The sequence below is a fragment of the Balaenoptera ricei genome, chromosome 6 (assembly GCF_028023285.1).
Source record: "Balaenoptera ricei isolate mBalRic1 chromosome 6, mBalRic1.hap2, whole genome shotgun sequence".
Taxonomy (NCBI): Eukaryota; Metazoa; Chordata; class Mammalia; order Artiodactyla; family Balaenopteridae; genus Balaenoptera; species Balaenoptera ricei.
Window position 1 is genome coordinate 90109228 of NC_082644.1, and position 144179 is coordinate 90253406.

The 144179-nt window shown below is 40.5% G+C and overlaps 1 protein-coding gene across 3 annotated transcripts; it reads left to right on the plus strand.

The window, feature by feature from the left end:
• Positions 1–15192: 15192 nt before the first annotated feature.
• TGFBR1 (transforming growth factor beta receptor 1) lies at positions 15193–83333 on the plus strand. Of its 3 annotated transcripts, none has more exons than XM_059925162.1 (9): positions 15193–15352; positions 50143–50388; positions 53317–53559; positions 58794–59024; positions 63062–63229; positions 65021–65177; positions 74838–74962; positions 75969–76099; positions 79057–83333. In XM_059925162.1, the coding sequence occupies exons 1-9, from the start codon at positions 15268–15270 to the stop codon at positions 79180–79182; spliced, it is 1512 nt and encodes a 503-aa protein (XP_059781145.1). In that variant the 5' UTR covers positions 15193–15267; the 3' UTR covers positions 79183–83333. The 3 variants fall into 3 exon arrangements, with proteins under 3 accessions (XP_059781145.1, XP_059781146.1, XP_059781147.1); XM_059925163.1 differs by having other exon boundaries at positions 53329–53559; XM_059925164.1 differs by lacking the exon at positions 15193–15352 and adding an exon at positions 46920–46992.
• Positions 83334–144179: the final 60846 nt, after the last annotated feature.

Consider the following 144179-nt stretch of genomic DNA (forward strand, 5'->3'; position numbering starts at 1 on the left):
ATTGTGTAATATATTCATTGTGATTATGGCTGTCTTCCACTTAAGTCTGTGAGCTCATTAAGCATAGGGTTCATGGCTTATTATATTTTTTGTCATACATACCTAATAGGTGTGTGTATATGTATATACACAATGTGTCTACATTGCATTGTTAATGTTTAATAAATAATAAAACAACCAGCCATGTATCTACCAGATTAGGAAATGAAACGTTGCCATAACTGTTGAACGACCCTCTATGTCCCTTCCCTGTATCTTTCTCTCTCAATCTCAACCACTATTCTGAATTTTGTCTTTATCATATGAATGTATCCTGAAAAATATATTATTTACTTGTGTATGTCATTTAACTTTATATAAATGGGTGCATGGCCTGTTTATCCTCACTCCTCCTGCACATCCTCCACATACACAGACACTGCCCTGCTCACAGTCGGTGCTTGGACTAGCCTGGCCCTAGCGTGACCAAAACAGCATCTGTCTGCTCACCATGCTCTCCAAAGAACTGAAGAAGTCTGGTCAGGGGTTGGAGTTGGGTTCTGGCTGAGAAAAATCGTAGAACAAAACATCTCAGGGCATCCAGCTGTGTTGCATGCCCATACTGCCACTCCAGGGGAGTGCCTTGTGGTCCCAAATCTGATCTATTCAGGGGGATAGTCCCAGTAGACTGTCTCATTACTTGAAGCTGGAGTCCCACTTTGGAGCTCAAAAGTGTCTTCTCTCAAGGCTTTTTCTGAGTCACAAGGGGCAAGTACCACCCCTTAATGACCTTGTACCCTCTATTAACCCAACTTTCACTTCCTTACACATTTCCCTCTTAAATTCCTGGAGAATTTATGACACATTTTAACAACCATTTAAACAATGCAAGCAGTTTCTGCAAACCTTAAGAGCGGCATTTTTCAAACTGTGGGCCATGAACCATTAGCGAGTTGTGAAGTCAATCTACTGGGCTCAGACCAGGATTTTTAAAAATTGAAATAGAATTGAGCATTACCTGGTCAAGAAGCTAGGATTACAAAATATCAGCATGTGATCCCGGTAGCAAGGGGTAAATATTATCTTGTGAAAGTTCACAGAGGGATCGCCTTGTGGTTTGGATGGGCTCCAGGTGTTTGAGCGTCCATGACTGACCTTAACAATTACCATAATCCCAGCCAGTTGCCATATGATTGGTTCAGGGATGGACAGTAATCCTTGGCCTCAGCCAATTAGGATGTGTCACTCCCTGGCCACAGTGGGGGGACACACGTCCCAGTTAATCCAAGGATCTGTCTCTTAGGGAATCCAACCAAATCCTTTGACGGGCCTGGAAATTTCACAGATAAATACTTTGGAGATGCCAATCTGGTCTGAAACACAAAAGGGCTATTCACTGTTCACCCCACCTCCATCCCAGGTCAAAATTTGCTGGGGAGGGAGGAGAGACCAAGAGCAAACAAATAAGACACAGGGTAATTTCCAAGTTACATCATCAATAACCTACTTATAAAAGTCATGGTTTTGCTGCCCTAAAGAGAGCTTTGTAGGCAGCCACAGGTCCGTCTCAAGCTCCAGGTAACCCTAAGGAGTAGTTTACATACTGGAAGAACCTGGACACTTCGGAGGCTGAATTCCTGGGGAAACAGGGGTTTGGGAATCAGCTGCATGTCCATGCCAGGGGTGGGTGGCAGGCAGGGGAGCATTTGAGGTTGTCCAGGAAGAACTGTAAGTTGAGTCAAAGTGAGAAGATGTGGGACAGACCCCAGGGAGAGCAATAATGCTTGGGGATGGACAGAGAGAAGAGTGGTAAGAGAGAAGGCCGCCACCACCACACTTGTACTGTTGCATCGTGGTGACACAAACAGGAGCAAATTGTCCCTCCTGCCATCTCTGGCAGCCTGCCAAGACCTGGTCCACATTTGCCTGCCAGATTCCCAAGGCTTTTGGGATAGAGATCTGGGTAGTGGGAGAAGTGGAAGGAGGAGGCTGCTGGATATACGTTAGAATGGATAGAGGGCCTCTCGGAAGGAAGGAAGAGCATGGGGTGGCACAGGATACACTGTGAGATTTCAATGTAATCCTTCTGGCACCATTAACATTTTTTCTTTTCAGTAAAAACTTATATGACTTTTTTGCGTGTGTGGGGAAGTCAGACCATTGTTTCTTTTGATGAAACATTATGATAAGGGGGCTAGGAGGTGGTCCAGCTCTACTGGAGTTATGACACTACAATAGGTATTAATCATGTGTAGCCATCTCCCTCCCTATACTATGAGCTCCTAGAAGGAAAAAAGAGCTAGGCTAAGAGGAGGTGACCTACCTATGTTTGAGAAGGAAAGAACAGTTGAGTGGAAAGATCTTACGCTGAAGTCTCGCCCCTCCAGGGATACCTGCCCTTCCCCCACTCAACTCTACCCATGAGGACTAGGAGAGAGAAAGCAGTGTGTCCAGGAGACCTGACCCCATACTGGCTTTTGGTTGGAAATGGGAGGAAGAAACCTCCTCCCAATTAAATAGAGAAACCTCTATTTAAAAGGAACTCTCAGAGTGTGGAATAGAACCTTCCAGAAGCTGAGACAAAGATTCTATAAGCTTGGTGGATTTACAGCATTTTCTTCTTTCATTTCCTTTAGCTTCACAGTTAAATTCCTTTGGAAAGTACCACACTGTCTCAACTATCTTAATAGAAATGAGGAAGGAGTTTGAGTTACATTCAGGAGTCTGAAGGAGGAGTCAAGAACGGTCCTCTGGGGCGCTGGGTGTGAGGCCCCGGGGGCAGACTTAGCCATGCCAGCATGCTCTGTCCCCACCTGAGCAGCGCTCATCCGATGCTCAGCTCTCTGAAATCTCTTCGAAAAATATGTCCTAGCCTTTGCTTTTGACTCACACGAGATGCTTCCCAGAACCTGGTTCCTGCAGCCATGTGCCTCATCCCTCAGCTCAGCTGTGGAGCCATGAAGACACTGGGGATCCTCAAGAAACAGCCCCTCCTTCCCTCTTTCTCAGAACTCTGAAGGTGGCCAGGGCCCTGGGAACGCCACATGGTCCGGTTCTGATGGGCTCACACAAGAGAAACAGCACTTGCCCTGGTGTGATTAGTCCGCAGAACCTCCCTCGTGGCTCTTGTTTGGTCCAGCAAGTTAGGTCCAGCTGACTGTTGGTGCTGACTGGGGACGTAGGGACCCTCAGCCTCTTGGGGACAAAGTCCAGGGAGCATGTAGAGGAGTCAAAAACACAAGGGACCAGGAGGGCCTCCATGCCAGGTGAAGGGGGATCGGTTTTGAGCTGGAGTCCTGAGATTTAGGATGTGGAGTGACTGAGGCCTGGGGACTGGTTGGTGGAAGGAGGATGGTAATGCTTCACCTTGGGAGAGCTCGCGTTTCCCCCGAAAGATGGGGGCAGAGGCCTGCAACCAACAGCCGTGGGGCCTTGTCTGCACAGCATCCCTTCTGGTAATAGGAACCCGGTGAGAATTCCTTTGGGAAATGACTCCTGCCCAACCACCGGTGCCTTATGTGTCCGGCAGGGTTGCCAAACCCAATGGCCCATCCATCCTGATCTCCACCACAGGAAAGGGCAGGTGGTAAGGGCACAAATCACCATGCCCTGAGACCCTGGCTTCAGTGTTTGGCACAAGGCAGTGGTTCTCCACATAAGGCAGTATTGCACCCCACAGCCCTGGCCTTGGAAAGGGAGGGGCGTGCAGTTTGGTTGTTGTTGTCACAATGACTGGGGAGCACTTTGGCATTTAGTGACCAGGGGTCCTAAACATCAGAAACTCCCAGGACAGTGCTCCATAACAAAGAATTGTCATACTCGAAAGGCTAGTAGCCTCTCTCAGGGTTGAGAAACCCTGACCCAAATGATGGGCACCTGACCCCAGTTGGGCCATTCAGAGTCTATCCCTGGGATTTTGTTTCAGAACGTCTGGCAGGAGAAGATGGTGGTCATCCCCTCTACCCTGATACATGCAAGAGTATGTCTGGAGGAGAGAATGAGGACTAGACAGAGAAAAGGCTGAGATGAGAGATGGAGAAAAAGAGAGCTTGAGAGCTAATGACATCATCTGCCCTTGTTCTTTTCTGGTATTTCAGCCAATTTTTTCTTCTTTTGTTTTTTGCTTAATGCTTTTGAGTTGGCTTTCTCTTGGAACCCAAAGAATCTCCACTACCAGAGGCTTTAGGAGGCAACGTTGCTCCTCCCTGGCCACAGGTGTAGGGGATCCAGATTTTAGAAAGCAGCTTTAACTCTCTCTCTAGTCTTCCCAAACATCCCTCCATACTTTCCACAGATAAGGAAACAGATCTAGAGAAGGGTCAAAAAGCAATACGTCAAGTCTTCTGCCTCAGAGCTCGGAAAAGAACAGAACAGCGTACTCTTGTTTAATGAGATCAAATCTAAGCTCCAGCTATTGAGTTGGGGGTGCGATTATGTCTTTAACGTGCCATTTGGCATTCAGGGGAATGCTGAGAGACACCAAGGGGAGATTCACCAGGAAATTTCAACCTGGTTGGGGCCAGCATGGCTGCTTGGATCCTGTTGGTCTGGCTTAAAAAGTGGCATATTCAGATGGAACTGGAAACACAGGGCACCCAAACTAAAGGGCAGCGAATTTCAAGCCCACTAAGGCTCACCCTCCTTCATCCTAGTTTTTCCAGTTCAGGTAACTTAACAGGTCTGTAGGTTCTGCCATTTCCTTTGCAAAAGACCTTCAGGAGAGAGTCGGCATCCCTCTCGGGCCCAGAGAATTTTTAGAGGTTGCTCGTGGCCAAGGCACTATAATTAGATGAATGGGATCCTTTGCCCTTGCCCTGTAGGTAGGAAGGAGTTATGTAGGGCTGGTGCTTGCTGACTTAGGTGGGTGGAGGCTGCCCTGGGGGCTGTGGGCCACCTGCTTGCCTGTAAGTGCAAACTTCCATCCCGACCTGTTGGGAGACCTGATCCGTTGGAATGTCCACTCTCCACTCTGCCCCCCACCTTCCCACTCCCCGCCTCCCCACCCATTGCACAAACTTAAAAGTCACCGTCAGTTTTTTCTGGCACTAAAATAGTCTTCATTGCTATTGGTATCAAAGGGAATTCAAACAAAAGCTATTGGCAATACAGTACAAGAGAAATTCAGCTTCTGGCGTTACCTCCCCTTCTCCAACTGCGGGAACGTGCTCACAGGCTGTCGCTCCTCCTCCCTCTTTCAAGCTGATGTCTCCAAATGCTTGGGTTACTTTAGGAAATTTTTGTAAGTGTTTTTTGAATTTGTTTTCACTTGAACTTTTGTTACAAATGCCCAACTTTAAACACACCAGAAACAAGGATTTATCCTCTACTGTTGCTGCTTTGGAGGAATTTGTTGAGGTTTCTTCATGTATGATCAGTTTTGTAAATGTCCCATCGATACTGAAAAACAGAAGTACTCCGCATTTTGCACAAGTGACCGTGTGTGTGTGCGTGTGTGTGGCGGGGCGGGGGAGTGTGAGCGCATACTCAGCCTTGGTATTTAGCCTTGATTGTTTTCTGACTGCTTGATCTGCCACTTAGAGTTGTATTAAGCTCTCCCCAGTGCTGCTGTGTTTCTGTTGAATTCTCTCATGAAATGTGGGTGCTGTTTTTTGGATGTACAGTTCTAAATGTGCAAGTGAATTTGTGTGTGTGTGTCTGTGTGCATGTGTGTGTGTGTAAAATTAAACTTGTGCAGATTTCCTACAAAGAGGCCACATGGCTATGTGCTCCACATCTTCTGGCTTTTTTTTTCTCTTTGTACTTTTTAAGAACGTGTGATTAAAGGGAAATTTGATCCAAGGGGAAGGGGTAGGGGCAACCTATTGAAAACCCTCAATTTGTCTTGCCCACAGGGAATCTTCCTGGCTGACCAGGGGGAAAAGCTGGGCTCTCCCTGAGACAATGCAACTGGATAGGGCAGACCAACCCAGAGGAAGGGTAAGCGGCCTTAGTGAGGCACCGAGTCTAGTCAGGGCAGGCGGCAACCAAGGGAAGAGTGACACGTGACCATGTGCAGACAGTCCGCTCTGGAGATTCTGACAAGGAGCAAGATGTTTCCACAGACGAAGCGAGAGCAGCAATGGGTACTTGAAAAGCGGAGGCAACCACATTAGGAGGTCCGTCTTCATGGAGCAAACACTCATCCACTGAGCTCTGTTTTGGCCAGAGATTCCAGTCTTGGAAGCGGGGGTGATAAAAAGGAGTCTGGGCCAGACGGAGGATGTAGGCAACACAGGTGACCAGTGCAGCAGCCTAGACTTGGGAACAAGGCAGAACCTAGATATCAGCCCACTGGAGGCCGAGCCCCGGAGAGGGAGGCCGGGACTGCTTAACGTCCAGCTGTCTGAGGGCAGGACTGGTGCAAACAGAGCCACAGTCTGCAGCTTGGGACTGTTTCTTGGGGCCAGAGAGAAGACGGCTCCAGCCTGCTAGCCCCCAGCCCTAACTCACAGGGGCCAGGAGATTGGCATTACTTTTTGGTTCTCTCATGGGGTAAGGAGGGTGGTCAGGCCCAGAAGATGTGTCTCTGGGGAAAGAGGAAAGCAGGAAGGAGAGCTTAATATACCTGTATCTGTCTTTGCAGATCAAGCAGTCAAAAATGAGCAAAGGTTAACTACCAGGATTAAATACACACACATATACACACTCACAAATTCACGTGAGCAGAAAGAGTCCACTTCTGTTTTCCAGTATCTGTGGGACTTTTACTGAATTAATCTAAATAAATAAATAAATTCTTCAAAGCAGAGAAACTTTCCACAGGGCAATCCTTTGTCGGTAGTGTGTTTAAAATTAGACTTTCATAACAAAAGTCCAAGTGAAAACAAAACAATAAAAAACAGAAAACAAAACATTTTCTTAAAAGTAACCCAGGCATTTGGGGAAACCAGCTTGACAGAGGCGAGTGGGGAGAGACAGACTGTGAGCATGCTTTTAATGTTTGAGAAGCGGTAGAGACGCTGCCAGAAGCAGGGTTTTTCTCATACTGTATTGCAAAACAGCTTTGGTTTGAACCCCTGTGAGACCTATAACAGTTACGACTGTATTCTGCTCTAACAGATAACTGGATAGCGATTTTTAAGATGTCTGCATGATGTTAGGTAGTAGGAGTTCCATTCCTGATAACTGGTGGATTGACCCTTCCAAGGAAAAAATTTTAAATGCAGAGGCAATATATCTTCCTAAATGCATTTATGAGCTGGCAAGAAAGTAAGAGAGTCTCAGGCAAAAATCCTAAGTGAATACTAAGTGAAAGAAGGACTGCGCTGGCTGTGGCTCTGAGGACATTGATTGAACCTGGTGGACTTGAGCTTCTGTTATCGGGCCTCACAGAGGACAGGGAATCATGAAGTACAGAGACCAGGGCCATCCAAGGCCCCTAGACACCTCGTCTGTAAAGGTGAGACCCCCAAATGTCTACACTCCCGGTTTGTGTAAACCGGAAATAGCTACTAACCCCATCAACCACCAGGGGGTTGCAAGACCCTAGGTGCTAAGCAAAAAAAGGGAAATTAATGTCATTACAGAGCACGTGGGACCACAATCTGCCCCTCATGTAGTTTGAGGCCCAAGTTCATATTACCTGTGTGTTCTAAACAGTAAACAGCAAACAACCCCTGCCCCCCCAAACTCAAGCCAATAATTTGTTAGCTTAATCTGAGACTGGTAGCGGTACAGGTGGCAAGAACTAGTGCAAATCCTCGATAGAGGAACCTACCTTTATCTCAGACCTTAAAGAATTTCCACAAATAAAATCTCAAGGAAATGCACAGCTTTCAATAAAAAGGAACTATCCTTACACAGAGGCACTGTAAATGAGACACAACAGACAGAAGAAATAGACCCACAAGAATTCAAATACTGGAAATATCATACACAAACAAAAGTAGGAAATAACTATGATTGCTATATTGTTGGAAAAGGTCCAAATATGACTTTTACAAATGAAAAATAAAATAATTAAAGTGAAAACTTAATGGAAATGACAAACGATTAGAAAATGAAATTTAAAAATTAATTACAGGGAATTCCCTAGTGGTCCGGTGTTTAGAGCTCTGTGCTTTCACTGCCTAAGGCCAGGGTTCAATCCCTGGTCCGGGAAATAAGATCCCACAAGCTGTGGCCCCCAAAAAAAAAAAAAAATTAATTAATTCCACTTACAATAATGTAAAAATTTACCTAGAAATAAATTTAACAAATGTTACAAAAGGCTCCTACCAATAAAAACTACAAAACATTGTTGAGAGAAATTAAAGACTTGAATAGATGGAGAAATATACCATGCTCACAAATTAGAATAATCAATATTATAAAGATGTACATTCTCCCAAAATTGATTTATAGATTCAATGCAATTCCAATAAAAATTCTAGCCGGCTTTTTTGTAGATATTGACAAACTGTCATTAAAATTTACCTGGAACTGTAAAGGTCTTAAAATGGGCAAAACGACATTGAAGAAGAACAAAGTTGGGGGGCTAACTCTACATGATTTTAAGACTTACCTTAAAGTATAGTAATCAAAACAGTGATATTGGCATTAAGATAGACAAATAAACCAATGTAAAAGAAAAGAGGGTCCAGAAACAAACCCACAATCAAATGATTTTTGACGAAGGTACCAGTGTAGTTTTATGAGGAAAGAACATTTTTTTCAAGTCATGCATCAACCGAATGTCAGTATGGAAAATATTGAACCTTGATTCATACCTCACATCTTACACAAGAGTTAATTCAAGATGGCTCAAAGACTTAAATGTAAAAGCTAAAACTATAAAGCATCTAGAAGAACGTATAGGAGAATATCTTTGTGATTGAATGTAGGCAAATATTTTCTGGACAGAACACAAAAAGAACTAACTATAAAAGAAAAAGTTTAAAATTACTGCTCTTTGAGGATAACAATAAAATAACAGTCAGAGTGAAACTACCATACACACATCTGACAAAGGACTCATATCCAGACTATATAGATAACGCCTATAAATTATTAATAAAAGACTTGGGTGAAAGACTTGGACAGACACATCATAAAAGATGATATGCAAATGAGTAACAAACACAGTTGCTCAACATTTCTTCTGAATTGAGGAGATAGAGACCAGTGCTCAGCGAGCCTGCAGCTGCTAGAATTTTCAAGGCAAGAGTTCAGGAGAGAAAGGAGCTATGTAGAATGTTTAGAAATCTGCATAGGGGATCTGTTTGAGTCTTTGGTTGAATATTCATCTACGCACACAGGGAAGGAAACCCCACAAAGCCAGCAATAACAACTTTAGAGGAAAGAAAAATTACTGAGACGCTATAATGTTCTCAGATAATTCTGAGCTCCAACCAGGTCAGGAATCATTTGAGTTCTCTCCAGCCAGAGTAGAGACACTTCGTTGAATATATAGAGCATTTAACAGAGATCCCAGAAAGACCGTACATTACAAGTGAGGAAAAATTAGTCTTAGATTAATGGCTACTTTGGACTTGTCCTAAAGGGGTTTTAAAATAAGCCTCAAAAGAATCAAATTAATCTGCAAGTAACCTAGCTCACTGTCAGAAAAAGTTCAAGAATGGTATAGCCACTTTGGAAGATAGTTTGGCAATTGCTTACAAAACTAAACATACTTTCATCATATGATCCAACAATCATGCTCCTTGGTATTTATCCAAATGAGTTGAAAACTTATGTCCACACAAAAACCTGCACACAGATGTTTATAGCAGTTTTATCCATAGTTGCCAAAACTTGGAAGTAACCAAGACATCCTTCAGTAGGTGAATGCATAAATAAACTGTAGTAAGCCTATACAGTGGAATATTATTCAGTGCCAGAAAGAAATTAACTATCAAGCTATGAGAAGATATTGGGGAAACTTAAATGCATATTACTAAGTGGAGGAAGCAGACCTTAAAAGACTCCATACTGTATGATTCTGAATATATGACATTCTGGAAAAGGCAAAACTATGGAGACAGTAAAAAATCAGTAGTTGCCAAGTGATAGGGGGAGAGAGGGAGGAGTAGGCCAAGCACAGAGGATTGATACTATAGCAATACTCTGTATGATACTATAATGGTGGATACATGTCAGTATACATTTGTCAAAACTTATAAAATGTTCAATCCCAAGAGTGAATTCTAATGTAAACTATGGACTCTGGGTGATAATGATGTGTCAATATAGGTTCATTGATTGTAACTAATGTACCACTCTGATGGGGGATATTGATAGTGGAGGAGGTTGTGCATGGAGAGGGCAGAAAATACATGGGAACTCTATGTAATTTTTGCTCAGTTTTGCTGTGAACCTAGAAAATAAGTATTCTTATTTATTATTTATACTTTATTTATAAAATATAAAGTCTATTAAAAAAGCAGAGAGAAAAGATAGATTACCTACAAAGGAGAAATCAACTAATATTTGATTTCACAAAAACAGCAGTGGAAGCCAGAGACAGTGGGATGATGTCTTCAATTGTTGAGAGAAAACAATTATCACCCTAGAATTCTATATCCAGTGAAAACACTGTCCCATAATAAGGATTAAATATAAACATTTCAGTCAAACAAAAACTAAAATTGTTTGCCACTAGTCAACTCTCACTAAAGGGAATTCAAAAGGATATACTTCAGGCAGAATGAAGGTGATTTGAGATGGAAAGTCTAGAGGTAAAATGAATGAAGATCAGAAAAAGTGGTAAAAAGTGTTTTCAAAAATGGCCACACTTATTCCCCTCTTGGTCTCCATGCCCTTTTGCAATGTGATTTTGCAGATCCTTTTATCAAGAGATGGAGTCTATTTCCCCACCCTTTGAATCTGGGCTCAGCTCAATTCATGCCAAACCAATGGGATGTGGCAGAAATTATGTTGTGCCAGTTGTAAACTTCCATTCACTATTTTGGACCCCTGAACTGTCATGTTAACAAGCTCAGACTAGCTTGCTAGGATTAAAAACCACGTAGAAAAGCTGACCGAGACTATTATAGATCTGTTCAGCATCAAGTTGATCTGCCACCCGACAGCAGATTCATATGGGAGCTCAGCTGAGATCAGCTTAAATTTGCCTAGACCAGAAAAACTGCCCAGCTTACCCAAAGTCTTGTGAGAAATAATACATGGCTACTATTCTAAGCCACTAAGTTTTGAGGTGATTTGTTATTCAGTTAGGAGCACTAAGAGTTAGCAATAGATAATAATGGTATAAATTGCTAATGTCTTGTGGGTTAAAAAATAAGATAGAAATAAAATATACAGCAATAGATAGATAGCATATGACTAGAGTTGAAGTGTTCTAGGGTTAAAAGAAAAGATGTTTATTTTTCTCATATAATAAGAACTCCAGGGATAAGCATTTCAGAGCTGGTTCAGTTGCTTAAGGAATTTATCAAGGACCCAGACTGTCTCCATTTTTCTCTCTGTTATTCCTAGCTATGGCCATCATCCTTATGTTCACAAGATGGCTGCTGCACCTCCAGTCATTGCAACTGTGTTCCAGGCAGAAAGAGGGTGAGAATGTGATACTTCTGTCTCTTCTTTATGAGGAAAACAATATCTTTCCCAGAAGCTCTACCTGGTAGACTTCTGATTATATTTCATTGGCCAGAAATCTGCCACATGGCGATATCGAGGTGCCAGAGCCTGGGAAACTTTAGTTAGGTGAACTGCTTTGCCAAAGAAAATGAGGATTCTGTTATAAAGTGAATGTAGCAGTGGATGTAGATTAGGCAACTAGCAGTCTCTGCTCTCTACTTAAGAGAAAACATCTTCCTTGAGGGAATAATGCAAAATGAAAAGCAAAGCAAACAATGTACTTAGCATGGAGATGGAGAGGTAGCATTGTGCAGGGGACAGGGCACTAGAGTGAGAGTCTCCTAGTCCTGGCTCAGAAGCTGACTTGCTGGGGGACTGGTCCTCATTTTCTTCCCCTTTAAATCACGACGTTGGAGTAAACTATACATTTTTGAGGGCCTATAGAGACTGTGAAGGGAATTAACGTTTATGATAGATTCTTCATGTGCAAGAGCACACTTAGACCTTACAACAAATATATGAGTCAGTGTCATTATCCCAATTTACACCGGGGATGTGAAATCTCAGAGAGATCAAGTAGGGTGCACAGATTCCACATCTAGTAAATGGCAGAGCCAGAATTCCAACTAGGGCCTGCAGACCTCCAAAGCCAGAGGCTTCCTTCCATTGCCCATCCATTTTCAAAAGGTGAAATAAGCACATGCATTTTTATTTACTGAGTTTTAAGGTCACACTTCCTAAACGAAGTGTCTTTTAAAGTGTGACCTGGTGACACTTCCCCTGGGGGTGTTTATTACATACACAGACTCCTGGACCTCCTTCAGATGAACTGGAGCAGACTCTCTAGGGCTGACACCAGGAATCTGCATTTTAAAAAGCTCCCCTAGAGACTTCCCCGGTGGCATGGCACAGTGGTTAAGAATCCGCCTGCCAATGCAGGGGACACGGGTTAGAGCCCTAGTCTGGGAAGATCCCACATGCCGTGGAGCAACTAAGCCCGTGCACCACAAGTACTGAGCCTGTGCTCTAGAGCCCATGAGCCACAACTACTGAGCCTACTCGCCACAGCTACTAAAGCCCACGTGTCTAGAGCCCGTGCTCCACAACAAGAGAAGGCACAGCAATGAGAAGCCCACACACCACAACAAAGAGTAGCCCCCGCTCCCGCAGCTAGAGGAAGCCCGCATGCAGCAACGAAGACCCAGTGCAGCCAAAAAATAAATAAATGAATAAAAATTTAAAAATAAAAAAAATAAAATGCTCCCCTAGTAATTTGGAGACATTTTAAATTGGAGAACCACGATTATAAACATATAATGTATTGCTCCATTCTAATGTAGTTTATTTATAGATCGGTGGCTCATGGAAATTTCCTCCAAATATCAGGAAAATAAAATTTAAAAATAGTCTGTTTCTCCTTCCTGTTCCTCAGTTTCCTAATGAACACGCTCAATTCCATGGAAATGTGAAGAACCTGGAAGTGTGTCATAGAAGATATCTGATTAATTGAGGCTTTGTAAGGCAAAGGCACGGATTACTGTGAATGTGAACGCTGATTAGAATCACACAAAGCTGGAAGGGGATGGGCAAAGGAAATGACGTTACTAAATATTTACTATGTTCCAGACACTATTCAGACACATTATGTCATTTAAGGGGTCTAAGACATGTGATTCGATCCCTTTTATTTATAAATGGGGCAGGTACTATTATATTTCCATTTTAGAGATGAAGAACTTAATGATGAGAGAAGAACAATCACTTGTCTGAGATGAATCATTCATTCATTAACTCATTCACACAGTATCTCTTGAGGGCTTATCTTAAGCAAGATATTGAGACTAGAGCAGCAAAAAAAGCAGTCTAGAGACCTCAGGTGTCACAAGGCCCTGACCTACCCACCAGGTCTCCACTGAAGAAACCAGAACTGAGAAAGCAGATTGGGGCTGGAGCCTGGCAGAAACAGGCTCCCTGGGCGTGGACTGCCTGCTTCAGGGAGCAAGAAGAAAGCTTCCTGCTGGTGGTCTCAGGCAGCCCTAGAGAGCAGGCGGTGACCTTGGTTCCAGCAGTAGCTGCATCCCTGGTTAGGTGGTTCCGTGTATGTATACCAGCCCCTTACTTGCCCAGAGGAGAGGAGCAGGTGAGGGGTCCGATGAGAGAGGGCCTAGAAGTAGAATTTGAAAGGGAAGAAGGGGAGCCCCCAAATCTGAACATATCCTCTCACTAACCTTGGGAGATAGATATTATTTCCATTTTATAGATGAAGAAATGGAGGCTCAGAAAGGTTAACTGACTTTCTCAAGTAAATGTTCAAGCCAGAAGGGGAATAGTGCCCGTCTCGGATCTCAGCTCCAACACCTCCACCATGCCCCTTTACTGCTCAGGAGGGAGGTCTTCACAGGGTTGTAAAATGCTCACCAAGTAGTGCTAAAGTAATTTACAAAGCGATACTAGAGGCTGGTTCTGATTCCCGTTACCAAGGGTTTTTTAACTCCAAGTTCAAATCGCACAGAAAATAAAATTTTCTCCCTAAAAGGTTCTGTGGAAAATGTTCTCTGTTCTGTGTAACAGCCTCCTCGTCTGTGTTTGTGTCTGAAGAGAGGACTAGTCTGACAGGAAGAGGGATAAATCTGGAGCTCGTTTCGGCGTCCCGGAGGAAAGGTGGGTGGAGCGTCTCACAGTAAATTAGGAATTCAGAATGAAAACGTAGCCGAGTTTATTTGGGTTTCTAGTGACACCTCAGAATTATTGTGCAGGCGTGTCAAAGGCGGCTCAGAGTAATGACTGCTCCTCCTCCGCCCTCGGGATGCTGCGTGCTAAGAAAGGGGAATCCCTCTCCTTTGGGGGGGTGGGAATCTTCCCTTTCCCACCTGGATCAGGAAGGGACAGGAGGAAAGGAGTGTGGTTTGGAGTCCAGTCTGGCTCTGATCTGAGTTCCGGAGAGGGGCGGGAGGCAGTTCGGGGGTGTGTCTGAGCTCGGGATCTGAGGTCTGAGGCCAGGATTTGGAGACTTTTTTCAGAATTTTTTTTTTTGGGGGGTATCTAGGTTTGGGGGTGGACGCTGACAGTGGGAGGAAACAGGAGACTGGGTCATATCTGAAAGGCACTGAGGTAGGATCTTGGGGCGGGGGGCATTGAAAGTTGAGGCGAGGATCTGGGGAGTGGAAGTTGAAGCCTGCTTGAAGGTACTAAGGATCTGGGTGAATGTGTGGGGTATTGATGGTGCAGGGCTGTGAATGGGAATCAGGCTCAGTACCAGATCTTAGGGGAGAAGTAAAGAGGCTAGAAGAAAAGAGCGTCGAGCAGCCACAGCCTTTTTCCTAAAGCGACTCACACCCAGACACACCCATCGTCCCAGACACAACCCAGTGCCCTCGGTGGCTGGAGGCAAGGCTGTACTGGCGCTGTCTAGATCCTTCCCACCGGGCCTTCTCCGAACTCCCAGCGGCTTCCACAACTGCAGGGGTCTGGCGTGTCCCCCCAAGCGGGGAGTCTGGGGGCGTGGCCAGCGGCCAGGCGCCCGCGGCTCTGGATTGGCTGCCCAGAGGGCCCGTAGGCGGGGCTCTGGGTTGGGGCCCGCTCGGCTGTTTGCAGACGGCGGGGAGGCGGGGCCGGCGGGAGCCCGGCAGCCAATGGACGCGCAGCCCCGGAGCAGTTACAAAGGGCCGAAGCGAGGCCGCCGCGGCGGCGGGGGAGGTGGGGCGAGGCGAGGCTTGCTGAGGAGAAGCGGCTGCCGGGCCGGGCCGGGCCACAGGCGGTGGCGGCGGGACCATGGAGGCGGCGGCCGCTGCTCCGCGTCCCCGGCTGCTCCTCCTCGTACTGGCGGCGGCGGCAACGCTGGTCCCGGAGGTGACGGGTGAGCGGCGGCGCGGCGGGACTGGCATGCGGCTACGGGGCGCGCGGACCGGGCCCGGCCTCTGGCTCGCTCCTTCTCTTTCTCAAACATGGCGCGGGGCCGGGGGCGCAGGTGGCGGCGCCTGGGCCGGGGCCGGGCTTTCCTGCTCGGGCCGCCGCCACGCTAGCCGCGGGCGGGGAGCGGAGGCGGGGCTAGGGCGTGGGTCGGAGCGCGGGTGGACTTGCCCGGCAGCCCGCGGCCGCCCCGGCTGCCCGCTCTCCGGGGGAGGTGGCGTCGGGCGAAGCCGTCCGGGGTCGGGGGCTGCCCTTTGGGGAGCGAGTAGGCGCGGGCCGACGGCCGGAGCGTGTGGGGCTGGCCGGGACCGGCAGAGCTGGGGCTGCTCCCCATTCCCTGCGGGGCGCTGCGTGGCGTTGTCCCGGGCACCGCACCCCGAACGAGTAGGTGCTCCAGGCTCCGGGGGCCCGGGAGGGGTTGGGGTCTGAGGAGGCTTCCAGGGCGGGGTGTGAGCTCTGATCCTCCAGGGCCTCCCCTAGCAGTGGGAGGGGGGAATGTGTGGCAGAGACCCCCGGGTCAGCAGGGCCGCCCTGGCCTTTGGCGCCGGCCTGACCCCGCCGAGAGGGGCCGCTTCTCCAGCCAGGGGGGTGGCTTTGGAAGGGGAGCTACTGTGAAGCTTTGTGTGAGGACAAGGAGGCACTAACATGTGCGGAGTGCTTCTTCTTTCGTGCTTCTGGGGAAGTGTTGAAGTGAATCCAGTAACCAGAAGGCTACAGATTGTTTTCGTAGTAGAAACTTGAACGTTTGCTCACTCTGCGGGGGTTTGGAATGTTTGAATGGAAGTGACTCTGAATTGATCAAACGCTTTTATTTCCTCGAAGGAACATCGCTAGAGATGTTCCATTTTTTGAGTGACAGTAGTTTGAATCAGTCGTCTGTGTAGCTGGTTTTCGAGGGAGTGTTTGCTGCGTTTTCCAAAATATTAAATTAGGATGGGGTATGTGGTCGTCACCTACACCGCGTAAGGAGAAGGGAAAAACTTTGTTAGCATCCAAGTTATAGTACTAGAAACTGAAATATAGAGCCTTAGTGTAAGCAACTAAGATAAAGTGAAAGTACGTTTCTGTGTCTAATTGAACACCAAATGTTTTTAAAAAAAAAATTCAAGAATTAGGGTGCCAATTATTATTAATAGCTACTGTCTTTTAAGAGCTTACTATGATGTAGATGCATGAAGTACACCAAAGTACATTATCTAATCCTCACAACTAAACCCTTAGGGCTATGTGGCATTTGCCCCATTTTATAGATGAGAAAACTAAGGTGTGGAGAGGGTAAGTACTCAATTACTAAGAGCTGGAGTTAGTACACTGAGGGTTCAGAGTTTCCAAAACCTATACACCTTAATATATACACCTCACTGTCTGGCATAGCCCATTTTTCTTTTTTAGTCCTCTAATGAGTGATCTTTATTATTCACTTTTAGATTTTTGTCCTCACAATTAGAAAAACAGGTTGGCTTCTTTCTGACTCCTAGTACATTCTTTTTTTTTTTTTTTGGCTCCGCCGCGCAGTAGTATCTAAATTCCCCAACCAGGGATCGAACCCGTGCCCCCTGCAGTGGAAGTGCCAACCCTAACCACTCCTAGTACATTCTTGGAGTCCCTTCACACTGGGCCTACATTAGAGGAAACAATGGATTTTTGACATTGGCCTGAGAAGGGGGACAAGATAAATGTGTGGACAGGTGGGAGAATCCATATAGTTATGCATCAAGCATAGGTAACATTTCCACACCACTATTAACTCAAGTAGCATAGTTCACTCTTTTCCACCTAGCTTAGCACACAAAGTGTTCGTGTATTCAAGCATCAGTATTGGACTTAATAGATGTACAGAGTATTGCTCAGTCCATGCCCTGGAGGAGCTTACAGACTACCCTGGCATGCCTACAATACAAAGCCGATCCAGGAGCTATTATTATTATGCTTAAGTCTAGACTACCTCAACTGGTCTGCCTGTTCTCCTTCATTATGTTGATGTTTCCATTCATCCTTTCATATATTCTGAAGAAGCGCAAATGCTTTTTAAAATTTATAATTTGACTTCCTTTTTAAGAGTTTGCAGTTGTTCCTTATTGTCTGGGTATCAGTTTTGTATTTCTCTGCCCAGCTTCTGCTCTCTCCAACATAGATTTCTCTAGGGAAATTGGTTCCTTGTCCGTGGTACACAGTTTAGTACCACTATGTATACATACATATCCTGTGTGAGAATGCTTCTTTTCTGCCATTTTGTAACTTTTTCTTTCAAAACATGCCTAAAACCCAACTCTTCTTTACATTGATGCCTCTTGAATGTTTTGTCCTTACTTCATATGCAGCCATCAGTTTAGTCCTGCCTGTTATCCCTCAAATCCATTTGCTTTCCAGAGTTTCTCTCACCTAGGCTTTTTTATAGGCTGCTGCCAAGCTAATCTTCCTCAGCCATCCCCACAAAGGGTTTACGAGATTTCCCATTTGTATTCAGTGCTTAGAGCAGTACTTGAGGCTTATGATTAGGGCCATCTCTGTGTATCCAACCAGAGATCTCACATCCCACTACTGCAAACCCTCGAGTCCAGCGTTTTCTATTTTTCCACCCACTCCTGACCTTTCAGCCTTTTCACTACATATTTAATTTTGCCCCTTTTGGGCGTGTGAGGAGAGAAGTTCTCAGTCCTGATTTCCTATACCGCTTTAGTCTGTATTTCCCTGAACTGTATAGAACGTACACTTTGTGTTGTCTATTTCTACCATGTTGCACTGTTACTTACAAATACTCTCCAACATGTTGTAAGTACCCAGAGGGCAAGGATCATGCCTTTTATTTCTTTTATGGTCTCAGAACCTAGCACTATGTTTTATATTCTGTTCCACTTAAATGCTTATTGTTTAAATTAATTCTGTTTGACTTGAGTATTCCTTTAGTGTTTATACTGTTATATGTAAGTACAGTTTATACAATATTAATTGAGAATTCTGTGTACAATCAGGAAAAGTCATGTGATGTGGTAAAAGAAGCAGTTGGTTATTAGATTTGGTTATTAGTCCCAACTTCTAGATATGTAGAAAATGGGGATGATACCTACTTTGTCCAGTTTATGAGATTGTGAAGATCAAATGAGAAAATTGTATTGGCGTTTGAGGTTGCTATTTTGTATTGTTATTAATAGGAGGGCTGATGTTCAACCAGCAATTCCCACTGGGCCACGTGTGTTTTGATTGGTTAGACATCCTTTCTGATTGGTTGGTACCACTGGGGTGCTAGTTGTTAATACTTTTAATATCACCCCTGCAGAGAGGCATCAGTATTCAAAGAGGGAAGTGAGTATTCTCGACTGAAGTGACTGGGGGAGGCTTCCTGGACACTTTAGGACTTAAACTGACTTTGAAGGGTGGCTAGAATTCAGTTGGGCAGAGAGGGGGATTTGATGAGTATTAAGCTCTCTCTTTGTAAGCTGTGTCCCCCAGCTCCCCTAGGGCAGGAAGCAAAAGCTTCTATTGTCTGGCTGGCAAGCTACTCTTTATAGAGTTAATTTCCTTATTCTGAAATGTGGGGTTTGGATATATTAACCACTATTATTTTTTCCCAAATTCTAAAAATTCTCTAATATGTGACTGGAAACAGAAAGGTAATCTAAGTGGGATGAGTAAGGGAGAGTATAATATAATGGGATGCCCACCAGGGCTAGGCATTCAAATGTTGAAAGTCATAAATCACTGAGTTTACAGATAGAAAAGCGTAACTCTAGAGGTTAGGTGAATTTCTCAGGGTTGGACAGAACCAGGACAGGAACTTTGATTTTTCTGATTCTAGATCTTGTGTCCTATATGGCAGTTTAAAATGTGAAGGATTTGGAGGGGGGAGGAACAGAGTTAATGGAGTGACTTACCTAAGTCAAGTTACCTTGAATTTCACAGAGCTTAAGAAAAGTGAGTTCTGAAAGTGGGAGGGAGGGGGAATAATTATAGGTTATAAAGTCCTCAAGAGAAGGTCAGTACCTTTTTTATACTGCTGAAAAAAAGGGCCTGGTGTAGTGCTTATTGATTGAGAAAAGTAGGCTTATAGTAGTTTGGAAGAAAATTTGGTTTAATTGAAGTGGGATGTAATTGAAAGGCCTTGTAGCACATGGTTAGGTTTAGAATTTTAGATGATCTGCTTTGTTGTTGAAATTAAATGAGGAGGGACTTCCCTGGTGGTGCAGGGGTTAAGAATCCGCCTGCCGATGCAGGGGACACGGGTTTGAGCCCTGGTCCGGGAGGATCCCACATGCCGTGGAGCAACTAAGCCCGTGCGCCACAACTACTGAGCCTGCGCTCTAGAGCCCGTGAGCCACAACTACTGAAGCCCATGCGCCTAGAGCCTGTGCTCCGCAACAAGAGAAGCCACCTCAATGAGAAGCCCTCGCACTGCAACGAAGGGTAGCCCCCGCTCACCGCAACCAGACAAAGCCCTTGTGTAGCAACGAAGACCCAACGCAGCCAAAAATAAATAAATGAATAAATAAATTAATTAATTAAAAAAAAAAATTAAATGGGGAACTGACATGTTCAAAATAATGAAGAAGGAGATAAATCTTGTTCCTGTGGGGAAGGATGCTCCTGTGAAGACTTTTGTTGACAGCTTCTCCTAGGCCTAATTGAAACAGTTGCCTGAACTCAATACTATTCTTTAGTACAGTTGTATTGTATCAGATATGTTCATGTCTAATGAAGTGGGTTTTGAAAATGCCAGTATCCTATGGGTGGCCCTTTTGATATGAGAACATATCTTTTCAAACCACAGAATCCCCTGCACATGTCAAAAAACCTCATGCCTTTTGCTGTTTTTTTCTTGGTCATGGCTTGCATAATGCAACTTTTTCTGAACAGATGGACCCTGGTTTGGTACCATGTGATTGGGTCACATCTTCGCTTCCTGATTCTGGAATTGACAGCAGATGCTGGCATGTTTCTCAGGAATTTTCATGTCTTGTTCCATAGAACTGGCTCAAGAAAACTTTTGGAATCTCCTCAAAATTTATAGTCTGTCTTGACCCAGCCTAACTGCAATACTTAGGATAATATTTAATGCATTACTTAATGTAATTTTCTCAATATCAAATCTAAGCAGTTTCCATAAACATTAAGATTTGCTGCTACTCTGAATTAGATCCAGGTTTAGCTGTACAGTTTTAGTCCAAATACTACAAGTCAGTTTCTTATGGTTACCCTTTTTAGATGTGAACTTAACGATTGATTGACTTGTAGGCTTTTTGCCTTAGACACTTTCTCAAACACTAGTGGAGCAAGTCTGATTGGTTTTATGGGTACAATTTTATAGATCAGATCTGGCCTTTTGTAAAGCCGCTCCCTCATTTTGGCAATCTGAGAGCAGTATACATTATACAGAATGATTTATAACAAAAATATTATGACTTGCAGCATATACACACAGGTTGCTTTGACATTTCTGTGAAGGTTCAGTGGTCCTTGCACCATTTTATCAATCTGAAAGGAATATATTTAAGAATGTGCTAGGAATTCTACCTGCCTTGTCTCATTTAATTCGCATAACCAACCTTGGATGATAGTTGTGTAATAGTACCAAATCTTCTTACTTTTGTACCAGTTAATTTCCAAAAGACTCTTTTTAAGTCCGTTTGTTCCCAGGTCCAGTGACCAGTGCCCAGGAGATAACTGTAGATTTTGATAACATTGGTTTTAACTCAGGATTCTTTTCAGCTCTCTTAAACATTATCTAAAGATGTTAATATTTTGTCATTCATATTTTAATCATAAATACATTTGTAAAAGGAAGACACTCCTTTAGATGGAACAGATAGTGACTAACAGTAGTCCAGCCACTGAGACTCAAATGATTGTGCATTACCATTAACTCCATCAGCCTGGGTAGGCAGAGTTGTCAGGATTTTGCTCAGATTGGAACTTAGTTTGTTCCTATGAAAGTTTGTAAATAGAAGAGCTTCTGTGTTTCCATTTTACAGACCAGGAAACTGAGGTCATGATGTTAATGAATGGTGGAGCCTGTGTTTAACCTTTGCAGAGTGTGTACTCTTTCCTCTGCATCACGCTGCTTTCATACACAGTAAATATCTTATAATGGTCATTTTGTCAGGAAGATTTTCTTCCTTCCTTCCTTCCTTCCTCCCTCCCTCCCTTCTTTCCTTCCTTCCTTTCCTTCACCATGAGAATATGCTTCAGCTTGTCTTTATTACAGTTTGCCTCTTTGCAACTACAGCTTACTCAGATGCTTGCAGTCTTTCTTTGACATTATATTTTTAGGTAATTTGAATCTCTCCAATGATTCTAATGATGGTTGATCCCTCACTATTTGTGTTGATTTATTTATATTCATAGCAAACTCTTTGCTTCTCAAATTAACGTAGGCACACAGAGCCGAAAATTTGAATCAGAGAAGAGAAAAAAGCTATCATTGTCCATCGTTAACATTTTGGCTTATTCTGTCCCCTTTGCATTTTTTTGTATAATATAATCATTCTTTAATCATTCTGTCTCAATAGTTTATCAAAGCTAATAAATATGTTTTTAAGATGGCAGAGCTCTGGCTTGTAGTAGAAATAGCTCATTTAATCTTAGCAAATATTTAGTAATGGTCAACTCAGTGGGAGGTATAGAAAAAGACGCACACTTGCTTTCAAGGAGTATGATGCTGGGGAAATATGAATACAGATTCAGTAATAGCAACCACAGGGACTGCTCTCTAGAGGTGATAGGACTTGATCTTGTGCCTTGCAGAATAGGTAGGGTTTAGAGAGGATGAGGGGCAGAGGGAAAGTACGCCTAGGTAGGGGAGGATGATGTGAGTGAAGAAGGAGCGTGCTAAGTTTCAAGAATTTTAAGGGGAGGAATGGAAGTTCATGATGTAGAGGGTGGGCTCAGAGAATTATGAGCCTTGAAAATCAGGAAAAAGAATGTTTAACTGCACCACAGAGGAAATGGAGCAGGGTGGCTACCTAGGAGTTTTTGGAGTAGGTATGATGGCCTTGGGAATGGAGTGAAAGGGTGGCTCTGTGACATTTTAAAGAAATAGGAGCTGGCAGTAGGGCCTTTGCATGGCTGTTGCCTTGCCTGCAGGCTCTTGGCTTCCTCCCTCACCTCTTCTGTGTCTTTGCTCACATGTCACCTTTTTCTCAAAGAGCCTTACCCTGACCACCCTTTTTGTAATTGTCATTATCTTGCTTTGCTTTTTCTTTTTTTAACACTACCTTCTGAAATACTGTATTTACTTATCATATTTACTTATTTACTATGTTTATTGTTTCCCTCTAACTACTAGGATATAAGCTTCATGAAAGTGTATATCTTTGTTTTGTTCATCAGTGTATCTAGAGTGCAAAGAAAGTGCCTGGTGCATCGTAGGCACTCAGTAAATATTTGTTGAATGGCAGTAGCTCTTAACTGTAAAAAGGTGGAGTAAAAAAATTAAGAAGGACTCCATGAAATAAAAAAAGAATGACTCCAGGATTTTTATACCGAGATAATGCCTTTAACTAGTAAGGAATTTGGTGAGAGAAAGATTGAAGGGAAATGAATTCTGATTTGAGCATGTTGAGTTTGAGGTGAAAGTAGGCTAGGCAAGTGAAATGGTTCAGTAGGCAGCAACAATATAAGACTGGAACATGGTTGGAATGGGAGAGGACGTTAGGCAGAGAAATGATTATCAGCATTTCCTTCCACCCCATTCTTTTGGATTCTCATGCCCCCCAAACCACCTTAAGTGGAGTATTTATTTTGATCCTGAATTCCTAGCTTAGATGTGGAGCCTTGCTCAATTCACTGTTACATTCTTCGCTCCCGGTTGCAGGTCCATGTTTTGTTACCCATCCCCCTACCCCCAAGCCAAAGAAGTATATATTCAGAATCGTTTGTGAACTTCTGGTTCTACTGAAATTGGCCTTTAGGCTATGCTGCTTTCTCTGCAGTAATATGACTGACTTCCTGGGAATCTGCTCTGGTTCCTGGCTGAGGTACAAGAGAGGGAGTTTCTTGTTTGAAGCCTGCTTTTACTCCACTGGCTTCACGTCATGGTTGTGATGTTAATAGGTGTTACCTTTGCTGTCTCTTGGAGCTTCCGGATGGCAATATTGTTAAACGCTTTTCATGCTACTGTTTTTCTCCGTGAACTAAACACTGGTGCAGTTGTACGTATCTCTAGACCATCTTTATTTTTCTCTTTGGATTGATCTAACTTATTTGTTTTCTTTCCAATTTTGAAGGCGTTTAAATCATGTGACTTGGTTGCCAGAAATGTAATAAAATCTTTATGGGAACAGGTATAAGAGCCCCCACATATTTGTCTGGCATTAGATTCTAATCAGTGTGTCTCTCTGGGACTCACTTTTCGCAGGAGGATAACACCTAACTTCAATGATGATTGTGAAGATAATATGTATCAATAGTAGTGTTTATAGAGTACCTAGCACATAGCCTGATACTGATAGATATTCAATAAATGAGACTTATACATTTAAATAAGTGAAGGAATGCCTTTTGGAAGAGGAAATACATGTCTGTGTAATGAACTATGATTAATTGGTAGACTGAGAGGCAGATTTCACTCAATGTAAGAAAGGACTTTCTATCAATGGGAGCTGTCATGAAGTGGAACATTATAAGGTGCTATGTTCCCTGTCACTGGAAATATTCAGACAGAGGTGGGAGGCAGACATAACCTTCTGTCCAAGAAGCTGTAGAACACGTTTCTTGCATTAGGTGAGAGGATGGAATTGATTATCTCCAAGCTCTTCTTCTACCCCAGAATTCTTTACTTACAGGTGTAGTCCAGGCTTCCTTGCTCACTGTTTTTAGCCAGCATACAGGCTCTCGACTTCCCTAGCATTCATGGCTTCAAGGTGAGCACTGTTTTATAACTTTATCTTATTGTATGGGAAAAATTTATTCAGTGCTTGGCTTGTCCTCTGGCCGTTTTCTATAAAAGAATTTAGGACGCTTGAAATAAAAATATATGCAGTAAGACCAAAACTAGTGATCAGAAAGATAACAACCAACAAGTAAAAGAGGAAAAGAAAGAGAAAAATTAGCTATAACTTTTACCTGAGGAAAGCTTTAGTAGTTGAGCACAATAATTAGCTTTGAGTTTTCTAGGATTGAGGGCAATAAGGGAACCTGAGAGTTTGCATAGATCTCATTGCCTGTTGTTGAGAACACATGAGGAGGCTGCCACCTTCCTTAATAAAATGGAGCCCCCAAACACGAAGGCCACAATGCAGGGAGAATCTCCAAGTGTTAAAAGAGTTCCAGGACCTGGCAGCCCTGATTCTTGTTCTCAGCCTTCTTCTTTAATATGTTTGAGGATTCAGTTTAGTGCTGCTGCTACCATTTTTATTCTCTACTCTTAAGGACACACTAGTTTTACCTTAATGCCAGTGCAACAGCTGATATAAGGCTGGAATGTTTAAATCAAGCTATCCTAAAAGCTATGGATAGAAAGCAACATAAAACTATTCATTCTGGTTTACAAAGACTCTGTCTTCAGGTCCTTATCTTTTGGCCTGTCTCCGTTTGGCAGACAGAGTGAGTACTGCCACCAAGTGAACTGAGCCAGACATCTACCTCTTTTCCCACAGTCCCAACTCAGCAAGGTCCAGAGAGTGTCTTTGCTTGGGTTTCCTGTTTGAAGAGCTGCCTCCTTTCTGGGTGATGAATTATGGGAATGATGACTTCCTTGAGGAGAGACTGCACTTACCTAGAGAGCGTGGCCCTATATATGTTGGTTGTATAGTAACCCAATATTCATATAAAAGATACCCACGCATGTTACCATAAAGGATATTCTTTGGTTAGAGACATGCTTATTTCACTGGGGAAAACAAGTGTCTCCCTGCTCTTGAGCAGAATCTATTATAGAAGCTTTGTATAAGGGGCATTGGGAAAAAAGTGAAGAATTGGGGTTTATCACTCTCCATGACTTGAGTGAATTCACTTGCCTTGCGTATTCTGCAGTTGCAGAGTTACTTTAGGCCTGTTCCAGTGTTTCCTTGTTCTAATCAACAGGCTGAACCTCCTTATTTTTGTTCACTTGCTTCAGGATAACCATTCCATCTAGATTTCCGAGGTGTGAACCTCACTGATTGCATAATAGTGTATATTTATAGTTCTAGGACACCTTGTGCAGGCATCCTGTTACATTTCTACAATATAAGATCTTTAAATATGTATGGAAATAACAAATAGCTCCCATGGAAAAAAGCAAAGACAAATTTTTTTTTTTTTTTTTTACTAGAAATAAGGACTAATATACATATTTGGGAGCACTGAACATAGAGGAGATAAACCTGAAGAGGAATATAGAGATAAAAGCAGTAATGGTGGCTTTTCATTTATACAAACACACAAACTCTTACTCCCTCCCTCCCTCTCTCTCTCTCTTTCCCCCTCTCTCTCGCTCTCTCTCTGCCTCTCACACACACACACACACACACACACACACACATGCACACACAATATGTGTATGGGGCTTTTTTTTTTTCTTGATGTATTCATTCCCAAACCAAACTATAATGTGTTCTAATTGAGTCTCTTTGTTTAGCACATGGCTATTGATTTGAGTCCTTTTTTCTCCAATTGAAAAACTGACATTTTAATTTTGTTATTCAGTGTACAACAGATTTGAATAAAAACACCAAGATTGTGTATTGTAGATTTCCTTCAACAATAATTATATGTAATTATTTTACCAAAATAAACAAGTTAAAGTAGTTTTAGCTATTTTATCTCATTTCACATTTGGGGAAAAAATTACAGACCAGGGGCTACAGTTTGCTCTTGTTTCTCAATGAGGAAAGCTAATTTCTGATTGCTAGTTCCAGCTGGTTCCACCAGAGAAGTGTATAGTTGGTGCTAGTAAAGAGCACTGAGCATGTGGAGAGGAAGCGCAACTGGAAATAGGTCAGCCTGGCCACATGCTGCTAAAACAGGTGACAGTTTTCATGAGTGTGGTATCTCAGAAATTTTAAGGAACCTGTGAAGATTAAATGAGTTTATGCTCCTAAACTTGGAGCATACTTCCTGGCACATAGAAAACATGGAGTAAATGATAGTTATTAAGAAAATTGTTTTTTATAGAATCATAGAATTTTTAGACTAGAAAGGACCATGAGACCATGATTATCATTTTGTCTAACTTTATAAGTGAGGAAACTGAAGCTCAGACATTACGTGGTATTTCAGGATAAGCAGGATAATTTCAGGATGATAATTCAGCTAATGACTGAACAGGAATCCAACTGCCTCCTCACAATTTTATTTAGCATCCCTTTTCTGACTCAAGCCTCCATTAGGGAGAATGATTTCTTAAAAATCGCCTAACTTTGTGGAAGATTTCTTTAAATACTATCAAATCAGACCCTTAACAGATGGATGCATAGATGGATAAATAATGATGAAATCAATATAGCAAAATAGTAGCAGTTATGGAATTTAAATGGTGGCTATAGAGGTGTTCACATTTCTGTCAATTTTTCTGAATGTTTGAAAACGTTCATAATATAATGTTGGGGGGGGACTAAAAAAAATCTATACCATCTCCTCACCCCAGATATGTTTCTATTACTGATTTCTCTGAACACAGACCAACCAGCGGTATTTGCTACAGCCAAAGGAAATAAAACAACCGGGGGTCCAGAGCCCTCTGGCATGCACATTCTAGGCCCTTTCCTTGACAGTCTCCAGGGATTGAGAACCACAGGTCTGTTTCAAGTTTTCCTGTCCTTTTCTTTCTTTTCTCTATCCTTTTTTTAAATTACAAGTGATAGTTGTGCATTGCAGATTTGGAATTCCCTACTCACCAACAAACAAGCCAATTAACACAATTAGCACTATAGATGACTTTCCTATGAACAAAGGCTCTATTTTTTTTCTTTTTATTGTTTTGCTTTCTCCCTTTCCATGGTAAATTTTACTTTTGTTCTTTTCCTTCTTATTTTTAATGCATTTATAATCTTGAGTATTTCTGTTCTTATATAATCTTTCTCCCCAAGATCACAATTGTTTCTTCCACCTTATCCTTTAAAAACAAAACAAAAACAAAAACATGGCCACATAAATATTCTTTTAGCTGGGGCCTTTCCACCCTTTCTCATATATCACTTAAGTTTTGTCAGATCCAGCCTACCCTTGCCATATGATGGGAGAAGGCGAAGGAGGGAGTTTCAATAAATGGGGTTTTAGGAGTCAGGCAGAAACCATAGGGGATACTCTTCAAGGGTCAGCAGACTCAGAATTAGCTGTGCATTGCAAACAGATGGTATGCCCTAAGGAAATAGCTGCTCTAAGCAATTGGGTCCTTGCATCTAATTTAGCTTAGAGATCCTGGAATAGGGAAAAAAAGTCTCATGGAGCAAATGAGTATAATCACCTATGAACCATTATAAACCATTGCTAGGGCCTAATAACTATTAACTTATAGTTAGTAAGTTAATATTAACAGAGTATAGACATAACTCTGTGCCGCCATATACACATGCTGCATAATTCTGTACAACATAATTCTGTGCTGTATCTTCTATTCTCCAAAGGATAAGTAACATCAAGCCTTAGCAGACTCTAACCAACCCCCTGCTAGAGGCCTTCTTCAGTAACCAAAATGGTACTAGTAATTTGAAAGCTGAATTCCTAATGCTAAGTCTTGGGACGTCTAGATTTTGAGGTCTGAAAACTTTTAGGTTGATTACAGTACATCCCCAAGCTCTAGTTTTTATATACACATAGTTTAGTCTTAAAAGGGTAAGTGTTCCTCAAAGGAGTTCAGACAACACTAGCTGCTTGCATCCTCATGCCCCAAGGGAGGCCATGGATTCAAAGGTTAGAAATATTGTAACAATATAACTATTATAAAAGCCTCTCATTTTGAGTGGGCTTTTCTGTCCTTGCTTGGTTTAGTTCAGGTTTCTTTCTCTAGGAGACTGTAACTAGAATTGAACTGCTTTCTTTGAAATTTTATTTGACAAGGGAGATGACCATTTCAGACTAGGGAAGGCAAGAAGGTTATAGCCTGTGTAAGTTGTGGTTCACCAAGTCTCAGATTTCTAACAGTATCTATCATCTCTCTTTTGGCTAAATTCTGTTATTTTTTCCTTTGTTTTGCAAAGGGGTGGGAATTACATAAAACTAAATACCAAGAGACTCAATTAAGAGTAGAAAATGTGATTGCTTCTGTGGAGCGGGAAATAGGAAGGGTTGATTGTTCAGGAGTTGTTACCTTTTTTTTTTTTTTTGGTAACAATCTTGTAGAACTATTTGACGCCTTAAACTCTGTACATGTACAGCTTTGATCAAAATAAATCTAAGTTAAAAAAATTAATGGTAAATATATGGCAGTTATAAGTCCATGAATGCTTAGTAAATATGAAGGATTGAATTCCCCCTGTTGAAAAGACAGATTCTTAGATAGGATTAATATAGACACAAAGGCCTGCAATCTAACAAAGTTTTTCAAGAAACACTTAAAGTGACATCAAAGGTTGAAAGAGTGGAATAGAAAAAGGCAAATCTGACCCAAAAAAAAGTAGGTATGATAAGATTCATACCTGACAAAATAAAATTCAAACTACAAAAGCATTAAAGGGAAGAAAGAGATGTATTAATATTTTATTTTGATAAGAGGTACCATCTCTTAAGACATGTCATGAATCTTTATGCAACTAATAAAATATTATCAAAATATGTAAGGCCAGAATTGTTAAAAATACAAGAAGACATTGATAATTTCACTGTTTGTAGATTAAGAAAGCAGTGCTTGAATAACAGAATAATAAATAATGTATTCCAATTTCATAATCATGAATAATAGTTTTGCAAAATAGTTCTGCAATTTTCCAGGAAATTGATGATTTGGAAGTCTACAAAGAAAGGTCAGATTAAAAATTAACAACAATAAATGTTTCAGACATTACATGAAATTTCTAAAAATCAAAAAAAAAAAAAAAAAAAAAAATTAACAACAGCCAAAAAAAAAAAAAAACAAAATAAAAAATGTATCTACTTGGAAATGTAAGATTATTCTTCTAAATAATCCTCAGGTTAAAGAAGAAGTTACAATTGTAAATTATAAGCCATTTAGAAATGAACAAGAGCATATCAAACTTAGTGGGAGTTTTGCTGAAGGAGTACCCAAAGGAAAATCTGAAAGTAAGAAGATTCAAAATCAAGCTATAGACCAAGTAAATACAAAGAAAATAAGGATTTAGAAAAAAATTAAGAAAAGCAGATATGATACATAGAACCCCAAATCAGTTCTTTGTAAACACATTATTAAAATAGACAAATATTTGGTAAATCTAAAACAGAAAGACATGAATAGAAAAATGGCAAAGGAGAATGGTGTCTTTTTGTTGAACTGTAATGTATTTTAATGTAGTCCAATTTCAGTCTTTTTCTCTTTAAGGTTAGTGCTTTTTGAATGCTATTTGATTAATATTTCTGGATTCAATGTCTTGAAAATGTTTTTCTGTGTTTTCATCTAAAAGGCTTCTTGTTTTACCTTTCACTTTGAGATGCACAGTCCATTTGGAGTTGATTTTTGATTATGGTATGAGATTATTTTTTTTTTTTCATTTTAAAAATATGTATGCCCAGTTGACCCAGTACTATTTGTTGGTAATGCCTTCCTTTTCCTAGTACACTGTGTTGTCACCTGTACTATAAATCAAGTAGTTGTATATGTGAGAGTCTGTTTCTGGAATCTCTATTCTATTTCATTGGTCTATTTGCCATTGTGCCAATACCACACTGTCTTAGTATTATAATGTTATAATGGGTCTTGATATCTAGTAGTTAGGTTTTCCAAAAGCATTGTTTTTGAAGATTGCTTTGACTGTTCTTGGGATGTTTTTCCACATAAATTTTAGAATCACCTTGTCAGTTCACACACACACACACACACACACACACACACACACACACATATACACACAACCCAACCTGTAGGATTTTGATTTGATTCTGTTGAATGTACAGATCACTTTGCAGAATATTGACATTTTTACAGTATTGAACCATCCAGTGAGGAGGCTGGCATGTTTCTCCATTTATAGATAAATACATTTTATTTTATATTTTTCATAATGTCTATCAAGTATTGTTTTGAAGCTTTCACTGTAAAGGTCTTAACATGTTGTTTGTTAGATTTATTCCTAGATATTTGATTTTGGGGGATGCTTTTGTGAATGATAATATTTTATAATTTGTGTTTTCTATTTGTTGCTGGTTTAAGAAAAGGCGATAACTTCTTTGTATAGTGACTTTGCTTTATCTTGAATAGGTGTTGAATTTTATCCGTATTTTTGTTTATATGATCTATTCACATTTTCCTAAACTGCCTAATTCTCTTATTCCTGAGTCTACATACAATGTCTTTGTATATCACCGCCCTTGAATGACCTCCTTTCCTTTTTTAGCCTTCCATAAGCCTCAGTTGAGATGTCATCTTTGAGATAAGTCTCCCATTTCTGTGCTGCCTCTGCACTTTGTCCATATTACCCTTTATCAGTTGCATGTTTGTTCTCCACATTACACTGTGAGCTCCTTGAGAGTAGGAGTCTCATCCTAATCATCTGTCTTCCTAGAGGTGTGTTCTTTCTTCCTTCACAGGTGACAACACAATGTTCTTTTCTAGTAAAAGGTGTGTGTTCAGGCCTTATTCTCTGCTTCTAAAATTACTAACTACACAGGCCTTCGCCTCATATCTTCAACTATGGCTCTAGTAGGTCTTTTGCTGTTTGCTGGCCGAGGTGTAACTCTCCTCTGCTCTTAATTCAAAGGCAGCTGGTGGGTGGTTACCACTTCCTTCTCTTGCCACAGTTCTGTTTCATACCTCATTCCCCTAGTCCAGAATGATATGCTACGTTCATTTAGGTTCATCACCATATCTTGGTATCTATGCAACCAACTCACAATGTCTCCTACAGCCACTCTTGCTTTCCAGAGGGAAAGGGTTGAATCCTTTGTCTTGTTCTGCTTGGGGGAGATCACCCTAGATTATCTAATAATCCTTTTTTTCTTTTTGTGCTTTTCGAGTAAATCTAGATTACATTGGTATAACTCTTAGGGCACTCCTCTTTACTCATCTATAAAATAAAGGGTTAGGATCAGGTAATTATCAGTTGCCTTCCAGCGTGAACATTTTATGGTTAATGAATTACGATTCTTTATCATTTAGGGGTATTACATATAAATGTGTATACTGGATGTGTCCCAACACTTTGTTAATTTGGATTGGAACTGAAAACCTACTTCCCCATAGGTATCTCTCACATGCTACAAGAGTGAAGTTCTTGGGTTAACCCTGTGCAAGCAGTCACATTGCTGAAAAACTCTGTGTGGATATTTGTGAATGGAGAGAGAAATAGCTACCATGAATGCTCGCTCAGTGCTGTACGTGCGCATGTTTACATTATATTGTGTCAGTGTTGCCTCCTAGAGCTGTATAAAGGTTTGTTTTGATTCTCTGTCCAGCATCTAGAACAGGAACTGGCACATCGTAGGTGTTAAAAATACTTGTTGAATGAGTGCATAAATGAATTTTTGAGCATTTTATTATGTGCTAGGCACTGTTACTAAATGTTCTGTTATCTCATTTAACCCTCAAACCTTCTGAGAATGCTATTGTTATACATTTAGGAAACAGGCTCCAAAAGTTAAGCAGCTTCCTCAGAATTACTTAGAGGCTGATTGGCAGAGATAGGACTCGAACTTGTTTGTTTGTTTGTTTGTTTTTTTGGTCTCTGAATTTCATGAAAGAATGAAATGAACTACTGTTCTCTTGTAATACCCACTAGTCAACATAGAATCCAATGAGAAACTGTATAATAGTGTGTTTAGATTGGGGAAAATAAGAAATTCATTTATTTATTTTTTAGCACTCACCATCATAAATACAAGTTTGTCCATTTTTTTCATGGGCTAGGGTGAGGCAGAGTACACACATCTGCTCTGTATATTTACATACCGCCTCTACTCATTGCAGTGGAACAAAAACAAGAAGATCACCTGATAGGAATGGAATTATAATCACTTTGTATATAGCTTTAATAGTACGATCATTCCTTTGTCCTTAAACATACTTCTATAAAGTATCAGCTTTAACGGCTATATAGTGTACCACTTACAATTGTGTCATAATTTATTCTGTCATTGCCCTGTTGTCACTCATATAGGTTGTTTTCAACCATAAAATGCTGTAACAAACATCTGTGTGCTTACATCTTTGCTATCATCTATTGTTTCCTTAGACTAAATTTTAGGAAGTAGAATTAATGAATTAAAAGATATAGACTTTTTAAAGGCTCTTACTATATCTTTGCAAATTATTTTCCAGAAAGAACAGTTTGAAATTGACATGAAGTGACTGTACTCCTTAGGGTTAAATATCCTGAGTTGGAGTTTTGAAGACAAGATAGGGAAGAGGGATGGAGCACAGAGGGGCATATTAAACATTTTTTATAACTTTGAATAGACATAATACAGTCACATTTTTCAAAATTCAAAAAGTGCAAATGGGTTTATAGTGAAGAGTCTCCTTCCACTCCTATCTTCTGGGTACCCAGTTCCCTTCCTTGGAAGTCAGTGTTACCTGTTTCTTTTATATCCTTCCAGGGAGATACTTTGTAATATTTGCAAGCCAATATATGTATGCATTTTCCTCCCTCCCTCCATTCCTACTTCCTTCCTTCCTTCCTTTTTCTAGCACAAATGTTACTATCTCTGTGATGACCTGGATGGGTGGGATGGGGTTGTGTGGGAGGGAGGTCCAAGAGGGAGGGAATAAATGTATACATATAGCTGATTCACTTCCCTGTACAGCAGAAACTAACACGACATTGTAAAGCAATTATACTCCAATTTAAAAAAATAAAATTTATATTAAAAAAACAAATACAGTGTTGTGCACTATGTGGATCTTCACTTAATATATCTTCAGGTCGGTCTACATTAGTACATAGAAAACATCGTATTTTTGTGTGTGTGTGTGGCTATATGATCTTCCATTTCATAGTGGTGCCATTATTTTACCAGTTCTATTGATATATGCATAGGAAAAATTACAGTCTAGTATAACTGATTAGGAAATTAATAACCTGTTATGTAAGTATATGTAAGCCACTTTACACATGTACAAGTTTATCTATAAGCTATATTCCTTCTGGGTCAGAGGGTATGTTCATTTGTAATTTTGAAAGTGTTGGGTTGTCCTCCATTTATATGATGAGAGAAGTTATTCTGGGCAATGGGATATTTTACATCAAATGGACTTGAGAGGTACCTACATGGGAATTTTGGACAGTTGAAAGGAGAGCACTGAGAATTGGGGAAAAGATTTCAAAAATGAAGGTAGTAAGGGGTAAAAGAGAAAATTTGCTTGCTTGGCCATTTTATTGAGGACCCTGCTAGTAGCAACCAGTCACATACTAAAGAGATATTCCTTGGATGTTTTTTTAAGAAGCACATACTGGATCTCTCCTGTGTGCCAGGATCTAGGGATGCGGAGATGCTTAAAGCATTAAACTAGTTCCTGACCTGAAGCAGTTCATAGTTTAATGGAGGAAAAAGAATAAACTATTATAAAATGAGGTGCACTACTGTAGTTATTGTACCTTGAAGATGTTAAGTTGAACTAGGTCAAAAAATGAAAACGTGGATATTTAATATTTGATGTAACTTGTAAAATAATAGAATCTTACTATTTAAAGGATTGTTGAGTTTTGGACTAACTTTTCATTTGTTACAGAAGATCCCTACTTCATGAACTCTGGCTATTGGTCATTAAGCCTCTGCTTAAATATCTCTAATGACAGGGAAGTCATAACCTTCTGAGCAGCCAATTCCATTGTAGGGAGGAGCTGTAGTTAGGAAATGATTCTTTATGAAACAAAATTTACCACATGCTGACCTCATGATTTGATTTAGTATTGGAGTAAGATAAATTGACTCAGTTGCTACGTCTATAAAATGAGATTGTCTTCACAGCTATGGTATCTTTCAGATCAAACTTTGCTGAATTAATTCTTTGATTCTCTGACTCATTTACATGGCAGATTGATATTCAAGTAACACTTACTGATTAGTTGTTGTATTGGATATTTGTGGGATTTTGTGCCCAGTTCTCCCTCTGTCTCCCCCATCACCATGGCTACAGTTAACAGTAAATGTTGTTGACTCTTTTTAAATCTGTTCTTAAACAGATTCCCCAAATCTACTAAGCAATTATCCTGCACTTCTGCAGTTTATTTTGAACCTAAGTGAAGGCCTTTGTAGTAATTGCCCCTATTAAATCTCATCTTGCCATTTAGGCAGCCTTTTCGTAGTGTGCTTTTCTCTGATAACAGTTAACATTATATCAGCTAATTCTGTGGAGCTTTGGAGACTAGAAAATGGAGGTATTGTGAAAACCAAGTGATTGAGAATTTCAAAGTGCCCTCATTCGTTTGTTGAATTATATAAATGATTCTTCTTAAGTGCTTTAAATGTGACAGAAGTAAATGGAATTTATCTGAAGAAATGTTTGGATAAGTCAGGTTTTTGTTTTGAAGCCCAACATTTAGGAGTGAAATGTTATCCAGACTAAAGGAGAGATTACTTTCACAATGTTTGGTGCCGTTATTTTGATAAGCTCACATTGACATTACTGCTGCAGAGCAACCCAGAGGGTGTGGAGTTAGGAAGAACCACTGAATCCTTTGAGGAACAAAGCCCTTAGCAGTAGGCTAGAGGGAGTTGTGGACAAGGGTTTTAGCCTTGTTTATAGAGATATGCAGCATATTTTAAAAAGAGGAAGAGAACCTATGCGGTTCCCTAGACTTGGAAGAGGGAGAAGAGGAGAGGATAGGCCTCCTTGAGATGGGAGTGGAGAGAAGAGAGAAAGGTGGTTTACTCAGAGAAGCTCAAGTAGACCAGTAGACTAGATGGTAAATTGACATTAGTACTGGAAAGGATTTAACTTTGAACTTTTGCCTTTGCCTTTGCCAGCAATGGCGTGATCTTCTGCTTTTAAGCTAGCTAAGCAGACTGAATAAAAGGCATTGTGCGTGTTAGTTCCTTTACCTGTCTGTTGGTGTGTATTTGTTATATTTGGAGATACTGACTGTGCTGTAAAGAATAACTGTGCTGTAATAGACAGGGTAAGGGAAAGAAGTGTCATTACCAGCAAAGTCAGAGTGGTGAAAAGATTGGAATCCAGTGTCTGGTGAGAGCAGTCTTCATCCTCCTGTTCCTTTTTAGCTGCTGATCTGTCTTATGTCGTAGCAAGAAAAAAACCTCTGAATCCTTCCAGGGGCCTTTTTTTTATCACAGATACCACTCTTGGAGGAATAATGCTTATTTGGTTTTGAATGTGTTGACTTTGCACTAACAGGTAAGCCAAAGTACGCCCTGGAAGGCAGTTAGAAAAGGAGTTTGGAGCACAAGTGCAAGGAACGGGGAGTTTAGAGATAGATGTGAGCTGCAGCAAAGGGCTGAGTGTGCTGGTGGGCGCAGTGTCATGTGACTGAGACAGAAGGTTGTCAGTGTGTCTCATGTCCTAAAATATTTAGAAAAGAATGAATTCAATCAAAAGGGCATCACTAGTGAATTTCAATGAGATGTTTCAGTCTAGTTCTTGATGGGGGAAGATGGGTGATGGAAGGATAGAGAGACCAAATAATAAGGGTTGAAAAAGGAGAGAGTATTGAAGGGTATGCCTAAAAAGAAGGGTAAGTTGTATAGACAGTCACTTTAGGCCTGGGAAGACAAAGTTTCTGGTACTAATTTTTATTTCATCAACAAGGCTCATAGAAATGCCTGTTCCATATACTATTCACAGGCTGTCTACCTCTCAGTTGTCAGATATAAGGGCTTGTGAATCAACCCTTGGTAGCCCTGGTATTAGGTAGAAGTAATAGTGCCTTGATATGTGACCGCTGGATACACTGAAATGAAGGAATCATGGAAATTTCCTTTACAGATGGGACCAAGAGCCAGAATCTCAACTTGGAATTTATCCCTCTGATACTAGAATATAGTGAAAATGATAACCGCTCTTTTTACTCTTGCCACTTCCCTTGACAGCTAGATGTTTGGTTTCTGACAGTCCTTCATGTCACACCAACATCTTCAAACTCGACAATTCTATGACCTATTCTGCAATATTTGGAAATTCCTACTGCTAATAATTGTATTCCTGGCCTGGGACTGACAGTTTTCTGTGAACACAGTAACTTTTCATTGCAGTGCTGAATCACAGAGAAATCTTTGTGAATACATTTTTTTAAAAATTTTATTTATTTATGGCTGTGTTGGGTCTTCGTTTCTGTGCGAGGGCTTTCTCCAGTTGCGGCAAGTGGGGGCCACTCTTCATCGCGGTGCGCGGGCCTCTCACTATCGCGGCCTCTCCTGTTGCAGAGCGCAGGCTTCAGACGCGCAGGCTCAGTAATTGTGGCTCACAGGCCCAGTTGCTCCATGGCATGTGGGATCCTCCCAGACCAGGGCCCGAACCCGCGTCCCCTGCACCGGCAGGCAGACTCTCAACCACTGCACCACCAGGGAAGCCCCTGTGAATACATTTTAATAGGGATCAAGCTTAAGTTAAATTTTAGTTGCAGGAGAGCTACCAGTGCAAATAGTTAAAGTGATGATTAACTGAGCAATACCTTCCATGCATAGGCAAGTTTGCACATGCATAGGTTGTAACAAGTACATCATGTCTTACCTTTCTGTCTAGAGGCTAGAGTTTTGTGTTTCTGTTCGACCTTGATTGTAACACGAGTGCAGATTTCCAAAATGTTTAAGTGTGGGAAAATGTGCATCTTAGAACTGAGGAAGCTGTGGCTACTAGTAGAGATTGGGGCACAGAAGCAAAAGGTGGCCAAGGTAGGAGAAAGGCACTAAACAGGGAGTTTAGTTCTTACCTTTGCAATCAAGCAGAAAAGTCAACAGGAAGCTGTGCTATTGAAAAGTTTGAGTTACTTCACATATGGATACCACATAGAAAAGAACCACATATACTTATTCAGGTTCATGATGATAATTTACTCACATCCACCTTAGGCTGGGTAGAATATTGTTACAAGTCATTTTGTACTCCTAAGTTTTGGTTTCTTCATTAATAAAATGGTAGAACTGCATTAGAACTAGATAATTTTCAAGGTTTTGTGTGGTTCTGTCAGTCCAGGATTCCACAGTGGAATTTAGGCACTACATTTGGGAATAGGTGTTTCTTTGGTGGCCTACAGATAAAAATCATGTTTGGAACAATGCTATGTATTATATGTGATAATTCTGTATGTTCACATAATTTATATTAGTTTCAGAATATGTTAATGTATCTCATTTGATAATCTCAATGAGATGATGAAATAGGTCAGGAAGGTATTATATTCATTTTGCTGATGAAATGAAACCATTGTGGTTAGCATATTGAATAGTTATTTAAATTTGATGATCTTATTAACACTTGAGATACTAGTCACGAGGATGAAATCTTGCCGCTGAGGAAGAAAACCCTGTCAAAACAGCTTCCCTACCTTCATCTATCTGGCAAATTTACATATTCTCCAGTTCTGACTTGAATATCCTGCAAAGCTTTTCTTGATCTTTTTTATACCTCAGCATATTTGAAGCACTCTGATCAGCCTGCTCAGGACTCTGGATTTGAATGATCCGTTTAATGCCTTACTCATTCACCCTAGTGAACTCCTTAAGTCCAGATACCTTACACCCCACAGCCTACATAGCACCTGGCATATAGAGATGCTCAATGAAAAATTGCAGAATGAAATGAAAGAGCCCAGTTGATGGGCTGGTGTTAAAAGGGTGCTGTGGAGGAGGGGAAACTTGGGCTCTGGGGTGGGAAGAAGACATCTTGTATACTTTTTTTTAGATAGAAGTTTTGCCCTGTACATGGATTTAAAAATTAAAAAAACAAAACAAAACAATAACCTAGTTTAATAAAAGGGAGGTAGCTAGGGGTCAGATCTATTAATGAAATAAATTTGGATTTTTAAATAATGGGAATTAAAGCTCATGAATTCATGGGAATTTTTAAATTTCTGTTTTGTTTTTTCCCTAAACTATATTACTATATCATACACATTTAACAGCAACTTTACATTTAATTAAGACTGATTGAGTACTGCAATCAAATTTTTTAATTCCCTCAAGAAATAAACCCGTACCTGGTTAAGCATTGTGTTATATGATGTTTATATTTATCTAGAGACCTGTTCTTCTTATTGAAAGACTCTTGTTAAGAGAAGCCCTTTTTTAGCACTGACTTTCTCAAACTTGCCATAATGTAATGACCCCTTTTAAAAGAAAAATACAAATGTATTTTTCATAGTAGTTGTATAGACATGAAAGTAGATATAAAATCTTTGTCTTTGGCTCATTGACAACTATAAACCAAGTCTGCAAATTAAATATAAAGACAATTATACAAAGCCAAAAAATTCAAATTAATACAGTTATTCAGTGTGACGGATGATATTTAGGTTTCACAGTAGAAAAAAATAGCCTTGGGTCTGATTCCATTTTAAATCTGTTTCTATATTTTAACTTCAGTGATACTGAAAGCTGCAAGTGCTGATTCTCAGATGTAATGTTGTGCAAGGTGGTATTAATTTCTTCAAGGCTTTGTAAGTTCAGGTTTTTCAGACCTCATACCTAACCTAACACTTGCCCGCACACATTCCTCAAATACCAATTTTAATGAGATGTCAATTGTTATGTTCACTTGCTGATGAGGTTAACATTATGACATTATTGAAATCTTTGTTAAATGGCTCTCTAACACAATTAATGCTGGAAGTGAGAATGGAAAAATGTCACTGCATACTTACAACCACATTTACTGCTAATGAACTTTTGCAGATTGTACTACAGAGGTAGAACCCATGTGGTACTTGTAGCGTGTATTTGGTATTGGCTTTTGAAAATACCATGAATATACCATGGCTGTATCACCATATGGTCTGATGATTCAAGTTCCCTGTACTTTTCACTCTTTAAATTACAGTTACTATGAAACCCTTGCTCGTAGAGTGTGCCATGAGGACATTTGAAGGAGATCTTAACCTAGCTGAAGAAGCAGCAGTGAAAGCCTACTGACAGTACTTGTTTAGATAGCAGTTACTCATGATCCAGAATGTTTTTCATCTTAGATTATCTTTTAAATAAAAATATTTAAAAAAATTTTTGTACACAATTTTAGACTCCCCTTCTTCTCCCAACATATTTGTGACCTCCTGTTTGGGAAACACCACTTTGGCCAAAAAAAAAATTTTTCTTTTTTTTTTTTTTTTTTTTTTGGCCGCGCTGCGCAGCACGTGGGATCTTAGTTCCCTGACCAGGGATCGAACTTGCACCCCCACTGCAGTGGAGGCACCCAGTCTTAACCACTGGACCACCAGGGAAGTCCCTGGCAAATATTTTTCTTTCTTTTAAAGAAATTTTTTAAATTTTATCTTTTTATTTATTTTTTTAACATCTTTATTGGAGTATAATTGCTTTACAGTGGTGTGTTAGTTTCTGCTGTATAACAAAGTGAATCATCTATACATAGACATATATCCCCATATCCCCTCCCTCTTGCGTCTCCCTCCCACACTCCCTATCCCACCCCTCTAGGTGGTCACAAAGCAACAAGCTGATCTCCCTGTGCTATGCGGCTGCTTCCCACTAGCTAGCTATTTTACATTTGGTAGTGTATATATGTCCATACCACTCTCTCACTTCGTCCCAGCTTACCCTTCCCACTCCCTGTGTCCTCAAGTCCATTCTCTATGTCTGCATCTTTATTCCTGTCCTGCCCCTAGGTTCTTCATATCCATTTTTTTTTTTTTTAGATTCCATATATATGTGTTAGCATACAGTATTTGTTTTTCTCTTTCTGACTTACTTCACTCTGTATAGCAGACTCTAGGTCCATCCACCTCACTATAAATAACTCCATTTCGTTTCTTTTTATGGCTGAGTAATATTCCATTGTATATATGTGCCACATCTTCTTTATCCATTCATCTGTCAATGGACACTTAGGTTGCTTCCATGTCCTGGCTATTGCAAATAGAGCTGCAGTGAACATTGTGGTACATGATTCTTTTTGAATTATGGTTTTCTCAGGGTATATGCGCAGTAGTGGGATTGCTGGGTCATATGGTCGTTCTATTTTTAGTTTTTTAAGGAACCTCCATACTGTTCTCCATGGTGGCTGTATCAATTAACATTCCCACCAACAGTGCAAGAGGGTTCCCGTTTCTCCACACTCTCTCCAGCATTCATTGTTTGTAGATTTTTTGATGATGGCCATTCTGACTGGTGTGAGATGATAGCTCATTGTAGTTTTGATTTGCATTTCTCTGATGATTAGTGATGTTGAGCATCCTTTCATGCGTTTGTTGGCTATCTGTATATCTTCTTTGGAGAAATGTCTGTTTAGGTCTTCTGCCCATTTTTGGGTTGGGTTGTTTGTTTTTTTGATATTGAGCTACATGAGCTGCTTATAAATTTTGAAGATTAATCCTTTGTCAGTTGCTTCATTTGCAAATATTTTCTCCCATTGTGAGGGTTGTCTTTTTGTCTTGTTTATGGTTTCCTTTGCTGTGCAAAAGCTTTTAAGTTTCATTAGGTCCCATTTGTTGTTTTTTTTTTTGTTTCTATTCCATTTCTCTAGGAGGTGGGTCAAAAAGGATCTTGCTGTGATTTATGTCATGGAGTGTTCTGCCTATGTTTTCCTCTAAGAGTTTAATAGTGTCTGGCCTTACATTTAGGTCTTTAATCCATTTTGAGTTTATTTGTGTGTGTGGTGTTAGTGTTCTAATTTCATTCTTTTACATGTAGCTGTCCAGTTTTCCCAGCACCACTTATTGAAGAGGCTGTATTTTCTCCATTGTATATTCTTGTCTCCTTTATCAAAAATAAGGTGACCATATGTGCGTGGGTTTATCTCTGGGTTTTCTATCTTGTTCCATTGATCCATATTTCTGTTTTTGCACCAGTACCATATTGTCTTGATTACTGTAGCTTTGTAGTATAGTCTGAAGTCAGGGAGCCTGATTCCTCCAGCACCATTTTTCTTTCTCAGGATTCCTTTGGTTATTCGGGGTGTTTTGTGTTTGAATTGTGGAATTTTTCGTTCTAGTTCTGTGAAAAATGCCATTGGTAGTTTGATAGGGATTGCATTGAATCTGTAGATTGCTTTGGGTAGTATAGTCATTTTCACAATGTTGATTCTTCTAATCCAAGAACATGGTATATCTCTCCATCTCTTTGTATCATCTTTAATTTCTTTCTTCAGTGTCTTATAGTTTCCTGCATACAGGTCTTTTGTCTCCTTAGATAGGTTTATTCCTAGGTATTTTATTCTTTTTGTTGCGATGGTAAATGGGAGTGTTTCCTTAATTTCTCTTTTACATTTTTCATCATTAGTGTATAGGAATGCAAGAGATTTCTGTGCATTAATTTTGTATCCTGCTACTTTACCAAATTCATTGATTAGCTCTAGTAGTTTTCTGGTAGCCCCTTTAGGATTCTCTATGTATAGTATCATGTCATCTGTAAACAGTGACAGCTTTACTTCTTCTTTTCTGATTTGGATTCCTTTTATTTCTTTTTCTTCTCTGATTGCTGTGGCTAACACTTCCAAAACTATGTTGAATAATAGTGGTGAGAGTGGGCAACCTTGTCTTGTTCCTGATCTTAGTGGAAATGGTTTGTTTTTCACCGTTGAGAACGATGTTGGCTGTGGGTTTGTCATATATGGCCTTTATTATGTTGAGGTAAGTTCCCTCTGTGCCTACTTTCTGGAGTGTTTTTATCATAAATGGGTGTTGAATTTTGTCAAAAGCTTTTTCTGCATCTATTGAGATGATCATATGGTTTTTATCCTTCAGTTTGTTAATATGGTGTATCACATTGATGGATTTGCGTATAATAAAGAATCCTTGCATTCCTGGGATAAACCCCACTTGATCATGGTGTATGATCCTTTTAATGTGCTGTTGGATTCTGTTTGCTAGTATTTTGTTGAGGATTTTTGCATCTATGTTCATCAGTGATATTGGCCTGTAGTTTTCTTTCTTTGTAACATCTTTGTCTCGTTTTGGTATCAGGGTGATGGTGGCCTCGTAGAATGAGTTTGGGAGTGTTCCTCCCTCTGCTATATTTTGGAAGAGTTTGAGAAGGATAGGTGTTAGCTCTTCTCTAAATGTTTGATAGAATTTGCCTGTGAAGCCATCTGGTCCTGGGCTTTTGTTTGTTGGAAGATTTTAAATCACAGTTTTATTTTTAGTGCTTGTGATTAGTCAGTTTATATTTTCTGTTTCTTCCTGGTTCAGTCTTGGAAGGTTGTGCTTTTCTGAGGATTTGTCCATTTCTTCCAGGTTGTCCATTTTATTGGCATATAGTTGCTTGTAGTAATCTCTCATGATCCTTTGTATTTCTGCAGTGTCAGTTGTTCTCCTTTTTCATTTCTAATTCTATTGATTTGAGTCTTCTCCCTTCTTTTCTTGATGAGTCTGGGTAACGGTTTAATCAATTTTGTTTACCCTCTCAAAGAACCAGCTTTTAGTTTTATTGATCTTTGCTATCATTTCCTTCATTTCTTTTTCATTTATTTCTGATCTGATCTTTATGATTTCTTTCCTTCTGCTAACTTTAGGGGGTTTCTTGTTCTTTTTTCTCTAATTGCTTTAGATGTAAGGTTAGGTTGTTTATTTGAGATGTTTCTTGTTTCTTGAGGTAGGGTTGTATTGCTCTAAACTTCGTCTTAGAACTGCTTTTGCTGCATCCCGTAAGTTTTGGGTCATCGTGTTTTGTTTTGTTTTTTTTTTTAAAGAGTTGCCTCAAGAAACTTTATTATGTTGTTTGGTCTGTTGAATGGAAATTGTTACTTTTTTTTTTTTATTAATTAATTTATTTATGGCTGTGTTGTGTCTTCGTTTCTGTGCGAGGGCTTTCTCTAGTTGTGGCAAGCGGGGGCCACTCTTCATTGTGGTGCGTGGGCCTCTCACTATCGCGGCCTCTCTTGTTGTGGAGCACAGGCTCAGTAATTGTGGCTCACGGGCCCAGTTGCTATGCGGCATGTGGGATCTTCCCAGACCAGGGCTCGAACCCGTGTCCCCTGCGTTGGCAGGCAGATTCTCAACCACTGCACCACCAGGGAAGCCCGGTCATCGTGTTTTCATTGTCATTTGTTTCTAGGTATTTTTTGATTTCCTCTTTGATTTCTTCAGTGATCTCTTGGTTATTTAGTAGTGTATTGTTCAGCCCCCATGTGTTTGTATTTTTTACAGATTTTTTCCTGTAATTGATATCTAGTCTCATAGCATTGTGGTCGGAAAAGATACCTGATATGACTTCAATTTTCTTAAATTTACCAATGCTTGATTTGTGACCCAAGATATGATCTATCCTGGAAAATGTTCCATGAGTACTTGAGAAGAAAGTGTATTCTGTTGTTTTTGGATGGAATGTCCTATAAATATCAGTTAAGTCCATCTTGTTTAATATATCATTTAAAGCTTGTGTTTCCTTATTTATTTTCATTTTGGATGATCTGTCCATTGGTGAAAGTGGGGTGTTAAAGTCCCCTATTATTATTGTGTTACTGTTGATCTCCCCTTTTATGGCTGTTAGCATTCGCCTTATGTGTTGAGGTGCTCCTATGTTGGGTGCATAAATATTTACAATTGTTATATCTTCTTCTTGGATTGATCCCTTGATCATTATGTAGTGTCCTTCTTTGTCTCTTGTAATAGTTTTTGTTTTAAAGTCTATTTTGTCTGATATGAGAATTGCTACTCCAGCTTTCTTTTGATTTCCATTTGCATGGAATATCTTTCCCTCCCCTCACTTTCAGTCTGTATGTGTCCCTAGGTCTGAAGTGGGTCTCTTGTAGACAGCATATATACAGGTCTTGATTTTTGTATCCATTCAGCCAGTCTATGTCTTTTGCTTGGAGCATTTAATCCATTTACATTTAAGGTAGTTATTGATGTGTATGTTGCTATTACCATTTTCTTAATTGTTTTGGGTTTGTTAGAGTAGGTCTTTTCCTTCTCCTGTGTTTCCTGCCTACAGAAGTTTCTTTAGCATTTGTTTTATAGCTGGTTTGGTGGTGCTGAATTCTCTTAGCTTCTGCTTGTCTGTAAAGGTTTTAATTTCTTCGTGAAATCCGAATGAGATCCTTGCTGGTAGAGTAATCTTGGTTGTAGGTTTTTCCCTTTCATCACTTTAAATATGTCCTGCCACTCCCTTCTGGCTTGCAGAGTTTCTGCTGAAAGATCAGCTGTTAACCTTTTGTGGGGATTTCCTTGTATGTTATTTGTTGTTTTTCCCTTGCTGCTTTTAATATTTTTTCTTTGTATTTAATTTTTGATAGTTTGATTAATATGTGTCTTGGCGTGTTTCTCCTTGGATTTACCCTGTATGGCACTCTCTGCGCTTCCTGGACTTGACTAACTATTTCCTTTCCCATATTAGGGACGTTTTCAACTATAATCTCTTCAAATATTTTCTCAGTCCCTTTCTTTTTTCTCTTCGTCTTCTGGGACCCCTATAATTCAAATGCTGGTGCGTTTAATGTTGGCCCAGAGGTCTCTGAGACTGTCCTCAATTCTTTTCATTCTTTTTTCTTTATTCTGCTCTGCAGTAGTTATTTCCACTATTTTATCTTCCAGGTCACTTATCTGTTTTTCTGCCTTAGTTATTCTGCTATTGAGTCCTTCTAGAGAATTTTTAATTTCATTTATTGTGTTGTTCGTCACTGTTTCTTTGCTCTTTAGTTCTTCTAGGTCCTTGTTAAACGTTTCTCGTATTTTCTCCATTCTATTCCCAAAATTTTGGATCTTTACTATCATTATTCTGAATTCTTTTTCAGGTAGACTGCCTATTGCATCTTCATTTGTTTGGTCTTGTGGGTTTTTACCTTGCTTCTTCATCTGCTGTGTGTTTCTCTGTCTTCTCATTTTGCTTAACTTACTGTGTTTGGGGTCTCCTTTTCGCAGGCTGCAGGTTCGTAGTTCCCATTGTTTTTGGTGTCTTCCCCCAGTGGCTAAGGTTGGTTCAGTGGGTTGCGTAGGCTTCCTGGTGGAGGGTACTGGTGCCTGTGTTCTGGTGAATGTGGCTGGATCTTGTCTTTCTGGTGGGCAGGACCACGTCCGGTGGTGTGTTTGGGGTGTCTGTGACCTTATTATGATTTTAGGCAGCCTCTCTGCTAATGGGTGGGGTTGTGTTCCTGTCTTGATAGTTGTTTGGCATAGGGTGTCCAGCGCTGTAGCTTGCTGGTCGTTGAGTGGAACTGGGTCTTAGCATTGAGATGGAGACCTCTGGAAGAGCTTTTGCCATTTGATATTACGTGGAGCCGGGAGGTCTCTGGTGGACCAATGTGCTGAACTCGGCTTTCCCACCTCAGAGGCACAGGCCTGACACCTGACCGGAGCATGAAGACCCTGTCAGCCACACAGCTCAGACGAAAAGGGAGATAAAAAGAAAGAGAAAGAAAACAATAAAATAAAATAAAGTTATTAAAATAAAAAATAATTATTAAAAATAAAAAAATTAAAGAGTAATTTTAAAAAAAGAAGAGAGCATCCAAACCAAAAAACAAATCCACCAATGATAACAAGCACTAAAAACTATACTTAGAACAAAACAAAACAAAAAAGCAAAAACGGACAGACAGAACCCTAGGACAAATGGTAAAAGCAAAGCTATACAGACAAAAATCACACAAAGAAGCATACACACACTCACAAAAAGAGAAAAAGGAAAAAAATATATATATCATTGCTTCCAAAGTCCACCGCCTCAATTTTGGGATAACTCATTGTCTATTCAGGTATTCCACAGATGCAGGGTACATCAAGTTGATTGTGGAGATTTAATCCGCTGCTCCTGAGGGTGCTGGAAGAAATTTCCCTTTCTCTTCTTTGTTCACACAGCTCCTGGGGTTCAGCTTTGGATTTGGCCCCGCCTCTGCGTGTAGGTCACCTGAGGGCGTCTGTTCTTCGCTCAGACAGGACGGGGTTAAAGGAGCAGCTGATTCGGGGGCTCTGGCTCACTCAGGCCAGGGGGAGGGAGGGGTACGGAATGCAGGGTGAGCCTGCAGCGGCAGAGGCCAGTGTGACGTTGCAACAGCCTGAAGTGCCGTGTAGTCTCCCAAGGAAGTTGTCCCTGGATCATGGGACCTTGCCAGTGGTGGGATGCACAGGGTCTTGGGAGGGGAGGTGTGGATAGTGACCTGTGCTTGCACACAGGCTTCTTGGTGGCTGCAGTAGCAGCCTTAGCATTTCATGTCCATCTCTGGTGTCCACGCTGATAGCCGCAGCTCGCACCCATCTCTGGAGCTTGTTTAAGTGGTGCTCTGAATCCCCTCTCCTCGCACACCCTGAAACAATGGTCTCTTGCCTCTTAGGCAGTTCCAGACTTTTTCCCGGACTCCCTCCTGGCTAGCTGTGGCGCACTAGCCCCCTTCAGGCTGTGTTCACACAGCCAACCCCAGTCCTCTCCCTGGGATCTGACCTCCGAAGCCTGAGCCTCAGCTCCCAGCCCCCACTCGTCCTGGCCAGCGGGTGAGCAGACAAGCCTCTCAGGCTGGTGAGTGCTGGTTGGCACCGATTCTCTGTGCGGGAATCTCTCCGCTTTGCCCTCTGCATCCCTGTTGCTGCGCTCTCCTCCGTGGCTCCGCAGCTTCCCTCCTGCCATACCCCGTCTTAGCCAGTGAAGGGGCTTCCTAGTGTGTGGAAACTTTTCCTCCTTCACAGCTCCCTCCCAGAGGTGCAGGTCCTGTCCCTATTCTTTTGTCTCTGTTTTTTCTTTTTTCTTTTGCCCTACTCAGGTATGTGGGGAGTTTCTTGCCTTTTGGGAAGTCTGAGGTCTTCTGCCAGCATTCAGTAGGTGTTCTGTAGGAGTTGTTCCACATGTAGATGTATTTCTGATGTATTTGTGGGGAGGAAGGTGATCTCCACGTCTCACTCCTCTGCCATCTTGAAGGTCTCCCTTGCAGATATTTTGCTGATCACTGTCTAGGAGTACAGGATTCAAAGATGGGAAAATAAAACAAATTTTAAAAACTTGGCCCTCCTTAATGTAATGAGAGACACTTTAACGGCAAAGTGTAAATAGATTGATTTGTGCTAACCTAAAGGTATGCAAAGAGGGCTATGGGAAAAAATTGAAAGGAGTCACCCAGTTGTCTTATGGATAGGGGAGAGGTTTAGATCACATCATGGAAAAGACCTTGTTTGAATAGGGTCTTAAAAGACGAGAGGGTGGGTTTCAACTAGGAAGAGAGATAGTATGTGTAAAGACCAAGGTCATGAAAGACATGATTATCATAATGATGAGATGTGTATGGCCCAGGATAGCATTTGTAATGTGAGCAGTAAGTTGGAACCCCAAAGTAGAAGTTTTAATTGTTAGACCCACTGTTTAGCTCTTATTTCATATACTCTAAGGGAGCCATGAAGATCGTAGAACAGGGAGAGGTATTCATGGCAGTATTTTTATATGTAGCAATTACCACAGTGTATTGTAATGTTCTCCTTCACTGGTTGTTGGAGCTCCTCAAGGGCTATGACCATGAGTTACAAATCTTTGTATACTAAGCTTTTGGTAGAGCAGCTGTTAAAGCTAATGCTTAGAAAACATTGGTTGAATGACTAATCATGAGTAAAGAGGATTTGGGAGAGAATAATGACAATCTCCTGTGGTGGTTTTAATTTCTTGTGGGTGATAGACCACTTTGTGGTTCTGTTGAAAGCAATAAGCCTTCTCCTTGAAAAGGTAAATACGTACAACATTTGGCCTACAGTTTCATGGGATCCTTGTATCCCTGAAGCCAGTCCGTGGATTCCTGGTTCAGAATCCCTCCTTAGGCAATTATACCCAGGGAACCTACAATCACCACCAAACCTCACCATGAATAAACTACTGTCTCTTTTAACAGTCTTTTAAATGTTAGATTATAACTGTATCTTTTTCTTATACTGTTCTTGAATTCTCTTCATGCTTGGGAGGATTTAGTTCAAAGAACTGAATTATCTATGGAGAAAGAAAAGAATTTTTATAATGATTAAGGTAAAACTTTCCTGGTCTGTAAAGATAATAGACAAGCATGCTAATTAAGCTAGCAACCAGGAAGCAGCTGCTTAAGGTAATGCTGATGTTCCTTGAGTTTGGGTTTAGCAAGTGAGTTAGGGGTCCTCAAGACCATCCTCCGGCATGATGATTTGCTAGAAGAACGCATAGGACCCAGAAAAGCTGTTATACTCATGGTTTTTATTTATTATAGTGGAAAGATACATATTAAAATCATCTAAAGGAAAAGGGAAGGCTCATGGGGCAAAGTCCAGGAGAAACCCAGTACAAGGTTCCAGATGTCCTCTCCCAGTGCAGTAGCACAGGTGCACTCCATAGCTTAGCAATGATGTATGACAGCACATGTGAAGTGTTGCCAACCAGGGAAGCTCACCAGAGCCTTGGTGTCCAGGGTTTTCATTGGGGCTCAGTCACAAAGGGTTTGCAGCATTCTTATCAGGGAGAATATTTCAAGGTGTCAGAGCTCATCTCCCAGGAACTGGCCAAGGGCCAGTCCTGAAGACAGGCCTTTCTTGGGGATGTGCAAGGTTTGATCAACTTGGGCCTGCTGAGTGAACCCTTTCCTGCACACCAAGTTAGCTGTTCAGAGTTAGCTAGCTTTCTTCTGGCCTGCCCGCCTAGCCACTCTTTTTCTAGTTACAGTAGACCTCTCATCACAGATGGCCATTCTGCAAACCTGGACTCTTCCTTTGCCCTTGCCAACATGTAATTGTAAAGTTTGATTGGACTCAAGGACATATGTATGCTTTGTTGTTCCATGAGATCCTAGTGATCTGTCACTCATTCAGCACTTTTTGAATGTTGCTGTGTACCAGGCCTAGTTCTAGATGTGGATCATGAGGGAGAGGAAAAAATAACAGTTATGGTAAGCAGTGTATGCTTTGGGGAACACTTAATCTTGTTGGAGAGCTTAGTGAAAGGTTGTGTGTGTGTATGGGAAGGTGCTGGTGATAATTAGAAGACTTCCCTTAAGTTGAGTATAAAGATCAAATAGATAAAAGTGGGCATGGAGCTAGTGTTTCTCCACTCATTTCTGTAGCCAGTTGCCTGTGTGATTGGAGCACATATGTATTGTTACCTTGCTTATGAGAAAGTACCCTAATCCTAGTTAGAAGATACATGTCTTTTGGGGGTTTGCAAAGGAGAAAGGAATGTCTGGCTCAATACAAATCTATTTCCATTACTCCATTACCATAAACTTACCCTGACATTTCCAGCCTACAGTGAGGAGGTGGTAGTATTTTCACATTGCTCCCCAGTCGGGGGAATATATGAATGCCTACTTTTGGACTGATAAGAATAAGTATAACCTTTATAAATTTCAGTGTACTTTGTTTCAAATGGGAGGCCAAATGCTTGCCTTACATTGATGAAATTGCACGTAACAGTTTTTCTATACTTGGAAGCCAAAAGTTTTAGGAAAAAGCCTGGGTCCAAATTTCAACATGTTTGGCTCCTACATATGTGTGCTTCTTAACAGAATTTGGAACTTCTCAGATTAACAAAGAGTTTGGTTTTTTGAACAGAGCAAAGAAATTGTATAATTATAATAGAATCAGGAATGTTATTAGTACAGAGAATATGGGATAATTTAACATTGTTAACCTTGAGAATTTTTTCTGATAGGATCTTTTCTTTTCCCCCCAGCATTACAGTGTTTCTGCCACCTTTGTACAAAAGACAATTTTACTTGTGTCACAGATGGGCTCTGCTTTGTCTCTGTCACAGAGACCACAGACAAAGTTATACATAATAGCATGTGTATAGCTGAAATCGACCTAATTCCACGAGACAGGCCATTTGTATGTGCACCATCTTCAAAAACTGGGTCTGTTACTACAACATATTGCTGCAATCAGGACCATTGCAATAAAATAGAACTCCCAACTGTTGGTAAGTTGTTGTATAAGTTTTTTCTTGATACTACAAGAAAAGCTCTTAGACTATGATTTTGGAGCTGGAAGGGATCTTAGAAATTGTCTACCCCAGTTTATTCAGTATAGAGGCAAGAAGTAACTTGTCCAAAGTACTAGAGTTATAAGGGTAGCCAAGATCCTGACTCCTGCGTGTGTGTTGTTTGAGAAGGTGGTTCCAAGATACTTTCTCTGAGGTCTGTTGTGCCTAAAAGGGTAGCCTCCTTTAGAGAATCCTGATAAAGCCCACCATAGCAATATGTCCTCAGAGTATCCCTACTTTGTCCTCAGAGTGAAATTTTTTCCTTGTATAATGCTCCAGCCTTTTAAAGCAGTCAGTAATGGGCGGGAATTGAGAGCAGCACTGAACAGTCCAGGTGCCTTCATTTTGTAATATCACCTTGCCTTATGATCTTTATGTATAAATTATTATATACGATTTCTAGGTTTTTGGTCCTTCACCATAGTTTATATTTTAAAATGTCCTGGAAGAGCCAGGGATTTGAAAGCTTCATAAATGCTTAGGATTAGATTAATTCTAAGGTTCTGATTTAAGATGCCAGTCTGAGCTCATCTGTTTAACTCTTCTGGCACTTTCCCCAAATCCAAAATACCTACTATAATAATCAAAGGAATACAAAAATGACGAAAACCTATATTAATGCTAAGAGAATTAATGGAAGAAATGCCACCCACATGCCTATAGTTGTGAGGAACTCTGCAGTTTATAGTGCAGATTGTAACAGACTAGTGAAGAACTGACTAACTATAGGAAAAGAAGTAGGTGAAAGACCCTCTTGCAGAATCCCACCAATACCTTAAGCTGAGGGGCTGGGTGTGAGGCTAGGCTACAGGGGCAAACTCTCAATTCTCCTTTAGGAAGCATCTGCTTTCAGTGCTCACTTTCCACTCAGAGTTGGTCTAGGCATCATGCTAATTAAAGTAGGAAGCACTGCTGTAGCTCAGAGGAAAAGGGCCAGTCCTGCCAGTTGTAAAAGGAAGGCAGTCCTCCACCTAGTTCGAGTGATAACAGCAAAGTAAAACCAAATCTTCAGCATGATAGAGAAGGTCCCTGTGGCAAAGCTCTGTCAGACTGTAATTTTTCTGACTTTTTTTTTTTTTAATTTTTTCTGACTTTTAATAGGTATCTGCAATTCTAATATGACAAGGTGAATGATAATTCCAGAATTCCCCATTTCCATTGTTTGAAATGGCTTGAAATATCAGAATGGAGACTCACAAAACCTTATGAAGAGCTCACTTTATTTTTAATGCTAAAATACACAAATACCTCATTCCCAGGTCCCTGATAATCAGACAGCAAAAAAATTTACCAAATGGAAAGATTCCATGGTTCAAAAGAAGTGAACTGAACTGGATAAATGAGAGTAGATGTCATCCTATGAAATACACTTACAACATGTTAGGGAAGAACTTTCAGACAGTCCAAGGTCTGTTTTCAGTTGTTCACAATGAAATGAGAACATTTCACAGTTGTTAAGATCGCTTTCAGATGAAAAGCTCAATTGATGAATTATTTTAAAAAATGCAGTATTGAAAGTGAACAGCAGACTGGATGTTGTAACTTTATTGTCAAGTGTGAGACAAGCTTAAAGCAAGACAAACTTGAGAAATTGTGTTACAATTCAGAGAAAAAGACAGTTGGTGAGCAAATTAAGAGACATAGAGGACAGATCTAGGTGATCCAATATGCTTAGAAAAACCAGAAACCAGAAAAAGGCAAAAGGACAGAAGAGAGAAGAAATACTATGTAAAATTAATGAAAAAATACTTAACCAAATATATATAATGAAAAAACTATCAGTTTTCAAGAATAAAGAAAAATTGTGCACACATTCAGCACAAGTGAACACTGGTTACCTATAAAAGGAAAAAAAAAGTTCAGATTTTTTGCTTTTTTTAAATACCAGAAGGCAATGGAATATCATATATTGCTTGTTACCCAAAATTCTTTAGATGAGCCAAGATTTTTCATATATAAAGGCAACAAGCATCTTTAGATAATTAAGTATTCAGTGTATAAGGACCCATATACTCTTTCTGAAAGGAATTACTAGAATTAGGATTCTTTATCATATGAAATCAATCCAAATAAAGATCTCAAGAATGATAAAGATGTGATGTGAAAGAAAGGGTGGTGAGCCATGAACCAGCACGTGTCAGAATGAATGCCAAAATAGTTGTAATTAATGTTTCTGAAACAATGCAAATTGTTAATTGTTAAAAGAGATTATAAAAAAAAAGTCTTTAATTAAAAGTCTAAGTGATTAAAATAAACTAGAAAGTATACACATGCAAACTCTATTAAAAAAAAGAGGATATATTTTTGCATGAAAAAAAATTGGTGGAGATATATACACAGGTGAGTTTGGGGGGGATGGTGAGGCTGTAGTTCATTTTTTAAAAAATTTTGCTCATCTGTATTTATACTTTTTAATTTTTTTTCCTGCTATGAGCATATACTAGCCTTGGAATAAGAAGATAAGCTAAACTACTTTAAAAAAAAAAAAAGAAAAAAGAAGACAGTGACTTAAGAAATATTTAATGGGAGTTGTTCCAGATTATTGGTTCTTCTATTAAAGATCTGAGAGGGCTAAGTGGGGTGGGGGGTGGTCCTACAGTGTTTGTGGTAGCTGGCCTTGTTATTTAGGGGATGGCTCAAGACTTCAGGAAGACTAAGTGGATGTTGACAGAGCTGGTGATCATAAAAGGAGAGCCAATGGGAGAAGATTAAATGCTTCACTTGTTACGGGTTTGAGCTCTATGAGCTGCTGTAAAGAGGCTCTGACTAATGGTGGTAGTGGCCAACTGCAGGAAATGTGGAGGATTTAGGAAATTGTGGATGCCGCCTACAGTGTTATTGTTGTTGATGTTTATTTCACTTGAGGCCCTTTTCCAGGAAAGCCATCATCTGGCCTTGGTCCTGTCGAACTGGCAGCTGTCATTGCTGGACCAGTATGCTTCGTCTGCATCTCACTCATGTTGATGGTCTATATCTGCCATAACCGCACTGTCATTCACCATCGAGTGCCAAATGAAGAGGATCCTTCATTAGATCGCCCCTTTATTTCAGAGGGTACTACGTTAAAAGATTTAATTTATGATATGACAACATCGGGTTCTGGATCAGGTAATGTATTTGTTTTTTTCTTTTTCCTAAGATGTCTTTTTAAAATTAACTGTGTTATTTATTAGTTGGCTAAGCCAGTTGGCTTAGTATGTTAAAACTTGGGATAGTGTGAATACTACTCCAGCGTTGAACCTAATAAAGGTCTTTAAGCTAGGTCTGTATCTGACCACGGCTAGTTTAGTAAGGACAAATAGAATTGACTGACTTATTTGAGCAGTAAAAGTAAGTCACCTTCACATTTGTGTAACTTTGAAAACATTCTCACCTTCTCATGACTCTGTGAGAATAAAGACAGTTATTCCTCTGTAGCTGAGGCCGAAGTTCACAGATGTTCAAATAATCTGCAGTTTACCCATTCTCTTCAGGACTGTTTAGCAGCTTTATTTTTGTATTGAAAGCAGGCATGACAGAGAGTGTGTTTGGAATTGTGAAGGTTATTTGCTTTTTCAACATTAAATTGCTGTCTCTGGCTCAGGGCTAGTTTTTTATTAAACTAATGTTTAGTCATTTTCTCACTTTAGAAAAAAGTCTGACCACCTTTTTATTTAATATAGCTTTATGGATCCATGGCCCTTCTGATATTTGCTTTTCTCAGTTCTCTTTGATTTTTGTGGGATCAGAAATAGATTATCTAATTACCTGAAGCAAATTTTGGCATAGCAATCAGTGCTTCATATTTAAATCAAAAAGGGATTTATTTTTTACTTTTTCTTACATGTGCTTTGGAAGGATACTAAGAGAAGAAGACTCCTATCCTCTACAGTATTGTAATTTGACACTTAATTCCTAGCCAGGAATTAAGAGATCTAGATTCCAGTGCAAGCTTTGTCACTGATTGGCTGTCTGATCTTGGTTAAACCATGTTTTCTCCTTGGGCTTCTGTTTCCTCATCAGAAATATGGGACAGATACTGCTGATAATAATACTTAAAGTGGTTTGTTAGGACTTTTAAATGAGATGTACTGTCCTTTAAAAAGCATAAATTAACTTCAAATAAGGGCTAGATTCACAGATAAAAAGATTTTAAAAATATGTATAATGAAAATTTCATGAATTTTATAATCAAGTGATTAAAGGAACTTTGTTTTTTTTAATTAATTAATTAATTAATTTTATTTTTTGGCTGCGTTGGGTCTTGGTTGCTGTGCACAGGCTTTCTCTAGTTGTGGCGAGTGGGGGCTACTCTTCATTGCGGTGGCTTCTCTTGTTGCGGAGCACGGGCTCTAGGCGCGTGGGCTTCAGTAGTTGTGGCACGCGGGCTCAGTAGTTGTGGAGCACGGGCTTAGTTGCTCCATGGCATGTGGGACCTTCCCGGACCAGGGCTCGAACCCTTGTCCCCTGCATTGGCAGGCAGATTCTTAACCACTGCGCCACCAGGGAAGTCCCTGAAGGAACTTTAAAGCAGAAATTGTGACTGGGGAAGGAATATGACTCTGAAGCACAAAATCACATCTGATGATACAGAAAGTTCACATAATGACAAATGTCTTTAAGGGAATGAAGGTATATTCATGTATATGTATGTATGTTTATTCATTTAAATATGAAGAAACTGATTTCATGACATGAAGTTTTCTTCTGTAGAATTTGGCTGTACGTATTCAGTAAGTGAGTTCTGCCCATGACTGCTAGGATACATACAGGCTTACGGTGGAGCCCGGGTCTCTTAAGGCAGCCTTTAGGGATCCCTGTGACTGTTGTGAGGAGGGAGGCAGTGACTGGCTGGATTGAGATGGAGCAGCCTTATACTGAAGATGTGACAGTCTTTGGGCAGGAGTGGTGGAGGAGTGGAGAGAGATTATTTTAGGGTTCCCCTTTGATTCTGAGTTAGTTCAAAGGGTTCCCAAAGAATATCTGGCTCATTCTAGAAGCTAACCTGGACCAAAAAAGTATGATAAGCAGGGGCCAAAGTCACAGAAAATTAGGGTGGCTTTAGATCATTTGGAATTAATCCCTTGGACCTGCTCTCTTGTTGCCACACTTACACCGAGGGAAATCAAAGCAGCTCATGCCACTTGGCACAGTGGTATGTATCAGGCCTCAAGGAGAGCAAGCCTACCTAAAGGATTAAAAGAAATTGCTGTCTGGATGGCAGTTTGTTTCTGAATAAGAATATATTTATTTACCTTTTAAGATACAGACATGAAGAATGGAATTGTAGTGAAGAATGGAATTGTAGTACAGAATGGAATTGTTCTTTTTCCATTTTATCTGTATTTCTAGATCTGTCAGGGACCCAGCTCTATTGTCTGAAAGCTTCTCTCCCTCCTTTTATGCCTCCTTTTACACCCTGCAAAAACTTGTCTGCATTGTTTGCCAGCTCTGTGGCTTTGGGCAGTTAGCTGATGTCTCATGCCTGAGTTATTTCATCTTTAAAATGAAAGTAATGAACCCTGCCCAGTGTACGTTACTGGATTGTTGTGAGGTTCAAATGAAACGAGATGTTTGTGTGAAAGCACTTAAGCACTTGGTAGATTGTAAAGTTATATCCAAATGACAGGTGTTATTCTTATTGAAAAGATATTTGGAAAAAAATCTGATATACAGTATGAATTTGCTGCATTGTACAAAAAAGCTAGTTTAAGGCCTCCTTCCCTGTCATAGTTTATTCTGTGTTAATGGCTTTCAGATTTATCCAGACAAAAGCTGTCTTCTGTTGAATGACAACAGAAAATTCCATTGCTTTTCCTTCTATCTATTATAAGCCTGAATGCCATTTCATGAATGGGACTCATGCCTCTGAGTAAGTCAAATGTCTGTGTATAATATCCTTTTTAGTTCTTTCACTCATTGAGGAAAAGATAAAACATTTTATGTTATGAATTCAAATGTTTATTACTCAGTACTATATGACCATAATTTAGGAAAGGCCCTATCTCTCCCTTTCAAAGACTGTACTTTTAACTTAGGAATTGCAGGGAGACAATGGAGAGATGGGTTCTGGCACCTAGCTCTAAACTTAAAGCTAATTGTATCCCTGTTGCATTTATTTGAATCACAGGTTGTGCATGTGCCCATATTTAAGCTGTCATTAGATTGCAAAGTATGTGGGAACACGCAAATGTGGGCCAGATTTATTTATTTGGTTGTGCTGGGTCTTAGTTGCGGCAGGCAGGCTCCTTAGTTGTGGCACATGGGCTCCCTAGTTGTGGCACTCACGCGGGATACAGCTCCCCAACCAGGGATCGAACCCGGGCCCCCTGCATTGGGAGTGCGGAATTCCATCCACTGTGCTACCAGGGAAGTCCCCTGTGTGCCAGTTTTTGAGAGTGTGCGTCTCTTAGGCCAATGTTTATTATGTCTCATTCATGCTTATGATCTCTTTAATGCACGCATGTCCTTCAGGTCTTATTTCTGTTGTTCACTGCATGTAAAGGTGCTTGGACCCTGTTGAAGTTTTCTCTCAAGCAGTTCTAAAAGGTACAGAAATAAAGCAGAGAATATAGAGATCTGAATTAGGCCTGTTTATTTTTGTCTTTAGAAGAAAACTATTACTTTTTAAAAAATGCTCAGATTTTCATGTGGGTTATGGTAACCAAATACAGATAATATGATAAATCTAGATTTGATTTTTAATTCCAGTTCTGCATCTAGAATCCAGTTGTGAAGGGGAAGACAAAGACTTTCTTTGTCTTGTTAGGCTTTCTTGACCCTGCGTGAGTCCTGAATGTGTCAGGCATTTTCAGACTTCCCATTTGCTATTCCCTTTCTTCTTTACTCCCTGCATTTCTAACTTCCAGATCAGCCTCCTGAAATGAACTCTTAAGTATACTTTAAATCTTTAAGTACATGGTGTGGCCCTGTTCAAAGGCTTTAAGAAAATTTAGTAAGCTAGTGTCTACTGTAAACAACATAATTAGGAATTGGTTATTCATAATACAAAAGAGCTCCTTGATTTAAATAAGGATTTTTCACAGATTTATTTTTAACCAGCAGTCTCCTTATAAAAACAATTGTTTACAATTAGACTGCTAACTACTTTGCAGGAAGTAGGGAGGATGGATAGAGCAAGGGGAAGGAAGGATCTATTTGAGAAACTTAAAAGATGAAAAGAGACAACTTAAAGGTTTAACATTTGGATTTATAAGTATTTCATACCAGAGAATCAAAGAGACCAGATAATTTTATTTACTTCCATTAGTTTAATTTGATCTAGCAGGCAACTCAAGGTAGCTTATAAGTGACACAAATTTATATGTATTAGACTGTATAAATAAAATACTGTAGAACATGATGTACACTGATATTTTGTCAGTGTCAGTATAATTTGACAGTTCTTAGTCCATGGGGAATTGGAATAGTCCCAAATATAGTGTTACTTAAATTTTGTAGGTAGTTAGTAAATACTTTTATGTAAATGAAATAAGTGTGGTAATATTTAAAACTATGTATTTTATAGTAAGGCAAGTTCAGTTGGTGAGAAAACTGCCAATGTCTCATCACCAAGGTAAGTTACTTGGCATCATTCCTTAAGATATTAGTGTCGCCTAGGCAGCCAGTTCCTGGTGCGTAAATTGGTAAATTGCTTGTCTTGAAATGGTTTCTGTGATAATTTTTACTGATTTATTAAAAGTTAGACCAGAATTTACTTCTACATTTCTTGTGCTTACACACTTTTCTCCTCCCATTTGTAAAACTGTTACCAGACTCATCTTTCTGAAATAATATTTTTAAATTATTTCTTTCCTTTCATGAAATGAATGGAAATGTTTACTAGTTCCTCTTTCACCCACAGCTCTCATTGGTCATCTTGAGCCGGGCATTCAGTACTCTTCACATTCTGGTGCAGCTTCTCTTCTCTTCTCTTCTCTTCTACTGTTTTACTACATACATCCTTTTTCTGCTTATCTATCTAAGCTGGTTCCCTAAACATGTATCAGCCATTTGTTTCTTCTACTTTTGCTTGCATATTCCTCCTACCTAAACACCTTACCTCCTTGTCTTCTTCTTTGGTCCTATCCCTTCTGTAAAGGACAGTCTAAATCCAGCTTATCTTTTAAAGCCTACCTTGACTCTCTAGGCAGGAGTTTCTGGATTCTTTTATTTTATTTATTATTTTCCTTTTATCATGAATTATTGTTTTTGAAAATTTACTCTATCTTTCCTCAGTGAGATTGTAAGTTCCTTTAAGGAGTTAAACCTTTCTGAGTCACTCTTTTAAGGCCTATCGTGGTGTTAGAAACAGGTACCAATATTGATTGTTTGTGTCGAATACTATTTCTTTTTATCTTTAGGTTTACCATTGCTTGTTCAGAGGACAATTGCAAGAACTATTGTGTTACAAGAAAGTATTGGCAAAGGTCGTTTTGGAGAAGTTTGGCGAGGAAAATGGAGAGGAGAAGAAGTTGCTGTTAAAATATTCTCCTCTAGAGAAGAACGTTCATGGTTCCGTGAGGCAGAGATTTATCAGACCGTCATGTTACGTCATGAAAACATCTTGGGATTTATAGCAGCAGACAATAAAGGTCAGTAACATTTGCTTCTCCTTTGAGTGTAACAAAATATATTTAATCCTTTCCACAAATAAGACTATTAAACATTGTCATATTTGATGAGAAATGGATGTTTGCCATATAAATTAGACCCATTAAGTAAAATAGAATATATTAGAAGCCTTTAGAAACAGGAACTTCTTAAGGATTTTCTTGACTTTTGACAACATGTTCCTAAACCTCTAAATTGCTTTATAAAATGTAAAGAGCTATTTTAAAAAAGAAAAAAAAAAAAAAGGTTACATGCTTTTGGTTTGGTTTGGTTCTGGGGAGTTAGTTACTGAGGATAGTCATAACGTAGAAAAAAAATTTATAAACTCTGGTTGCCCAGAGTTTTGGGATGATAGGCTAGAGCTCAGATATGTTTCCTTTTAATCTCTTCCTGACCATTAGGGCATTCTAATATTTCCTAATGACCTTATGTATAGGGAGAGTAAGAATAACTTCTCAGTGTATTCTGTGTTTAAATTGCTAAGGGCTAAATAGATTAATCTTTTAAGTAAACTCACTTAAATAGAGAAATGGTTTCTCCAAAACCACCTTGCCCTTAGTAACCATGTGGACCTTTTCTTGCCTGTGGTACACAGGTGCTTGAGGCCTGGGAGCAGATCAGATGCTGAAGCAAGTGAGGAAGCCATGTCAGTAGACAGTCAGCATGAGAGGTGACTGTGAAAAGTGATTTCAGACTGCACTTCATTTACTTTCCTGGCTTCAGTTATTATAGTAGTGCCCACAATCCTACCTTTATAGCTTTTGTCAGAGGCTTGTATTGGGTTGGCCAAAAAGTTCATTTGGGATTTTGCGTGAGATGTTACAGAAAAACCCAAACGAACTTTTTGGCCAACCCAGTATTACAACTCGACTCTCATCACACCCACCCTGAATCAAATGTATTTCCCACCTTTCCTATTTTTTTTAAAAAAATGCTATCATTATCTTTTTTAAAGGCCATAACCATAGTCATCTTTTTACTTCTCTCCCTTCCCATTTTCTTCAACAATATTTATTTCTTTGAAATATTAACAATGTTTAATCTCAGTTTGTGTTCATGGGTGATTTTGATTTTTCTTTTTGCTTCTCTGTATTTTCAAATTTATTTACAACAAACATTTATTACTTGTTTTTTTAAACATTTATAGAAAATTTCCAGTATATAGAAAAGTAGAGAATAGTATAATGAACCCCCATCACCCAGCTTCAACAATTATCAGCTCACTGCCAACCATATTTGAGCTCTGATTCCACCTACTCTGCCCCCTCTGAATTATTTGAAGCTAATCCCAGATAGCATATCTTTTCATCCATAAATATCTCAGTTTGTATCATCTTTAGATTATGGGGAATCTTTTTTTGTGAAACATAACCATACTACCATTGTCAATTTTAAAAATGCCATCAAATATCTAGTCAGTTTCACATTTCTGCAGTGGTCTCCCCCCCCCCCTTTTTTTTTTTTTTAACAATTGGTTATTCACTTTAGGATCCATTGCATTGGGTTGATATTTATCTCAAATCCCTTAAAATCACTAGGGTTCCCCTTTGTCTTTTTTTTTCTTCTTGCAGTTGAAGACACTGGATTGTTTGTCCTATAGGGCTTATCATATTCTAGATTTGCTAATTGAATTCTTATAGTATCTCTGAACTTGCTCCTTGTATAATTTGAAAACTGGTAGTTAAAATTAGAGACTGAATCTGATTATTTTATTGGTTTCCTGAAAATATTATATACTTTCTACATATTCTTTCTATTGCATCAAATGAGGAGGTGTGTGTGATTATCTGCTTTTTGTGACTTAGGGGCAGTGATGGATCTAAGCAGGGATTATCAATAGATACTACCAATTCAGTATTACTTAATTTAAAAACAAAACAAATAAACAAAAGCAGTGATCATAGTCTGACCAAGTCCTTAGTTTTCACTTTCTTCTGTCTTCGACACCAATTTAGCTTCTCCCTCAACCCTTAAAACAACCTTTGTATTCTGTGACTCTGGACTTTCTTATTTCTTAATAGGTGTTTTTGTTTTCTTAATACATATGAAGGCTCTAATTCTACAAATAGTAATTTCTCCCTCAAAGAACTTACCCACATTTTTGCTTTCAAACTCAATGGTAGGTAGTGGTGACTTTCAAATCTGCATTTTGAGGTTCAACCCTTACCCAGGCCCAGCATGTTTTAGGCTTGTTCCAAGTTGTAAACACACTAACCGACACAAAATGTTCCTGCTGCTGTGCCCTGAACTCCTCCCTTTCGCTCAGGCAGTAGCCAAGCTGGTACTGTCATCTGGAGGTTACCATGGGAACTGGCAACCCTGCTGGCTCTTCCCTACACCTCCTTTCTTCTTTGTCAGGGGTTAATGGACTTTGCCTAGAACCTAGCCCCTCCACCCCCTATTTCCGTTTTCGTTATCTTTCTCATACTGATTTAGTTAATTCCACCTTAGACAACCCTTTATGTGGGCATAGCCTCTAATATGTCCTTCTTCCTTCCACCTGTCTTGTCAGTTACCTCAGAAAACCTCCCATTCTTCCATCTTGCTGTGTTCCTATTTATTTCTTGTATTTGTGAGCCTTTCAGAATTCAGGTATGGTTAATAAGCATGCAGATAAAGCTAGTGATGTACCTGTATCAAGGAAAGGTATAAGTTTGAACAGAATCAGTTTACAAAGTTTATGAAGAAACAAGTTGATAAAGAACTAGTATCATGAATATCTAAATCCTTTCGAAAATACCCAGAAATCTCCTCCAGAATCTTCTGAAAACATTTCATTCCTTAATCTTTTCTAATCAGAATTGCTTTCTTTCAATTAACAACCTTCAAAATATAGAAATTATTTTATGTCAATCTGAGTTTTTTCTTTTGTTTTACAACCATGGGGAAGTTCTTATGTGCCATGCATTGTACTAAATGCTTTTTAAAAATCTATTATCCTATTTTTAAAATCTTCTTAGTAGTCTCGCAAAGTAAGGTATTCTTGTTGTGTAAAAGAAGGAACAAAGGCTCATTGGTTAAGAAACTTGTCTGAGGTCATGTAGTCAGTGACAGCCAGGCCCTGATTCCAACCCAGGTCAGAATGACTCCAAGTGTGCATCTTTTACTGAATTGTCCTGCCTCCTAGTATTGTTGTAATACTTTTTTTGCTTTCATGATTTTGTGAAATATATGATTTTCCAGCTACTCCTAGGTTAAATTGGCTTTTGTGGACCAGCCTAGCCTAGAAGCCCAGCCAGAACCTTTACCATGATTCTCATGGGAACTTACATTTCCAATTCATGTCCTGGCTTACAAAGGAACTTTTGGAAGAACACATATTCCTAGTTGTTGAGGTTCAAAATCACCTTGTGTAAAACTGGATTCAGTCCTAGCCTTTTCTCCTCGTGACATTTTTAGCTCCTGTCTCAGCTTCCCCATGTGTCAGTGATACCACTATTTTTATATTTTTCTAATCTGGAAACCTTGGAATTGTAATCTTTTCTGGCTTCTTTGTGAACGGTATACACAGTCTGTTTGTCATTAAAGCTTGCATTTCTCATTTAAGCTCCCTTTCAGTTTGTCCAATAATATTCCATTCCCACTATAGCCACACTAGGTTCCAGGTACTTCTCATCTTCTTCCCTCCCTCCTCCCTTGTTTCCCTCCCCCCTTCCAGAAACAATCGTTGAGCACCTAACTTGAACCAGGCATTCCTCGAAGCATTATCCCAGCCCTGCTACCATCTATGTGGACTCAACATCACCATTTTTGAACTATGATTCCTTCTCTCTTGAATAGGATTAGTTATCCTTGCCTTATCTCAAGATTAAGGGGCTTACTTTAAGGATCTAAAGGATACATACATGAAAGTATAAGAAAACTGAAATACAAGAAAATATGAAAGAAATATATACAAATTTAAGGTACCAACATATTGCAGTTGTGTGATTCAGGATTGAGAGTAAAAAGTGATAACTTTTGAATAAATCATAAATGTTCTATAGCCCATCTGAAATATTGTTATTCTACTTGGCAGACAATGGTACATGGACTCAGCTCTGGTTGGTGTCAGATTATCATGAGCATGGATCCCTTTTTGATTACTTGAACAGATACACAGTTACTGTGGAAGGAATGATAAAACTCGCTCTGTCCACAGCAAGTGGACTTGCCCATCTTCACATGGAGATAGTTGGTACCCAAGGTAACTCAAAGCAATCCTGTTATTTTAAGCTTTAAATTCCCATGGATCTAATGTCTGTTCAGAAAATTTTTGCAAGAAGTCAGCTTAATTGGAGATATTTAAATGAGTTTTTAGATGAGAATATTTTACCTTTCTGTTGAAAATCTAAGGTGGAGTTATGAATCTGGGAATTTGTTCAGAGATTCTCCAATCATTGTAACAATACTGATATTTTTGTAAGTTCTTAAAAGTAGTAGCGTTTAGTCTTTCTTGTGATTTTTGAGGATCTTGATTTTGGAATTTAGTTTATGTGCAGTACCATATGAAATGTGAAAAAGCTTTGTAAACATCAACATGCTACATAAATGTTATCTGGCTACCTAATAATTATATTTGACCCTAATATAAGGAGACTGCATGAGACAGTTTTACAGTTGAAAAATTGAATACTAAGTTTTAGTTATGAAATTTTTATGCTTTGATTTTTGTGCCATATAAGATATCAGATGCCAATATATTCTCTGCTCTAATGATTATCCACTTGCTACCTGATGACTCCCCCACTCCCAACTTTACAACACACAACACACATGCTGTTTTACTATCTCAGCCAGCCCCATCTTTGTAAATTTTATTATTGTTGATTATAATAGCTTTATTGAGTTATAATTTACCCATTTGGTATACAATTCAGTGGTTTTTAGTATATTCACAGAGTTGTACAGCTGTCACCACAATCAGTTTTAGAACATTTTCATCATCTTAAAAGAACCCTGTAGTTCTTAGCAGTCATTCCCCATTTCCCCCCAAACTCTTTAGCCTTAGGCAACCTCTAATATACTTTCCATCTCTATAGATTTGCTTATTCTGGACATAGCATATAAATGGAATCATACAATATGTGATCTTTTGTGACTGGTTTCTTTCTCTTAGTGTATTTTCAAGGTTCATCCATGCTGCAGTATTTATCAGAAATTCATTCTTTTTTATGGCTGAGTAATATTTCATTTTTTATGGCTGAGGAATATTTCATTGTATGGATATACCACATTTTGGGTATCCATTCATCAGTGATGGACATTTGGGTTGTTTCCACTTTGAGCTGTTATGAATAATGCTGCTATGAACATCGTTGTACAAGTTTTTGTGTGGACATGTTTCCAGTTCTCTTGGATATATACCTGGGAGTGGAATTACTGGATCTAAAGATTTGTGAAACTGCCAGACTTTTTTTTCCAAATGCCTGTACTATTTTACATTTCCATCAGCAGTCTCTGAGGGTTCCAAGTTTTCCACATTGTAATTATTATTTTTAAATTTAAATTATTTTTAAAATTTTATTTTTTTTCCTGTTTTAGTGAGAAGACTTCTAGATTAAAATACATAGTCCCTGCATAGTACAACTTTTTCTAGTGGTTAGTATTAAGGTATTATACATTTAATAAGTATATTCCAGTTGATAGACAAAGGAAGTGATTGAGATTCTTGGTTCTTGAATTCGAGTATCAGTGACTAGGATTCCTGTAAAAAATTCATAGGGTATCAACAAACTAGTATCTTTAACCCCCCAGTCTTTGAGTATTAGACTTATATTTTTTGAGCATCATCTATTTTCTTTGAAGAAATGTAATTTCAGCAACTTTTTGTGTAATGATTCACTTAAGGTGGTTTAGTAATGGCCTAGGTATTGCGGTGATGGGGGCTGAAATGCTTCAACACTGGGATGGGAAGAGAAGCTTTTGAACCTAAAGGTGAGATTTGTGATTGGTATTACCATTTAAGCAACCATGTTTAATTTTTTTCTTTCTTTAGGAAAACCAGCCATTGCTCATAGGGATTTGAAATCAAAGAATATCTTGGTAAAGAAGAATGGAACTTGCTGTATTGCAGACTTGGGACTGGCAGTAAGACATGATTCGGCCACAGACACAATTGATATTGCTCCAAACCACAGAGTGGGAACAAAAAGGTATACTTATGGCTACACAGTGATTAATATGTTCTGAAATTGACTTCTTTTCCTTCTCATTTCTAGATACCTATCTTTTCTGAAACTCGACCTTGTACTTTATTAGATTGCTCACAGGTAGAAGATCTCATGGTCTTGCCTGCTCTGAAACCAAGGTTACCTGACTTAAAAAGGTAACTGCTGATGAAAGGTGGCCTTTCCAGAAAATATTACCGTTATGTTAGTTATCATAATAGTAGCTAATGTTTATGGGGTACCTACTATGTGCCAATCATTTTAATGGGTCTTTTATGTATATCATTTATTGCTCTCTTCAAATGTTGTGCTGTAGTTAGCCCAACTGTTTTCATATTTTTATTTCCTGAAAACATGACTTTCTCTCTTCAAACTTTCCCATGTGCTGTATCCTAGAGCATACTTTCTGCTTTTATTTCCCTAACTTGTACTTAGTCTTCCTTTCTCATAGAAATCCTTTTCTGGACTGTTTGTTAGGTGTCCTTGGCAAGGGCCCTCACTGCATGCTAAACTTGGACCATTGAGGCACTTAGCACATTATAACTGTCCATTTATTTGTATATTCCATTGGATCATAAGCTGCTTGAGAGCAGCCTTGTATTCCCAGCATCCATCACAGTGCCTAATACATAGTAAGTCCTCAATAAATATTTGTTGAGTCTATGAGTACTCAAAGGACCTAATTAGGGTAGGTATCACTACCCTCAATTCAGAGATGAGGAAACCGCCTTGTGGAGGTTAAGTAATGTGGCCAACCAACCTCATGGATGGTAAGCTGAAGAGCTGAGATTTGAACCTGGGCCTTTCTGACCCAAAAGGCTTTGCTCTGTGTATCACAGCATTTGCCACCGCATATCTTCAAACTGCTACCTTGGACTTGAATAGAGCCAAACTTCATTCTATCTCAGTCGTATTTGTGATTTATGGATTCATCAGGGACTCTCAGATCTCTTGACTCAGTGTTCCAGGCAGTGGTTGCTGCAGGTCTTTGTGAGTCCTAGGAGTTTTGAAACCTCAGAACTGTGCAAAGTGGTATCAATAGGAGAACTGGCATTCATTTTTATCTATTATTTTGTTCCTTGGAGTATGTCTTTGTCTTTCCTTTTATCCTGTATTAGTGAGAAGACTTCTAGATTAAAATATAGTACATAGTACATAGCCAAGTAGGTGGTGTACATTAGGACACCTAGGATAGTCAGTTATTACGTGTGGGTCATTGGAAACTTAGATCATAAGGCAGATAGCATAAAATTGCTGTTTCAGCTTTTCATGGGATTTGGTTGACATCATTAATTTGCAAACCAGTTGGGATATTTAATATTTTTCTCGAGTCTAATATGATCTCAGTTATGTGTGGAAGCTTGAGCTTCAGAGATCAGACGCAGGGAGAGGACAGGGGTGGGCTGTGTAGAAACAGTCTGAAGGGGCTGGAGGCTGGTGCAACTGACTGCACCTGAGGTTATACACAGAGGAAGCCTGGGCTGCCTTAGAGGCCAGGTGCCATTGTGTGGGCAGTGCATGAGGGGAGGGTTGGGACCTGCCATTACAGCCTTTTTCCTGGCATGAGCTCTCAGGCAGCAGGACACAGCCTACACAAACTCCTGGAGCAGTCATGATACACGCCCACCCCCCACACTCCCCCAGGCTCCAGGAGCGATTGTGAGCTGCCTCTGCTCCCCTCATGTGCTCTGGGGGCACACGTGAGCTGCTACCACCACCAAGAACCCCAGGACCAGGCATCGGCCACTGCATCTGCACACCCTCTATCAAGGGGATAACTGCCAGCACATGCTGAGGAAAGAGGTGACAGGCATCCATACTAAAAACAGCCCTTGCACCAAAAGTATTAAACCCACACAAGGTACACAGGGACACCCCCACATATAAACAGTCTTCCAAGACCACCATAGATAATTTTCTCCTAAACTCACAGAATAAGAGAAATACAAGTAAAGTGAAGAAGCAGAGGAACCACTCCCAGTTAAAAGACCATTAGAATTCCCCTGAAAGAACAAACAATGAAACAGACCTCTTTGGCCTAGGGGACACTGATTTCAAAAAGGAAATAGTGAAAATACTGAAGGAACTAAGAAAGGCTATCAACAGAAATGCAGAGTACTATAAAAAGGAACTAGAAACCATAAAGAGGAATCAAGAAAAACTTAGAAAACTCACTTGCTGAGACAAAAACTGAAGTAAAGGCAATGAATAGCAGAATAAATAATTGAGAAGAACGAGTAAGTGACCTGGAAGATAGAATACGGAAATCACCCAATCAGGATGGCAGACAAATGAAAAAAAGAGACCTATGGGATAATATAAAGCATGCCAATCTACGCATAATAGGGATTCCAGAAGGGGAAGAAAGAGAAAAGGGGATCGAAAATGTATTTGAAGAAATTATGACTGAAAACCTCCCAAACCTAAGGAAGGAAACAGATATCCAGGTACAGGAAGCACAGAGGGTCCCAAACAAGGTGAACCCAAACAGATCTACATAACAACCTATTATAATAAAAATGGCAAAAGTTAAAGAGAGGATTCTAAAGGCAGCAAGAGAAAAAGAGTTAATTACAAGGGAGCCCCCGTAAAGTTATCAGCTGATTTCTCTACAGAAATGTTGCAGGCCAGAAGGGAGTGGCAAGATATATTCAAAGTCCTGAAAGGGAAAAATCTGCAACCTAGGATACTCTACCCAGCAAGATTATCATTGAGAGTAGAAGGAGAGAGAAAAAATTTCTCAGACAAGCAAAAAACTAAAAGAATACAGCAATACTAAAGCTATCCTAAAGGAAATATTGAAAGGTCTTCTCTAAATAGAAAAGGAGTAACAGTCTATAGGGAAGAGAAAATCACAATTGGAAAGCAAATTACCTAAATAAGCCAGTACACACACAGATTAAAAAAAAAAAAAATTCTGTGAAAGTGAAGATAACCACAATGAACAGCAAAAGGATGAACATGAAGATGTAAAAGAGGACATCAAAATCATAAACTGTGGGGAAGGAGGGTAAGAAAATGTAGATTTTTTTTTTTCATTTCCTAGATGTGTTTGAGCCTGTATGACTACCAGTCTAAGGCAAGTAGATATAGGACGGGGTTAACATATTTGAGAAACAGAGTAACCACAAATCAAAAACATAATCACAGTAGATTGACAAAAACAAAAAAGAAGAGAACATAAGTGTAATACAAGAGAAAATCATCAAACCACAAAAGGAAAAATAATAGAAAAGGACAAAGAAGAAATATAAAATCAATGGGAAAACAAGGTCAAAATGGCAATAAATAACATATCTATCAATAGCTACTTAAATGCCAATGGACTAAATGCTCCAATCAAAAGACACAGAGTGGTAAGCTTCTGCACAGCAAAGGAAACCATAAACAAAATGAAAAAACAACCACAGAATGGGAGAAAATATTTGCAAACTATGCAATGGACAAGGGCTTAGTCTCTAAAATTTACCAACAGCTCATATGGCTCACTATCAAAAAAAGAAGCAACCCGATCAAAAAATGGGCAGAAGACCTAAAGTGATATTTCTCCAGAGAAGACATACAGATGGCCAAGAGGCAAATGAAAATATGCTCAGCTAATTATTAGAGAAAAGCAAATCAAAACTACAATGAGGTATCACCTCACACCAGTCAGAATGGCCATCATCAAAAAAATCTACGAACCATAAATGCTGGAGAGGATGTGGAGAAAAGGGAACCCTCCTACACTGTTGGTGGGAATGTAAATTGGTACAACCACCATGGAGAACAGTATGGAGGTTCCCTAAAAAACTAAAAATAGAACTACTATATGATCCAGCAATCTCACTCCTGGGCATATATCCGAGAAAACCATGATTCAAAAAGATACATGCATCCCAATGTTCATTGCAGCACTATTTAAAATAGCCAAGACATGGAAGCAGTCTAAATGTCCACTGACAGAAGAATGGGTAAAGAAGATGTGGGGGGTGTGTGTGTGTATACACACACACACACATATATGTATATATATACACACACACACACACACACACACAATGGACCATTACTCAGCCATTAAAAAGAATGAAATAATGCCACTTGCAGCAACATGGATGGACCTAGAGATTATCATACTAAGTGAAGTAAGTCAGAAAAAGACAAATATCATATGATATCACTTACATGTGCAATTTAAAAAATGATACAAATGAACTTATTTACAAAGTAGAAACAGACTCACAGACTTAGAAAACAAATTTATGGTTACCAAAGGGGAAAGGTAGGGGGGTAGTGATAAGTCAGGAGGTTGGGATTAACATATACACAATACTATATATAAAACAGATAATCAATAAGAACCTACTGTGTAGCACAACGAACTCTAGTCAGTACTCTGTGATAACCTATATGGGTAAAGAATCTTAAAAAGAATGGATATATGTATATATATTAACTGAACCACTTTGCTGTACACCTGAAACTAACACAACATTGTAAATCAACTATACCCAAGTATAAAATAAAAAATTAAATTAAAAAATAAGAATAAAAATATACTCTCTCTCAAAAAAAGAGATCTCTCAATATCCTGTGGTAAACCATAATGGAAAAGAATATGAAAAGGAATATATATATATATATGTATGTATGTATATCTGAATCACTTTGCTGTACAGTAGAAATTACAACAATACTTGAATAAAATAAATTTTTTTAAATAGAAAAAAAGACAGAGTGGCAGATTTGATAGAAAAAAACAAGAGCCTACAATATGCTGCCTACAAGAGACCCACTTTAGGGCAAAGGACACACACAGATTGAAAGTGAGGGGATGGAAAAAGATTTCATGCAAATGGAAATGAAAAGAAAGGGGAGGTTGCAATACTCAGACAAAATAGACTTTCAAACAAAGGCCATAAAGAAAGGACACTATATAATGATAAAAGGATCAATACAGGAAGAGGATTTTATACTTGTCAACATATATGCACCTAATAATATAGGAGTACCTAAATACATAAAACAAATACTAACAGACATAAAGGGAGAAATTGATGGGAATACAGTAATAGTAGGAGACTTTAACACCCCATTCACATCAATGGACATATCTTCTAGACAGAAAATCAGTAAGGCAACAGAGTTCCTAAATGACACAATAGAACAGTTAGGCTTAATTGACATTTTCAGGACATTACATTAAAAAAAAAAAAAAACCCAGAATAAACATTCTTTTCAAGTGCACATGGAACATTCTCTAGGATTGACCACATTACTAGGGCATAAAACAAGCCTCAACAAATTTAAGAGTATAGAAATTATCTCAAACATCTTTTCTGACCACAATGGCATGAAACTAGAAATCAACCACAGAAAAGAAATGAGAAAAAATAAAAGATTACATGGAGACTCAACAGCATGCTACTAAAAAACCAATGGGTCAATGATGAAATCAGAGAGGAAATTAAAAAATACCTTGAGGGACTTACCTGGTGGTCCAATGGGTAAGGCGCCGCACTCCCAATGCAGGGGGTCTGGATTCAATCCCTGGCCAGGAAACTAGATCCCACATGCATGCTGCAACTAAGAAGTCTGCATGCTGTAACTAAGAAGTCCGCAAGCCGCAACTAAGTCCGCATGCCACAACTAAGAAGTCCGCATGCCACAACTAAGAAGTCTGCATGCCACAACTAAAGATGCTGCGTGCCACAGCTAAGACCCAGCGCAGCCAAAATAAATAAAATGAATAAATAAAATAAATATTTAAAAAAATACCTTGAGACAGATGACAATGAAAACACAACCATACAAAATCTATGGGATGCAGCAAAAGCAGTTCTTAGAGAGAAGTTCGTAGCAACACAGACCTTGCTCAAAAAACAAGAAAAATCTCAAACATCCTAACCTACTACTTAAAAGAATTAGAAAAAAGGAGAACAAACAAAACCTGAAAGTCAGCAGAAGGAAGGAAGTAATAAAGATCAGAGGAAAAAATAAGAGATTTTAAATAAAATAGAGATTTTTTTAAAAAATAGAAAAAAATCAATACAGCCAAGAGCTGGTTCTTTGAAAGGATAATCAAAATTGACAAACCTCTGGCCAGGCTCACCAAGAAGAAAAGAGAGAGAATGCAAATAAAGTAAATGAAAAAGGAGACATAACAACTGATACTGCAGAAATAAAAAAAAACCATAAGGGAATACTGTGAACAATTATATGCCAACAAATTTGACAACCTAGAAGAAATGGACAAGTTTCTAGAAACATACAGCCCACCAAAATTGAATCCAAAAGAAATAGATACATACAGCTGATTCACTTTGTTGTAGAGCAGAAACTAACAACATTATAAAGCAGTTACATTCCAATAAAATAGATAATTTGAACAGACTGATCATTAGAGGTGAAACGATCTGTAATTTAAAAACTCCCTACAGGGCTTCCCTGGTGGCGCAGTGGTTGAGAATCTGCCTGCCAATGCAGGGGACACGGGTTCGAGCCCTGGTCTGGGAAGATCCCACATGCCACGGAGCAACTGGGCCCGTGAGCCACAATTACTGAGCCTGCGCGTCTGGAGCCTGTGCTCCGCAACAAGAGAGGCCGCGATGGTGAGAGGCCCACGCACCGCGATGAAGAGTGGTCCCCACTTGCCGCAACTAGAGAAAGCCCTCACACAGAAACGAAGACTCAACACAGTCATAAATAAATAAATAAATAAATAAATAAATAAATAAATAAAAGAACGTGAATTTCTAAAAAAAATAAAAATAAAAAATAAAAACTCCCTACAAACAAAAGTCCAGGACCAAATGGCTCCACAGGTGAATTCTACTATACAAAGAACTTACATCGATCCTTCTGACTCTTCCAAAAATTGAAGAGGAGAGAACACTCCCAAAGACATTCTATGAAGCCACCATCACCCTGATACCAAAACCAGACAAATACACCAGCAAAAAAGAAAATTACAGGCCAATATCATTGATGAATATAGATGCAAAATTTCTCAACAAAATATTAGCAAACTGAATCCAAAAACACACAAAAAAGATCATACACCATGACCAAGTGGGATTCATTGCAAGTTCACAAGGATGGTTCAGCATTCACAAATCAACGTGATACACCACATGAACAAAAGAAAAGACAAAAACTGCATGATTGTCTCAATAGATGCAGAAAAAGCATTTGACAAAATTCCATTCATGATAAAAAAAACTCTTACCAATGTAGGTACAGAGGGAACATATCTCAACATAACAAAAGCTATTTATGACAAACCCACAGCCAATATAATACTCAGTGGTGAAAAGCTGAAAGCCTTCCCACTAAAATCTGGAACAAGACAAGGATGTCCACTCTCACCTCTTCTATTCAACATGGTATTGGTAGTCCTAGCCACAGCAATCAGACAAGAAAAAGAAATAAAAGGTATCCAAATTGGAAGGGAAGAGGTAAAGTTGTCATTATATGCAGATAACATGATTCTATATATAGAAAACCCTAAAGACTCCACACAGAGATTACTAGAACTGATAAATGAATTCAGCAAGGTAGCAGGATACAAGATTAACGTACAGAAACTGGTTGCATTTCTTTACACTAACAATGAAACATCAGGAAGGGAATGTTAAAAAAAAAAAACCAATACCTTTCAAAATTGCACCCTCAAAAATAAAACACTTAGGGATAAACCTGCCCAAGGAGGTGAAAGACTTGAGAACTCTAAAACATTAATAAAGGAAACTGAAGATGATTCAAAGAAATGGAAAGCTATCCCATGCACTTGGATTGGAAGAATATTGTTAAAATGGCCATACTACCCAAAGCAACCTACAGATTTAATGCAGTCCCTACCAAATTAACTCATGACGTTTTTCACAGAACTAGAATAATCCTAAAATTTATATGGAACCATAAAAGACCCAGAATTGTCAAAGCAATCCTGAAGAAAAAGAACAAAGCAGGAAGCATAACCCTCCCAGACTTCAGACAATACTACAAAGCTACAGTAATCAAAACAGCATGGTATTGGCACAAAAACAGACATATGGATCAATGGAACAGAATAGAGAGCCCACAGATAAACCCACACCACTACAGTCAATTAATCTTCAACAAAGGAGACAATAATATACAATGGGAAAAAGACTCTCCTTCAGCAAGTGGTGTTGGAAAAGTTGGACAGCTGCATGTAAATCGATGAAGTTAGAACACACCCTCTCGCCATACACAAAAATAAACTCAAAGTGGCTTGAAGACTTAAACATAAGACATGACACCAAAAACTCCTGGAGGAGAACACAGGCAAAACACTCTCTGACATAAATCACACCAGTGTTTTTTAGGTCAGTCTCCCTAGGCAGTAGAAATAAAAACAAACAAATGGGACCTAGTCAAACTTCCAAGCTTTTGCACAGGAAAGGAACCATTAAAGAAAAGACAAGCTACAGAATGGGAGAAAATATTTGCAAACGATGCGACTGAGAAGGGCTTAATTTCCAAAATATACAAACAGCTCATACAACTCAACAACAACAACAAAACAACCCAATCAAAAAATGGGCAGAAGACCTAAATGGGCATTTCTCCAGGGAGGAAATACAAATGGCCAATAGGCACATGAAAAGATGCTCAATTTCCACTAATTATTAGAGAAATGCAAATCAAAACTACAGTGAGGTACTACCTCACACTGGTCAGAATGGCCATCATTAAAAACTCTACAAATAAAAAATGCTGGAGAGGATGTGGAGAAAACAGAACCCTCCACTGTTGGTGGGAATAATGTAAGTTGATACAGCCACTATGGAGAACAGTATGGAGAAAACTAAAAACAGAATTATCATATGACCCAGCAATCCCACTGCTGGGCATATGTCCAGAAAAAACTGTAATCCAAAAAGATACATGCACCCCTGTGTTCATACCAGCACTATTTACAATAGCCAAAACATGGAAACAACCTAAATGGCCATCGACAGATGAATGGATAATGAAGATGTGGTACATAGATACAATGGAATACTGCTCAGCCATGAAAAAGAACAAAATAATGCCATTTGCAGCAACATGGATGCAATTAGAGATTATCATACTAAGTGAAGCAAGTCAGAAAGAGAAAGACAAATACCATATGATATCACTTATATGTGGAATCTAAAATATGACACAAATAATCCTATCTACAAAACAGAAACAGATTCAGGGACAAAGAGAACAGACTTGTGGTTGCCAAGGGGGAGGGGGTTGGGAGAAGGATGGAGTGGGAGGTTGGGGTGAGCAGGTGTAAGCTATTGTATGTGGAATGGATAAACAACAACGTCCTACTGTATAGAACGGAGAACTATATGCAGTATCCTATGATAAGCCATAATGGGAAAGAATATCTAAATAAGAATGTGTATATATATATATATGCATAACTGAATTTCTGCTGTATAGCAAAGTGATTAACACAATATTGTAAATCAACTATACTTCAATTAAAAAAATTTTTTTTTAATTTAAAAAACAGCAGAAGCATAGTGAAAGGGGGAAAAGGTCAAAATTAATATTGACCCTCCCCCCACATCCCTGCCCAGGAGTAAAAAAAGTTTATGAAACAGTTTAAAAGTAATATCACTATTACATAAAATAAAATGCTGACTTCTTTTTTAGGTACATGGCCCCTGAAGTTCTAGATGATTCCATAAATATGAAACACTTTGAATCCTTCAAACGTGCTGACATCTATGCAATGGGACTAGTATTCTGGGAAATAGCTCGACGATGTTCCATTGGTGGTAAATCTCTCTCCCCTCCCCCAACATTTTGTTATGAACAAGTTGTTCAAGAATTGCCTTTTTTATTGAATGAAATTGTTTACCTGGTGATCACTGAGAGTGCCAGAAAAAATGAAAGAGATAAATGACATGACATGCTTTATCCTAGTGTATAGTTTTATCCTAATACACAGCTTTATTCCAGTGTAGTCTTTTTCTATTTCCACTTGAATTTTGGGAAGCAACAGAAACCAACCCCTTGTTATCTTGGAATATAGATATTTAGAATGGATGACTACTTGAGAGGCCACCCAGGAAGCTATTTCTAGCATGTACCTGAGCCAGACTGATTTTTTTCCCCTGAGATTGTGGTTTTCTCAATATTGAGAGCTGGAAATTACATATACAGAATACATATACTGCGCTGCATTACTTTTTTAAAGTAAGTTTGTGTTAGACTGAGCACTTTCAATGTTTACTTGAGAAATAGTCTCTTATCCTTGAGGACCAGGCTCACCTGAGACTAGTGCCTCAGGTTTTTGAGGCAGTGAGGGGTGGAGTAGCAAGTAGGACAGGTTATTGACAGACGCAAGTAGAGGAAGGGACTTGCACCTCAGGCTTGCCTTGTAAGATTCACACCTTAGTGATAGAGTGTGTATCCCCGTACCAACTGAGAGGCTGTGCACTTGTAGAATAAAAGGTTTCATTTCTTGCGCATTAGGGTTCTGGGAGAAAATGTCAATCTGGTCATCACAGCTCATAGTTAACCATCATTAAAATAGCCTTTGCTGATCCCATGGTGATACTTAGTTTCAAGGTGTGGGCTCAGTACTGACTCAGGGAGGTGGGTTGTTGATGCAGACGTGGATGAGAGACTGCAGTCTGTAAGCTGTGTTCCACTTACCTGATTTAGTAATGGGACACTGTAACAGGACTCTCAGCTGTTCCTTTTCTGTCTGGTCAAAGAATGCTCTGAGATTATCTGAGTAAATCCTTCCAAATAGATTTTTTTTCTCTACCAATGTAGGAATTCATGAAGATTACCAGCTGCCTTATTATGATCTTGTACCTTCTGATCCATCAGTTGAAGAAATGAGAAAAGTTGTTTGTGAACAGAAGTTAAGGCCAAATATTCCAAACAGATGGCAGAGCTGTGAAGTGAGTATTTATTTTTGATACTACACAGTTCTTTAAACTGCTTCTGGTTAGTAAGTGGAAATTTGCTACTTTTCTTTAAGGAAAACAGACATTAAGAATTCCCATTCCTCAGTGAGTAAAAACAGAATAATTTGTTTTTCATGTTCAATTTTAAGTATATTGAAAGGGCTGTGGAACATTTTCAGTGGCCATTAGTGTATCAGAACAGTGTTTAGATCTGCCAATGAAACAAGGCTCCTACATTTTTAATTAAAGCTTCCCTTCAATCAGGGCAGCCCAGAATGGTGGGATGAGTGCTGGATGGAATTAGGAGGCCTGTATTCTAGATCAGCCTGGCTACCATTTCAGAGTCTGACTTTGGGCAAACCACTTCTGTTCTCTGGACCTTAATATGCCTTTTTGTAAAATGAGGGATTTGGATGATTATGAAGATGGTTCAGATGATTTTACATTTTATTCATCTCACTGCCTATGTGACTATTCACCAGGAATTTGGGGAAAGTGCTTTCTAGCAGTGTCTGAGCTTTTCAATCCCAGCTCTTACAAAAAGTTTTAGAAATATTTTTGTAGTTGTACCTTTAAAGAATTCATAAGAAAAATTTTATTTAATCTGTCCTAAAATGCTAGCTGTTACTATTATAATACTATTATAATATTGGTGAAACAAAGCATTTCCCTCCAGATTTGATGTTTTGTAGTTTAGGAAGAATAAAAAGCTGGTTACTTAAGTAGTTGATTTTACATCTTAAAATAATGTAGGCCTCAGTAGACACCTTTGACATCAAGAGAGTTCCTTGGTTACCTCCAAATCAAGTATCCAGGCCCAGATAAAATATATTGTGTGCTCACAGAATCTGCATGTTTTAACGAATGGAATTGGGCTAGATCTCGTCTTTTAAAAATTTGATCTTGATACTACAAAGCATTTACAAATTGGAATTACTCATGTACTCATTCAGTGATTAGAGCAGATTAGTATTAAACAGATGGCTTTTTAAGCATGAAGGAAAGTTAGCAGTTAACATTAAAAATGCACATGCAATTTGCACTTACTGTCACAGCATGCTGAATTAATGCCATCACTGGCATTTTTGTTTTTTTCTCCATTTGGCTAGTTTTCTATGTACTTATCACTAACTCAATCTTTCACTTTTCTAGGGTTTTACAAATCTCCTCTCAATAGCTGAAACACATCAAGAATTTGAAACTGATAGGATACCTACAGAAGCATCTTCAGAACCCTCTGACTTTTTCCAGTCTGGACTGGGTGTTCTCTAGGCCAGCTTTCATCTTGGGATATCCCTCACCTTTCATCTGTGATTCCCTTTGCCTCTTTTATGATGAATCCTCCTTCCTGGATCCCACATCTTCCTGTTTCTTGGTTTACTCATTTTCCCCCTCTTTCAGCTCTCTGCTCAGATGTTACCTTGTCAGTGAGACATTACCTCTCAACCTATTTAAAATAGCACCTTCCCTCCCTGGCATATTTTATCTCCTTCTCTAAACGATGTTTCTCCTTAGCACTTAACCACTGACAGTCCATGTATTTTGCTTATTTATTAATTATATGCTTTAGCCTTCTAGAATATCAGCTTTATGAGAGCAGAAATTTTGTCTGTTAGCTCACTGCTGTTAGTTCCCTAACACCTAGGATGGTTATCTAGTAGATTATAGGCACTCAGTTTGTTGGATGAATTTATGTATGGGCTGGGCCCTTGGTCATTTTTATCTGGAAACAAATGTTCATTTCTAGGGAATTTTCCTCAAGTATTTCCTTGATGTGTTCCTTTCCATTTTCCTCTGTTCTTTTTGTTCAACTCTGGTTATGAATGTAGATGTCCTGAACAGGCATTCTAATTTTCTTATCTTTTCCCTCCTATTATCCATCTCTTTGGGGGTTTTTTCTCAACTTTCTGGGAGATGTATCAGCTTTTGAGTTTATTATTATTATTATTATTCAGGTGTATCTTCTAGTTCTGTAAAGCTTTTCTAAACCCAAACAAAAACCAAAAAATTATCAATAAGTCCAATATCAATGTTTTCTTTTATCTCTTTGAGGATATTAATGATAGATTGTTGATACTGTCTTCTTTCTATACACCTTCTGTTTTCTCCAAGGTGCTTTTTTCTGTTTGTGTCAACTTCTGCATTTCATATTACTTTCCTCAAATGTTTGATCAAGCTCATACTCTTCACGTATAAAAGGGGCACTGAAAGCTGATGGGAAGCTTTGTGCACACGAATGGAGCTTATCATCATCAACTGTGATGTGAGCGTGATGTAACTGGGTTGCTTCCTTGGGGAACCACTGACGTCAGTCTCTTCAGGTTTTTCCTCTTGGGCGAAAGACTCTTCCAGTCTCTTACCTGGAGGAGTATGTAAAGTCAGTGGCTGTGTTTTCAGAAGAAAGTTTATGGTCTTAGCGTTCAGTGTGTTGTCAGTGTGGAACTTCGCCATGTTCCCCAAGACAGAAATCTCTGTTCTACTCTCTCAGGTGCGAACCTCTCGTCTTCTGCTGGGGTGGGAGTGGGGCAAGTCACCCAGCTGTGTGAGGTTGGGGGCGGGGCAGCTATCTGGGGTTCTGGCTCCTTTGGCTGATCCTATTTTTAGCCTGAACTTCACCCCAGGGGTACTTGATGCAGTTAATTCCTCAGTTCTGGGGGGCATTTCATGGTGAGTCAGGTTCCTTCTTTGCCTTGAACAACTCTGCTTTAGTATTCAGCCTTTTCAGTCTGCAAAGTAAATCACCCCTTGTCCATCTGGTTTCCAGCTGCTGGCACCAGTACCCTGTTGATGGGTATTTAGGTCATTTCTACTCATTTGCTATTACAAGTAATGCTGAAACAGAAATACTTGTATGTATGTTATTTAAAAAGAAAATGTACAGGTAAAGATTATTATCCAGATCAGTTAAAAGTGGTGCATGCGTTAATGATCTTTCTTGTCTTTTCTTGTAGGCCTTGAGAGTGATGGCTAAAATTATGAGAGAATGTTGGTATGCCAATGGAGCAGCTAGGCTTACAGCTCTGCGGATTAAGAAAACATTGTCACAGCTCAGTCAGCAGGAAGGCATCAAAATGTAAATTCGGCGGCTTTGCCTGAACTCTACTTTTTCTTCAGATCTGCTCCTGGGTTTTAATTTGGGAGGTCAGTTGTTCTACCTCACTGAGAGGGAACAGAAGGATATTGCTTCCTTTTGCAACAATGTAATAAGGTCAATTAAAAACATCCCAGGATTTCTGTGGACCCAGGAAACAGCCATGTGGGGTCCTTTCTGTGCACTATGAACGATTCTTTCCCAGGACAGTTACAAAATGTTGTGTGGTCTACCTTTATTTTATATTAACACAAAACTTTTTTTTAAATGATTGCTGGTCTTAACTTTAGGTAACTCTGCTGTGCTGAAGATCATCTTTAAGGGTAAAGGAGCTGAATTGCTGAGTTATATGAAACATTTCTTATTTTTAAAGAAAGTGATTTACTCCTGGTTAGTACATTCTCAGAGGATTCTGAACCACTAAAGAGTTTCCTTGATGCAGACTTTGAATGTACTGTTCTATAATTTTCAGGATCTTAAAACTAACACTTATAAAACTCTTATCTTGAGTCTAAAAAATGACCTCATATAGTAGTGAGGAACATAATTTATGCAATTGTATTTTGTATATTATTATTGTTCTTTCACATATTCAGAACATTACATGCCTTCAAAACGGGATTGTACTATACCAGTAAGTGCCACCTCTGTGTCTTTCTAATGGAAATGAGTAGAACTGCTTAAAGTCTGTCTCTGTGTGTTAAAACGTGTAGTGTTTTAATTCAAAAGTTTATTTACCTGGATAACCCAGACTTTTTCTGTTTTGTTTTTTGGAAGAGTTTTTCTGGTATGTCATTTGGTATTCCATTTTGAAAATGCCTTTTTCCTACCAAAATGTGCTTAAACCACTAAAGAAATGAAGTGGCATTAATTGGTAAATTGTTATCATGGTCATGTTTGAATATTCTCACGTCAAGCTTTTGCATTTTAATTGTGTTATCTAAGTATACTTTAAAAAAATCAAGTGGCACTCTAGATGCTTATAGTACTTTAATAATTTAAAATCTGTAGCATACAGACTAATTTTTCTAAAAGGGAAAGTTTGTCTAGCTGCTTGTGAAAAGTTGTGTGGCATTCTGTAAGCCATTTTTTTTCTTTATCTGATCAAAGACAGTGTTATTTTTTTAAGAAATGAACTACGTTTAAAATTAGAATATGGTTAATGTTAAATAACAGGCCTTTTTCTTGGAAAGTAAAGGTAGTTAATAATTTGAATAGATAACAGTGTGTTAGAGAGTCACATTTGTTGTGTAGGAGTCAACGTTCTGTGGATTTTCTGTCTTTGTACCTAAGGTTAGAGTTAGTGTGGTTTTGAGGTCTCACTACACTTTGAGGAAGGCAGCTTTTAATTCAGTCTTTCCTTCTCTGTGCAGATACTGCAAATGCCTAATTCACATGGTTATGGAATGAATTCGGTGCACCCTTGATCTTTGGGAAAGTGGTAGCTAAGGAATATTCTGAGGAGAGGTTCTCCATTTACAGATGTTTTCGGTCAAATTAAATGTTTAAAGCAAATTTGTCACGGTCTTCTCACATTAAGTTGAAACTAGCTTATAATAACTGGTTTTACTTCCAGTGCTAAAAAGTCTGCAAGATTTTTACAGTTTTCGAAGTCCTCTTTATCACTGTGATCTTAATCTGGGGGTGGGGGTGGGGAACCTATCATAGCTGTGAGGCAAGACATTCACCTTATAGTGCTATCAATTTCCTGATGAAAGGGTCAGAATAACCTGTACAGTATTTTGGTAAGAGATAGTGGCCATTTATGCTGACTGAGCTGCATTCTGTTAATGTCTTATCTCTTATACATAGAACAAATCTGAAAGACTATTTGGTCTTAAAGCCAAAGTAATTTCAGAATGAATGACATATTACATAGGAATTTAGTGTCAATTTCATGTGTTTAAAAACATCATGAGGAAAATATGTTTAGAGGTTAATATTTTGAGTCCAAATTTGAGGGTTTTTTGTAGTTACCATGATTTCATCAAAGCAAATGAGTGAGTTGGAGAGGTTTGTTTTTTATAATTGTGTTATATTTCCTGTTTAATAATCTCTAGCTCTATAATCAGGTACTTTAAAATTTTTTTTGGCCATTTACAAGCCTACCAGATCTGCTTTATGAAATCCAGGGGACCAATGCATGTTAATCACTAAAGCTATTTTTATATAATTTTAAGAACATACCAAAAGTTCTTCTCTGATTTAAAGTTGTGATACATGATTTCTCACTTTCATACAAGGTAATCAACTTTTGCTGAAGATATTCTTTATTAAGTCAAAAAATAAGTTACAATTTTACTGTTCTTGCCTAAATGTATAAAATGTACTTTTGATGAATCAGGGAATTTTTTAAAAGTTGGAATTTAGTTCTAAATTGGGTTTACATGTTACTCTAGCTAATTCCATTTTTTTGGCTAATGATGGTTTGATAACGCCAATTGGCTAGTATTGAAAATGAAAGTAACTTAAAAGATTTATAGATCATGATTACTGTGGCTATAACTGCAGAAAAATTTGAGAATTAATTTTATTATTTAAAAACACAAACCTTTGTTTATACTGCCTATCTTCAGATGCTCACTTTCCAAGTTTCAACTTGGCTAAAATATACCTTCAGGCAAATTATCTGTCCACGTCCACTTTGTTAGTATCCCCAGAGGAACGGGGATGGGGGTCAGGTATGACCTAGTGGGGTGTAGACATTCCTGGTCCTTTCTTCATATCTCAGCTCTCTCTCTCCCAAACTGCCTTCCTGCTGGTCCCTGACTCAGAGTGGGATGGCAACAAGGTGGTAGCTGTGGCAATGAAGCAGTAGCCAGTTGTATCTTCCATAGGACAGGGTAAGGTCCAAAGAGCTGAGCCTCTAGTTATGCTGTAATGATAGTGCTCAGGAAGTGCCTTGAGTCAGGATACAGTGCCATGGTCATCAAGAATTCCAAATTTCAGTTCTTAAAAAATTTCACTGGTCACTTGGCCATTTTGCAGCTCATGCATGAGTTACCTTTTTCCCCCCTCTACATTAAAGAACTGTCACATACAGAATATTTTGTAAAACAAAATGGCAAAGTGCTAATTAAAATGCACAACAAAATTAGTATTCCATTAGACATGTCATATCAAGAGTTTATTTTTACCCCTGCACTGAAAGAGTGGTTTTAAGTAAACTGTTTCTTGACCATGGCAGTGTTCTGGCTCCAGATGGTAGAGAGTCCAAATACTGGTTCTGTCACAGCTTGGCAGAAAATGCCAATTCAGATGTTTTTGAGAGTCTAAAGAATAGCTCATGACATGTACTACAGCTTCTTGAGTGTTTTGCAATGCTGGGATACCCATGGGCCCTCTCTCTAGAAATGCTGGACTTCTAGGACATTCTGAGGATTGTCAGTACATTTAAACTTTTCAACCCTATTATGCAGTCTTATTTGTAATTGTAAACTTTAAAAAATGTGGTTAATAACATTCAACCAGTTTCTTAAAGCTTAAAAAGAACTTCAGTGAATGTTTTTATTTTTAAATGAATTTTGTGAATTGAATATCATGAACCATGTTTTGATATCCCTTTTTCACATTGTGCCAATGGAATGGGGTGTTTGGTATTTCTTTATATGTCAAGGAGATGCTTCAAAATGTCAGTTGCTTTAAACTTAAATTACCTCTTGAGAGACCAAGGTACATTTACCTCATTGTATATATGATGTTTAATATTTGTCAGAGCATTCTCCAGGTTTGCAGTTTTATTTCTATAAAGTATGAGTATTATGTTGCTAAATTACTCAAATGGTACTGTATTGTTTATATTTGTACCCCAAATAACATCTATACTTTGATTTCTATATTTTATTGTATTTGTGCAAAATCCTTCTGGCTTTATCACTGTAATCTCTGGCCTATAAGATGTGTACAGAAAATGTCCATATAAATTTTCATTTAAGTTGGATGATTTTGAGAATCCTCTAAAGAGGAGAGAAAAACGAAAACTGCACTTCCCCATAAGTTTTTTTAAACTGTATATTGTATTTGTAGTAATATTCTGAATGAACTGTAAATAGGAAGTAGAAGAATAATGCTTATGTCAAGTCCTAACACTACAGTAGAAAAATGGAAGCAATGCAAATAAATTACTTTTTTTCCCAAGTGCTAGTGGCATAATTTAAAATAAAGTGTGTATATTGGAGTGAGCCATGCTGTTATGAATTGTAGTTGCTGTAAATAGAGACTAGAAGCTTTGGATGACTACCTGGTACAGGTTACAGTATCAGAACATGTTTGAGAAGTCCCCCACAGGTGCACACAGGTGCATCTGTGTGTGTGGAGGCTTCTTTCCACATGCTTGGAGGTAATTGATCTGTCAGTGGACAGGATGGGACATGTCTACATGTGAACTGCTTTGCCTCTGGCTCAGCAAATTTGCTAAGTTCGTGTTAAAGCGGTGTGAAAGTTTTTCGATGATTTTCAAAGGAAATTTAGAGAGTATTTTCACCTTCTAAGTTTTACCTTATTTTTCCTTCTTTTCCTAATTTAAGGATTTGTGAGAAATAATTTGTAGAAGTAAGTTTTGTTTGTTTTGTTTTGTTTTTTGTTTTTTTAAGTAGATTTGAACAGTCAGTCTCCTGGGAGTGAGAACTTGGCTGATAAGAGAGCTAAGGAAGGTAGTGGTAGAGAGGGGAGATGTTATCCCCAAGCCCTCGATGGACTCTGGGAGAGGTTTTGCAGATCAGATTGTTCTTGCATTAAAGACTAGTCACTTCAATTCAGAGACTGGCTTTAGGGATTTTTTTTTTCCTTCATAATAAAGACATATCACTAGGATGTAGAGCTTTTGTTGGAAGTTAGAAGAAAGTGAGATTATTTTTAAAACATCATAGATTCAGAGAAAGCAGAACTAGCTTTATCTCTTTATCACCTCTTCTGCCCCTGGGGTTTCATAATTTGGAGAAAGTGATTTTACATATATGGCCTGCAACTCTGCTTTTTTTGTTTCATAATTGAGGATTTAGAAAACAGTGGGGCTATTCCGAAAAAGTGAGTAGAAAATCTGATGTTACAAAAGCTAGGGCTCAGCCATGTATGACTTTTACGAGTTAGAAAATATTCAGTTAAATAATATTAAATCATTGTGGAAATAAAGGATTCTTAGTGTGAGTTAAAGAGAAATGGAAAAAAGAAGAAACTTAAGATGACTATTTTCTTTCCTATTATGAAAGAATAGAATTATAAGAAAGGGATATTGGCAACTTAAGTATTTCAAAGAAGGGAAAGGGACCCTAGACTGTTGAGAATTACAGGATTTGGATACAACTAAACCAGCTTTCAAAAATGAAGACCAAAAAAAAAAAGTGGCAAAATAAGACTAAAATGATTTGTTCCCTGTAGATCTACCTTACAGGAAATACTAAAAGAAATTCTTCAGAATGAAAATGATACCAGGTGGTAACTTGAATCCACAGAATGAAATAAAGAGTACTGGAAATGGGAAAGATAAAAGACTGTATAAATGTATTGCTGCTGTAACAAATTACTACAAATGTACTGACTTAAAATAACACCTACTTATGATGATGTCACATTTCTGAAGTCCAGGTATAAAGTGGCTCAGTTGGTTCTCTGCTGCATATTTCAGAAGTCCAAAAAAAAAAATCAATGCATTGGGTGTGCTACATTCCTTTCTGGAGGCTCAGGATGAATTGACTTCCAAGCTTATTCAGGTCGTTGGCAGAATTCAGTTCCATGTGGTTGTAGGACTGACATCCCCATTTCCTTGGGGACTGTCAGGCAGAGGTTGTTCTTCGCTTCTAGAAAGCACTTACATTCCTTGGTCCCCACTGCCATCTTCAAAGACAGCAAAAGCAGTTCCAGTCCTTCTCACACTTCATCTCTCTAATCTCCCCTTCTCTCCATCTTTCCTCTGCTTCTCCTTTCCACCGCATCTCTCTCCAATGGAATCTTCTACTTTCTTCTTCAGCTTTTCAGGGATCATGTGGTTACATTAGCCTAGATTATCCAGAAAGGCCCAATCTCCCTATTTAGTAACCTCAATTTCATTTGTAAAATCCTTTCACAGCAGAACCTTGATTGAATAAACAAAGGATGGGAATCTTGAGGAGACATCTGCCTACCACAATACGTGTTTTCTCTTTCAATGGCATGTTATTGTATGACACAAATAATAATACTGTATTGTTGGTTTTATTACACAGATGCAATGTACATTACAATAATAGCACAAAGCAGTGGGTAGGAAATGGAACTATACTGGAACAAAGGGCGATTCTGTATTTTATTGGAATTACATTAGTATTAATCTGAAGATTTTGGTTAATTAAAATACATACTGTAGTCCCTACAGCAACCACTAAAATACTCAAAATACAGTTTAAGAAAACAAATCTAAATGGCACACTAGGGACTTCCCTGGTGGTCCAGCAGTTAAGACTCCATGCTCCCAATGCAGGGGGCCCAGGTTCGATCCCTGGTTAGAGAACTAGATCCCGCATTCTGCAACCGAAAGATCCTGCATGCTGCAACCAAAAGATCCCACACGCCACAACGAAGATCCCGTGTACTGCAACTAAAAACCCGGCGCAGCCAAATAAATATTTTTTTAAAAAATGGCACACTAAATAATAACACAAAAGAAGGCAGCAATAGAAAGATGGAGATGCAAAAACATGAGACATTTAGAAAACATAGTAAAATGGTAGCCATAAATCTAACCATACCAATGATTTCATTAAATTTGATTCAAGTATTTAGTTCAATCATAAGGTAGAAACTGTCATAATGGATAAAAAAGCAAGACTTAACTATATGGTATCTACAAGAGACACTTTGGATTCAAAGACAAATAGTATAAAAGTATGGAAAAAAATATATACCATGCAAACAGAAACCATAGGGGAGCCAGAATGGATAATGTCAGACAAAGTGGGATTTGAAACAAATTACTAGAAATAGAGGACATTTCAAATGATAAAGGGTCAGTATATGAGGGAGATATGTTACCCAACCAAGCTTGGGTTCGCTCGCCTGCATGCGGTAAAGCCAATCTAGTGACACCAGGTTGTGGTGAAGGAAAGTACAGTGTTTATTGCAAGGCACCCAGTGTGGGGCCAAGCAAGAACGGGCAGCTCGTGCCCAAAAGACTCGAACTCCCCAGTGGATTTTAAGGAAGGGTTTTTAAAGACAAAGTGAGGGGGAGGGCCATAGGGTCAGCGATCAGTTCATGCATAATTCTGACTGGTTGGTGGTGAGGCAACAGGGTGATGTTTTGGGACTCTCAATCATCAACTTTCTGGTTCCCAATGGTCTGGGGTCTACATGCTTGTGGTCAGAATGCAGTTAACTTCTTCCAGCTGGTAGGGGTTTTAGTATCTGCAAAACAATTCATGGATATGCCTCAGGATATTATCTATAGCCCCTGAGGAGGAAATAAAGGTCCTTGACTCTGTCTTATATTATTTTGCCTTGCTTGACTGTTTTCTTTTGTTTCTGCATTTTCTCACTTCTGATTAAATTTGCCCTTTGGTACTTGGGGAAGGCCTTGGAGGCTAAAGCTTTTCTACAAAGAAGGGGTGGGGAACATGGGGGTCTGTCCCTGGGAGGGGACTGCAGGGTCCTGCTTGGTTTCAGATATAACAGCTATTAATGTATATGCACCTAAAAACAAATACATGGAGAAAAAAGTGACACAATTGAAGAAGAAGTGGACAATTCAGCAATGATATTTGGAGATTAATATCACATTCTCAATAATTGATAGAACAACTCGACAAAAAGCAAAAAAGAGAATGTCATCACCCAACTTGTCCTGACATGTGTAGACCAACCACCACAGCAGAACACACATTCTTTTCAAGTCCACATGGAACAGTCTCCAGGAAAGAGCACATACTATGCCATAAAACCCATTCATGATAAAAACCCAAACTAGGAATGTAAGGCACCTTCCTCAACCTAAGTGAAGAATTTTTTCAATCTATGAAAATCCCCCAGCTAATAAACTTAGTGATAAAAGAGAGCTTTTGTTCTGAAATCAGGAGCAAGCAAAAATATCCACTCATTTTTATGCAACACTGTAGTGGAGGTTCTATCCAGTTCCTGATCTCCCTTCCCCCAACCCCTGCCAAAGATTAAAGGCATTCAAATTTGAAAAAGTAAAACTATGCACAAATGACATGATCTTGTATGATCCTAAAGAATCCACAAAAAAGCTACTAGGATAAATTGCAAGGTTGTATGATACAAGATCAATATATAAAATCAATTGAAATTCTCTATTAGCAATGAGCAATCCTCTTAAAATTAAAAAACTTCCACGCACAATAGCATTAAGAATACAAGAATAAATTTCATTGAAAAATTATAAAAGTTTCTGAGAGGGTTTTCCCTGGTGGCACAGTGGTTAAGAATCCGCCTGCCAATGCAGGGGACATGGGTTCGAACCCTGGTCCGGGAAGATCCCACATGCCGCAGAGCAACTAAGCCCATGCGCCACAACTACTGAGCCCGTGGGCCACAACTACTGAAGCCTGCGTGCCTAAAGCCTGTGCTCTGCAACAAGAGAAGCCACTGCAATGAGAAGCCTGTGCAAGGCAACAAAGAGTAGCCCCCACTTGCCACAACTAAAGAAAGCCCACGTGCAGCAATGAAGACCCAATGGAGCCAAAAATAAATAAATTTATTTATTAAAAAAAAAAAAAGTTGCTGAGAGAAAGATCTAAATAAATGGAAAAACGTCCCATATTTGTGGACTAAAAGATTCAATACTCTTATAATGGTAATTCTCCCCAAATTGTTCTCTAGCTGCAACTCAATCCCTATCAATATTCCAGCAGGCTTTTTTGTTTGTTTAGAAATTGACAAGCTGATCCTAAGACTTGAATGGAAATACAAAGTATCTAAAACGGCCAGAATGATTTAAAAAAAAAAACAAAACTGAGGAATTACCCTACCCAATTTCAAACTTAAAAAGCTGCAATAATCAAGACAGTGCTTGCTGGCATCAGGATAGGCAGATAAAGCAATGGAACAGGATTAACAGTCCAGAAATAAACCCTTACATATATGAAAAATTGATTTGACATATGTGCCAAGACATTTCAATGTGAGAAAGATCAGTCTTCAATAAGTGGTGCTGGGACTACTGGATACCAATATGGAAAAAGAAATAAAAAGGACAGGAAGAGAGAGTTATTTAGACCCTTAGCTTATTATAGACCTAAAGATAAAAGCAAAGGCTGTACAACTTCTAGAAGAAAATGGGAGAAAATCTTCATGACCTTGGGTTAGGTAAAGACTTCAATGTGACACCAAAAGCAAAATTAAAACCATGTTGATAAATGACTTCAAAATTAAAATCTTTTGGGCTTAAAAATAATTACTGTTGGATGGGATCAAGGTGGTGGAGGGGTAGGACGTGAAGCTCACCTCCTCCCACAAAAACATTAAAAACACGCCTACAAGTAGAATGATTCACACAGAACATCTGCTGAATGCTACCAGAAGACCTCTGACTTCCAGAAAGGCAAGAAAACCTCCACGTAGCTGGGTAGAACAAAATGAAAAAGAAAGGAATTGGGACGGGGCCTGCACCCCAGGGAAGGAGCTGTGAAGGAGGAAAGGTTCCCGCACCCTGGGAAGCCCCTCACCAGCGGGGAGACCAGTCTGGATGGAGGGGGAGCTTCAGAGCCTAGAAGGAGAGTGCAGCAACCAGTCTGAGAATGGCAAAATGGGGAGTAATCTGCACAGAAGGTCGGCACCACCACCCTGCACTTCCCAGCATGAGATGCTCATCTGTCGGTGTGGGTGGGGGCTGGGGGCTGAAGCTCAGGCTTCAGAGGTCAGACCCAGGGAGAGGAGCAGGGTTGATTGCGAGGAGACAGCCTGAAGAGGCTGGTCTGTGGCAACTGAGGGTGTACTCAGAAGGAGCCTGGGCCCACCAGTGAGGCAAGGTGCCATTGTTGGGGGGCATACAAGGAGCGAGGTGGGACCACCATAAGGGCTTCTTTCCCTGTGAGTGCTCTCAGGCAATAGGACACCACCTACAGGAGCTCTGGGGGTGGGGGCAGGTTGCCACCACCATCGTCGGCTCCAGAGGCAGGCAAGGGCCGCCGCTGCCATTATGAGACTCGAAAGCAGGTGCCAAGCCCTGCCCCACTCGGTCCCAGGAGTGTGTGGGCCGCAGCCACCCCTATGTGATGACAAGCAGGCGTCAAGCCCTGCCCCCGCCATCCCAGGAGCACACAAGTGCCACTCCACCTGCACACGCCACATCAAGGGGATAATGGCCAGCACATGCTGAGGAAAGAGGCAGAAAGCATCCAAACTAAAAGCAGCCCCTCAATTCTGGACAAGATGGCAGAAGGACTTGAGCTCACCTTCTCTCACAAAAACACCAAAATCACAACTCACTGCTGAACAACCAAAAAAGACTGGAACCTACCGAAAAAAGGTATCTTACATTCAAAGACAAAGAAGAAGCCACAATGAGATGGTAAGGGGGGCGCTTCTGCGACATAATCAAATTCCATACCCACCAGGTGGGTGACCCACAAATTGGAAAATAATTATATCACAGAGATTCTCCCACAAGAGTTCTGAGCATCATGTCAGGTGCCCTAGCCTGAGGGTCTGGCATTGGGAGGAGGAACCCCCAGAGCATTTGGCTTTGAAGGCCAGCAGGGCTTGAGTGCAGGAGCTCCACAGGACTGGGGGAAACAGGGGCTCCAATCCTGGAGGGCACACACAAGGTTTCACATGCACTGGGACCAGCACAAAGCAGTAACTCCATAGAAGCCTGGGCTAGACCTACCTGCGAGTCTTGGAGGGTCTCCTGGGGAGGCAGGGGTTGGCTGTGGATCACTGGTGGGGGCAAGGACGCTGGTGGTAGAGGCCCCAGGAAATACTGATCATTGTGTGCTCTCCAGGAGGTCACCATGTTGGCACCAAGACCTGGCCCTACCCAACAGCCTGCAGGCTCCAGTGCTGGAACACCTCAGGCCAAACAACCAGCAGGATAGGAACACAGCCCCACCCATCAGCAGACAGGCTGCCTAAAGCTGTACTGATCTCCAAGCCACCTCTAGACACACCCCTTTACACAGCTCTGTCCACCAGAGGGACAAGACCCAGCTCCACCCACAAGTGGGCAGGCACCAGTCCCTCCCAACAGGAAGCCTGCACAAGACCTAGGACCAACCTCACCCACCAGGGGGCAGACACCAAAAGCAAGAGGAGCTACGATCCTGCAGCCTGTGGAAAGGAGACCACAAACACAGAAAATTGGACAAAATTAGATGGCAGAGAAATATGCTCCAGATGAAGGAACAAGATACAAACCCAAAAGAACAACTAGGTGAAGTGGAGGTAGGCAATCTACCGGAAAAAGAATTTAGAGTAATAATAGTAAAGATGATCCAGGATCTTGGAAAAAGAATGGAGACACAGACCGAGAAGATACAAGAAATGTTTAACAAAGAGCTAGAAGATTTAAAGAGTTTAACAAAGAGCCAGAAGATTTAAAGAACAAACAAACATAAATGGACAATACTGAAATGAAAAATACACTACAAGGAATCAATACCAGAATAAATGAGGCAAAACAATGAATAAGTGAACTGGAAGACAGGCTGGTGGAAATCACTGCTGTGGAACAGAATAAAGAAAAAAGAATGAAAAGAAATGAGAACAGTCTCAGAGACCTCTGGGACAACATAAAACACACCAACATTCACATTATAGGGGTCCAGAAGGAGAAGAGCGAGAGAAAGGCCTGAGAAAATATTTGAAGAGATTATAGCCAAAAACTTCCCTAACATGAGAGAGGAAACACTCAAGTCCAGGAAGCGCAGAGAGTACCGTACAAGATAAACCCAAGGAGGAACACACCCAGACACATATCAAACTCACAAAAACTAAAGACACAGAAAAAATATTAAAAGCAACAAGGGAAAAATCGACAAATAACATACAAGGGAATCCCCATAAGGTTGTCAGCTGATTTTTCAGCAGAAACTCTGGGGCCAGAAGGGAGTGGCACAATATATGTGAAGTGATGAAAGGTAAAAACCTACAACCAAGAGTACTCTACCCAGCAAGGCTCTCATTCAGATTCAACAGAAAAATCAAAAGCTTTACAGACGAGCAAAAGCTAAAGAATTCAGCACCACCAGACCAGCTTTACAACAAATCCTAAAGGAACTTCTCTAGGCAGAAAAGGCCATAAGTAGAAACAAGAAAATTACAAATGGGAAAGCTCACCAGTAAAGGCAAACATAAAGTAAAGGTAGGAAATCATCCACACACAAATATGATATCAAAACCAGCAACTGTGAAGAGAGTACAAATGCAGGATATTGGAAATGCATTGGAAATTAAGAGACCAGCAACTTAAAACAGTCGTGTATATACAAAGACTGCTATATCAAGACCTCATAGGAACCACAAACTGAAAACCTACAATAGATACACAAAAAAGAAAAAGCAATCCAAACACAACACTAAAGATAGTCAACAAATCACAAGAGAAAAGAACAAAACAAGGGAAGAAAAAAGACCTACAAAAGCAAATTCAAAGCAATTAACAAAATGGTAATAAGAATATACATATCAATAATTACCTTAAATGTAAATAGATTAAATGCTCAAACGAAAAGACAGAGACTGGCTAAATGGATACAAAAACAAAACCTATATATATGCTGTCTACAAGAGACCCACTTCAGATCTAAGGACATATACAGACTGAAAGTGAGGGGATGGAAAAAGCTATTCCATGCAAATAGAAATCAAAAGAAAGCTGGAGTACCAATACTCAGCTGACAAAATAGACTTTAAAATAAAGACTGTTACTAGAGACAAAGAAGGACACTACATAATGATCAAAGGATCAATCCAAGAAAAAGATATAACAATTGTAAATATATATGCACCCAACATAGGAGCACCTCAATATCTAAGGCAAATTCTAACATCCATAAAAGGAGAAATCGACAGTAACATAATAATAGTGGGGGACTTTAACACCCCACTTTCACCAATAGACAGATCATCCAGACAGAAAATCAATAAGGAAACAAGGACTTAAATGACACATTAGGGCTTCCCTGGTGGCGCAGTGGTTGAGAATCTGCCTGCCAATGCAGGGGACATGGGTTCGAGCCCTGGTCTGGGAAGATCCCATATGCCGCGGAGCAACTAGGCCCGTGAGCCACAATTACTGAGCCTGTGCATCTGGAGCCTGTGCTCTGCAACAAGAGAGGCCGCGATAGTGAGAGGCCCGCGCACCGCGATGAAGAGTGGCCCCCGCTTGCTGCAACTAGAGAAAGCCCTCGCACAGAAATGAAGACCCAACACAGACAAAAATTAAAAATAAATAAATAAATAAATATTTTTAAAAAAATGACACATTAGACCAGAGGGACTTAATTTATATTTATAGAAAGTTCCATCTGAAAGCAGCAGAATACACTTTCTTCTCAAGTGCACATGGAACATTCTCCAGGATAGATTCCATCTTGGGCCAGAAACCAAGCCTCGGTAAATTTAAGAAAACTGAAGTCATATCAAGCACCGTTCTGACCACAGCGCTGTGAGATTAGAAATCAACCACAAGAAAAAAAAATGTAAAACACACAAACACTTGGAGTCTAAACAATATGTTGCTAAACAACCAATGGATCACTGAAGAAATCAAAAAGAAATAAAAAAATACCTAGAGACAAATGACAACAAAAACATGACAATCCAAAACCCATGGGATGCAGCGTAAGAGTTCTAAGAGGGAAGTTTGTAGCAATACAATCTTACCTCAGGAAACAAGAAAAATCTCAAATAACCTAACTTCACACCTAAATCAACTACAGAAAGAACAAACCAAACCCAAAATTAGAAGGAAATAAATCATAAAGATCAGAGCAGAAATAAATGAAATAGAAACGAAGAAAACAACAGAAAAGATCAATGAAACTAAAAGCTGGGTCTTTCAAAAGATAAAGTTCATAAACCTTTAGCCAGACTCATCAAGAAAAAAAGGGAGAGGGCTCAAATCAATAAAATTAGAAATGAAAAAGGAGAAGTTACAACTTACACCACAGAAATAAAAAGGATCATAAGAGACTACTGCAAACAGCTATGGGCCAATAAAATGGACAACCTAGAAGAAATGGACAAATTCTCAGAAAGGTACAAACGTCCAAGACTGAACCAGGAAGAAATAGAAAATATGAACAGACCAATCACAAGTACTGAAATTGAAACAGTGATTTAAAAACTTCCAACAAACAAAACTCCAGGACCAGATGGCTTCACAGGTGAGTTCTATCAAACATTTAGAGAAGGGTTACACCTATCCTCCTGAAACTCCTCCAAAAACTGCAGAGGAAGGAATACTCCCAAGCTCATTCTATGAGGCCACCATCACCTGGCTACCAAAACCGGACAAAGACACCACAAAAAAAGAAAATTACAGGCCAATATCGCTGATGAACATAGACACAAAAATCCTCAACAAAACAATAGCAAACCAAATCCAACAATACATTAAAAGGATCATACAGCATGATCAAATGGGATTTATCCCAGGGATGCAAGGATTTTTCAATATACACAAATCAATCGGTGTGATATTCCACATTAATAAACTGAAGAATAAAAACCATATGATCATCTCAGTAGACGCAGAAAAAGCATTTGACAAAATTCAGCACCCATTTATCATAAAAACTCTCCAGAAAGTGGGCATAGAGGGAACTTACCTCAACATAATAAAGGCCACACATGACAAACCCACAGCTAACACCATTCTCAACAGTGAAAAGCTGAAAGCAGTCCCTCTAAGATCAGGAACAAGACAAGCATGTCCACTCTTGCCACTTTTATTCAACATAGTTTTGGAAGTCCTAGCCATGGCAATCAGACATGAAAAAGAAATAAAAGGAATCCAAATTGGAAAAGAAGAAGTAAAACTGTCACTGTTCGTAGATGACATGATAATATACATAGAAAATCCTAAAGATGCTACCAGAAAACTACTAGAGCTCAATGAATTTGGTAAAGTTGGAGGATACAAAATTAATACACAGAAATCTCTAGCATTCTTACACACTAACAATGAAAGATCAGGAAGAGAAATTAAGGAAACAATCCTATTTACCATCACATCAAAAAGAATAAAATACCTAGGAGTAAACCTACCTAAGGAGGCAAAAGACCTCTACTCTGAAAACTATAAGATGCTGATGAAAGAAATCAAAGATGACACAAACAGATGGAAAGATATACCATTTTCTTGGACTGGAAGAATCAACATTATCAAAATGACCATACTACCTAAGACAATCTACAGATTCAATGTAATCCCTATCAAAGTACCAATGGCATTTTTCACAGAACTAGAACAAAAACTTTTAAAATTTGTATGGAGACACAAAAGACCCCGAATAGCCAAAGCAGTCCTGAGAAAGAGAAACGGAGCTGGAGGAATCAGGCTTACTGACTTCAATAATCAAAGCTACAGTAATCAAAACAGTATGGTACTGGCGCAAAAACAGAAATATAGATCAATGGAACAGGACAGAATGCCCAGAAATGAACCCACGCTCCTATGGTCAATTAATCTATGACAAAGGAAGCAAGAATATACAATGGAGAAAAGAAGCCTCCTCAATAAGTGGTGATGCGAAAACTGGACAGCTACATGTAAGAGAATGAAATTAGAACATTGTCTAACACCATACACAAAAATATACTCAAAATGGATTAAAGGCCTAAATGTAAGGCTGCATGCTATAAAACTCTTAGAAGAAAACATAGGCATAACACTCTTTGATATAAATCACAGCAATATCTTTTTTGATCCACCTCCTAGAGTAATGAAAATAAAAACAAAAATAAACAAATGGGACCTAATTAAACTTAAAAGCTTTTGCACAGCAAAGGAAACCATAAAACGAAAAGACAACCCACAGAATGGGAGAAAATATTTGCAAATAAAGTGACCGACAAGGTCTTAATTTCCAAAATATACAAACAGCTCATGCAGCTCTATACCAAAAAGCAAAAAAAGCAAAAAAAACCCAAACAACCCATTTGAAAATGGGCAGAAGATCCAAATAGACACTTCCCCAAAGAAGACATACAGATGGCCAAAATGCACACGAAAAGGTGCTCAACATCACTAATTATGAGAAAAGCAAATCTAAACTACAATGAGGTATCACCTCACATCAGTCAGAATGGCCATCAAAAAGTCAACAAACAATAAATGCTGGAGAGGGTGTGGAGAAAAGGGAACCCTCCTACACTTTTGGTGGGAATGTAAATTGATACAACCACTATGGAGAACAGTACGGAGGTTCCTTAAAAAACTAAAAGTAGAACTACCATATGATCCAGCAATCCCACTCCTGAGCATATATCTGGAGAAAACCATAATTCGAAAAGACACATGCACCCCAATGTTCATTACAGCACATTTACAATAGCCAAGACATGGAAGCAACCCAAATGTCCATCAACAGATGAATGGATAAAGATGTGGTACATATGTACAATGGAATATTACTCAGGCATAAAAAAAGCAAAATAATACCATCTGCAGCAACATGGATGGACCTAGAGATTATCATACTAAGTGAAGTAAGTCAGACAAAGACAAATGTCATATGATATCACTCATATGTGTAATCTAATTTAAAAATATGATACAAATGAACTTATTTACAAAACAGACGCAGACTCACAGATTTCGAAAACAAACTTATGGTTACCAAAGGGGAAATTGGTGGGGGGGTGGGAGGAGGAGGGATAAATTAGGAGGTTGGGATTAACACATACACATTACTATATATAAAATAGATAACCAACAGGACCTACTGTATAGCACAGGGAACTCTACTCAATATTATGTAATACCCTATATGGGAAAAGAATCTGAAAAAGAATGAATATATGTATAACTGAATTGCTTTGCTGTACACCTGAAACTAACACAAAATTGTAAATCAACTAAACTGAAATAAAAAATTTAAAAATTACTTTCAAGAGAAAAGATGAATCAAAGATTGACAGAAAAAGTTTACAAATCATGTAGCTGATAAAAGACTTGTATTTAGAATACACAGAGAATTCTTATAATTCAAGACAAATGATCTAATTAAAAATGGTCAGAAAGCTTTATAGACATTTTGCCAAGATATACGAATAGATAATAAACAATTTCTTAAGACTATTGATAAAATTAAAACCATAATAAGCAACTACTCCATACTAGAATGACTATAGTAATAATTTTTTAAAAAAAACAATACTAAGTGTTGGTGAGGATGAGAAACTAAACTCTTCATACATTGATGGAATGTAAAATGGTACAGTCCCTTTGGAAAACAGTTTCTTTTCTGAAGGACAGTTTCTTCCAAAGTTAAATATAGACCGAAGGGGCAGGGATCAAGATGGAGTAAGAGGATGTAGAGCTCACCCTCCCCCATGAACACATCAAAAATACATCTACATGTGGAAAAATTTTCATGGAAAACTACCTGGAAACTGGAAGAAGAAATATACAAACAAGGCTTAAAGAAAGATTCCCAAGTAACCAGGTAGGACAGGAAAAAAAGCACTGGGTTGGGACTTGTGCTTCCAAAAGGGGTCTAAGAGGAAAAGAAAGACTGTGCAAGTAGACTCTTGCTCTGGGGAGTGAATGGGCTGAGCCACAGACTGGGTGTCCCAGTCCTGGGGTCCTACACGGAGGAGACAAGCATCCTTGGCTGCTGAGAGAACCACTGGGACAGAGATAAAGGTTGGAGAAGCCTAGACTCCACTTGCTAGGAGTGCATGGATGCTGGCTTGCCAACAGATAGGGTGGAGAGAGGCCCGCCCTAGTGGCTGCTCCTTCACTTCATTCCCCAGTCCAAGCTGGGCAAACACCCTGGCCCTACCCACTCCATATATGGCTTGGCACAGGATCTAGGGCAGCCAGGTCCTGGGAAAAGACTTCATCTAGTGACACAGAGGTGGGCTGGGCTGTAGTCCAGGTGGGGCCATTGTTGGCCATTGTTGGCACTTACTCAAACAGCGTCAGGAAAGCAGCGCTGACCTCCACAGCAGTGCAGCCACTTTAATTCTTGCAACCACATGCCCCAAGCCTCAGTCCCAGCCTAGTAAACGCTCTGGCCCTGCTCACTCCATGCCACAACCTTGCACTAGATCTGGGACAACCACAACAGGAAAAGACACAACCTTGGGCTGTGACTGAGCAGAGCCTAAGATGCCTACACAGGCAGCACATCAGACCTCTGTAAGCACGCAAGTCACTTAATTCATTGCTCCCCTCCTTTGGGCCAAAAACCCCAGTGTGGGGAGAAGGAAAAGCACTTAAAAGGAACAGAGCCTGCTTGAGTCTGACCCTGAGGGCTTCTGCTCCAGCGACTTGGGAGCTGACCCCAAGCCCTGGCAGGGCTGTGGCAGATACTGAGCAGAGAAGAAATCCCACCTCACACCCTGCACAGGATTTAGCTCCTCCAATACTAGCCATACTCTCTATCAGAGTGATAGTGGCCAGCAGACCCTGAAGAAAGATGTGGCTGGTGTCCACATTAAATACAGCCCTCACACCAAAGACATTAGACACATACCATCTATACAGGGATATTCCCACATAAAAACACCCCTTCAAGACGGCAATAGAGAACTGTTTCATCTAAATTCATAGAAAAAGTAAAATGAAAAGGCAGAGGAAGTACTACCAGTTGAAAAAGCAAGAGAAAACCCGTGACAAACAATGAAACAGAGGTAATCAGTCTACCAGACACTGAGTTTAAAAATTAGTAATAAAAATGCTAACTGAATTAAGAGTATTGATATAAACACTGGTCATTTTAACAAGGAACTAGAAATTATAAACACCTAATCAAAAATAGATTATTCAATTTTTGAGATAAAAGCACTCTAGAAGCAATGAATAGCTGACTCAGTGACACAGAAGAATGAACAAGTAAGCTGGAAGACAGAATAAAGGAAAATCGCCCAATAATAACAGTAGACAAACAAATGAAAAAAAACATGAAAGTAACATATGAGATCTATGGGATAATATAAAATGTGCCAACATATGCATAACAGGAGTTCCAGAAGGTGAAGAGAGAGAGAAGGAGATAGAAAATGTATCTGAAGAAATCACAGCTGAAAATTTCCCAAACCTCAAGAAGGAAACAGATATCTGGTACTGGAAGCACAGAAGGTCTCAAACAAGATGAACCCAAACAGGCCCACACCAAGACATCATAATTAAAATGACAGAAGTTAAAGATAAAGAGAGGATTCTAAAGACAGCAAGAGAAAAACAAAGTTAATTACAAGGGAACCCCCATAAGTCTAACAGCTGATTTCTCTGAAGAAATTTGCGGACCAGAGTCCTGAAAGGGAAAAACCTGCAACCTAGGATGTTCTATCTGGAAGATCATCATTTAGAATAGAGGGGGAGATAAAGAATTTCTCAGATAAGCAAAAACTAAAAAGAATTCAGCAATACTAAACATACCCTAAAAGAAATGTTGAATGGAAAATGGAAAAATCTATAGGAAAGGGAAAATCCCAATAAGAAAGGCCAGTATATAGTAAGGATTGAAGATCACTTAAATAAGTTAGTACATTGATTAAAAAACAAACAAAAAACTGTAAAAGCAACTATAACTGCAATAAACAGTAAAGGGATAGGCATGAAGATGTAAGATATGGCATCAAAAACAATGTGGGGGAAGGGAATAGAAAATGTAGACCTTTTAGAATGTGTTTGAACTTAAGTGACTAACAGTTTAAAGCAAGTAGATATAACTATGGATCAAAATATATGAACCCCATGGTAACCACAAAATCAAAAACCTACAATAGATACAGAAAAACCAAAAAGAAAGGAACTCAAGCATATTACAGAAAAAAATCAAACCACAATAGGAAAAACAAAAAAGAAATGAACAAAAACAACTGGAAAATAAGGAGTAAAATGGCAGTAAGTACATACCTATAATTTAAGTGTCAATGGACTAAATGCTCAGTCAAAAGTCACAGGGTGGCTGACTGGATTAAAAAAGACCCTTCAATATGCTGCCTATAAGAGATTTGATTTAGGGTGGAACACAGACACAGACTAAAAGTGAGGGGATGGAAAAAGGTATTTCACGCAAATGGAAACAACAAGAAAGCTGGGATAGCAATACTCGTATCAGACCAAATAGACTTTAAAACAAAGGCTATAGAAAAGACAAAGAAGGGCATTATATAATGATAAAGGGATCAATACAAGAAGAGGCTATTACACTCATTAACATATATGCACCCAATACAGGAGCACCTAAATACGTAAAGCAAATACTAACAGGCTAAAGGAAGAAATGAATACAGTAATAGGCGACTTTAACACCACACTGACATTAATGGACAGACCATCCAGACAAAAAGCAATAAGGCAACAGAGATCCTAAGTGACACAACAGACCAATTGGACTTAATTGATATCTACAGAAAACTATAAGCAAAAAAAGAATACACATTCTTTTCAAGAGTGCATGAAACATTCTCTAGGATAGATCACATACTAGGTCACAAAAGAAGCCTCAATAAATTTAAGAGGATAGTAATTATATCAAGCATCTTTTCCGACCACAATGGCATGAAACTAGAAATCAACTACAGAAAGAAAGACAAGGAAAGAACAAACATGTACAGACTAAACAACATACTGCTAAAAAAACCAATGGGTCAACAATGAAATCAAAGAGGAAATCAGAACATACCTCAAGACAAATGAAAATGAAAACACAACTTTCCGAAAATCTATGGGAGCAGCAAAAGCAGTTCTAAGAGGGAGTTCATAGTGGTACAGTTCTTTCTCAAGAAACAGGAAAATTCTCAAACAATCTAAACCTAAAAGAACTAGAAAGGGAACAAAGCCCAAAGTCAGCAGAAGGAAAGATCACAGAGGAAATAAAATAGAGATAAGATGAAAACCAAGAAAAGATGAAACCAAGAACTAGTTTCAAGGGCTAAAGTTTTTTTTAAAAGATAAACAAAATTGATAAACCTTTAGCCAGGCTCACCAAGAAGAGAGAAGACCCAAATAAATAAGAAATTAATGAGGAGGAATAACGAATACCATAGCAATTCAAAAACAATCATAAGTAAATATTATGAACAGTTATATGCCAACAAAATGGACAACCTAGAAGAAATGGACAAATTTCTAGAAACACACAACCTGCCAAGACTGAGTCAAGAAGAAACAAACAATATGAACAGACCAATCACTGGAAGTGGAATAGAATCTGTAATAAAAACAAAACCAAAAAAACCCCAAAACAACAACAACAACAACAACAAAGCTCTCTGCAAACAAAAGTTCAAGACTGGACTGCTTCACTGGGGAATTCTACCAAACATATGGTGAACTTATACCTATCCTTCTCAAACTATTTCAAAAAAAACTGAGGAGGAGAGAATATTCCCAAATTCATTATATAAGGTCACCATTACCCTGATACCAAAACCAAAGACACTACAAAAAATATTACAGGCCAATATCCTTGATGAATATAGATGCAAAAGTTCTCAAAATATTAATATTAACATATTGACTCCAACAATACATAAAAAGATTCACATACCATCATTGAGTTGGATTTAGTTCAGGGTCACGAGGATCAATCAACACTCACACACACAGGGGAGCTTCAAGATGGCGAAAGAGTAAGACGTGGTGATCACCTTCCTCCCCACAAATAAATGAGAAATACATCTACATGTGGAACAACTCCTACAGAACACCTACTGAATGCTGGCAGAAGACCTCAGACCTCCGAAAAGGTAAGAAACTCCCCATGTACCTGGGTAGGGCAAAAGAAAAAAGAAATAACAGAGACAAAAGAACAGGGACGGGACCTGCACCAGTGGGAGGGAGCTGTGGAGGAGGAAAGGTTTCCACACACTAGGAAGCCCCTTCGTGGGCGGAGACTGCGGGTGGCGGAGGGGGGAAGCTTCGGAGCCATGGAGGAGAGCGCAGCCACAGGGGTGCGGAGGGCAAAGTGGAGAGATTCCCGCACAGAGGAGCAGTGCCGACCAGCACTCACCAGCCCGAGAGGCTTGTCTGCTCACCCGCCGGGGCGGGCAGGGGCTGGGAGCTGAGGCTTGGGCTTCGGTTGGATTTCAGGGAGAGGACTGGGGTTAGCTGCGGGGAAAACAGCCTGAAGGGGGCTAGTGCACCACAGCTACCCGGGAGGGAGTCTGGGAAAAAGTCTGGAGCTGCTGAAGAGGCAAGAGACTTTTTCTTGCCTCTTTGTTTCCTGGTGCGCGAGGAGAGGGGATTAAGAGCGCCACTTAAAGGAACTCCAGAGACAGACGTGAGCCGCAGCTATCAGCAAGGACCCCAGAGACGGGCATGAGACGCTAAGGCTGCTTCTGCAGCCACCAAGAAGCCTGTGTGCAAGCACAGGTCACTCTCCACACCTCCCCTCCCGGGAGCCTGTGCAGCCCACCACTGCCAGGGTCCCGTGATCCAGGAACAACATCCCCAGGAGAATGCACGGCGTGCCTCAGGCTAGTGCAATGACATGCCGGCCTCTGCCGCCACAGGCTCGCCCCACATCCGTACCCCTCCCTACCCCCAGCCTGAGTGAGCCAGAGACCCCGAATCAGCTGCTACTTTAACCCCATCCTGTCTGAGCGAAGAACAGACGCCCTCAGGTGACCTACACACAGAGGTGGGGCCAGATCCAAAACTGAACCCCAGAAGCTGAGCTAACAAAGAAGAGAAAGGGAAATCTCTCCCAGCAGCCTCAGGAGCAGTGGATTAAATCTCCACGGTCAACTTGATGTACCCTGCAGCTGTGGAATAACTGAAGAGACAATGAATCATCCCAAATTGAGGAGATGAACTTTGGGAGCAATGATATATATATTTTTTTCCCTTCTTCTTTTTTTGTGAGTGTGTATGTGTATGCTTCTGTGTGTGATTTTGTCTGTATAGCTTTGCTTTTACCATTTGTCCTAGGGTTCTGTCTGCCCGGGTGTTTTTTGTTTTTTGTTTTAGTATATTTTTAGCGCTTGTTGTCATTGGTGGGTTTGTTTTTTCGTTTGGTTGCTCTCTTCTTTCTTTTTCTTTTTTTTATTAGTTAGAAAATTTTTTTTAATAATTATTTTTTATTTTAATAACCTTTATTTTATTTTATCTTCTTCTTTCTTTATTTCTTTTTTTTTCCTCCCTTTTATTCCGAGCCGTATGGATGACAGGCTCTTGGTGCTCCAGCCAGGCGTCAGGGCTGTGCCTCTGAGGTGGGAGAGCCAAGTTCACGTCACTGGTCCACAAGAGACCTCTCAGCTCCATGTAATATCAAATGGTGAAAATCTCCCAGAGATCTCCACCTCAACGCCAAGACCCAGCTCCACTCAATGACCAGCAAGCTCCAGTGCTGGACACCCTATGCCAAACAACTAGCAAGACAGGAACACAACCCCACCCATTAGCAGAGAGGCTGCCTAAATCATAATAAGGCCACAGACACCCCAAACACACCACCAGACGTGGACCTGCCCACCAGAAAGACAAGATCCAGCCTCATCCACCAGAACACAGGAACTAGTCCCCTCCACCAGGAAGCCTACACAACCCACTGAACCAAGCTTACCCACTGGGGGCAGACACCAAAAACAACGGGAAGTACGAACCTGCAGCTGGTGAAAAGGAGACCCCAAACACAGTAAGTTAAGCAAAATGAGAAGACAGAGAAACACACAGCAGATGAAGGAGCAAGGTAAAAACCCACCAGACGTAACAAATGAAGAGGAAATAAGCAGTCTAACTGAAAAAGAATTCAGAGTAATGATAGTAAATATGATCCAAAATCTTGGAAATAGAATGGAGAAAATACAAGAAACGTTTAACAAGGACCTAGAAGAACTAAAGAGCAAACAAACAGTGATGAACAACACAATAAATGAAATTAAAAATTCTCTACAAGGTATCAATAGCAGAATAACTGAGGCAGAAAAACGGATAAGTGACCTGGAAGATAAAATAGTGGAAATAACTACTGCAGACCAGAATAAAGAAAAAAGAATGAAAAGAATTGAGGACAGTCTCAGAGACCTCTGGGACAACATTAAACGCACCAACATTCAAATTATAGGGGTCCCAGAAGAAGAAAAGAAAGGGACTGAGAAAATATTTGAAGAGATTATAGTTGAAAACTTCCCTAATATGGGAAAGGAAGTAGTTAATCAAGTCCAGGAAGCACAGAGAGTGCCATACAGGATAAATCCAAGGAGAAACACATCAAGACACATATTAATCAAACTATCAAAAATTAAATACAAAGAAAAAATATTAAAAGCAGCAAGGGAAAAACAACAAATAACATACAAGGGAATCCCCATAAGGTTAACAGCTGATCTTTCAGCAGAAACTCTGCAAGCCAGAAGGGAGTCACAGGACATATTTAAAGTGATGAAAGGGAAAAACCTACAACCAAGATTACTCTATCCAGCAAGGACCTCATTCAGTTTTGACGGAGAAATTAAAACCTTTACAGACAAGCAAAAGCTGAGAAAATTCAGCAACACCAAACCAGCTTTACAGCAAATACTAAACGAACTTCTCTAGGCAGGGAACACAAGAGAAGGAAAAGACCTACAGTAACAAACCCAAAACAATTAAGAAAATGGTAATAGGGACATACATATCAATAATTACCTTAAATGTAAATGGATTAAATTCTCCAGCCAAAAGAGATAGACTGGCTGAATGGATACAAAAACAAGACCTGTATGTATGCTGTCTACAAGAGACCCACTTCAGACCTAGGGACACATACAGACTGAAAGTGAGGGGATGGAAAAAGATATTCCATGCAAATGGAAATCAAAAGAAAGCTGCAGTAGCAATTCTCATATCACACAAAATAGACTTTAAAACAAAAACTATTACAAGAGGCAAAGAAGGACACTACATAATGATCAAGGGATCAATCCAAGAAGAAGATATAACAATTGTAAATATTTATCCACCCAACATAGGAGCACCTCAGTACATAAGGCAAATACTAACAGCCATAAAACGGGAAATCGTCAGTAAGACAGTCATAGTAAGGGACTTTAACACCTCACTTCCACCAATGGACAGATCATCCAAAATGAAAATAAATAAGGAAACACAAGCTTTAAATGATACATTAAACAAGATGGACTTAATTGACATTTATAGGACATTCCAGCCAAAAACAACAGAATACACTTTCTTCTCAAGTGCTCATGGAACATTCTGCAGGATAGATCATATCTTGGTTCACAAATCAAGCCTTGGTAAATTTAAGAAACTTTAAATCGTATCAAGTATCTGTTCTGACCACAACAATATGAGACTAGATATCAATTACAGGGAAAAATCTGTAAAAAATACAAACACATGGAGGCTAAACAATACACTACTTAACCAAGAGATCACTGAAGAAATCAAAGAGGATATCAAAAATTACCTAGAAACAAATGACAATGAAAACACGATGACCCAAAACCTATGGGATGCAGCAAAAGCAGTTCTAAGAGGGAAGTTTATAGCAATACAATCCTACCTTAAGAAACAAGAAACATCTCAAATAAACAACCTAACCTTACACCTAAAGCAATTAGAGAAAGAAGAACAAAAAACCCCCAAAGTTAGCAGAAGGAAAGAAATCATAAAGATCAGATCAGAAATAAATGAAAAAGAAATGAAGGAAACGATAGCAAAGATCAATAAAACTAAAAGCTGGTTCTTTGAGAAGATAAACAAAATTGATAAACCATTAGCCAGACTCATCAAGAAAAAAAGGGAGAAGACCCAAATCAATAGAATTAGAAATGAAAAAGGAGAACAACTGACACTGCAGAAATACAAAGGATCATGAGAGATTACTACAAGCAACTATATGCCAATAAAATGGACAACCTGGAAGAAATGGACAAATTCTTAGAAATGCACAACCTTCCGAGAATGAACCAGGAAGAAATAGAAAATATGAACAGACCAATCACAAGCACTGAAATTGAAACTGTGATTAAAAATCTTCCAACAAACAAAAGCCCAGGACCAGATGGCTTCACAGGCGAATTCTATAAAACATTTAGAGAAAAGCTAACACCTATCCTTCTCAAACTCTTCCAAAATATAGCAGAGGGAGGAACACTCCCAAACTCATTCTACGAGGCCACCATCACCCTGATACCAAAGCCAGACAAAGATGTCACAAAGAAAGAAAACTATAGGCCAGTATCACTGATGAACATAGATGCAAAATTCCTCAACAAAATACTGGCAAACAGAATCCAACAGCACACTAAAAGGATTATACACCATGATCAAGTGGGGTTTATCACAGGAATGCAAGGATTCTTCAATATATGCAAATCAATCAATCTGATACACCATATTAACAAATTGAAGGATAAAAACCATATGATCATCTCAATAGATGCAGAGAAAGCTTTCGACAAAATTCAACACCCATTTATGAAAAACCCCTCCAGAAAGTAGGCATAGAGCGAACTTACCTCAACATAATAAAGGCCATACATGACAAACCCACAGCCAACATCATCCTCAATGGTGAAAAACTGAAAACATTTCCACTAAGATCAGGAACAAGACAAGGTTGCCCACTCTCACCACTATAATTCAGCACAGTTTTGGAAGTTTTAGCCACAGCAATCAGAGAAGAAGAAATAAAAGGAATCCAAATTGGAAAAGAAGAAGTAAAGCTGTCACTATTTGCAGATGACATGATACTACACATAGAGAATCCTAAAGATGCTACCAGAAAACTACTAGAGCTAATCAATGAATTTGGTAAAGTAGCAGGATACAAAATTAATGCACAGAAATCTCTTGCATTCCTATACACTAACGATGAAAAACCTGAAAGTGAAATTAAGAAAACACTCCCATTTACGATTGCAACAAAAAGAATAAAATATCTAGGAATAAACTTATCTAAGGAGACAAAAGCCCTGTATGCAGACAACTATAAGACACTGATGAAAGAAACTAAAGATGATACAAATAGATGGAAAGATATACCATGTTCTTGGATTGGAAGAATCAACATCTTGAAGATGACTGTACTACCCAAAGCAATCTACAGATTCAATGCAATCACTATCAAACTACCACTGGCATTTTTCACAGAACTAGAACAAAAAATTCCACAATTTGTATGGAAACACAAAAGACTCCGAATAGCCAAAGCAATCTTGAGAAAGAAAAACGGAGCTGGAGGAATCAGGTTCCCTGACTTCAGACTATACTACAAAGCTACAGTAATCAAGACAGTATGGTACTGGCACAAAAACAGAAATACAGATCAATGGAACAGGATAGAAAGCCCAGAGATAAACCCACGCACATATGGCCACCTTATCTTTGATAAAGGAGGCAAGCATATACAGTGGAGAAAAGACAGCCTCTTCAATAAGTGGTGCTGGGAAAACTGGACAGTTACATGTAAAAGAATGAAATTAGAACACTTCCTAACACCATACACAAAAATAAACTTAAAATGGATTAAAGACCTAAATGTAAGGCCAGACAGTATTAAACTCTTAGAGGAAAACATAGGCAGAACACTCCATAACATAAATCACAGCAAGATCCTTTTTGACCCACCTCCTAGAGAAATGGAAATAAAAACAAAAATAAACAAATGGGACCTAATGAAACTTAAAATCTTTTGCACAGCAAAGGAAACCAAAAACAAGACGAAAAGACAACCCTCAGAATGGGAGAAAATATTTGCAAATGAAGCAACTGAAAAGGATTAATCTCCAAAATTTACAAGCAGCTCATGCAGCTCAATATCAAAAAAACAAACAACCCAATCCAAAAATGGGCAGAAGACCTAAACAGACATTTCTCCAAAGAAGATATACAGATTGGCAACAAACGCGTGAAAGGATGCTCAACATCACTAATCATCAGAGAAATGCAAATCAAAACTACAATGAGATATCATCTCACACCAGTCAGAATAACCATCATCAAAAAATCTACAGACAATAAATGCTGGAGAGGGTGTAGAGAAAAGGAAACACTCTTGCACTGTTAGTGGGAATGTAAATTGTTACAGCCACTATGGAGAACAGTATGGAGGTTCCTTAAAAAACTAAAAATAGAACTACCATAAAACCCAGCAATCCCACTACTGGGCATATACCCTGAGAAAACCATAATTCAAAAAGAGTCATGTACCACAATGTTCATGGCAGCTCTATTTACAGTAGCCAGGACATGGAAGCAACCTAAGTGTCCATCAACAGATGAATGGATAAAGAAGATGTGGCACATATATACAATGGAATATTATTCAGACATAAAAAGAAACGAAATTGAATTATTTGTAGTGAGGTGGATGGACCTAGAGTCTGTCATACAGAGTGAAGTAAGTAAGAAAGAGAAAAACAAATACCGTATAGTAACACATATATATGGAATCTGAAAAAAAAAATGGTCATGAAGAACGTAGGGGCAAGATGGGAATAAAGACACAGACCTACTAGAGAATGGACTTGAGGATATGGGGAGGGGGAAGGGTAAGATGGGACAAAGTGAGAGAGTGGCATGGACATATATACACTATCAAATGTAAAATAGATAGCTAGTGGGAAGCAGCCGCATAGCATAGGGAGATCAGTTCGGTGCTTTGTGACCACCTAGAGGGGTGGGATAGGGGTGGGATAGGTTTCATCTTCAAGGAATTCATGGTGGGAGGGAGGGAGATGCAAGAGGGAAGAGATATAGGGATATATGTATATGTATAACTGATTTACTTTGTTATAAAGCAGAAACTAACACACCATTGTAAAGCAATTATACTCCAATAAAGATGTTTAAAAAAACAAAAAAAACCAATCACACACACACAAGAAAAACAAACAAAAACTATGTGACACACCACATAAACAAAAGGATAAAAATCATATGATCATCTCAATAGATGCAGAGAAAGCATTTGACAAAATTCAATATCCATTCATGATAAAAACTCTCAAAGTTGGTATAGAGGGATCAACGTAATAAAGGCCGTTTACAACAAACCCACATCAACATAATACTCAATGGTGAAAAGCTAAAAGCCTTCCCACTAAATTCAGGAACAAGACAAGGATGCCCACTCTCATGACTTCTATTTAATGTAGTACGGGAAGTCCTAGCCACAGCAATCAGATGAGAAAAAAATAAAACACACCCAAACAGGAAGGAAGAGGTAAAACTGTCACTATTTGCAGATGCAATAATACTTTATATAGAGAACCTTAAAGTTTCCAACCCCAAAACTATTAGAATAAATGAATTCAGCAAGGTTTCAGGATACACAGTTAATATACAGAAATCTGTTGCATTTCTATACACTAATAATAAAATAAGAGAAAATGAAACAATGCCATTTAAAAATTGCTTTAAAAAAACCCAGGAATAAACTTAACCAAGGAGGTGAAAGACCCATACCCTGAAAACTATAAAACACTGATAAAGGAAATTGAAGATGATTCAAAAAAATGGAAAGATATCCTGTGCTCTTGGGTTGGAAGAATATTAAAATGGCCACACTACACAAAGCAATATACAGATTTAATGTAATCCCTATCAAAATACCCAGGACATTTTTCACAGAACTAGAACAAATAATCCGAAAATTCGTATGGAACCACGAAAGACCCCAAATTTCCAAAGCAATCCTCAGAAACAAAGAATAAAGCCGGAAGCATAATCTCCCAGACTTCAGACTATACTACAAAGCTACAGTAATCAAAATGGCATGGTGTTGGTACAAAAAGAGGCATACAGATCGATGGAACAGAAAAGAGAGCCCAGAAATACCACACACCTATGGTCAATCAATCTAAGACAAAGGAAGTAAGAATATACAATGGAGAAAAGACACTCTTTCAAGCAGTGGTGCTGGGAAAACTGGACAGCTACATGTAAAACAATGAAATTAGAACACTCCCTCACACAACATACAAAAATAAACTCAAAACGGTTTAAAGGCCTAAATGTAAGACCTGAAAGCATAAAACTCCTAGAAGAGAACACAGGTGGAACACTCTTTGACATAAATCATAGCAATATTTTCTTGGATCAGTCTGAGGCAAAAGAAATAAAGGCAAAACCAAACAAATAGGACTAGATTAAAGCTTCTGCACAGCAAAGGAAACCATCAAAGTGAAAAGACAACCTACGGAATGGGAGTAAATATTTGCAAATGATGCAACTGACAAGGGGTTAATTTCCAAAATATACAAGTAGCTCATACAGCTCAATATCAAAAAACAATCCAATCAAAAACGCCCATCGACGCGGATCAACTAGACCCGTGAGCCACAACTACTGAGCCTGCGCGTCTGGAGCCTGTGCTCCGCAACAAGAGAGGCCGCGATAGTGAGAGGCCCGTGCACCGCGATGAAGAGTGGCCCCCGCTTGCCACAACTAGAGAAAGCCCTCCCACAGAAACGAAGACCCAACACAGCCAAAAATAAATAAATATTTGAATTAATGTATAAGTTTAAAAAAAAATGCCCATCAACAGACGAATGGATAAAGAAGTTGTGGTACATATATACAATGGAATATTACTCAGCCATAAAAAGGAATGAAATTGAGTCATTTGTTGAGACGTGGATGGATCTAGAGACTCTCATACAGAGTGAAGTAAGTCAGAAAGAGAAAAACAAATATCGCATATTAACGCATATATGTGGAACCTAGAAAAATGGTATAGATGAATCAGTTTGCAGGGCAGAAGTTGAGACACAGATGTAGAGGACAAACGTATGGACACCAAGGGGGGAAAACCGTGGTGGGGTGGGGATGGTGGTGTGCTGAATTGGGTGATTGGGATTGACATGTATACACTGATGTGTATAAAATTGATGACTAATAAGAACCTGCAGTATAAAAAAACAAACAAACAAACAAAACAACTAATACTAAACTTTCTTTGGGTTATTTGTATGGAAATATGTTAATATAAATGTTTCAGACATTACACGAAATTTCTAAAAATCTTATATGTTCTGGTATAATGTTATAAGTCATAATTCTACTTATTACTTTAAAATGTATATCTCAGAAATAACTAAATTTCCTTATCAATTGCATTATTATGAACTTTCATCAAATCTTTAACCGTGGTCATTTTTAAGTCTTTTGTCATTTACAGACAGTTCTGGGTGTACTCTGATGCTTTTGCAAATATGTTCCTATAAAAGGGTTTCATCTTTAAGGAATTCATGGAAAAGACTCTGACAAGTACAGGTTTCTGGTAACTGACTATACTGCTGAACTGAATGAATAAGCATTTTCAGAACTCTAATGGAAAACTGATGAATTCATAAAAGTGCTAACAAAAGATCAAGATGAAAAAAAATTACATGGGACTGAGTGAACTGATGAGGATGATTATAATTTTTGTGACCTTCTGTTTGAATAAAAAAAATCTTAAAAAACAAAAACAAAACAATCCAATCAAAAAATGGGCAGAAGACTTGAATAGACATTTTTCCAAAGACATGCAGATAGCTAACAAGCACATGAAAAGATTCCCAACATTACTAATTAGAGAAATGCAAATTAAAACCACAATGAGGTATAACCTCGCATTTGTCAGCATGGCCATCATCAAAAAGTCTACAAATAACAAATGTTGGAGAGGATATGTAGAAAAGATCCTGGTCCCTGCTGTTAAAAATTTTGGAGGCAATTTCAAAAGTTGAGACATAAGCATTCCTAAAGCCCCTTCCACCTTTTGCACTTTCCTCTGTCAGGGATGCTCTGACCAATAAAAGTCATAGTAACCATCTTTAAATTCTCTGGGGCCTTAGGGACTGTATCTGTATATGCCTATAGGCTTTAAAGATCCTCTCTAGAAATTCTGAAGGCTCCTCATTCCGTTTCTGTATTTCCTTCTGTGCTTTATTAAGGCTTCTTTGTTTTGGCCCCCTCTTCACAATCCTGCAAGAATGCAGTCTCGATAATGTCCAAGTTTGGGCCTATCCCCAGCATCACATCCCAGTTAGGATGCACTGTTGGTTCAGCTGTGCTGGCAGCATCCTGTATCGGGCCGCCAGGGGTTTCTGAATGAAGCTCACCTGCCTCCTCCCCAGCTCTATCCAGCACCATTCTACATGCTTCTGAAATGAGGAGAGGGGTGAATAAATTTTGAACACCGGCCCAGGTTGGGTTGTGGGTTGCAAGAAATCGATGAAAGAAAGTTTTCCATTCTTTTTGGGTCATCTCTATAAGTTGGCATATTGTTCTTGCAATTAAATAAATCTTAAGTTGAAAAAGGAGAATGGACCCAGGTCAATCCCATCGGCTGCCCCATTTCAGCAATCACACCTCCAGTGGGGACCTGCCTTAAGGGATTTTGCCCCACTTGAGTTTGGGTAGCTCCCTGGCCAAATCGTGTACCCTGGCAGGTATGAGAGGGGAAGACGGGTCCTATTTCCTGTTTCTCTACCCTCAGAGACCAGGGGGGGCAGGACGGGGGTGGGACGAGCCTGAAGCAGCAGCAGCACCAGCGTGTGGGGATGGGAGAGGAGCAGTCGAAGTGTTTGAATTAACAGCAAGTCCTCCTCCTTTGCTTTACAATCAAGTGAAACAAGTTTCTTTGCCTTCCCTTCCTGTTGGGCCATAATCTTACATTTTATCTTGCATTTTATGACACAATAACATAAAAGACTGTACAAAAGGTATTTCATAGCATTTTCCTTCCCATTTACAAAATAAATCTAGTTGCAAGATTTTATTGTAATTTAAGGATCCATTTTCAGGCCATTTTGCTCTGGAGTCTAAAGGATAGTGTGGCTATACAGTGTTACAAAAAATACCATCTTTTTCTTTCTCTTCTATGGATTCATAACTCAAAGTCATCTACTTTTGGAGAATGCAGGCTAGAGGGCTGCAAGAGGGAACCGAATCAACATTGCCCATTTTGAAGGGGCTTTGCTTCCAGTTGCATCAACGAAACCTCTCTACAGGTTCTCTCTGCTTGGTGCTTCTTGGGCACCAAGAAGCTCAATCCCCAATAGCCAATTCCTAACAATTAAGACAATCAGACCTAGACAGACAAGGGCAAACAAAAGCAGAACAAAAAAGACCAAAAAAAAAAAAAAGAAGTCCTGGGCCTTTAACCCAGGTACCTCAGCAGCTGTAACCTTTTATATTGTCAGCCCACATCCCACCAGCTGGGTCTCCAACCCACGACTCGGTCAGGATCGCACAAACAACCTGTGCACAGGTGCGTTTCTTTAACGAGGTTACCCAGAAGGCGTCTTCCAAACCCAAACCCCCCCAAACCGTTTTTTCATTGCAAAACAAAACGTAAGTGCCGAAGGTCAGTGGCATCTCACCTGGGAAATCCAAGGGATGGTCCCTGGAACTAATGGACCAGGCAGCTGCTTGGACTCATGCACAGGCTCTCAGTACCGGCGAGGGGCCCACGAACCACGGGCAAAAGCTCCATTTGGACTTACCTCCTAGCTGGCTCGTCTTGCCGGACACACAGGAAGCCAAAACGCTGAGATACCCAGGCTTGCAGCAAAGAGAGGGCTTATTCACAAGGCAGCCAAGCGAGGAGATCAGAGGACAAATCTCAAATCTGCCTTTCTCAAGGCAAGGGCCTCGGGTGTTCCTGGGATAACTAAGAAAGCAGCGGGGTGGTCTGAGGCTTGGGAGCAGTTATGTCATTCTGCGCAGGCGTAACCAGGCTACAAGCCTCTGCGCAGTCAAAACGTCACACTCGCGCATGCCCAGTTGAAGGGTTGGTGGTCCTATCTAGTCTTAACTGGCTTAGCTTGAACTAGACGCAGCTGGCCGCAAGTTCCTAGAAAATAACTGAGGCAAGCATCCTATTGTTTGGACTGCCTGCCACTTGGAGAACATTCAAGTCTTTAAATGACCTTGATTAGAGAAGGCAGGTGAAATGGATTTAACCCGTAGTTTCAGGTATCTGCCTTTACTTGCTAAGCATGGCGACCCTAATTCAAGAAAATGGAAGACATCCACACGAAGAGTTGCCGGTGAATGTTCACAGCAGCATTGTTCATCATAGCCAAAAATGGAAGCAATCAAAATGTCTACCAGCTGATAAATTGATTTTTTTTTAAAGTGCTATATTTATTCAATGGCTTACTATTCAGTGATCAAAAGGGATGAACTGCTCGTACACGATGCAACATGGATGGACCTCAACATCATCATGGCTAGTGAAATAAGCATGACCAAAAGACTGCAGGTGGAAACCAGGGGACTTTTTTGCAATGAGGGGAATGTTCTAAAACTGAATTTTGGGAATCAATTCACTACTCTATAACTTCAATAAAAAATCATTAATTATACACATATAATGGGTGATTATATACTGTGTAAATTACACCTCAATAAATCTGTTAAAAAAAACACACACACAAAACCTCTCTTCTGCCACTCTTCCTGGCCCCAGCATACTTTATGTGCCAGTCCTATGAAATCATCCTTATGTCCCCTAGCATACCCTGCTTCTTGCCTCTGTGCTCACGCTCTGCTGGCTGCTGGGACCACATGTGCCCTTTCCTCTGCCTTGCTCAAATGTCATTTTCTCCACCTTCACTCATGCTGCCTGTTGGTAGATCACTGATTCCCGGCAGTATTTCCAAGTCACTTGCCTCAAATTCTAATTGTGCTTCAGTCCTGATTTAACCCCCTTGGGGATTTTTAGAACTCTTTTCCTCTTCACCTTGAAGGAAGCAGATGGTTTTCACACTTTTCCCTTTCCAAGCACCTAACATCAGGACTAACAAAATAGGTTCCAGGATTACTTGGATGCTAACTCTGCTGGACCTTTGGCTTTTCAGGGAGCCTGTCCTGAGTTTGACTTGCCCTGTCAATCACGGTACCGCTTCTGGGGGTGTCATCTCTGTGTCCCCACCACACTGTTTATGAAGCCATGTCATATGTACACACTCTGCCCTTTAAGCTCTTGTATAAATTTTGTGTCCTTAAGTGGTTCCGAGGTATATCTCTGTCAGCTAGATAGGAATACCTCAAGAACGAGGACGTGTCTCATCCATTTGAACCTCTTGCCTAGCCCAGAGCCGAGCAGGTCCCAAGAAGACTTTGGTGAATGAATGAACATCCAGTTAAAGGAATCCTAAAAGAATATAACTGATCTGACAGAATCCAGCTATGGAGCTGGATATTTACTTTACAAAAGCAAAGTCCTTCACTCTGGTGATCCCCAAATGGAGGGCCTGCCAGCTTTTTATAGACATTCCAGCCCCCAGGGCTTTTAAAATTTTTATTTATTTATTTATTTTTGGCTGCATTGGGTCTTCGTTACTGAGTGGGGGAGAGTGGGGCCCACTCTTTGATGCAGTGCGCGGGCTTCTCATTGCGGTGGCTTCTCTTGTTGCAGAGCACGGGCTCTAGGCGCATGGGCTTCAGTAGTTGTGGCACACAGGTTCAGTAGCTGTGGCTCACAGGCTCTAGAGCACAGGCTCAGTAGCTGTAGCACATGGGCTTAGTTGCTCTGCAGCATGTGGGATCTTCCCGGACCAGGGATCAAACCCGTGTCCCCTGCATTGGCAGGAGGATTCTTAACCACTGCGCCACCAGGGAAGTCCTAGAGAAGACCTTTCTTACTGTCCTTACTCATCACCCCATCAGCCTCTGGATGGCCTCCCTCTTGCTATTCTGTTTACTTATTCCATCAACGACTTCCATCATCCTTTTCTTGTCGATACTATTTTTCTCATACTTGATATTAAAAAAAAAACAGTGGGCCCTCCTTAGAACACAGCACCTTGGAGTTTTTTGACTTAAATTATTTAAAGTGAAAGAATATTTTTACATGCTCAATAAATACTTATTGAGCATAGACTATATAAAACAAGTCCTGTACCTATTATTCACCTTCTATTTCTTTTCTTGTACTGCCCTACCAAATTAAAAAGCACCCGGAATTCTTATTTATAACATTCCCAACCTCAGTCCAGCTTATGAGTTTAGTGAACCAGATGATTTTGGAAGCCTTTCCAGCTCTAATATTTTGTGATTCTAATATAGGTTTTACTTTTTTTCTTTCTTAAACCAATAAGTGAATGAAGTCTGCTTTGATCTTATTGGGATGTTAATATTTTCAATCTTTACTTTAAAAAGCAACAGGAGTTCAGTTTATTAGACTGCAGAACCTGGGTTTCTAAGGAATGTGTCCTAGGTGTGGGTAAGCGTGATATGGAAATCCAGCGCTTGCTAAATACAGGTTGGATTTGGCAGGATGGCTCTCCAGATATAGTTTGATTCCTCTTGGACCCTTTGGTTCCTTGGCTATGTCTGAGTCATTCCATAAGTCAGGCCGTGGATCTGTGACTCAGGGAGTAAGGGGACTTGCACAGTATGTGACATATAATAGACACTCGAAAAGTATTTGTTGGATGCCTGCCTGCCAAGGCCACGTGCTCTAACTTCTCTCAGACATGCAGACACTCTTTTGCTACTTTCCAGGATAGAGGCTTCGCCTGCCTTTCTGGGGTACCCACTTTCAGTGACCAGGGGTGCATCCCCTATTTCATGGGACAATATGTGATTTTGGGGAAGTAATACTTATTAAAAGGTCTTTCTGGTACACTACCACTCCTTTTCATTGGTCCCACACATCAAGCCTTTGCCCCGGGACAGCCGTGTCAGAAATCAAGACCATGTCCCTCGTGTCAGCTCTTTGCTCCGGTGAACAAACTGCACTTCTGAAACTGCTGTTCATGCTTTCCCAAGCGTCTCTCTGTATGATCCTGATTTCTTACTATATTGCTACTAATCCACGCTCCTGGAGAAGATAAACCAGATTTCAGGTCTGTGCGGGTCTCAAAAGGTAATGATATTTATAAAACAAAACTAAAAGCCTTCCAATGCAACCTATTCTCCAAACATACTCAGTAGATGGCAGTGTTGCTCTTTCACCGGTTTTTGGTCTTAGGGGTGTTTTTTGTTGTTTTTGTTTTGCTTTGTTTCTATAAGATTTAGAACAGCTGAGGTTTCTGTCTAGCTTAGATTGTGGGTTCCACAAAATGTAGTTCTTTTTACTCAATCAGTCTTTTTTGTTCAGGGCCCTACCAAAAACCCTAAGTCCCTTGGGCAGACTAATAATTAAGTAAATCTTCAAACTAGTATTCTATTTAAAATGTTTTAATTACAAAAGTTAGACATGGTTGTAAAAATTCAAAAGACACAGAAATGTAGAAAGTAAAAGTGAATGAAAGTTTTTCAGGTGTTTTACTATGCATATAAAATATATATATAACATTACCTAGATTCATGGGGTCATACTATTCATATTATTCTACAACTCACATTTGCTTATTTACATAGTGTGTGTTCCTCCATGTCAATACGTACGATCTTCACTCTTCCCACTTTCATGGTTTATGACATTTACATTCTGTTCTGGAACTATAGTCAAGTCTTCTAGGCTTGAACTTCTGAATACGTAAACCCAATAAAAATAGCATTTACCATATTGTGGTTATGTAAATATTAATCACTGCAGAACAAAAAGTGATCAGATCTACAGAGAAGAAAAGAAAATCACATGTACTTAACCCATACCATAAAATTGTCAAGATTCAAAGCTGTTTTTTAATTTCACTTTTATTTTCCTCACTTTTACTCAGCTGTCACTGTTTTTTATTAGTTTGTTGAATCTCATGTTTCTTGAAATCTCATTCTTTTTTCCCTTTTGCTTTGCTCAAGTACCTCCCTGAGTAATTCGTAAATTTTAGTACATCTGTTATAAGCTTTCTCTGCAGAGCTGAAAATATCTTTCCCCCACTGATTGTTAGCTTGGCCTGGAGTTTTTAGGCTTAAATTCATATTCCCTTGGAATTTTAAAGACATGGTTTAAAAGTGTTTGTGATGGAAAGTCTGATGTTAGTCAGATTCTTATTCCTTTGTAGCTGACCCTTTTTTTTTCCCCGTCTGGAAGCTTTTAAGACTTTATCACTGTCCTTGGGGTTCCGAAATTTCTACGAGTGTCTAGGTATGGGTCTTGTTTTTATTTATCCTGCTTGGTACCTGGTGGGCTCTTTCAATCTGAAGATTTGTGTTTTCCCCTAGCTCAGAAAAATTTTCTATTATGTCTATGGTTCTGCTTCCCAGCCCCCCCTTTTTTTTTTGGTTCTTTCTCAAACTCGTATTGAATGAATGACTGCTGACTTCCTAGATCTTTCCTTTGTCTCTGGACTTTTCTTTCATTTTTCACTGCTTTGTGTTTTTCCTGTGTTCTAGGAGATTCCATTGACTTTCAGATAACTGGTCAGGTTTTCAGTCTTGACCATTCTACTATTCCTCTGTTTGCTGGATTTTCTAAAATTTTGACAATAATTTTAAATTTCCACAAATGATTTCTCCTTCTCTGATGCCTCCCTTTTTAATGGCAGTTAGTTCTTGTTTTAGAGATTTAACATTCTGTCAAATCTCTCCAAAGATAGAATTTTCTTCTTGAACATTCCCTACTATGTCTTGTTTTTTTCCAATATAACTTCTGTTTGTTCATCTTTGTTTAGCTCTTTCATGCTCTTGGTTTCCCTGAAATGTGTGGCAGCCCATGGCTGTTCATCCACTTTCATAAATGAAGGACTAGATTAATCTGTCTAGATAGCTGGTAAGGCCCGTTTCCCCAGGGGGCCTCTCCCTTGAAGGAAGGGCTGGCTGCAGGCTCATCAGTGGTTGGGCCACATCATCAGCAGGCTTTACCCGGGGCTCCCCACACTTGCCAGTGTACGGACAGGTTTAAAGAATGCGCTGGAGCACTTCACTATGGTTTCTTCTTGGGCAGAGAAACACCCTCCCCCACTTGATGTACATGTCTATTGCGGATGTCTAGAGCGATGCTAAGCTCTCTTCTGCTCCTCTCTTGAGTTTTGACACCCATATTAAGATCCCTTTCTGGATAGATCACCCACATTTTTTGGGGATAATAATTCTTGGATCCTAGGGACCCAAGAGACAAAATTTCTACTACTAGTTGCTTTTTATGGATTGAGAGTATGTTGGGGGGTAGGGGGAAGGAGAAATGTGGGAGCCCAAACTGGCCCAGGTACTGTGTATGCAGTTCTTTGCTCAGTTATTCTGACGAGGCCCTGTGTTTCTGTTTTCTAGTTCTTGGCTCTGAGTTGGGAGTTTCTTTGGAACTCCCTTGAGAAGGGAAGTTCTTGGTCCTGGTGTTCCGGGCTATGGTTTACCTTTGCTCTTTGTCTGTCAGCCCGATCCCATCTGCTTTCCAGCTTCCTGCATTTTCTCAGACTTCCTGATCTGCTGGCACCCTCTCTTATTTTCTAGCACTGATATAATTCTTTAAAAAATACCTTATGTGGGCATGGTATGGTGGAGTGGTTAAGGCATGTACTCAATTTGTAACTTCTGATATAATAAGTTTTTCAAACTTAAGAGTCTTTCTTAATTTATGAGATTCAAAAGGTATAAGACAGATATATAAAGTGGAAATATCCCTTTCATCCTGTTCCAGATAAAGACTACTAACTGTCCCCTTATATCTTCTCTCCCCTTCTTCCTTTAGAAACAAAGCTCCAAATCTTAGCTGGGCTCGTGACTGCTCAGCTAAGGAGGACACTTCCTGGGTGTGGCCAAGTGATTGAGTTCTGGCCAATGGCAGGTGAGCAGAGCAGCTGCTCAGTCTCGCTCTGGCTCCTCTAAAGGGCATGGGTGTGCCTCTGCTTCTTTGATTTCCTCTTTGCTCTTGGCTGGAATGCAGACAAAGTGGGGAGCCGCCCTCATCTATGCAGGGGAGGGCGATGCTGTAGAGACGGTTAGAGTAACAGATGCAAGGAGCCTGGGGAGTCCCTGACACTTCATCACTGTTATACCATCCCTGGTCTGTGAGAGAGAAATGAAATGCTGTCTTGTTTAAGCCTTGTATTCTGGGGTCACTTTTTGCAGCAGCCTATCCTATCTCCTAACTGAGACAGTCCCTGGGCTATTCAGTTCTCCTCCCTGGAAGCAACCAGTGTGAACATATTGCTGGATCCTTCCAGGGATATTTCATGCATAGACTAATACATACATGCATGAGTGCACGCATACATACATAAACGTACATACACACATGTAGCCCCTCTCTATTTTTACGTAAATGGTGCTGTACCAAAAAGCTGTTCTTTAGAGAAGAGGCCAAGCTCTGTTTGAGAAGGAGTATTGCTGGTGACAGCCCTCAGCTCAACTTTTCCTCTTCGGTGCTGACAATTTGAGCTCTGTCTCCAAACGTGCATACCATCCCCCACAAAACCAAAGCTCAGCTCACCCTGCTTTGTGATGGTTTCTTACAAGCATGTTCCTCAGAGGACTCGTTATTCCTTTCTCCCTAAAAAGAAAGATTTATTGAAATGTTGCAACCACACAGAATAATCTGTGTGGAGTTCCAGTGAATTCACTTTTTCTCCCATCTTGTATCTTTCTGGGGCCTTTGTATGATAGGGTTTGGGCTCCAGTGGCTGCCCAGTGGTCTCATCCATTAGCCCAAACCTGGTGCTGTCTGTGAAAGCTCTGAATGCAGATGTCACAGCTGAAGAATGAAGCAGATTGTTGAATGCTCCTTGAATGGTCTGTCCACTCTCTGCCCATTTTCCCCTCCCCCACTGTCATGTCCCCATGCTGGATTCCAGTGCCCTGAATTGATCTTGTGAGGGAAAGCACTGGGGACTGGACAGCATCTCCTCTGAATTTTCTACACTTTCTAAAAAGAAGAGAGAAGCCAGGAATCCACCTGGGTTGGTGGGGAAAGGGAAAAGGTGTGTGTGTTGGGAAGGGGGAGGGGTGGATGAGATCAATCTCAGAGCAGAGAGGTGATCAATAGGGGGCTGCTTGTTTATTTCATTTATAGCAGTGTGTATCTGTTAACCCAGAGTCCTAATTTATCCCTCCCCCTCCTTTCACCTTTGGTGACTGAAAGTTTGTTTTCTACCTCTGTGAGTCTACTTCTGTTTTGTAAATAGGTTCATTTGTATCCTTTTTTTAGATTCCACGTGGGATATCATATAGTTGTCTTCCTCTGACTGACTTCACTTAGTATGATAATCTCTAGGTCCATCCCTGTTGCTGCAGATGGCCAGCACATCTCCATGGACAGCTGACTCTCAGAACAGACCAGTGGGAAGAGAGAGCTGACTGGCTGGTCTCACAGGTGAGGAGCACACCACCGGCTTGTTCTTGTTCGTAAACCCCGAAAGACCCGCTGGGATTTTTCTCTGCCTTCATCTCGGTCATTGAGGGGTTAAGCCTCTGCAGACCCTCAGGGGTTTCAGCCTGGACTCCCAGGCCATTAATCATTGGGGACCAGGGCTGCAGGAACAACACTTACTAGCAATTAACCTACACTAAAGGGAGCATTGCCCACCCCCACCCCCCCACTCCCCCCACTCCCCCCACATGTCCCTCATCTGCACGCCCAATTACTCTACATTAACATTTACCAAGAAAACTGCCTGTTAATTGGAAGGGCAGTAGAAAGAAAGGCCACACACCTACCCAGTCTAACTTAATAACCTCAAAAGAAGCCATTAATTAATGGGAAACGTTGCACATTCAGATCTTGTTTAGACGGTTCGCCGATAACCGTGGGTTTGTGTTTCTGAACTCGGCTCTGCGCTCCCCCCTCCATCCCCTCCAGCACCTCAGGTTATAAAAAACACACTCGTAAGTGAAACTTCACTTTGAAGAATGTCCACACTGACCGGCGTCCTTACAGATTTCTGGGAACAATCTTCTTATTGTCTAGATGGGGAAACTGAGGTGGAGAAGAGAGGAGAGAACTGCCCGGAGTCGCAGGTTCCGACAGCAGCTGGCTGCCTCCCTGGCCGGGCTTCTCTTCGCCGCGCTGTGCACTGGCGGTGGTCTGAATCTAGAGGCAGCACCCTCTCTGGTCCCCAGGTGCCAGACGATCAGGTTTGTCAGCTTTCATGCTGACTGATGAAGGGTGAGAAGCAAGAGGCTTCTCGGAGGGCATGAGGAGGGTGGGCAGCAGGCGCAGTGTCTCCGGGAAGCCTGCTCTAAAACGCCCTTCCAGGCTCGCTCCCGGCCCCTCCCCAGGTGCGCCGTGGGTTGAATGGCACCTACACCCTGCAGCCCAGCAATCCGAGGGTCATGGCAGACACTTCTCCCTCACCCCCGCCTGCCATCAGTTCCCACGTCCTGCCCGTTTGAATCCTGGGCATCACTCAAACCCAGCTCTTCTCTTCCTGCACACGTTCCTGGTCTCCATCCCAGCTGGGCCTCCTCCTGGCCTGGCAGTGCCCGAGGTCTCCTCTCTCTCTCTTCCATTCCCCCCAGCGGCTGTTTCACAGTTTCCTGACATGCCTCAAGCCCTTCACCCATCCCTCCACGTCCGTATCAGATAACCTCACCTCCCTCCCCAAGAAAGGAGACACCATGGGGGAGGGGCTCTGCTTAGTTCCCTTCCTTCCTGCTGGGACTGGGCCTGCCCTGCCTACAGGGCTGCCCTTTAGTTGCAGAGGTGTCCTGGGTCCCCGACCCGGGCTCTGAGTCTGTGCCTCCTCAGGGACCTTGCTCCTCTCTGACTTGACCATCTCACTCTCTCCTCCATTCTTCCCACACAGTGGAAGACTCTCAAGTGACTCCCATCTTAAAAGGGCACTGCTTCCCCAGCCCCCCTCCTCCAGCTGTAGCCTCCCTCCCTCCCTCCCTCCCTCTTCCTCTTTTGTGTTGAGCCATCTACACTCATTGTATACTCTCAACCTCCCACCCACTCTCAGTTGCCCCACAGAGACGGTCTTTTCTAAATTCAAAATAAGCTCCTTGTTACTAAATCCAGGAGACATGTTTTCGGTTTGGGTTTTTAAAAAAAATATGACCCTTTTTTTTTTTAGAATTTTCTATGGTTGATGACTCCCTCCCTCCTTCCTGAAACTCACTGTCCCTTGACTTCCATGGAACCACTCTTCATTTTCCAGCCATCCCTTTCTGTCTGTCTCCTCCTCAAGCATTCTCCACGGGCAGCCCCACCCACTCTAGGTGATGGCGTCCGTTACCAACTAGATGACGCTGCTGCTGGCGGTGGTGACGGGTGATAACGACGATGCCTCTTGAATTATACGGAGTCCAGATCGGCTCCTGAGCATCAGGCTCATCTCCAGCCACCTGGCAGACATCTCACTCGGGAGTTTTATAAGCATCTCACACTCACCATGTTCAAAATGAGCTCATTATCTTCCCTTTGTCTGCTTCCCCCCTAGGGCTTCCCATGCACATGGGAGTCATCCCTCCCCCCATCTCTCCTTTCCAATCAGTCAATCAATTAATCCTCAAGTCCTATACATTCAGTCTCCAAGGGGCCTCTCTATTCCCACTGCCATGACTTGAACTGTGACAAATTCCAGTCTTACCTCCCTACCGCTAGAGTGATCTTGCTAAACCCATATTTTATCAAATGGCACACTTCAGTAGCTCAGCACTGCCCCCAGGTCAAGGGTCAAGCTCTTTAGAACACCCTACAAGCCAGACTACACATTGGAAAAACCCATGGATTAGGACAAGAGTTCGCATCTCGGCCTCAATTTTCTCATTTTTAAAAATCAAACGAACATCCCTTCAGCAATGTTGGTTCTTAGAACTTTGATATCCATTTCTTGGTTTAAGGCATGAAACACTTCCATGAGGTAGGCACTATTGCCCCCATTTAACAGATGAGAATAATTGAAACTCACAGAGTCTGAGGTCACAAAATAATTAAGGCAGGATGTGAACTCCTGCCTGAGACTTCTCACACTCTTCCCATGATCCCAGAGCTCAACAATCCAAGGGAGCAGAGAAGGGGGTCTTCCAGTGACTCAGAGACCACTCTGACCATGTCACAGATCTAAGAGACCGTCTCACGTTGCAGACATCATTTCCTGTGTTCACTGTACCTGGGGCCTGAGCCCCTACCCTGAGTTCTGGGTCAGAGAGAACTGCTCCCACACCTAGTCTCAGATGGGGTAGGGATGATGGACGAGCAGGGCATCAATAGCCATCTGTCCAGCTCCACTGACAAGCTAATCTTTTCAGTAAACATTTCATTAGTTCCTGCCAGGCTGCTCGCACCTGCTGACAGAGAGGCAGAACAGGGTGGGTGAGGGGGTCTCTGCTTTATCATATGGCTCAGATGTCATGTTGGCTGGGGGTCTCCCGGCCCCTGAGATCCAGCTAAGCTCGGCTAGGACATTGGTGCCACGCACGAGCGGAATCTGAATCATTCCCAAGGTTTTTGTAAATTCCTGGAGACTAGTGTTCTTTTTGTCCCCTCTAGCTCTTCCCCAAAGAAGCATTCACGACCCACCATCTAAATGAGACCTCCCTCAGCCCCACCCCACAAATTTCGTCTTCCCTTCATTGTGCTCTTACTACTGCTGCTGCTGCTACTGTCAGTCGTACTACTAATAACAACAGCAAACATCTAGTGAGCGCCCACTCTATGCTGGGCATGGCGCTAAGCGTCTTGCATGCCTTACAGCAGCCCTGCGAGGCAGGGCTGTTACACGTGTCCATTTGGCACATGAGCAACGACTCTGTGAGAGGCTACGCGGGCGACTGTGTCCACCTCCAAAGTCCAAGCTCTTGCCCACCATGTCACATTTGCAATTTGTGGAATTATTTTACTAACTTCTGGCTCCGCCACCAGACTGTGAGCTCTGCAAAGATGGGGAGCATGCTTGATTGCTTCGCCACCATGTCCCCAACACAATGATTTTTTTTTTTTAAACAATACAAGGTATTGCACATAAGTTTGTTCAGCCTTTATTGCTCCCAAGCCAATGGAGATAAGAAGCTGGTTTTCATTTGTTTTTGTGGGGGAGCAGTGGGTTTTTTGTTTTGTTTTGTTTTGTTTTTTTGTTTTGTTTTTGCCATGCAAATTCCCTCTTCTCCTTGGTTGCTTGAGGAAGACTGCTTCCTGCAAATACAGCAAGTTTGGGTGATCTCTCGCTTAGATTCCTTCCCCCGCCCCCCACCCGCTTCTTAAAACCAAACCATGTCCAGAAAGCGTCCTCATGCTAGCTGATAACCCCTACCTTCCCACAGCAATAAACAAGCTACTCCAGTTTTGCATGTCATGGGGTGTGCATTTTCAGAATTATGTTCGCTGGCTTTCCTGGAGGTCTGCCGCCTCTCCACCTCCCCATACGTTTCCCCTGTTCATTCTCCTGCTCTATTTCCACTGCTTTGGGCAGCCCTTCCATAATTTTAAGTTTTATTTGTCTCCAGTTTCAATAAAAATTGTTGCCATTGGATGATTTCCAGGAAGAGAAAAGGGGTTAGTTGACATCGTGTCATGACGTGACTTTATGGGGATTGGGATGAAGCTCTCTGGGGGGGCAGCCCCAGCTGCTTGTTGGCATGTGGGCTGTGGGCTCCTTGGTACCAGATCTTTCGGGTATTCATATTGCTGGGAAAGGACTGAGCCAGAATTCTTGGTGTCTGATCATAAAGTCCTTGCTCCTAAACATTATAAGGTCCCCATTAGCCATGCTATTGGAAGAAAAATAGAAAACACTGATAAGCTAAAATAAACAGTTAAAATCACCCATCATGTTTCCACCTAGAGAAAACCACTGTCAAATGTGTGATATGGTGGTTGAAAGCACTCAGACTTTTTCTATACATATACATGCATACAAAAATATTATCATATTAGGCATGTGATTCTGAAACCAGATATTTTTACTTAGCACTATATGAATGTATTTCTATATCAATCAACACAGATTTATTTAACTTTTAGTGGCTCTATGGTATTCTAGTGTATGCAGGGAGTATGATTTATTTTATTAGTCCTCTATTGATCACTGTTTCTAATTTTTAACTTTTTGTAAAATGCTACATTAAATATCCTTGTATATATATCCTGTGTACTTGTGTTTTCCCCCCTAAGTCAGGGTTTCTCAACAATGACACTGTTGATGTTTTGGACCAATAATTCTTATCCCTGGGGGGCTGTTCATTGCAGAATGCTTTGTAGAATGTTGAGCAGCTTACCTGGCCTCTACCCACTAGATGTCAGTATCAGTAGCGCATCCCTCCCCCAGTGTCCTGACAATCAATATCTCCAGATGGCCAAATGTCCCCTGGGTGGGAAAATTGCCCTTGCTTCAGAACCACTGCCCTAAGGATAAATTTCTTAAATCAAAAGTTTAAATGATATGCGTATTTTAAGACTTTTGTTATCTATTGCCAAATCACCTTCTAAAAGTTGCAGGATTTATCACTTTATACTCCCACTAACACTGTATGAGCGTGCCCAATTTACTACTCTATGGATATGAGCATTATATCCATAATTTAATAATTTATTAAGACAAAAAGTTCTTTCATTGTTTGATTTTGTTACTAGAGTAAAGTTGAACATTAAAAATACCACGTTGATTGTGTTGATTGGCTATTGTTTCCGTAGCGAACTATCTCTCCGAATAATTTAACATTTTTTCTTTAGGAAAATTTTTTTTTCTTATTTTTCCATGTGATCCTTTAATATATTAAATATAAAGTACATTCCTTTCGTAGCCTGCTGTTTGTCTTTCTGTGTTGATATTTGTGGTAGTATTTGTTTTAAAATCCTTAGGAATCTCATAACCAGGGCCAGGGAAAGCATTCTTGCACATCTGCCTTTGGGGGCTCTGTGTCCCTGCCCCTGAGCCTCCTACCCGGCTGGTCTCTGCCTGGTAGAGGATGCCTTTGGGTCATGCTCTTTTATATTAAAATCTGCTGAATGATCCTTTTGTGTTTGAGTGAAAAGTTCTTGCTCTGAAAGCCCACTTGTCAGGAGGAAGCCTTGATCTGGGAAGACTGACCTGGGGCTTGACCATAATTAGTTCAGGTTAATTATTGCCAACCTGTAGATTTGCAGCCCAGGGGCCTCTCTTCCCCTAAGCCAGGGCCTCTGGAGGTTTCTCTTATGAGCTCCGAACCCTGAGGGAGGACTTAAAGTAATGAATTTTCCTGTAATCAGATTTGAGGGTTTGTTCCCTGGGCTATCCAGTCAATTGGAGAATTGAGCACTGACTGGTTTATTTGGCCAAAGGATGCTGAAGATGAAGCACAAGGCATCTGATAAGCAACCCAGTGAGTATATTGAAAAAATGACTTGACATTTCAGAGACACCCACCTCTTCTATTTCATGAAGTTTTTAGAGGGAACAGATTAATTTACAAGGAGAGGATATCATCTGGGAGCTACTCAGGAAAGAACAGGGTAGTTTTTGTTTTGAGTATCAGGGAGAGAGAGTCTGATTATCCTCCAGTGAAACCTTTTGAGTTTCACCTTAAACTTCTTCCCTATGGGAGTAACACGGTTTGTACATGTTTATAAGTATTTAATTTGTTCAATATTTATTCAGCATTCATTTGTTTGTTCATTCATCCATTCGATCACCAGGAGGCGATGGGGATGTACAATGCATGATATGAGGCTCCTGCCCGTTTTAAGCAGCATGCCGTTTTAGCGTACATGCCGCCTGTATTACTGGGCGAAAATAGGTGCTTTGCGAGCGTTTGTGTTACGTACATCCGGATTTACAACGTGAATACCTGCAGAGACCAGGTGGCAAAGTCAGTGAAGCCGGTTCAGGGATCAGGAAGAGGATGAGAGTGGGCTTAACTGAAGGCGAACAGTGATGAGTAGCTGCCGGTCAGCCCACAGGCATTCAGTGGACGCTAGTTCCTTCTCCCAGGAGAGCTCCCATTTGAAGCTCTCAAAAATGCAACAGCCTCACTAGCTCTGAACTTGGAAAAAAGCTCCTTGCAAGCGGGCTTCCCAGTCAAAGAACAGGAGAGAAGTTCAGACCTTTGCGTTGCTTGGAGGCCTTGTGGTCACAAGCAGAAGGGAACTGCAACATCTCCTGTTGTCCTGTGGCAGGTACCTAAATGGCCAAATTCAGGCCCCAGGCTGGGTGGGACCTCTAACAGAGGGGAGCATCCCAGACCAGAGCTCCAAGGAGCCCTGGAGCTGGGAGGCAGCCAGGTGGGAGTGAGGGCAGTGGCTGCAGAGAGGACCCTTCTGCCCTCTGACGCATCACTGCATTGAATCATGTGTATCCTTCTGACTCTTGATTACATTCATTTCTTGTTTTTCTTTATAATTACATGATTTTTCTTTCCTCTTTAGCAAGTCTCATGGGTGATATAAAGGGAATTCTTGAGGGGAAGTTTCCACTCAACCCACTTCTTCTTAGGAGTTGCTTACTGGTTTCAGACAGGAACGTAGGTTATAAAATTTTAGGAAAAAGACTGTTCTAAAGACATATTTCAAAAGAGAAGTTCATTATAGAGGGATGTGAAGCTCTCAAAACTGTCATTCTGAGTTAATTCCATTCCGTAGTTAATTCCAATAAAGGAGAAAAGAAAGAGGCAGCTAAAGGCCCAGGCATGGCTGTGCAGGAAATGGTGCCAGCCTCGAGAAACATAACCGCTCTATGCCAAAGATGCAGTAAGAACACACGTGCACACAGACACGCAGGAGGTGCAGCAAGGGCACGTAGGGACATGGTCAGGATGGTAGCCCACTGTGGCTGAGATTTGTGGAAAAGAACCAAAATTTTGCTGGTTCTGCTCCATGTGAGTTCAAAATTGCATTTAACTGCTGATAGCAGTGACCTGAGATACAGCAGCTTAAACGAAACAGGAGTGCGCTTTTTCCTCTTGGGCAGTGCAGGGTTGCTCTGGCGGCCTCACCATGTTATCACAACCTTCTATCTTTCTGCTCTGCCATCCTTCGTAAGTGGATTCCCTCTGCAAGTTCACCTCATGGCCCAAGGTAGCTGCCAGTGCTCCTGCTGGGAAGAAGAAGGATGTGGGGAAGAGCACAAAGGGTGCCTTCCAAATGTGTCGGCCCCCTTTAAAGTAATTCCCCAGAAACCACCCCCCCGCCAGTGACTTCTGTGTACTTTTGATGGACCACCTCATCTGCAAAGGAGGCTGAGACATGGGGTTTTGTAGCGTGGCATATGGCCGCATTCAGCCATGAGGGGGATTCTGTTACCAAGGGAGAGGAGAGGATAGACCATGACCAGGCAAGTAGCAGTTTGTGACACAAGCTCAAGGAAGACAATGAACAAAGAAGGCAAAGCGCTCCCCCTCTCCTCCTCAACCTGCGATGCGTGGTGCACTGTTACTAGGCAAGAGAAAGCCCAAGACTGGAAGCTCTAACTAATTTGCTTCCATCTGCAAAAGGGAAGAGCCAAATCTGACTACATGTTGGATCTGTTTCTTTTACTTTAACCTTTGCTTTCCGCTGCTTTTGTTCATTAAAAAGATACTGTCTATACATAATGGCCTGCCTCGGAGAACCCTGCCCCTCTGCCTGAATGTTAACCAAAGTGCCTTTGTTCAGGCAAACATCCGGACCCTGTCCACCTGTGGATGGCTACAAGAAAGAAGAAATTAACACATCTCCCCCCCACCAAGGCTTGCCATTCCAGGTGATATTTGCAAAACTTATGGTCTTTTTACTTTACTTCCTCATCTCCACCCCCTCTCTGTACTATAAAAGAAACTGGCATCCAAACCCCGATAAGATGGTTATTTTGAGACTTTAGTCTGCCATCTTCTCGGTCTGCCGGCTTTCTGAATAAAGTCGTCTTCCTTCCCTCAACACCTCGTCTCTCATTTATTGGCCTGTCGTGCGGTGAGCAGAGGGAGCTTGGACTCGGTAACACGTCTTCTCCTAAAATGTAAGAGGAAAGTTCAGACCCAGGGAAGTTGAGGAGATACAGCAGAATCTAAAAGGATTTCAAGTTCCAGCCCCCTGGATAAGTTTTAACACAGGGCAGTGAAAGGACTGAGAAATCCTGGAGAATCTGGTGGGGGAGGGGCTTGAAGGGCATCACATTTTCTGAAGTGTGCTCCACAAGATGCTGTTGGATGTTACATGAAGAAATGGCTCCCAGGTCACAAAGTTTGGGAAACTCTTGATTAAACCAAGTGAAGCTGTTTATTTTGCTGCAGAAATTGTTGGAGTCATTAATATGCTCATCTTGTGATTTTTTACTTTTCTTTCTAAAAGACAGCATCCCCAAGCTTGTAGAGATGGAAGTCACTTCTTGCAGAGTGTCCCACAGGATGTGTCCAGAGTAAATATTCGGGCAATAGTGGTGTGGGCAGAGGCTGCCTCCTTATCTGCTGGGCTCTAGCTTTCTCAAAGCGCTGCCCATGGAACGCCTGCGTCAGAACCAGCTTAGCCTCATTTCAGACCCACTGAATCACAATCTCAGGGCTGTGGCCTGGAAATCTGCATTCTCCCAAGGTTTCTGGGTAATTCTCATACTCACTGAAGTTTGAGATCCACTAGATGACAGAGCTGAGCCTTCACTTTACGAAGAGTACAACTTGATGAATTTACATCCAGGTGGCTCCTCCCGGCCCCCTCAAAACTCATTTCTCTCATCACCGTTCGGTATTTGGCTAATTTTCTCAGCTCTGTTCAGAGTGGCTTGCATTTATCTTTATTGCCAGTCTCTTTATTGATTTAGGTCCTTCTCTGCAATTCGTCAAGCTTGGATTGTATTTTAATCTTGTCCTCCAAAGTAGCTAAGATCCCTTCCAGCTTCGTATCATGCAGAGATCTGATTAGCTGGGTCTCGATTCCATCCTTCAAGTCATTAATGAAAATATTAAATGGTCCTGGGTTGGTACGAAGGTCTTCAGGGTTCTCAGTAGATGTATGGCTTCCATATCTGCCACTGGCCTCTGCTTGGTGCAGTTACAGGTTCGAGATCACACCCAATATTTCAGTTGTAGGTTACCATTTTCTCATTTACAAATCCACACATGTAGTGCAAATCTATGTAGAAAACCCCCCCATTAATTAATTCAATAAATATTAGACCAGCAAATGCCTTTAAGGCCTCCTTTACTTTCCCTCTTACATCAGTGGCATGTTGACCACAGGGTGAAGAAGCTTATACCAAATATGTGCATTAGAAAGATCAATTTTTATGTAAAAGGCAGCTCAGCTCCAACTTTGAGGTACACCATTCCAGGCTGAGCCAACCTCATGACAAGCGGCTTCTACATAATAATGCAGTAAGAGCTCACTTTTCTGAGCATTTCCTAAGTGCCAGGCACTGTTCTCATCTCTTTACGTGTATTCATGTATTTAATGCTCACAACACCCCTACGGTGTGAGTGCTGCTGCCATCACCCTTTTCTAGATGGGCCGTGTGAGTCACGTAACACACATACGGTGACCGAGCTGGGAAGCGTCAGAGCAAGATCTCAAACTCAGGCAGTCCGGCGCCAGTGCCCAGACTCTGGGTCACTATGCTGTACTGTTGCAGCAGTGACTGAATGAATCATTTGGGAGGAAATGCCTACCCAGCGCTCAGAGCCCAGAAATTTCCAGAAGACTGACTGTGATACTAACAGCTCTTCATCAGTTCTCATTTAATGTCTGAAACCTCCGTCAATCAATATTATTTGCTCTTATTGTCTAAATGAGAAAAAGAAGCACCAGGATAACTCCCCCATAATCAACCCCAGGTCCCGCGGACTCGCTTCTCCCTGGGGGCTTGCCCAAAAGATGTGCCTTGGAGAAGCGGAGGCTGCAAAAACGGGTGAAGAAATAAGCGTTGCAGGTCAGATGTTCGGTCCACCCCATTCTCCCTAGAAACTCTTTCTGTGGCCTCATCTTCAAACCTGTAGCAAAGCACTGACAGGTACGACAGCTGCAAAGCCTGCCTTTCTCCAGAGTGGTCTCATTCCCCGAGTAGGCCTGGGAGATGATGGCTGGGCTGAATTTTCTCTCTTTCAACAAACTCACTCAGTGGCTCCAGGCCGGGCCTGGCCTTATTCCAGGAGCTGAACAAGACCAGCCCCCGCCTTCAGAAATGTAAGAGTTGAGCAGATATCTGCCACGGTCCTGCTGGCCCTGACATGTGGAGGTGTGGGCTGGTAGCCAGCGTGCAAGCTGTCCCTGCTTTGGGGGAGCAGGAGGGAGTGAGCGAGGTTTCCTGGAGGATCTGGGCCTTGAAGCTGGATCTCAGTGACAGCCGAGGGGTGGGCTGAGGGGGGTCCTAAGAGGGAACCGACATGCATGCGTTGTCCTCATGAGCACTGGAGCAACTCTGGTGGCTGATGACTTAGCCAAATGCCTGCCAAAGCAACCGACAGAAGTCACATTTTCACCTCAGTTCCTCGGCCCTTCAGCCTGGCACTCAACAGCTCTTTCCTGAGCTGATATGCATCTCATTAGTCAGTCAAGCTGAGGCAGCCAAGGCCAGGGCCCCCAGAATAAAAGAACTGCCACCACCACTTCTCGCTTGGCCAGTGAGAGGAGGCAGGTCTTTGTTCTCGGAGTTACGACTATGGAGCTCTTTGTCCATAGGCCACCAGAGGGCGACGGTAGTTCACACATCAGATATTCCTGTGGCGAAGTGGGGGTGGGGGGCAGGGTGTCGCAACTGCCTGGGCGATCTGGGGAAGATGATAGGGACTTCCGCACCCTCAGAGCTTTAAAAAACCTTTAAGGGTGGGATGTATTCCAATCTTAGAGAGCAGTCTAGTTTAACAATGGCTCCTGAGGTACAAAAACACTTGATCTGGCAGAACACAAGAGAACTGGGTTCAGACCCCAGCTCTGATGCTCACAGACTGTGTTCACCCCCAGCCTTAGTTGCCTCATCTGTAAAATGGGGATAACACTGCTTGTCGTGCCTATCTTACCAAGCGGTCATGAGGTTTAAATGAGACAAAGAAGTTAAGGAGCTCTGAAGGATGGATTTGTGAAGGCAAGAGATTTTGATCAAAGCTGCTTTGTTCGTTGCCAGCATCCTTCCTGTCACGGGGAGGGTCCGACCCTGCCTCGCTGCGTTACCTAAGGCAAGTCTCTCGATCTGTACAGTGGGCAGGAGATGGGATCTCTCTGTGCCCTTCCAGCTCTGCCTTTCCAGTAGCTCCCACCCTTCAGTGTCCCCTGAGCTGTTATGACATGGGAGGCAATGGCAGGGAGAGAGAGATTGCTGATCCGGGGAGCTGGAGGGGAGGGGCTGAAGCGTAGCCCCGATGCACAGGGAACCTTGGGACTCTTTTTCTCTGGGCCTTGATCTTCTCATCTATGAAATCGGCAGATTGGACTAGTTGATCTCTAACCATTGTCTCCCCCTAACCTGTCTCAATAAATACACATAGAATCCATGTGGATACTAAAATGCCCTGATTCTGATTCCATTAGAAAAACAAACAAACAAGCAAACAAACACTTTGCCCTTGGACTGTTCCTGACCTCTACAGCACCCCTAACGTGTCCCAGCTAAACGACAGTTGGAGAACATTACCATGTGCACATGTGGCCCTTCCCCCCACTATCATCAGAGGTAAAATGATAGAACACTTAGTCCAACCAGACGATGGGCTAACAGGACGGTGGTGAGAACCACGGTCTGGTTGCCCTCCTGATGCTCCAGGGCCTGGATGCTAAGCTCCACCTTCAAGCTGTGGCCGTAGTTGCCCTTTGTCCAGTCTCTGGTGTCCTCATCTCCAGCACACTGAGGCTCTGTCAGCTCCATGTTGGCACCTGGTCCTTTTGTGGCTCCAGTGGCCCGTGGAACATTGTTACGTTGTGTGGCCCATATTTCTTCAGTTTTATCTTCTAATGCTTTCCACTGATTTTTAAAAACTTTGTTACTTCATCTTTTTCTCTTTCATACTTTTTATTTTAATTGTGCATCTTGTAGTTTAAATGCACACAGTTTATTTTTCTAAATTTATTTAATTAATTAATTTATTTGTGGCTGCGTAGGGCCTTTGTTGCTGCGCGGGCTTTCTCTAGTTGTGGTGAGCAGGGACTACTATTTGTTGAGGTGGACGGGCCTCTCATTGCGGTGGCTTCTCTTGTTGCAGAGCATGGGCTCTAGGCACGTGGGCTTCAGTAGTTGTGGCTCGTGGGCTCTAGAGCGCAGGCTCAGTAGTTGTTTCACACGGGCTTAGTTGCTCCGTGGCATGTGGGATCTTCCTGGACCAGGGCTCGAACCTGTGTCCCCTGCATTGGCAGGCGGATTCTTAACCACTGAGGAGGTCCCTCCATTGATTTTTAAATTCCAGTGCAAATTTAAAGCAAACTGAAGTTTACAGAGTGTAGGAAAGGAGAATCCATCTAAAAACTCCCCACTTGGAACTGGGATTACCTCCCCCCTCTCCTCCCAAGATCTGCATTTCTACCCTCTCCCTCCTCTTTGCTGCATACAGGTACAGTTCTTCCCAGTTTCAAACAAGCCTTCCTTTGCTGCTGTGCTTATATCAGGACACAATCTGGCTTCCCTCTTCCCTAGCTGTGAGACCAGCATTAACCTCCTCTAGGCTCCTTTCTAAAATGAAGACTGGATCCCATCACTCTCTTGCCTAAAGATAAGGGTGGCTCCTATTTGCCTTCAGCCAGCGTCACTGTCCTTAGGCTGTTACCACTTAGAATAATAGCAAAGACTAACATTCATTGCACTCTCACTCTGCATAAGGCTCTTCACTAAGTGCTGTATGTATGCTATTCTACTTCATCCTCATAACCATCTTAAGAGGTGGGTCATATTATTATCCACATTTTGCAGATGGGAGAATTGAGGCACTGAGAAGTGACCCAGGCCCAAGGTCACTTAGTTAGGAAGGGATGGTGCTGAGATTTGAATCCTGTTTTCAAAGACTGCCCCTTATCACAGTACAATCCACCTCATCATTTTGAGAAGCTTTCTGAGATTACTCCTAAGGGACAGAATTCAAAGTTCCTTCATCTTTGCCTCCAGGTTTTCTTATTATGGTCCTCCTTGAAAGACACTTTGCCGTGTGCCTCTCTGCTCCATTACTAGATTGGAAACAACTCAAGCATGAGATCAAGGCAAAGATACTCAGAAAACATTGGTTAAATTGAATCCTCCTCTGTTCCAGTAGTTTCCCGGTATCGCATACCTCTTTTTCTTACCCTCTTCCTCATCCTCTCTGCATTTGGACTCTGTGTATACCTCTGCCCATCACGGCCAAGTCTCCAGGGACAGACATCCTTGTGGCCATGTACAGCATCATGCCTGGACTCTGCTGTTGCCCTTTCTCCTTGCCAAAGCTCTCCCCCCTCGTGGTCTCCAGCATGCTGCCGACTGGTCATTTTGCCTCTGCCAGCTTCTCTTCTGTCTCCATCCACAGCCCTCCCACTCCAGTCAGGGAGCTGTCCCCAGCTTTGCCCCCATCCCCATTACATGATCCACCTACAGCCCATACTGGGGGACATAGAAGCCGTTCCATAAACAGGAGCTGGATGAATATTTAAAGGGAAGTAGTAAGTAGTATATTAACAATTTACATTGATGTTGTAATGATCCACAGTGAAATATTCCTTCACCTCTTTGTGAAATTATCATTCCAAACCACGGAATACATTAGGTTTTATGATCTACTTGCTTCTTTGGGGAAATATAAATCTTGAAACATCATCTTCATATGACAGGGCAAAGAGTCCCCTGGGATACAAGATGTTTAAGAATGTTAACTGAGAATCAGAAATAGTTTGTGACTAATATTGGGGTTTTGTTTATGGGCACAAATAAATCGCAGGTCTAGGGCCGACCTGTACAAATCTGCCCGCGATGAAAACTCTGATCGCAAATGATGGAATGGGGAAACAATTTGAATTTAAAGAGGTGACTGGGGGGCAGGGTTGCAGTGTTTAGGAGCTAATATTTTCTGACCATAAATTTGTATGCTGTTCAAACATTCATAGTCACCAACTAAAATAAATATGATAGAAACTAGGAATTTATATCGATGGTCTACAGCCACCCAGGTTTGTAAGTAGGTCATATGAAATGATGCAGTTCTTTTTTCTAGGATCGTCAAAAGAGGCCCCCTCACCCTTCTTTCACTGTTTAGGTGAGGAGCTATCAGTGATACTCGACACGAGAGGGGCAGAGGAAGACATATTGGCATTTGGGGGTCTGCATGACTGGAAGTAGGGTGGGGGGTCCTCATGGGGGGCATTGCTTGGGAATGAGAAGACCCATGTTTGCTTCCCACTTGTTAGCCTTGATCAGGCCTCTTCCTTGTTTAAAACCCATCACATATGATACTATACATAGAAAACCCTAAGGACTCCACACAAAAACTACTAGAACTGATAAACGAATTCAGCAAGGCAGCAGGATACAAGATTAACATACAGAAATTGGTTGCATTTCTTTACACCAACAATGAAATATCAGAAAGGGAATGCTAAAAAAAAATACCTTTTAAAATCAAACGCCCAAAAATAAAATACTTAGGAATAAGCCTGACCAAGGAAGTGAAAGACTTATACACTGAGAACTATATAACATTAACAAAGGAAATTGAAGATGATTCAAAGAAATGGAAAGATATCCCATGCTCTTGGATTGGAAGAATCAATATTGTTAAAATGGCCACACTACCCAAAGCAATCTACAGATTTAATGCGATCCCTATCAAATTACTCATGACATTTTTAACAGAACTAGAATAAATAATCCTAAAATTCATATGGAACCATAAAAGACCCAGAATTGCCAAAGCAATCCTGAAGAAAAAGAACAAAGCAGGAGGCATAAACCTCTCAGACTTCAGACAATACTACAAAGCTACAGTAATCAAAACAGCAATGGTATTGGCACAAAAACAGACATATGGATCAATGGAACAGAATAGAGAGCCCAGAAATAAACACACACCATGGTCAGTTAATCTTTGACAAAGGAAGCAAGACAGTCCTCTTCAGCAAGTGGTATTGGGAAAGTTGGACAGCCTCATGTAAATCAGTGAAGTTAGAACACACCCTCACACCATGCACAAAAATAAACTCAAAATGGCCTAAAGACTAAAATATAAGACATAACATCATAAAACTAGAAGAGATCATAGGCAAAACATTCTCTAACATAAATCGTATCAATATTTTCTTAGGTCAGTCTCCCAAGGCAGTAGAAATAAGAAAAATAAACAAATGGGACCTAATCAAACTTACAAGCTTTTGCTTAGCAAAGGAAACCATAAACAAAATGAAAAGACAACCTATGGGCTGGGAGAAAATATTTGCAAATGATGTGACTGACAAGGGCTTAATTTCCAAAATATACAAACAGCTCATACAACTCAACAACAAAAAAACAAACCAATCAAAAAATGGGTAGAAGACCTAAATAGAGATTTCTCCAGAGAAGAAATACAGACGGCCAATAGGCACATGAAAAGATGCTCAACATCACTAATTATTAGAGAGATGCAAATCAAAACTAAAATGAAGTACCACCTCACACTGGTCAGAATGGCCATCACTAAGAGGTCTACAAATAACAAATGCCGGAGAAGGTGTGGAGAAAAGGGAACTCTCCTACACTGTTGGTGGGAATGTAAGTTGGTGTAGCCACTGTGGAAAACAGTATGGAGGCTCCTCAGAAAACTAAAAATAGAATTACCATATGGTCCAGCAATCCCACTCCTGGGCATATATCCAGACAAAACTATAATTCAAAAAAACACATGCACCCCTATGTTCATAGCAGCACTATTCACAATAGCCATGACATGGAAACAACCTAAATGTCCATTGACAGATGAATGGATAAAGAAAATGTGGTCTATATATATATATATACATACTACACAATGGAATACTACTCAGCCATAAAAAAGAATGAAATAATGCCATTTGCAGCAACATGGATGCAACTAGAGATGATCATACTTAGTGAATTAAGTCAGAAAGAGAAAGACAAATACCATATGATATCACTTATATGTGGAAACTAAAATATGACACAAATGAACATATTTATGAAACAGAAACAGACTTATGGACATAGAGAACAGACTGGTGGTTGCCAAGGGGGTGGGGTTTGGGGGAGGGATGGAGTGGGAGCTTGGGGTTAGCAGACGTAAGCTATTATATACAGAATGGATAAACAACAAGGTCCTACTGTATAGCACAGAGAACTATATTCAGTATCCTATGATAAATAATAATGGAAAAGAATATAAAAAAAGAATGTATATATGTATAACTGAATCACTTTGCTGTACAGCAGAAATTAACACAACATTGTAAATCAACTATACTTCAATTAAAAAAAATTGATTAAAAAAAACCTATCACAGACTCTCCATGGCTTCTAGAACAAAGTCCAATCCTCAGAATCCTTAGCCTGGCTTATAAAACCTCTGTGATTTGACTGCCTCTCTCTCCAGGCTCACTTCCCATCACACCAGGCTTTATGAACTCAGTGCATGCTCTCCACTTCTTGGTCCCTCAACCTGCAATGTCTGCCCAGATGTCTATCCTTTTGAGCCATTTGGTAAACAACTGCTGATTTTTAAAAACACCATGAAGGTCATCTTGTCCCTGAAGCCTTCTCAAGGATAGTTTCTCCTCCTCCAACTTTCTAGTAAACCCTGAACACCGCCCTCTCCCTCTGTCTGGTGACCTCCTGGTACACAGAATAATAGAATATATTTCCCTGCCTCACTGGTTTTGGACTTGGCCAGGGGACTTGTTTAGACCAGTGACATGTGAAAGGAAGAGCCAAGGCCTTAAGAGGCAATGTCTTTTTTATATTCTCTAGTGCGTCTTTGACTTTCCACATGAAGAATGTGTCTTTGGCAGCTGCTGTTCCAAGGAGACTATGGAATCATGTGGAGCAAATCTGAACCCAGCTCCGAGTAAGGGCAGCAGGCGCGCAGCACTTGGTGAGGGTGTGCTGGGGGTGGGGAGCTGCCTTCTGGGGAACGGCGGGGCAGGCAGGGGCCTCTTGGGACAGAGGGCAGGTAGGTTTTTGCTTGATGCTAGACTGGGAGGAAAAATCAGTGTTCAATTGTGATTTTAAACAGATTGTGTTTACTTAAGAAAGTAATTAGCTGTGGATATTTCCTTGCAAATGGCTTGAAACCGTGTCTTTACTTAGTTATGCAGATGTTTGCAGGTAAAGAGAATTTTATCTTTAATATGAATTCACCAAATATACTGAATGTCCACCACGTGCCAGGCAGAGCAGAGAATGGATTTGGGCATGGAGTAGTGAGTGAATGGATGAAGAGAAACACAAAAATGAATAAATCGAGGTCACCAATTTCAATGAGCTTATTATCTACTTTAATGTTTTCCCATATTTGCTTTATCTATTTCTTAAATTTTTTTTTCAAAACTATTAGAAAGTAATTCCAGGCATCATAACTCTTCATCCCTATGTATTGTAGCACAACTCTCCTAAGAATAACACACTCCTCTATCACCATATACCATTATTACTAAGAAAATTAATAATAATCCTCTAATATCATCTAACATCAAGTCTATATTCAAATGTCTCTAAAATGGATTTTATAGCTGTTTTGTTTTAATCTACTCTGTTGTGGTGGTGGCGGTTTTTTTGAATTACCTGGAGGAAAACCAACATTTGATTAGTGTAGTAATTGGCATTTCTGTTCATCACACAGCATTTGCTTGCACTGCAGGGTCCTTTGTGAAAGGAAGTCACCAGACTTTGCAGGGCTCGCCCTGCACGCTCTTGTTAAGTAACGTCAATTACTGAGGCTTATAAGGAGAGCTGGCCCCTTTCCAATTCCTCTTTCCAACTGTATCTAGGAAGACCTTAGGCTTCTATCTCCTGGAGCATGGAATATCCACTCAGGGAGGATGAATGGGCTGCAACAAAGTAGGTTCTTTGACCCCTTCTGCGGTTGCCAGTTTCAAACTGATACCATTCAATTTGGCAAACATTTATTAAGTGTCTGTCATGCACTGGCCCTTTCACATGTATTACACTGTTAAATGTTCACAGAAACTCTGCAGAGCAGTATAGTGGTTACGAGTCTCAGCTCAGAAACCCAGGTGTACAAGAAATATTATTATTCTTTATTTCCTTTAAATCAACTTTGGACTCTCTGAGTTCTTTTACCATGATTATTTTACCTTTCTGCTTCAGTTATCACTGGGGTCCTCCTTCGCTGCCCTCTTTCCTCCTTCCCTCTCTCCAACCTTTCTCTCTTCCTCCCCCTCTTTTTCCCCCTGGCTCTGCCTTTCTCCAACCCCCACCTCACCCCTCCTGCCCTCCTCTCCCCTGCTCTTCCCTCCCTCATCCCTTCCTCCTCCTTCTCCTTCCCGTCTGTCTTCTCAACCACACTGAGCTCCTGGGGATGGGGCCATGGTCCATAGTCATAACAGTAAATTCCCATTTATTGAGTGCTCACTGCATACCAGGCACACAGATGCTTCTAATTAGCCCTCACCTAATCCTGTGAAGCAAGATTATTGGTTATGATGCCTTAGGCTGTAAGTAAAAAGAAATTCAACCAACAGTGGCATGGACCATGAGGACATTTATCCTCTCCTTAACAGAATGTCTGTAGGAGGATGTCATCTTAGTTCAGATGGCGGCATCAGGAGTCCAGCCTGCTCTGCCATCCTTCCTTGGGCTTATTCCTTCATGATCTCAAGATGGCTATTGGGTCCCACTTCTATGTTCAAAGGCAGGAAGCAGGGCAGAGGCCATGGCTGTGAGAGCCTTTATTTTCTTGCGCTTATGTTTCGCGAGACAATGGCTTTCCCAGGAGCTCACCTGAAAACTTGCCCCTCTCAACTCACTGCCCTAAAGCGAGTTATATGGCCACTTCTACCACAAGTAAACTGAGTGGTTAGCACTTTTAGCCTCTGTGGTGGTGAGAAGAGAGAAAGGAGTTAGGAATGGCCTTTGGGCGGCCATTTAACAGCGTCTGCCTCATTACTGGCCTCACTTTTACAAAAGAAAAACTGGGCACAGTACTTGACTAAAGGTCCCACTGCTAATAAGTGACCAAGGATTTGAACCCACATTTCTTTGATTCAAGTTCACAAAAGTTTTTCAGAAAGCAATTCTTATTGACAGAGGGTACTCTACAAGGCACATAACTCTGTCACCGTCCTCCTGCATGCATCTATTCAAAATCTCTGAGTTCTTACTGTGTGCCAACCCTGGGCTGAACACCAGGGGGCCAGAGATGAATGAGGAGGACACAGGCCAGTGAGTTCATTAACAGATGATTCCAGTACAGAGTGGTAAGTGCTCCAGAGAGCAGATGAACAGAAGCACGAACAGCTAAGGCTCAGAAATGTACCTTGACTGATATCACCAGTTAGAAGGTGGCAGAGCAGAGACTCAAAACCTAAGCTGACTAATCACCAAGCCAGAACTCTGCCCCCCTCCCCCTGTGACTTCAGCCGTGCAGTGAGTAACTCTGACACTTAAGCAAGAAATGGTCCCCAGGGCAGGGCAGGTGGTTTCTCAATGGTGGTGATTCTTCTCGTAGCATTCCACAAAAACCATGACGAGAGCTTAAAGAAAACAAAAGCACTGAAAGTAAAAGCATCTCCAGAATAATTGCCCCTGAAAAACCTATTGTATTGGTCAGCTCCGGCTGCCATAACAAAATACCACGGACTGCGTGGCTTAAACAACAGACATTTTTTTCTCACAGTTCTGGAGGCTGGAAGTCCATGATCAAGGTGCCAGCAGGGCTGGTTTACGGTGAGGCCTCTCTTCCTGGCTTGCAGACAGCCGCCCTATCACTGTGTCCTCACATGGCCTTTCCTGTGTGCACACTCGAGGCGGTGGTGGGGAAGGAAGGAAGGGAGGGAGGAAAGAGAGAGAGAGAGGGAGAGGTCTCTAGTGTCTCTTCCTCTTTTTATAAGGACACCAATCCTATTGGATTAGGTCCCCACTGTTATGGCCTCATATAACCTTAATTACCTCCTTAAAGGCCCTACTTCCAAGTACAGTCACAGTGGGGCTTAGGCTTCAGCATGTGGATTTTGGGAGAACACAATTCAGTCCATAAGACCTGTCCAGTGTTTTTACTAAAAAACAAAAGTTTTGGTCCCATCTAAATTGGCTCAGCACAGAGTAGACAGCCATTGGGATCATCCACATCCTACTTATTTTCTTCAATGCTGAGCATTTCTTCTCCCCTTAGTTGAGTTTCCACTTGGCTATGTCTGCAGACCCAGTGAAAGGAAGTGCCAACTTATCACAACTTGGAGAAAAAAACCCAGATCAGTCCTCAGTTTCTTCCTGAAGTCCCCTCCTTGAATCCTCCTACTGTAGGAGCTGAAAACACCAGATACTCACTGCCCCATATCCTTTGCACCAAGCTGGACCATGACCCCGGCTCAGCCAGGCTGACTCATCACTTTGAACTGCAAGCTAGTGAAGCAGAGGAGGGACCCCACAGAAGCCATTCTGGCAAGGGGCTGGCCGATCTGGTGGCTACATCTGAATCTAACATCAGAAGGCTGACCATGTAAACTGTGGAGTGTGGGTCCATGACACCAGCAGTGGAGTCTCCACCAGGCCAGTTCTGCAGTTGCATGGCCTCCCTGGTGGGGTTTGGGCCCTTTCATAAACTCTGTGTGCTACCCAATGTCCTATCACAAATTCCTTGTCTGTGTAAATTAGAGTAAATTTCTGTCACTTGCAACTGAGAAGTCTGGCTGATGCCTGCCTGACATCAGAAGGAGTAGTCTTACTACTAGCTTCCTACTAAGCACAAAAGATGCTGCTAACCTCCTTTTTAAAAAAATAAACTTCTTATTTTAGAATGATTTTAGACATACAGAAAAACTGCAAAGATAGCAAAGAGAGTTCTTGTATATTTCATACCCAATTGCCTCTATTATTAACATCTTATATTAGCATGGTACAGTTGTCACAGTTAATAAACCATTATTGATACATTATTATTAACTTAAGTCCATTAAGTTAAGTCCATTAATAATCTTAATTGTTTTGATTTCCTTAGTTTTTACCCATTTAAACCAGGGTCCATTTTCTGTTCCAGGATCCCATCCAGGATACATTATATTTGGTCACCATGTCTCCTTAGGCTCCTCTTGGCTGTGACAGTTTCTCAGACTTTCCTTGTTTTTTTTTAATTTGTAGTTTAAAAAAATTGAGATGTAATTGACATATTACATTAGAGTGTCGCTTGTTTTTGATGATCAGTTTTGAGGAGTACTGGTCAGGTGTTTTGTAGAATGTCTTTCTATTGAAATTTGTCTGATATATTTTTTCTTGATTAGACTGAGGTTATGGGTTTTGGGGAGGAAGGCTGTAGAAGCAAATTGCCAATCTCATCACATCATATCAAGGGTACACCCTAGCAACATGACTTATCACTGTTGATGTTGACCTTGATCAGTCGGTTGAGGTAGTGTTTCTCAGATTTGTCCACTGTCAAGTTACTCTTCTTCTCCTTTTTCATACTGTACCCTTTGGAAGGAAGTAACTATGCGAGGCCCCGAAATTAGCAAGGAGGGAGTTAACACTCCACCTCTTGAGGGTGGGATGTCTACATAAATTATTTGGAATTCTTCTACGTGGGTAATTTGTCTATTCTATTTTCCCCCATTTATTTATTTATCCAATCATTTATTTATATCAGTATGGACTTCATGGGTATTTGTTTTATATTTTGGGTTATGATCCAATACTACTTTATTTATTTTGTTGCTCCTATGTCCCATTGACATACCCCCCATCGATGTGGGTTTTTAAATTTTTTTTAGCAATTTCTTACTTTTGGGCATTACAAGAAGCTCTAGGCTCATCTTGTATATTTCCTGCACCATTCTAGGCTCAGCCATTTCCCTGTGAATGCTTTCTTTTACTGGAGTATGGTATTAGAAACCAAGAGTTGGTGCTAGGTTTGCTTTTCGCTACCGAGTCATTGTTGCCATTTTGTAGCCCCTTTCAGGTGAGAAGGCAAGGAAATACATGTGTGTACACTAACCTATGTATAGACACAAATCTATAAATATTTCTTTGTGTTAACCATCTGCGTCTATATTAAGTTAAACATGAATTCATACTGATATCTCCAACCCAACCACATCACCACATTGATCGTTCTAAGCCATCTCCTTTTGCTTATGTGAAAACTCCCACTCCAACAAGGAGACACCTGGCTCCACCATCTGCCATCCATACTGACTTGTTCAGTTCCAGTGGTTTCAGAATTGTTAACCCGCCCACCCATGGTAACAACTTTGTCAACTAGAGTAAAGTGTTTGTGTGTCTTTAGTTTTGTAGACTCCACTGATTTCCAGAGTTACCTAGGGTGGCACCTTTTTCTCCCACCCCTTTCAGTGAGGTTGTTTCATACATTTGTACAAAATTCCCTTTTCTCCCTGGTAGGCAGATTTCAGTCCATGTAGAGTCAGCCTCAGACAGTCTCTGGGACCCTTTCTTTCTACTGACTTCCCTTCCTCTCTTCCACCCTTCTGCCCTCTTCTTGGACCCTGGTTTCATCCTGCTCCCCTTTACCTGGTGTGGGCCAAGAAATAAACATTTGGTTTCTATCTTGAAGGAACAAAGGTGTGTTCTTACAATTGGTGTTGATGCTCCACAGACCTCTGGGGGATGAGAACCTGGTCCCAGGTCCTCCAGAGGAGAGAAACTAGAAAACAAGAAAAACTTTCTCTAAGGTTCATACACACTCCGATCGCATTACTTCAGTATGCTCTTATGCTAACGTAACTGCCATCCACAGACAGAAGGATGGAAAGGAAGACAGGGGGCGAACAGGGTCAGAGGACACCATCCTGCCACATGGAAGACTGTGAGGACAGGCTGCGAGGCTGGGTGGGAATCAGCCATGCCAGAGCCATGCCACAGTTCTACACGATATAGATTTCCAAAATCAAATCATTCATGGAAACATTTGCCTTTAAACATTTTGTACTTCAAATGTCTCTATTAGGTTTATTTTTTAAAAGTCATCAGAGTATTGGAATACTCTGAAAAATCACTCACTCCTCCTTTAAAGGTGATCTAACTAACATTCTCATAGTTATAATAGTCCTTGTGGCTCTGCGGTAGTGGTGGTGGGGAGGTGTGGGAGGCTAAAGTGTGAAGTGACATCCTTAT

Bases quoted from the DNA above. Each gene is read 5' to 3' on its own strand.
- TGFBR1 (XM_059925162.1), top strand. From the start codon at position 15,268: ATGGAGGCGGCGGCCGCTGCTCCGCGTCCCCGGCTGCTCCTCCTCGTA. The intron at 63,230-65,020 runs GTAACTCAAAGC...TTCTTTCTTTAG, and splicing joins GGAGATAGTTGGTACCCAAG to GAAAACCAGCCATTGCTCAT. The intron at 76,100-79,056 runs GTGAGTATTTAT...CTTTTCTTGTAG, and splicing joins ACAGATGGCAGAGCTGTGAA to GCCTTGAGAGTGATGGCTAA.